Raw genomic sequence first — 141,280 nt, 5'->3', positions numbered from 1 at the left:
TTTAAATTATTATTATCATCATCATTATTACTTACTTTAGCCGGGCAGTGGCAGCTCACGCCTTTAATCTCAACACATGGGAGGCAGAGACAGGCTGATTTCTGAGTTCAAGGCTAGTCTGTTGTACCGAGCAACTTCTAGGACAGCTAAGGCCATCCTCTCTTGAAAACCAACAACAACAAAAATGAGGGTTTTTTGTTTTGTTTTGTTTTTTACTTTTTAATTTTATGTGTATGGTGTGTTGTCTGCATGTATGCCTGTGTATCATCATACGCATGCCTGTTGCCCTCAGAGGACAAAAGGAAGCATCAGAAATCCTGGAACTGGAGTTTTCAGCTGGGTGTGAGGCACCGTGTAGGTGCTAGGAATCAAACTCAGGTCCTCTTTACCACCGAACCAGTTCCTAACCCTTCATATCAGTTCAGGGGAGGCAGACGGTGAATGGGATGGCAGACAATTAGAAAGATCTTGCTTCTAACGTTACAATTTTCATTTTAAAGTATCCAAGACTCCAAGGTGCCATACTTTAGGGTATCTCACGCCAAGAGCAAGTCAAATCAGAGATCTTGATGGTTGAGCTTGTGTTTCTGTGATTTGAGAATTCATTGAAAATAAATAATAAATCTATAAGCTTTGTCAGTCTTCTTGGCTTTGAGTCACCGGGTGCTGCCGATTTGGCTTGGTGTTAGCAGTCACAAGCTCTTTTCATTCATTCTCAATTACCTATATTAAACCCTCAGCTCACACACTAGGCTTCGCATAATTATATGCGTATATGAGACATGAAATGGCACCAAAGGGGTTAAAGAGGTGACAGGTTCAAAGAGCCCTTGTTGAAAGCAAGATCAGAGAACTGAAGTAAGTGAACAGAAAGACACTGCAGGTGATTGGAAGGAGAGGCAGACCCCTGGTGCTTTCAAGCGCTGAACAGGTTCAGAAGGCAAGGTTCAGGGCTGGGTGTGGATAAATGAGGGTTTGAATAGGTCACATCACCAATGCAATCAGTCAGAACCTGAGCCCCAGGACAGAATCCAAGTCAAGAAGCTGTTGCCTGTGGATCATGCATGTCCTGGAGTGTTTGCTGATTGGACAGTGAGTACTACTGTGCCCAAATAGGAGTGTCCCTGTGGTGGTGGTGGGGGGGTGCATCCACTGTTGGTCTGGTATGCTTGATCACTTCACAGCCTGGCTTTTCTTATCCTTTTTTTCCCTAATGGGTCTAAGTGTGTTTTCCTGCATGTGCCACTTTCCATGTCTGGTCCCCTTCGGGGCCAGAAGAAGGAGCCTGACATCCCTGCAATTGGAGTTACAGACAGTTGTAAGCTGTCACGTGAGGGCTGAGAATTATACCCGGGTCCTCTGCAAGAACACTCAGCACTCTCCTAACAGCTGAGCCATCTCTCCAGGCCCTCTCGTGTTTCCATGTGTTTATTTCATTTGACAAGTTTAAAGGAGGCAGCGTTTTATTTCCATAAGTAAGTTACTTGTCAGTGCTGTGCCTTATGGTTTGTGCTGGACAGAGTGTGGATTTTTTTTACTTATGTCACTCTGCCTCAGTGCTTGTGCTCAAAATGGAGCAAATTGCTCCATGGGGTATTTAAGGGATAGACTTAGCCTGGTAGCCAATGTTGTATGCACTATGGAGCAACTTTGAGCAAGAGCCAGTCTGAAAACTACTGTTCTAGCCAGCATGGCAGGGCAGAGCAGGGCCTGATCTGCATTGTCAGAACCTTGACCTTATAGAGTCTTAAGCCACATTGCTGATGTAATGCTGTACAAATACATCTCTGGCTGCCGGAGGGCAGAGGCGGGAGAACCCTGACAGAGGAAATAGCAGGACCCTGCCTGAAAAGAATGAAAGGCTTGGGGTGTAGCTCAGTGGCAGAACACTTTCCCAGCATGCATGGGGACCTGGATTTGATCCTTAGTATTGCAAAATCAGAAATAAAAAAAAATTAAAACAAAAATAAACCATATAGACTAACCATAGGTGAACCCTCGTGCTTAAATTTTAACCATTCTCAAAAAAGTACCTAGGGAATTTTCTTTGAGCAAAAGTTAAATTGAAATTTTGGGACTGGGATACATAAACATGAAAATAACAATAAAGAAAGAGAGATACAATCAAAGCACTTCCTTGTCTAGTCTTTGTCTCCCAGGCTTCCTCCAGGGAGCAGTGTTAATGGTTCTTTAAATATGCATGCCATATACATAGCAAATACTGTAGAAGGAAATATGTATAGCATACATATGTATCGAATATCCTTTTTATTATTATGGATTTCCTTGTACATACAAAATACTATGTTGTGTAAGTGATGAACAAAGATTATGACTAATATGAATACTGCTGCATCCGTCAGGGTCCTGGCAACAGATGGCATGCTAAAACTGTGAAGTTGGGGTAGTTTTAATAAAATGACTGTTTGCAAAGTTGCCAGCAGATTTAGGAAACCAATAAAAGAGAGCGCAGCACTCAGTAGCTTATCCAGGGTTTGTGGTATTTAAAACATACTCGATTCTGAGAATGCTCTTTAAGAAAAAGGATACAAAATTGCCAGTGAAAAAGTAGGTACAAAAATGAATTCAGCATGAAGAAGAAACCACGCATTACAGATCTCAAACTTATAAAACTTATATTTAAAAATATCACAAGATCTAAATGTCATTACCATATAACTACCAGTTACATCTCTACTGACTTCTCTACTGCTCTGTATGAATGTGGACTATATGTGGGTGTGTGTTGGATGTGTATATGTGAGTGAGGGGTAAGCATGTGTGTGAGTGTGGGGTATACACATGGGTGAATGTAGGGTATGCATGTGTGTGAGTGAGGTGTCCATGTGTGTGAGTGTGGAGTATGCTTGTATGTAAGTATGAGGTGTGTGTGTGTGTGTGTGGTGTGTGTATGTGAATATCAAGTATGCGTATGTGTGAGTATGGGGTATGCATGTGTGTTAAGTCTATGGTATGAATGCATGTAAGTACAGGGCACACATGCATATTAGTGAGGGATATGCATGTGTGTGAGTTTGTGCCTATGGAGGTCAGAGGAGAGATATCAGATGGCCTGCTCTATCACTCTGCCATTCTTTTGGGACAGGGTCTCTCACTGTGCCACAGGAATGGCACCAGGAAGTCCCAGAGAAGACTCCTGTCTGTTTCCCACTGGGCTTGGTTATAGGTACATGTAGCCACACTCAGGTTATCACATGGGTGCTAGGATCCACTCAGGCCCTGTGCCTGTTCAGTAAGTGCTCTTACCCACCTAACCAGCTCTCTAGCCCACTCTTTTGTTTTTGTTTGATCACTAAGTCATATGGATTGACATTATTTTGTTTTGTTTTTAGAGACAGGGTTTCTCTGTATTGCTTTGGAAGTTGTCCTAGAACTCCTTCTGTAGACAAGGCTGGACTTGAACTCACAGAGATCCACCTGCCTCTGCCTCCCAAGTGCTGGGATTAAAGGCGTGTGCCACCAACATCAGGCGAGATTGACATTATTTTCAACAGAAAGAACAGAAAGCTAAATTTTTCTTTCCTCTATGTAGAAAAAGCTAACACCATTCCTTTTAGGGGTGCACAACTTTGACATTTCAACATGACATTGTTACCCACAAAGCTCATCATGCTCAAACTTCATGCAGCTGAACTACAGAAAGAAGTTAATAAGTAAAATGTAAAATAAATCACAGTGTTTTAAGTAAAGTTTAATGTTTTCTGTTGGGGCGCATTCATAGTTATCCTCAGCCACATGTGACCATGGGAAACACATCTGGACACTGTTTCTGGGTGTGTTTTCTATCCAGTGGGTCCATGAGTATCTCCCAACAAGGGGAGAAGGGCACTGTAGTAGTGTGACTGGAAAGCAAAACACAGCACCGTGTGTGTGTGTGTGTGTGTGTGTGTGTGTGTGTGTGTGTGTGTGTGTGTGTGTCTCTTTCAAAGCTCAAGGCATTTTACAAAGCTAAGAAAACAATTCATTTTCACATGCAGGACTAGTTTGGTCACCTCCTTATCAGTAAGTACTCAGCCTCCTGCTCACTCAGGACCAAACTCAAACTCCTTTCTCAACAGCAATTGAGCCTCTTCAGCTCCCTTCTGGAAGCACCCCTCATGCCTTCCCACACCGGTTCTTCGTAGGTTACACCTGAGTGATACCCAGCTAGTCACTGTTCTGGGATGTGCTATCCTTAGTCCCCAGTCTTTGCATGGGAATTTCTCTTCCCTTGGAATAAACTCCTCAGCTTGTCTACCTTGGGAACTGACTTCTTGCCTTGAGTGGCAGACAAAATCCTACCCACCTGAAAAGCCTTTCTCAACAGTGTCCAGGCTTTTTTCTTTGTCACAGTCTTCTTTGATGCAATTGCTTGTAGGTGTAGCTCCTCGCTAGCCTGCAGAGTTTCTGAAAACCATGAACTAGGACTTCCAACCCTTACATGCTGCCACTGCTGCACAGGGCCTGGCACACAGTAGCTGCTCTGTAAGTGTGTGATTTTGTTTTGTTTAAGCAAACTCTCACTATATAGCCCAGAGTTGCCTAGAGTAATAATCCTCTTGACCTTGCCTTCCAAGTTCTGGAATTATAGGGGTGTTCCACCATGCCTGGCCAGTAAAATGGGCTTTAAAGATGAGCATAAAGCAACTGCTATATGCCTAAATGTGTGCCCAAATCCTGTGTCATCTTGTGTTGATTGCAATCTGTGTAGCAGTGTTACTATCTTTATTCTTTTTATTCTTGTTTGTTTGTTTTGAGACAGGGCTTCTCTGTGTATCTCTGGCTGTCCTGGAACTCACTATACAGATCAGGCTGGCCTCGAACTCAGGGATCCACCTGCCTCGGTATCCCAAATGCTGGAATTAGAACCATGTGTCACCATGCCCAGCCTATTATACTCTCTCTCTCTCTCTCTCTTCTCTCTTCTTTCTTCCTCTCTCTCTTCCTCTCTCTCTTTTTCTCTCTTACCCCCCCCCCCGTGTGGAGGACAGAGTACAACCTGAGGTGCTGTTCCTCAGAAACAGGGCATCTTGGTTCATCTTGATTTTTGTTTGTTTGAGACAGGGTTTCTCTGTGTAGCCATGGCTTCCTTGCAACTCTGAGACAGGGTCTTTCTGGGCTGGCTGCCCAATGAACCTCAAGGATCTTCCTATCTCCACCTCCCTAGTTTTGGGATTATAAGCATGTCTTTAGCCACAGTCACATCATTTTGTAAAGCTCCCCCAATTCTGGCTGCCCTGGAACTCACTATGCAGATCAGGCTGGCCTCGAACTCAGAGATCAATTCCCAGGGCTGATGTGACTTGTTTCTCTGCATTTATGCCCATGTCCCTCTGCTGGCCCTCCATGACAGCTACAAGAGAGGTCTGTGAGTGCCCTATTTTTCCTCTGTCTATCACCAACCTGAGTTCTCTAGCCACAACTCTTCAGGCCAAAGTGGACACATTCCAGTTCCTTTCTCCTTCTGCTCTATAACTTCCCCATCCTAAGAGGCCCTCATTCTTGGACTGAGGACCCCTCTGCAGATATTTCTTGAATATAGCTAGTGATATCATTCATGTCTTTGTCTGTCCCACTCCCTGACTTTATAGCATGCACCAGCACTGTTTATTGTTATTATTATTAGTAGTAGTATTAATGTGGTTTATAGGGGATCAAGCTCATGTCTTCATGCTTGCAAGGAAAGGCTCTTAGCCAACTCTGTTGTCACCAGACTGTTAATGTCCCGACCCTTGTAGAGGATTAGAATATTCTATCCCAAATTACTTCAACATATGGCTTATTTTAACTTAAAAACAATGGAGAAACAGCACAGGCAAAAAGTTCCTGCACCCTCCTCCCTATTTCCCTAAAAGCAGGACATAAATTTCCATTTGTGATTCTGTCTCCCCTGACAACCCCAAGGTAACTCCAGAATCGCCAAGAGGAATCAATTTAACAAACTTTACTAAAATTACCCTTATTTTCCCCTAGTCTTCCCGCTCCCCGTGTACTTATCTCCCACAGTTTGCCACCCCTTAAAGCCCTTGCTATTTTTCTACAAATTCACTGCCTTTTGTTAACGCTGTAAAAGAGCCTTGATTCTAACCACTGCTCTAGTTACTATCTCTGGGTTTCTCTCCTAAGCCAAGGGTACCTGGGATTTGCAAAGTCTGTCTTTTCTAAGTCAGTTTCCAGCCTCCAATGCAGAATCTAGTGGGGGTGGAGGTGGGGTTGCTTTAAACTCCTCTATAGTTTGCAGAGAAAGAAACTTAATACGCTTAAATAATTGGACCACAACTGTTTTAACCCAGTTCTGTCTGATGTCAAAACTGTGTGCTGGAGCTGGCAGCTGATGGCGCATGCCTTTGATCCCAGCACTTGGGAGGCAGAGACAGGAGGATCTCTGAGTTCAAAGCCAACCTGGTCTACAGATTGAGTGCCAGGACAGCCAGGGCTGTTACAGAGCAAAACACTGTCTCAAACCAATACACAAAACAAACAAACAAACAAACAAAAAACTGTGTCACTTGGCCCAGGCGCCTTTGTTTCTCTAAGCAGTTAAACTACAACTTGAGTAGTTGTTAGCATCTGCCTATGGCAGGGTTGACCCAACTTGTGAAGTAATGGAATAGACAACTCTTGCTTCTCTGAGAGATCACAGTCCCTGTTAAGCTTCTGTCCCATCCACTCCCATTGACATTCTTCTTTTCAAGGTCATGGGTGCTCTATCCTGTCAAACCCAATGGCTACTTTCATCCTTTTTTTTTTTTTTTTTAAACTTTCAATGGAATATTTCATCCCTTCTCCTCCTGTCCCCTCCCCTTCTAGCTCTGCTCTTTCTTCTCTCTTTAAATACTGAAATTCCTCAGAGACAGCCTTGAGCTAGCCTCTCCCCGGTCCACCCTTGGTGGTCTCTCAGCCCTGTGAAGCTTCCTCCAGCCCCATTGTCTGCAAACTCAGATGCCTAAATTACTCCATGTGAGTACTCATTCCAGAAGTGTGTTCTCAAATTTCATGGCAACTCTTTGTTTCTTCCTGAGAGACTTTCTTCTCCCACTGTTCTGGTTACCGTTGCATTGTGATAACCTATTTCAAATGTTAATGGTTCCGAAATTGGGACAGGGCATCACCAGACTGACTTATTTGGGCTCTACATCTCAGGCCTCGGCCCTGGAGAAGCTGTAGTTTGAAAGTGAAATGCCTGCCCCATAGGTGTATGTGGCTGAATTTTGATCTCCAGCTGGTGTTTAGAAGGCTGGGGAACCTTTCTTTAGGCGGTGGAACCTCCCTGGAAGGAGTAGGTCACTAACAGCAGACCTCGCGTTTTTTAAAGTCTGGCTCTACTTCCTGCTCTATGCTTCCTACCACGCATGCTCACAGGGTGACTGGCTGCCTCGTGTTTCTGGCGCCATGCTTTTCCCCTGCCCCCATGGCCTGTAATCCAACACAAACCTTTCCACTTTCAAGTTAGTTGCCTCTTGTCAGGTGTTCGACAGAGTTGCTAACCAAGGGTAACTCATGTAGAAGACTCTGAGATGAGGATGACTGAACAGAGAGAGCTGGAATCATCCGTAAGGCAACTTCACTCATATTGAAGCTGGCTGCCAACTGAACCTTAGTTGGGGCTATTGATGGGAACATTTGTATATGGTCACATGATACAGCCCAGGCTCCTTCCAAGGCAGGCAACCTTAAGTAATGTATTTCTCAGGTCTATCAAGCAAGGACTCGGTGTAGAAAGATAAGACCTATAAGGCCAACAGATGAGCCAACCTGGAGTCTGCCTGAGGGCCGGCCTAGCAACAGGCAATGTCAGAGGTCTTGATCATGCCTAGCAAGTGAGGGGCAACCACGCAAGGTCAATGGATAAGAACGCAGCCTGGGGCTGGGAGATGGATATATAAGGTGCTTGCCGTTGGAGTCTGCTGCTCGCCTTTGATATGACTCCCTGTGTGTGAGGCCATGACTTTTCACCCCCTCCCCTGAGGGAGCTGTTAGAACCCAGCAACAACTCAGCACAAAAAGTAAAGTTTGCATGGCTTTGTGTAGTATAATTTTGAAAGGCCCAGGGTCATTTCCACGTTACTCTATTGGTTGGGATGTTATTGGAAGATCTTAGGTCAAAGGGAGGGGTGATGCAGCACCCGGGGCAAGAGAACAGTGCTTATAGTTAAGGTCTAGAGAGCATTGTATAAAGGCTACAAAGTTAGTGCAGTAAAGAAACTAGTTTCAAAGAAGAAACACTCAAACTTCCTCTACCACCAACTAAATACAGCCACTGGCATAGGCACAGAAGCCCTCCAGGTTGTCTAAGGGTAACCTAGGGTTCATTATAATCCTCTAATGCACACCCCTAGGTGGAAATTTAATACAAATAAAACCAAAATGCATGAAGTTGTATGTAGAACTACATGTAACAGAGCATGTGTGAGAAAGCCCAAGAATGCCCAATTCTTTACACCGCATCACTGTTGAGTTTCTAATCTTCTTTTCCTTCTCTGGCACACACCCTCCCTTGGAAAGTATCTTTTAATAAACTATCCCTGCCTCTGACACTACCCTCCTGTCTCTAATCCTCTATTCCAGGACATAAGAGCCTGAAAGTCCTCCAGACATGCCCACTGAATCCCCAGATCAGCCAATATCGCCCCCCTCACCGGGTGGCATAAATAGTACAAGCCAACTATCACTTCATATCACTTACTGGTCTCATTGCTTCCATATTTATCTCTTTCTAACACATTTTCCATATAGCAGTCAAAAGTGATCTTGCTAAAATGAGGCTCGTCATTCTCTCTCAGGCAGCCATTCGCAGCCAGGATTTACTCTCATCTTTAAAAACCCCCAGTAACGTCTGGGTCCTCTCAGAATTTAAGGTCACTCTCTTGTTCCTCCACCCTCACCCAGCATCATTTTCCCTGGACTCAGTCACACTCCAGCTACGTCAGAGCATGGCTCAGTTTCTGATCCATGGGTTTGCTCTTGTTGACCCTTTACCAGCTGTATTTATTTTTACTGTTACTTGCCCCCCCCCCCAGCTTTCTCCTTTGTCTAGAAGTGGCTCTGTGAGACCTGAGCACCCACTAAGGTGACTTTTACGTAATTTATCCCACCTATTTATTCACTTCCACACTGCCCCACTTATTTTCTGCAGCGTTCATTTTACAACCTAATATATTTATTTATACATTCACTTTTTTATGTTGGATTCTTTTTAGAATGTAAACTCCATGAGGGTCCTATCTGATGGCTTTATCCATAGCACCCATCACAGTGCCTGGCACACAGGTGCTGAAAAAAAAATAATTGTTTAATATAACAAAAGCGGGAAGGTGGATAAGTTAATAATCTATTTTCCCAATGGAAGAAAAGAGGAGCCATTTCCTTCTTCATGCCTCTTTAGACAACGAGAAAGAATTCCCTTAAGAGGTCATTGCCTTGAGAGCCAGGGACCAGTTGCAGCCATTCTGAGGACTGAATATCTGATCCGTGCCATGAATAAACCTGGCATCTTGAATCACAGGCTATCCCTGAAGGAGGCAAGCCTGCCAAGTGATCAAAACAAGTAAGTCACCTGCACTCCGTTAGTGACTGACGTAATTAAACCAGGCTGCTCTCTGAAGCTTGTGGGGGTCTGTGATGGGTTTCCCATGAGCCTCATTTTCTTTCAGGCAGTCATTGGCAACTGGGCCTGACCATTGCTTTCAGATAATCATCTCTGCAATCATCCTGCAATTCCAAACATTCAAAGTCACCCACACGATGGTTTCCAAACTCTCTGGACTCATTACAGCACCACACTTGGGCTTTTTTATCCCCTACCCCCATCTGTGAGCCGTAGGCATCTATCTGATGAATCTAAAGAGAATCATAATGAAAATCATAAATGAAGAGTCATAATAAAGTGACTCTGAAAGCATCCTGAGACTTCTGCCAGCTTCTTTAAGCTTGTAAATAGCCTTAGGCATCAAAAGACCAGCATGCTTAGCCACCTAAGGCCTAATGACAGTCTCATTAGACTCAAGTTCCCAAGTTCGCTTTATAGGTTCATTTGGCCTCATCAAGATGTTACCTCCCTTCCTTTTTATTCAGTCAAATCTTCAGACAAGGAAATGTACTCCCAGCTTCCCTCCAAGGAAGTTTCTGCTTTCACTGTATTCTACTTCTCACAGTGGGCTAGCTTACCATGTTTCCTCTCTGTTTTCTTGAAAAGGTGTTTAGGTCCCTTACAACCTGACACCTTAATTGATATAAAATAGAAGCATATTTATTTCTTTTCTTTTGAAACTCAAGAAGGGTTTGTCATTTATGACATGAAAAAAAATCAATAAATAAAAAGCAAAAGCCGCAACAAACATACTGTCTACTTGGCAAAGATCCCTGTTGACTCTGAGACACTCCCTTCTAGTGTTATTTTCTGCCTGTGTCAGCCTTTTGGCCCATTTCACTGGCTGCATTGTCATCTGCTTGAGGTCACAGTTCATCTCAATGGCATGGTAGCAAGTGTGTAGTATGAGAGCCTCAGAGACCTGAGGAGTGGTGTAGCTGGCTGCCCCCATACACCTATGGTAACATCAGGGCGGGCTGGCTTTCCCACTGCATTCTGGGAGCAGTGTGGCTTCTGAATGTGGGATCTGCTTAGCTCTCTCCATCCCTGCTGGGCATTTAGACTTTTAAATTTAATTTTTCTGATATCTAAAGAATGGTTTCATGGCCAGGAGAAAGAGAATAAATGTTAATGAGCAACGTTTTTATCAGTTCTCGAAGCCTTACCTGAGTTGTTCAGTTCAGATTAGCAATCCTTAGTATCCATGCCTGATACAGCAACCTGGAGAACCATTTAATGTGACTGTTTTTATCATTCCCAGTTCCTTCAAAGAAAGGCAAATATTTACTCCATCTGATACTTTGTCTCCAGTCAACTGAGTTTTTGAAAGACAAGGTCTTTTTGCGTGCTTTGTTTCTCTTAAGTACTTTGTTGCGTTTCCTGTTCTGCAGTGGTCTTCATGCAGCTCCATCTGTTCTGGGTTTCCAGAGTTTTTTTTTTTAAATCTCAGGAAATTCAATGGAAAAAGGTAAAGCTTGACTGCCAGTGGATTCTTGTTTCTCCTCTTTCTGGGAAAGAGCCAGTGTGTGTTTAAAAATAGACCAGAGAAGTATCTACAGCTTGAGATTTATTCAATTCTCTATTTGCTGTAAAATAAAAAGCAGGATTGGAACATCTGAACTAAAATAGCCCTGTAGTTTTCACCTTTTGGAGCAAACAGTTCACCACTGCAGGCTTCAGGAGATCCCAGTTCCACCACAATAACCACGGAGTCTCACTTTTTGTTTAGCCCGACAAAAGGAAAGGAGGAGATTTAGATTATTACAACTGCTCCATGAGAAACACTTGCCAATCAAATATATATATATATATATATATATATATATATATATATATGTACACACACACACATATACACACACACACACACACACACATATGCAGTTATTATGATCTTAACGTCAGATATCCAGGGAAATAAAAATATCCAGACAATTAAAAAAAAAAAGAATGACTTAAGCCGGCCAGTGGTGGCATATGCCTTTAATCCAAGCACTTGGGAGGCAGAGGCAGGCAGATCTCTGTGAGTTCAAGTCCAGCCTGGTCTACAGACCTAGTTCCAGGACAGGCTCCAAACAATACAGAGAAACCCTGTCTTGAAAAACAAACACACAAACAAAAAAACCAAACAGCAAATACCAAACAAAACAAGAATTTTAAAGTTTCCTTGGGGGGGGGCAACATTAATGAGGTATGACTGACATAAAATGTATAAAAGCTAACTATAAGGTCAGAGGATTTGGAGTAGTTGATAAACCAGTGTTTTTAAAGTCGTCTTCAGATACCCCAGAAGGCCTGTGTTAAAAACCCAACAATCCACTGGGATGAGCATGATGCATGAACTTCTAGTGACAAATGTGGTTTGAAACAAAATGGCCCCATAGGGCTATGGGTTTAAGTGAGAGACCCTGTCTCAGCATTCAAGTTGGAGAATAACAGAAGACACCTCTGACTGACATCACACACACACACACACACACACACACACACACACACACACACAGCTGCATACATTCACTCACAATCGTGACTATGTATACAGGAGGCACACTGCAAACAATGCAAATTAATTGATTAATTTCTTTAGTTTTGTTTTTTTGAGACAGGGTCTCTCTATGTAGCTCTGGGTGTCCTGAAACTCACTCTATAGATCAGACTGATCTCAAGCTCAGAGATCTGCCTGCCTCTGCCTCCCAAGTGCTGGAATTAAAGGCATATGCCTGACCAACCATGCCTGACCAGCTGGTTAATATCTATTTAATCAAATTAGAAAGAATGAAAACTATGGTTTGGTATTCATTAATTCATTCAATGCTTGAGATTGTATCCAGACCCTCACATATACATATTAAGAAAGCATTTTAGTACTGAACTTTATTCTAGCTCCTTTTTAAATGTTCTATTGGCATTTATCTCCACCTTATTGGTAGAAAGGTAGCAATCATCTTGCTCTGTATTCCTACGCTTGTCCAATCTACATGGGAGACGGAGTCATAGAACAGTCTGAATAGAATTCTACAGCCCAGCACTACCTTTGGCCAATTTAATGAAGCCGATTACCATTGAGCCTTGCAATCCACTTTGCAGCCCACCCTGACTCCTTCCCAAGCCCCTCAGATCATCCAGCAGGCTGGGTAGCAGGAGCCTTTATCCACTGAGCCATCTTGCCAGCTCTCACCTAAATTACTTCTTTAAAGATCCCATCTTCAAATAGTCTTGCTGGTAATTACCTTCAGCACATACATTTTAGAGAGAGGGAACTCAAGCCAGAATGAGAGAGAGAAAATTGAAGAAATAGCTGAAAAATGTCCACATTTGAAAATGTCTATACCTACAGATCCAAGAAGCTCCCTGAACTCAGAAGGCAGAACCTGGTGGACAGGCCTGCTGCCACCTGGCAGTCTGTGGTGGTGGTTGTGGTGGTGTGTGTGTGGCGGGGGGGGGGGGGGGGGGGGGGATCAAAGGATGAAAACTACTTGTGTCGTGTAAAAAAGACTTCAAAGTTGGGCTGGGCAGAGATCTGCTACCATTTTGAAAGATGGCCTACATTTATTAACAGGAGAATGTGTAGGGCGCATTGTTGGTTAAACAACGAAGCCAAGATAGCATGCACTGTGGGAAGATAAGGACCAAGTGGTGGGGGTGAAGGATTTTGTCGTTTGCTCACGTTTTGTTTTGGGGATGGTAGTAGGTCAAGCTTTGGTTTTGACTCCTTTTCCTCCTACAAGTCTCCCTCCCCCTCCTTTGTTTCTGGAGATGGGGCTTCACCGTGCACCCATTCTGCCTGTGAACTCCTGGTCCTTCTGCCTCGGTCTCCCCACTGCCAGGGTTGCAGGTGTGTGCTCTTCTCCCTTCTTTTATCTTTTCTTGTAGATATGTGTGTGGCGTGTTGAGTGTGAGTGTGTGAGTGTGTGTGTGTGTCGCACACTGCATGTGAACCATCTCCCCAGCCCCTTGCACATTTTTATTTTGTACTTCTTTGTAAGATACATGGCATTTTTATAGAGCTGGGGGAAATCATGTCATTAAAATCAAACGGGATGCTGAAGTTTCACTGGGAAAGGTTTCAATGGGAAACCTTTCCCGTTCTCACCTCTTCCGTGGCCAGGGATGTTCCTGTGTAGGGGAGTGTAGCTGCATTTGCCTGTGAACCTGCAACAGTGGCCACGCCCTTTGGGTGTGGTTACAGTTGAGGCATGACCCATTTAAAAGAGAGGAGTAGGGGACAGAAGCCCCGTGGGTCACTGAGAGCATCAGAGCATCAGGGAGGCCGGGTCTGCATCCTTGGAGCAGGAACACTGTGACAGTTACTTACTGTTACCTGTATAAGTTCATCCCCAATAAATACCTATTTATCATTCATCTTGGTTTGTCAAACTCATTATAACTCCTTTCCTTCAGGGGAGAGATGTAGATTGGCAGCCCTGAAAATGTCCTGGCTGGTTCCTGAGGGAACCCAGCTGAGGAACCCTCCAGGATCCCTACATAAGCTCCTGGGAATGTTGGGGACAACCTAATGGCATAGCATTATGGGATTTTTAGAATAATTATGTACCTCCAAATAATGGAATTTTTCCGACATTTAAATCTCAGGTTTTAAGAATATTTAGTAACATAGGGAAATGCTCAAATTATAGCATTAATTTTTAAAAGTCACATGTGGTGTTATGCTTCTTGGAAAGAGAATTATATATGCAATTTAGTTTCTTAAAGGAAATAGACCCAATTGTTAATAAACATTATCACCAGAAGATAAAAATACAAATACTTTTAACTTCTTTACTCCTTTCTCTGTTTAAAAAAATCCCAACCATGACTTAGTTTTATAATCAGAACACAAAACATTATTTCTATAAGGGTTCTAAAAGAATATGCCTTAAGAGCCTGGCGTTGGTGACGCACATCTTTAATCCTAGCACTCAGGAGGCAGAGGCAGGTGGATCTCTGTGAGTTTGAGACCAGTCTACAGAGTGAGTTCTAGGACAGGCTCCAAAGCTACAGGGAAACCCTGTAAATAAGTTAGAGCACTGGAGATGTAGCTTGGGGGCTTCCAGAGACCTAAGCTCAGCACCCATGTCACGTGGTTCATAACCACCTGTGACTCCAGCTTCAAGGGGACCCGACACCTCTGTTCTCCTTAGGCACCTATACATGTATGGCATATACTTTCTGTCTCTGTCTGTCTCTCTCTCACACACACACAATTAAAAAGAAAATAAATGTGAAAAAAGAGTAAATAAGTTAATTTAAAACAGTCCTTGGAATAGTACTTAGCATATAAAAGCACCCTTAATTAATACTGTTATTATTGTAGGTTCAGCATTCTGTCTTCTTCCTGTTTATAAGCTCAGCTACTTCAGAAAAGGTGTATTTTCTGAATATAACCACAGACCTCCAGAATGCAGGGAAGCCTTCGTGGGACATTTACTCTAAGAAGCTCCCACAGCTGCCGGTTATCAGGTATTTCTGTTGAATTAGGCAATGGAGATAAACACTATAGAGAGCCAACTTGGGTTAATGCTGGGGAGGGTGTGACCAGTGAGTGGCCCCTGTTTACTCAGTGAATAGAAGGGTAAAAATGCCTGGCTTTTTCTTAGTGGACTCCAAACTTAGAGTGGCATCCCACACTTTACAGCTGGGTTCAATCTCACAAGTCAAACTGGAGTGAATAGTCTATACAAAACAAATCGGGGAGACGGGTCGTGTGTGTGTGTGTGTGTGTGTGTGTGTGTGTGTGTGTGTGTGTGTGTGTGTGTGAGACCTGAGATGTGAAACTATGAATATCGGGCTCTGCAGTTTCATCTCTGTGTTATTTTGTGTGACTGTAATGAAAACAATCAGACAAATAACCTGATAGGAGTAACTTAGGGAAGAAGGGTTCCTTTCGGCTCATAGGTTTGGAGGAAGTGTCAGTCTTATGGGAAGAAGACAACGTGGACAGGGGCACTGAAGGAGCAGCTCTTTCTCTCTCTCTCTCTTTCTCTCTCTCTCTCTCTCTGGTGGCAGGGATTCCTCACAAGGCATTAGAGCAGGGGGCTGACCACAGACCGGAAGCAGAAGTAGATATCACCTTCAGAGGCCTGTCCCTTGTGACCTATTTGGTCAGTCTTCCCCTCCTCCAAAGACTCTATAGCCTTTTAAATAGTGCCTGCCACAATCCAGGGACCAAGCATTCAAGGGAAATTCAAGTGTAGGACCACAATTCAGACTCAAAGTTTAATACCATTTAACCAACGTCACCACCTAAGTCCTTCCAAATGAGAAAACCCAGAACTAGGCCATAGAAAGAATCCATGTGTAGCTGTGTGTCCCTCCTGAATCCCATCCATGTAAAACAAGCCAGGTTTCAACATGTGTAAAGACTACACACTAACCCAACGGACTGCAGAGCAGAATGGAAACTCTTCCTACGTAAAAGGAAGTATGGCTGGGCAGTGGTGACTAACCCCTTTAATTCCAGCACTTGGGAGGCAGAGGCAGAGGCAGGTGGATCTCTGTGAGTTTGAGGCCAGTCTGGTCTACAGAGTGAGTTCCAGAACAGCCAGGACTGTTACACAGAGAAACCCTGTCTCCGGGAAAACCAAACCAAACCAAACCAAACCAAACCAAACCAAACCAAAACAAAACAAAACAAAACAAAACAAAACAAAAGGAAGTATGATCATGTCTGAGCACACTGTGACTAAGCATTCTGAGTCCTGTGTGCCCTTAACATAGTGAAATTAGGCTTCTCAGTTAGGGGTTTGCAGCCCCTGCAGCCGTTGATCTGTAGCATCAATTCCCGCCATCCATATTCTTACCTGTCTGATGGCAACCTCTTTTACATCTTTCTTCTTAAATACTAGGATGCCACCACCTCTGTGAAGCCTGCTGCCACTCTCTGGGGACAGCTATCCACCCCCCAATCTCACTACCTTCATCCCCCATTATAGGATTGCCACTCCTGGGATTGATCCTTCAGGACCTCGATTCTCTAGGTGTATCATTGCTCTTGGAGCTGTCACACCTGAGTTATCAAAGACTTCCCCTTTATTTTTAGTAACAGAAAAAAAAATAACCTGAGATGACATGAGTACAGTGATCAACACTGATTGGTATACAATAGGTGCTCAACAGACATTTTCCACTGTCATGATTCTCTCAAACAGTAAACCCAAGCCTCGGTGAAACTGTTCAAAGGCCCTGGTTCCTAAGAAGAATTTCCTTGAGTAAGCAAATGAGCAGGCCCCTCCTCTGCCTTGCACACCCACCTCTGACTTGGAGGAAGGTATTGTGTCCTATAGTGATTTGTGTCTCGGGAATACTTTCTTGTTTATACCCTCTAAAATTGCAGTGACAACTGGTCACATGACTGGATAAAGTAAATAACCTGGATGATTTTCTCTACTTGCAAATGAGATTGATAGATTGAAATTTTACCTCCGGGGCAGCCACAGGAAACAGGTGTCCCGCCATCTGTTTCCTCTTGAGTACATTGAGGCTGCCAAGGGCTTGCACACTGAGCTAAACAGAGGTCTCCAGGAGGACTTCACTTGGCCCACGTGCCAAGTGCAGGCCTCTTTTCTTGCTTGCTGGGTTTTTTTTTTTTGAGTGTCAGCAATCAACACCCCCAAAGGTGAGGATCCCAAAAAAGTCCAACCTCTTGCTTTTCTGATTCTCAGCAAAGCCTGGAAGATCTCATTTATTCCCCACCCATCCAGGGCCAGGCTAGCAGCGAATGAAGAATAGATGCTCAGAAAGTATTTCTTTGGTAAATGAAGTTGCTTTTAAGGAAACAAAGAGAAAGAAATGTCTAAATGATAAACCCTGTAACTTTGTGATGTCCACGTCATTAAAGCCACACAGCAGAGGACAGTGAAAAAGAATTCACATATCTAGGTAAAATTATACAGCTGACAGAGTGCTTTGTTCCACAGTGGTACCTACATCTTAATTAATTAATTAGCATTAATTGAGCCCTTACTGGAAAATAGGCTGTTTAAGGCTATTGTCTAATCTTTTTTTCCTTAAGATAGGGTCTCATGTAGCCCAAGCTACCCTTCAACTCCTAATTCCTCTGTCTCAAATCCTGAGTGCTGAGATTACAGGTGCCATGCCTGCCATGTGTAATCTTTAATTTAAAAATTAGTGTCTATTCATTGTACAAAATAATGGGCTTCATTATGACATTTTCATGCATACATATCATGTGTTTATTACGTTCATTCATTCCTCCCTTACCCTTGGCTCCCCTTCCTGGTCCTTTTCTTATTCTCAGATAGTCCCCCTTCTTCTCCCCTCATGTCTTGATTTTTTTTTAAATCCAGATGTAAGAGAAAACATGTAAAATCTGTCATCCTGCATAAGACTTGTTTCATTTAACATGCTGATTTCCAATTCCATCCATTTCCCTGAAGATTAAATAGTGATGTATTTCTTTATAGATAAAAATACTCCATTGTATATGTATATGTATATGTATATGTATATGTATATGTATATGTATATATCTCAAATTTTCAATCTACCAATGGATACCTAGGCTGATTTCATAACTTGGCTATTATGAACAGAGACATACTAAAAACAGTGGGCAGAGAGTTCTGTTGTATGATGTATTGTGTTCAGTCTTAACATCAAATCTTGAGATGCTAGTATGATAATGTTTATATCCATCTTACAGATAGATTAGAGGGGCTAAGTGATTTTCTTAAAGCCACAGACTAATTATACTGGAACACAAACACACATGTGAGCTTCAAAGACAGTTTCTCTGGCACCAAGAATAGTGTTTGGCATATAGCAATGCTAAATAAATATTTGTTGAGGAATGATCCAGAACTGCCTGCTTGCAAACCGTTTCCATGACATCACCCACTACTCTGTAAAATGGACTTTTAAGAGTATCCGAGAAAGCAGGCCACCTGAGGGGCATTTGGTAGGGAAGTAGCATTTGTCTACAGCTAATGACAGTGGCTGCACCAAGACTAAGGCTCCAGGGCCCTTTGGCTACTTTCTGTAGACTGTGAGGCTGTGGCCTACTTCCTTTCACCAGGAAAGTCGGGATACTGGAGAGAAATAGCTATGAAAGAGTTAAGTTCAAGACCTCTCACCTAAAACTCAAAGCTGTCAACTGGACACTGGAGGACTTACGTTCTTTGGAAGGCTAGACAGTTCAAGGTGACTTTCTGACTCATAGAACCAGAGTTTGATGCTGAGGCAGGGATCTGAAGGGAGGTGAGCTAGGCAGCTACAACCTGATTGGAACTATTTCATTATGTATTGTATTTTTTTAGATCCTATCATCTAAGATTATTATGGGCCTTAAATTGTGTGTGCCTGTGTGTACCTCTCCCTCTTAATCTCTCTCCCTCCATTGCTCCCTCCGTGTCTGTGTGTGTGTGTGTGTGTAAAGTCCAGGATCTTGCATATATTGAACACACATTCTATACCACTTGAGTTGTATTCCCAGGTTGATTTTGAACTTGTGAATGAAACCATCTATGTGTTATCTAGATAGCGCGCGCGCACACACACACACACACACACACACACACACAGGATGTCTTTAAACTCACTATATGGCCCATAATGACCTTAACTTAGTGATCCTCTGTCCTTGCCCCTCAAAGTGATAGCATGTACTATCACTCCTAGCTTCAGTTTATTTTTAATCTCAAAGACAACACCTTCGCATATCTTACTGCTAATAAAAATGAGCAGCTAAGCAACTCATATATATTTGTTAAGTATCTAACCAGGTGTTCTATGCCAGGAATACTGTAAAATAAGTGTGTGTGTGTGTGTGTGCATGTGCATGTGTGCGTATATTTATACAGTGTTTAAAAGACCATGTATAAGTAAACTAGCACATCTCAAAACCACAGACAACCAAACAGGCTTGCTGTCTAAAATAATAAATGATGGCATTCTTATGGTTCCACAGGCTAAGGATAGAATGTGTGATGCCATTCCTTCCTTGCTTCCAAGCTCCCCATCCTTCTTTTTCCATTAAAAGGAGGAAGGAGAAGGAGACAAAGGAGAAAGAGAAGAAGAAGAAAATCGGGGCATAGGGATGCGAACCTTTAATCTCAGCAATCAGGAAACAGCTGAATCTCTGAGATTCAGGATAGCCTGGTCTATAGAGCCAGTCCTAGAACAGTCAGGGCTGCACTGTCTGGAAAAAACAAATAAACAACAACAACAAAAACACACAAAAGCAAAAATAAATAAATAAATAGAATTGAGTGTTCTGTCCACTAATCTTTTCAAAGCATTCTTTTCGGAGCAATAGTAAACCAGATCCTGTCAGGAGAATTTCGGTGTGGGAACCACCAATCCTAAACTTCCAGGAACAAGCAGAAAAATCATATAAACCACACCTGGTCCGGAAATAAGTCACTGACCAGATCGGAGCCTCATGTGCGGATGAAGCCCCCTGGAGCCACATACACTGGCTTTTCCCTGGCTGACACAGCGGCCTGTCGTTGTCTGGATTCCTGTACTGTGTCCACGTTTTCCTTGCCCTGGTGAATCCCCTCAAATCCACAATGACTCCACTTTTCCAAGGAAGAAGAGCAAGCGAGCCTGGATGCCTGGGATGGCTCCTGTCCTGAACAGGGTCTGTGGTTGTTTATTTCCTGCCCCCTCTCTCTCCTCAGCGCACTCCGGCTTTTCTCTCAATCTTCCATCTTGTACATCTTGTATTGTTTTCTAAATATAGATGTCCTCGACCTCAGTGAAAAGATCATCTATTAAGAGCAGAGTGATAGCAAATAATGTGCCCAGCAGGCATAGCACAAAGCAAACAGAGGGTGTACTCAGCCCTTCTTATTCTGCTGCATAAAAGAAGCCAGATAAGGCTCCTGGAAATATGGGTTAAGTACCAAGTCCTTACAGCAGCATGGCTTTGAAGATGACTAGCTCAGCTCGGTAGCCACACCCCGCTTAGAAGAGGGGAAGAGGGACAGGGAGAGGGGCTCCAGCATCGACCTGGTGGTGGCCCTCCTTCTGCACCTGCCACGAAAACAGAGTACCCCGTCCCCGCTGGCCACCTGTGTTGAATTCTGAGACCCCCAAGACATTCATCGTCCTTGGAATTAAAGAATTACAAATGGAACTTTTGCACCTGCAAAATGGCAAGAAAGAAAAAAAATAATGCAAGAATTGGAAGGGATCCCTTGAAACGTTTCCATTACCCTCGTCAGGCTGTGTTGTCTGTCCCTGGTGAAAGCCGGCCATGCATATGAGGGAGGGCTCTTGAGGACCGTTTAGCCTTTGTACTGAAATTAATTTTGGCTCGACAGATTAACCATGAAGATGCTTACCGGTTGTAGGTGCACCAAAGACACTGTTAGGAGAAAATCTAGAAAAATTTTACAGGGACGGTTAATGGCTCCTGCAAAATTAATTTAAATTGAAACAGGATAAGAACATATGGAAAGAATCAATCATTCCTCCATTTTGAGTGAATATTATTTTAGCATGCATAGATTTTTGATATAATTTTCTTCCTTTCCCTTAAGGGTTGGGATGCTCTAGCACACCAAGTCTTTTTTGCAAAAAGGAGGGTTCCCTCCTGCCAGGAAAGAGGAGAAATGTGTTTTGTAAATCCTTTTCCTTCTAATGCCTGAGATGTACATCTGGGGCTCCACACACTGATAAAAAGCCCTCCTAGAAAATGCAGCTCTGCTCGTGGGATAATTATGCTTTCCTAGGGTCTGGTCACTGGCTCTGGCTTCCATTTAGAAGCAGATCTGGGGCCGCTTATTATGCAAGTCCACATGAACTGGACGGTTTATAGAATTTAAATGTACAATGAGAAGAAATGCAACAGCAACAGGATGGAATTATAAATGTATTTTCCCAAGCATTTGGAAAGAAATGGACTACAGTAACAAAACCCCCACAGCCACAGAGTCATACTCTTGTACTCCTGTTCTGTGTGCAAAATCTTCCCCACCCATTAGCTCCAGCTTCCCACCTCTAGCACCGAGAATGGACCAGGCATGTGTACTCCTCTTAAGAGATGGGTGTAGTAGGCAGGAATGGCATAATATGGTTTCCTCTCGAAGAAATTTTACTGGTAATATTTATAGTTTATTCACCTAAGCTCATTCATACCTTGTCTCAGAAAAAAAAAAATTAAAGATGTTTTTACTTTACTTTATGTGTTGTGTTTTCCTTCATGTATACGTGTTCACTGTGTGCATGTAGTGTCCACAGAGGTCAGAGGAGAGTGTCAGATGCCCTGGAACTAGAGTTACAGATGGCTGAACACAGGTCTTCGGAGAGAGCAGCTGGTGCTCTTAACTACTGAGCCGTCTCTCCAGCCCTCTCAGAAAATATTTCAGATAACAATATTGGGGGACTGGAGAGATGGATCATCAGTTAAGAGCACCGGCTGCTCTTCCAGAGGTCCTAAGTTCAATTTCCAGCAACTACATGGTGGCTCACAACCATCTGTACCCATCACATTAGTCCCTCTTCTGTTATACATGAAGACAGGCCACTCATATACATAAAATAAATTAATAAATATTAAAAATATATTGCTAGAAATCCCCTTCCAGAGCCGGTGAGATGGTTCAGCATGCAATGTACTTGCTAGGCAAGCCTGAGTCCCATCCCTGGAACCCACATAAAGGAGAAGCTGGCCTTTGACCTCCACATGTATGTGACGGTTCGCACATGCTCCCAACCCCATCATACACTCAACAGCAGCAACATTGGAAAGTCCTCCACACCAGTCAGAGACTGACCCAGCAGCTTATAACTATTCATTGTAATTTGACAAATGTAGATGAAGATTTTGTTCTGTGGTGCTGTTTAGGCATGGACCAAGAGATGATAGACTAAGAGAAATGGGTACCTGAACCCCTACATGTAATATAGCCATGTTATTCCTGCAAAACAGTTTAGTGGTCTTTCCTTCTTTTAAAATTTTTTTATCATTTTCTTTTTTACATATTAATATTTTCTTTTGAGCTCAGATTGACTTCAGATTCTCTACGAAGTCTTGAGCCTTTGATCCTTCTGTCTCCCAAGCACTGGAATTATAGGTATGCACTACCACGCCATGCTGGTACTAACTGAACTTCATCTCCCATCCATGCCCATCTCTTTTCACCTTGGATTTGTTGTCATGTGTACTCACACCTATTCTGTGCCGGGAATTAGTCTAAAAATTGTTAATACAAATTTGGATACAAAAATCCAAAGAATTTCAAAACAACATTCTACAACTCCAGGAACAACAGGAATGAAGCCAGAAAGGCATCTATTTGTAGTACTGGGGCCAGTGGAGATGTAGCAAAGTAGTGAGAAAATTGAGAACTGGAGCACAGCAGGGTAAAAGAATCAGGCAGTGCCCGGCCAGAAGGGCAACGTTTTAGTCTTGCTGGCTAGAATCTCAATTGTGTCCTCAGACAATGTCTGTAACTGTTGGTCTACCTACTCCATTGCCAAGCTAATTCCTACCAGGCTGTGGCTGTCTTCAAACCTTCAAATTCGCCCAGAATTGGACTTCAGTAAGTATAACTTACACAGTGAGCTGGTGTGAGGAGGGAGTAGAAGTAAGACTAACAGTATGTGCTCCAAGCACGTGGGGCCTTACCTATACCCTCGGAGTTTCCGTTTTCACTCACCAAAACACTTCCAGATTTCTCCTTTGACCCATTGTTCAACTGGGAGTGTGCTGCATAATTTCCCTAATATTTGTGTTTCCCAGATTTTCCACAGAGAAAGGACAATGTTAAAATGTCTTGATTTGGGAGGCCCCAGATGAACCTGGGTTGGAGAGGACGGCCGGACACAGGGTGGGGGCAAGCGTTTTCCCAGAGAGCGCTCAGAATGAAGTCATATCTGGGAGTCCTTCGGCACAACCCTCAGAGGACACGGATGTTTCTTCTGTTTGTGGGAAATCTACACACAGTCTCAGGACTGGGAAAGTGTGACCTATAGCAGAAGCAGGATTCTCATAGATGAAAAAGCTAGATCTAGACAATCATTCCGTTATTTATTTAGTTAGTTAGTTGTTAGTTTTAGTCTGGGAGCTCTTTGGACAGTCTCAGTCTTCACCTACAAAATGAGGATGATAGTCCTACCTGCTTCATAAGGTTATGTAAGAACTGTGGTAATTCCTAGCAGACACAGCACCACCGAAAGAATCTTTTATTTTGAGACACCATGTGTATTCAAGACTGTCTTCTAGCTGGGTAGTGTTGTGAGCCTTTAATCCCAGCACTCAGGAGGCTGAGGCAGGTGGAACTGTGTGAGCTTGAGGCCAGCCTGGTCTACAGAGCTACATAAAGAAACCCTATTTCAAAAAAAAAAAAAAAAAAAAAAAAAAAAAAAAAAGACTTGAGGGTTCAGTCCACAGGGTTGGAGGGCATGGCAGCAACAGCTGCTCTGGCTGTAGCAGCTGGGGCATGAGGCAGCTGGTCCCTTTGCATCAACAAAAGCAGAGAGATGTGAATGCGCACCCTCAATGCACATTCCCTTTATTCAGTCTGGGACCCGAGCCTACAGGATGGTGCCGCCCACAGTCAGGGTGAATCTTCTTCTCTTCTCAGTTACACCTCTCTGGAAACACCTTACAGACAGGCCAGAAATGTGTCTCCTAGGTGATTCTAAATCTTGTTTACTATCAAAATGAGCAATTACTGAGTCTCATGAGGTGGCCCAGGCTGGCCTTGAACTTGTGGTTGTCCCACTTCAACCCCTGAGTGCTGGTTTAGCATGGGAAGATTTTAGTAAATGTCAGCCAGGATTCTTACTAACACTCTGGAGCCTAGGATATGGAGCTCTTAGTACCAACTCTGCTACAAATCCCCACCACTTCTTGGGTTTGAACACTGGCTCTCCCCTGAAACAACCTGGTGGCTCTGACTGGTCCCTCAGTCTCTCCAAATCTGGGCACCTGCATCTTAGTGGGCTTGTCTCTCCAAGAGGACTGAGGGTTGATATGAGTGGATGAACTCACACAAAGCTCTTCCAATAGACACATGGTCCTGCTATGCTCACAAAAGTTAAATTCTTGTTAGCTTTGGAGAGAGACAAAAACCAATAAGAGACAATTTAGCAAAAAACAGTTGTAAGCTGTGATCAATGCTAGGAAGGCAATAAAATAAAGCTAAGGAGAGCATGGGCAAAGGTGTTTCATTCAGGGGTGATTGGGTTAAACCTTTCTCAAGAAAGAGAAATCAGAGCTGCGAGATAAAGGGCTATAAAGAACTGAGATACACTTTGTTTTCAACTTGGCCAAAGGCAGATGGAAAAGCCTTCCTGGCAGAGGGAACATCAGATACAAATGTCCAGAAGCAATTCCAGATGAAATTCCTAATATTACCAGCAAGAGCAGAGCTGCTGACCATGAAGGGATCATGTTTGCATGGGCATGATAAAGCTGATACCAGATGGGGACACATAGTACATGTGCTAAATGCATATACCTGAACTTGCACATGCTAGGCAAATGCTTTACCACTGAGCTATATGGTAGTCTAGACAGGAACAATCTAACAGAGAACAGGTTTACTTTGGCATATGATTCCAGAGGTCTTGGTAGAGGTCTCTTGGCCCTATTGTTTCAGGTCCTCCAGTGGCACAGAGCGTCTTGGTGGAGGGGCATAGTGGGCATGCTGCTTATCACATGATAGACAGGAAACAGAGAGTGCTGGACTTCTAGGGGACATGACACATGTTTTCCAGGGAGTGCCCCCCAGTGACCTATTTCCTTCAACTAGGCCCCACTTCCTGCTTTCCATCACCTCCCACAATGCCATCATATTGTTAATCTACCCATTAGCTGGTCAATTGGTGTCATATGTATGTGTGTGTATATATATATGTGTGTGTGTAATATATTATATATATATATAAAATCATGTACACTCATATATGTAACATATCAAAATGTTTAATTCATGGAAGCAACTGTACATACATTTGTGCAGCAGGTAAATCTGACTTTAGGCGAGTCTCAAAATAAGAGTGAGTGCCTGTTGCCTTTCCTGGACTTTTATTTTAATTTCTTAAGCATGCCATTTATTAGGAAGCCTTAGATCCGATCAATATTTTAAAACTATCCAAGTCTGTAAGTGTCCACTTATATGAACTGTAGATATTTTGGGTATTAATAAACAACTATAGCATACAACCAGGAACCCTCAGGACACAACTACTTATTGAGGATTGGGTCTATCAACTGGGGCCCAAGCCTTTTTGGGGAACATTTCATTTCCAAACTATATCATTTGCATGTAATTGGCCTGGGATTTTTTTTTTCCCTGAAGACTCTCAGATTTAAAAAAAAACAAAACAAAAACAGTCTTGAGTCTCAGAAGAGACCTTGGACTTTGAGCTTTTGAACAATATTAGAACTCTTAGTGGAATCGAAATGTGTGATGTGAAAAACACAATAAATAAATAAATAAATAACAGTTTTAAAAGAACTCTTAAGATTTGGGGAACTTTAAAAGCAGTTTGCATTATGAGATGGATATGGACATCTGAGGACCAGGGGTAGACTGTTATGGTTAAAAGGAATGCGTCTGAGTGTCAAGCTGACAAGGAGTGGACTTGTGATGTTTACTCTTCTTTGTTGATTTGATTTGGAATCACTTGGGAGACTCACCTCCAGGTGTTTTTCACACTGGGAGAGTGTTTTCAGGGAGGTTTAGTGGAGAGGGAAAACACACCCTGAACGTGTGTGGCACCATTCCAGGGGCCAAGTATCGGGTGGACTGAACATGAAAAAAACCAGATGACCATCAGTGTAGGACTCTTCCTGGTGGCAGACACAGTGTGACAAGATGACTTGCATGCTTGTTGACACTGTCCTCTCAAAATGTGAGCTGAAACAAGCCCTTCTTTTCCTCAATTGCTTTTTGTCAGGGATTTTGTTATAGCAATAAGAAAAGTAACCAACACATCTAAAATATCATTTTCACAGATGATCAATATAGTCATTTTGTCTTAATTGTCAACTCGATATAGCCCAGAGTCATCTGAAAGAAGAAGCCTCAATTGAGGAATTGCCTAGATCAGGTTGGTCTGTGAGATGTCTAGGAGAGAGGGTCTTGGTTATTAATTGATGCAGGAGAGTCCACTCCACTGTGGGCAGCACCATCCCTCAGGCACTGGTCCTGGGCTGTATAAAAAGGCTCACTGAACATGAGCCAAAGATTGAGCCAGCAAGCAGCAGTCTTCCATGGTTTCTGCTTCAAGCTCCTGCTTTGAGTTCCTGCCCTGATTCCATCAACGCTGGATTGTGAGTTGGAAGTGTAAGCCAAACCCTTTCCTCCCCAAGTTGCTTAGTCAAAGTCTTTTATCACAGCAACAGAAATCAAACTACAACAACCATAAAAACCCATTGAGCTGGTTGGTGGCTCCCATAGTGGTCTGTGAAGTTCTAGATGCTGTTTAAAGGCTAAAGATACGGTGATGAAAGGTACTATTCAAACCACCATGGAGTTGGTGATCCAGCAAGAGAGACAAGCAATCCACCATAAAACAACACAGAAAACGGGCAATCAGGGTTTGTTGTAGTTGGAATGTGAGCTGTCCTCCACAGCCATGTGTTTGAACACTTGGTACCCAGCTGATGGTGCTGCCTGGGAGATCTGTAGAACCTTTAGGAGGGCGAGCCTTGCTGGAGGAAGTGGCTCACTAGGGGTGGGCCTTGAGAATTAATAGCCTGGCATTACTTCCTGTTCACCCCCTGCTTCCTAACAGATGATACCATATGACCAGCTTTTCTCCCTCCCCCATCTGTTGCCAGGCCTTTCCCATCATGATGACCGCATGTCCTCCAACTGAACCAAAAGAAACTTTGCTCCCTTCAGTTGTATCTTGTAAACTTGCAAAAAGAAAAGTAACCAACACTGCCGTTGTGTACAAGATGTTCCAGAGAGCATCTTCTGTTGGTGGAATTAACTTGTTTTCCTGATAGAACATAACAGTGACCACTGGTTGGCTTAGCTGGCAAAGGTTCCTAGGCACAAAGGTCCACCCTTGTTTTCCTCGTTGCACCTGTTTTCTTTGCTGTTGGATAAGCACTGTTACTGGCTAGATGCTAAAGCCTATTGTTTCCTTCCCTTGGCACTCTAGTTGCCCTTTGTCCTTTTCTCTCAGACCAGCCCCATTCTTTCTTGTGGTCTTGAGGATGTAAGAACCCATCAATGCCCCTATAGTTTGTCTCCATCCTATGAAAACCCTAGTATTCTTAGTCAATTATGTCCTTTTTGCATTTCAAAACTCAGTACTTTGGAAGTAGAGACTGAGGATCAATGGCCCCAATGAGTTTGAGACCAGTTTGGGTTTCATAAGATCCTGTCTCTGAAGATCAAACCAACTGACCATAAAACAAAACAAAACAAACCAACCTTAAAACATTGTGAAGCCCTACACAATAACGTAAGACATTCTTTTTTATGTGGGGGTGGGGGGCAAGGTTGCTGGCTCTGTGCTTGACGGGAAACTGTAACTTAGGTGACCCCAAACAAAGAATGGGCACATCTTTCCTGCCTCACTTAGCTTCTCTATATATCTTCTCTCATATTTTTTGGAAGAGTCCCCTATGTCCTCTAAATCCCCCAAACTTTACTTTCTAACAGAAAATGGTAACATGAGGCTTTGCAGCATTCAGCTTGAAGGTCCCCTTAATCCCCTTAGGAAGAAGTAACGATCCCTGCAGATCTCTTTGGGTGAGTCCCTGGCACTTATTGGCTGATGGTTTGGGGGTTTTTGGTTTGTTTTTTGAGACAGGGTTTCTCTGTGTAGCCCTATCTGTCCTGGAACTCACTCTGTAGAACAGGTTGGCCTTGAATTTGGAGACCCACCTGCCTCTGCCTCCCCAGGACTGGGATTAAAGGTGTGTGCCACCACCACGGCTACCAGTGGTTTTTAAGACTACACAGCAGTGAGAAGAGAGGAAAGCAGGTAACTATTCCCAGGAGCCAAAGAAGAATGGACTTAATTTAGATGAGCATCCTGGCGCCCTGCTGTAAGGGGAGAACTCCAGATTTCCAGAGGCTGGAGCTCTGTGACTGGCTCTTTCCATCCTTGGTCTACAGCCATCAGATGCTACATCCTGTGGACATATTTTCCTTGTCTCCTTCCTAAATCAGCCATAAATCATTGTCAATGCTGAGATTCCCACACAAATTCCCTGTGGTTTCTCTTGTCTGGCACTCCAACCCTCACGTTGCGATTCCCATTGGCAATAATGTCGGCATCTGCTCTCTTTACCCGCAATGTTTGCAAATGCTTTGAGACCAAGTCCTTGATCACTATTCCAAAGTTCAGCTTCTGTTCTCTCGGAGCCAAAGCACACACTGCATTATCCAGTTTAAATAGTTTCCGATCCTCGTCTGGGTGGCAGGCTTCATCAGCTCCCCCTTATCGGCATCCCCTTCTTCACTGCTCCTAATCCTTTCCATTCGTGCACTCAATGGAGGGGAGATTCACTTTGGTCTTGAACCATGCTAACAGCCATTCCGTGCTTCATTCCCTTGCATCTACGATACTGGGGACTTAGTCTGCACACTCTCAGAGGCAAGTTACTAGAGCCCATCTGTTTGGTTTTCCACCCCTTGGCCTAAGATGTGTACAAAAACCTACTGTGAAAGAGTATTTTCTGTAGTTTCTTCTCTCTGGCTTGAAGCACGCATGGTTTTCATGTTTGTAATGTGTATGTGGTTTAGTGTTGGTTGGTTTGGAATTTCTAAGTGTAAGTATGCATGCCTCTGGGTTCGCTTACTTTTGTTTATATACTCTCTCTCCTGAACCATTTAGCTGGACATTTCTTCAGAAGAGCTGGGTATGCCATTCTGAGCACCGCCAGGAAGTGACATTTTTACAAGTGGTCCTTTGGGCATAGATACTGTTTCTGGTCTTGTGAGAAATACATGCTTCTATGCTTCTATGTTGGTATACACATGCAAAACTAGTTCAGAAATTAATAGGGAAACATGCTTGGTCAAACCCAACAGGCCACAGGAATCACATCAACACCATCACAAAAGCTGTCCTCAAGTTTTCAAAGATGCATTCACATTTGTATGAATATCAGAGGATGTCATAAATTCAAATGAGACTCATTAACATTCTCATGCTACAGCTAGTAACGTTTGGAAGGCACTCCTGTGTCTTTTGCTGCCCTGTTTAGAGGCAGGACTATCATCCTGTTTACAGAAAAGAGAACCAGTGACTCATCCAGGCTTTCACAGTCAGCGTAGGGAAAGGGTGCAGCCAAACAGTTCACAGAAGAGAAACTTCAGTCACAAAGGTTTCTAGTAATCAAAGAAATGTAAATTCAGTCCTTAGGTATCATTCAGTCTTACATCTGGTTGGGGCAGTAGTGGGACAGAGTGAGGGAAGGCTAGTTAACCAGTCACTCTGAGAGACTTCAGCAGCAATGTCAGTTTACGTTTCTAGGAAAGCCTTTGTTAAATCTTAGGATTTATCTGGGATTTATCCCAGAAATCACACTAGAAATTTTTTTCTTAGAAATTAAAAAAAAAAAAAAAAAAAAAAAAAAAAAAAAAGGGAGGCCGAGGCAGGCAGATCTCTGTGTGAGTTCAAGGCCAGCCTGGTCTACAAGAGCCAGTTCCAGGACAGCCTCCAAAGCCACAGAGAAACCCTGTCTCGAAAAAACCAAAAAGAAAGAAAAAAGTATTTCTTAGTCATTTCAAAGAAAAGTCCAGATGTAACAGGGCTGGTAGAAACGGGAAATGAAAGCATTCTAAAGAGATACTTTTGTCTGTCAGTTGTTCAGATTGTTGAAATAATACCCGACCCATGTTCACCCACAGACCCAAATGGGAATTTCCTGAAATCTCATGCTCTGAGAAGGAAAAGGAACCACACAGGGGTATCTTGTCTCCTGGAAAGAGGTTTTTACACAGTTCTAACAACTTGTGGGACCACCTTATGGAATGAGACTGACGCCCACACAAGCACAAGTCCACAGTGGATGGGACCACATGTGACCTCCACCTCTCCGAGTGTACATCCTTGGCTTCCTACTTAAACTTTGATCTTATTCGTGACCCTAAATATGGACTTTAGGTGATCACTGGATCTCACTGTTCTTCCCATTGTGGCCCCATGGAATAAATCTCTTCTTCCTGCTGTTTATGCTTAATTTGTGACTCTTATAATTGGCTCATTGAGGATGGGTATCTGAATCTGACTTGGGGCACAAGTTGTGACCCCCAAGTTTGATAACAAAAAGGACTAAAAACTTTGCTGCTGCATTCCTGATGTTATCAAACAAAGAACAATCTACAATTCCAAATGCAGTCAATATGTTAATACACTATGACATCAATGAGTTAGAATACTACATGAGACCCACCTGAGTGCTGAGACCACAATTATGAGTGATTATGGAAGAAAAAAACTATGCCATTGCAAGTGAACCATAGTAGACATAAAATTGTGCCTGCCTTATGATCATAATTATGCATTACTATACATCCACATGGTCAAGGATCAGCATGGGTCATAAAATGACAACTCCTGAGTGTCAGATGGCACTGTGCTGACTCCGTTTCCCATTTGGGATTTGTTCTTTTCCACATGTTGTAAAATCAAGCGTGGGGACAAAATAGGAAATGCTATTCTTATCTTTTGGTCATACATAATTTCTCTGATAAATCATAGAATCTTTGGGTTTTTTGTTTGTTTGTCTTTAACTTTATGTATATGGGTATTTTGCCTGTATGCAGTATCCTTGAAAGCCAACAGAAGATGTTGGATTCCCAGGGACTGGAATTACAGAAGGTTGTGAGCCACCAAGTAGGTGCTGGGAACTGAACCCAAGTCTTCTGCCAAGAACAGCCAGTGTAACCACAGCTAACTCTTCAGGTCCTTTGCCCCCACAAAAAATCTTTGACTTTGGGAGCTGGAAGAGATTTTCCTAGGCCTTGGTACAGCTTCCTGGCTGTACAAATAACATTCTAAGGTGTTGACAGATTTTTCTGTCCAGCCTGGTCCCACCGCCCCTCAGCTCAAATAAACACACAGAAGCTTATATTAATCATAAACTGTTTGGCCGATGGCTCGGGTTTCTTATTGGCTACCTCTCTCTTAATTATTAACCCATATCTATTAATCTATGTATTCCACTTGGGCTTGCCGGTGATGCCTGGTCCCCTTTCTTCCACGGCAGTCTCTCTTGACTTACTCTCTGCCTTTCTTTTCCCAGAATTCTCCTCGTCTAGTAGTCCCACCTATACTGGCTACTGGCCAATCAGTGTTTTGTTAAACCAATAAGAGAAACACAGTCACAGCATACAGAAGGCCACTCTCATCACTGAAGCAGGAAGGGATCGAGCTGCTCAATGGCACACATTTAATTATCAGTCAGAACTTTCAACTCCAAAGGATTCCCAATATGAGGGTGTGGTGCTTTCCCTGCAGGGAAGTGGGGTGGCTTGGTCCCTGTCTCAGCCCAATTCTACATCCTTATCTGTAGTATCAGTCACCTCCCCCCCCCCTTACCCACCTGGAGGAAACTTGAAGCTAAAACAAGAGTCCTGTCTTACTCGTATCTAGCAGCACACATTGTGTGTATTTTTGGCACTTCAAAAAATGTCAAAATATTTATAAGGAAGATGAATATTTCAATAACAATGGGAAAGCCGCTAGTCATTTTCTAGTGATGACAAGAGCAGGAATGCAATTAAGATTTGATAAATCAATTGAATTTCACCTTCCAACACTTAAGTTTTCTCACAGTGACTAGTGAAACCCTCTAAACTTTATAAAAAAAAAAAAAACCAAACCAAAACAACCCCTCCCCCAGTTTCTGGAATAGAAATGAGGAGCATGAGCAGATATATAAATACTTGCACAGCCTTGCAGAAGGGCTCTCTTCTTATTTGTGACCACAGAAAAAGAAAACTTTCATGTGCAATCCCAGGCCTGAAGACGTCAGGGCAGGTGTGAGTTCAAGGCTAGCCTGGACTGATGGCAAAGCTCAACCTCAAAGTAATAAACAAAACCATAAAACAGGATGTCCCCCAGAAGAGAGATCTATGTGGCTTCTGAGGTGCCCCATGGTGTGTGTGCGTGTGTATGCTGGTGCTCAGGGGTCTTCCTAACCATTTTCTACCTTATCTTTGGAGACAAGGCCTTCCATTGCACCCAGAACTTGGAGGCTGGAGTGGCTAGCCAGTGTGCCCCAGAATCCTCTTGTCTGTCTCCTCGGCACTGGGTCTACTGGTGCGCTCCCCAAGTGTTCTTGCTTTCGTGCCAAACGCTTTATAGATTGTAGAGGAGAAATTAGTAGAATCGTATCTTGAATGAAATAGTCGTTTTTACTGTATCTAGTGTAAACAAGAATGACTAGTTATTTTCTTGAAGAAATCATTGTGGACAACAGTGATAATTTTCTGTGGTTTATAGAGCTGATTTTCTGAAGGAACATTACAGTCTTTGCATGTCTTTGGTCACAAGATTGTCCTGGCATACCTGGATTGTCTTGAATTATGGGGTATTGCAATGGGCGTGGTCAGTGCTACAGAAGGACTACCTCACTACATAGAGGACTAAAGTTGCAGGGGTGTGCTGTTCTCCTTCAGAAAACATATAGATTAGATCAGGGGCTTTGGTATGTGGAACTCCTTTTACCCACCCACCCCCAAAAAAAAAACTTTGTGTAATGATCAATAAACATGCCTTTGCATGGCTGTTCAAGGTTTAGTTCATAGAAACGGTTCCTCCTTGCTGCATCTTGTAGCGACCCTCTTTCTCTCTCCCAGGAGACACACAATAGGGTTAGCTATCTCCCCCAGCCCCTTTGTCCTTAATGTTTCTTTAGACTTAAACAGCTTCCCAGTGGGCTCTAGGACAGATGGAGGGATGCTAGTGAAAAACTGGAGGGGGCAAATTGGTGGGGACACTGGTGGGGACCAAAGTTGCTCAGTTGAGAAGCAGGACATGAAGTCAACAAACGTGATTAGCAGGGACACACTGAGCTCACAGCACTCCTAAGTGGGTGGCTTTAGCTCCTGAGTACAAGCTTCCACAGAACAGCAGTGGCAAAGGGCGATTTCTTGGACAACCATGCCTTGGGGCTCTCTGCACTTCACCTTTAGCAGAGTAGGAAGACACACACACACACACACACACACACACACACACACACACACACACACACGCTCGCGCGCACACGGGCTATGAGCGCTGGAGCAGAGAGTCTGGTGGGAAGCCCAAGAACACCAGGGAGTAGAGGTTGAAGAAGCTGCTGAGGAAACTGAAAATAAGAAGAATAAGCAGTAAGAGAGGACACTTTTATTTAATGAGATCTCACTTCTACACACAATCCCATAGAGCCACGTTGTTCTATGTTCAGGATAATAACACTTAAATTCCATCATCTCCTTCTGCCTTTCCCATCTCTAAGCCAGGTTATATATAATCCGTGGAATTCTGTGATGTTTTCTTTTAAGTTACAGTTCAGTGCCTTTCAATCTAACTATACATCAGAATCTCCCACATAATAACAAACCATTGCCTAAGCTCTTCTACACCGGCGCCTAGCATCTGAACCCAACAGTAGATCCAAGGCAAGAATGTGTTTGCAACTTCCTAGATAGCTCTATGAACAATTGAGCAAGCAAGGAGATCCAGTGTCCCACTAGCAGTGAGAAGCCTTCTACGATTCTCATTTTAATGTGTATACAGTCACCTGGGGATCTTGTTATAGTGAAAACACTGGTTTGGTTGGCCCACCAGGGACTGAGGTGCTGAATGGCTAACAACCTCTCCTGGTGATGCAGATGTTACTATGTACAAACTGCTCCTGAGTCTAGAAAGACCGCAGAAAAAAAGAAGGTAGATAAGAAATTCAAGTATAGTGGGCAGAAATAAGAACAAAATCATGAAACTTTCTTCTGTCATCACAGAGGCTTCATCCAGAAACTGATGGAAACAGATGCAGAGACACACAGCCAAATATTAGCTGGATCTTGGAGAATCCTGTAGAAGAGGAATGGGAAGGGTTGTAGGACTCGGTGGTGTCAAGGACACAAGAAACCCACAGAACCAACTCACCTGGGCTCACAGGGGTTCACAGAGCCCAAACCAACAACCAGGGAACCTGCATGGACTGAGTAGGCTCTGCATGTATGTTACAGTTGTGTAGCATGGTCCTCGTGTGAGAGTCCTAACACAGGGAGCAGGAGCTGTCTCTGACTCTGTTGCCTGCTTTTGGCACCCATTCCTCCCACCGGGCTGCTTCGTCCAGCCTTAAAAGAAGAGGAGGTACCTAGTCTCCCTGCAACTGGATATACCATGCTGATATCCATGGAAAGCCTGCCAGTATCTGAAGAGAAACAGTGGAGGAGGAGTGGACTGGGGGTAGGGGGTGACTGGGAAGAGGGGAACTATGACGGTGATATAAAAACAAAAATGAATAAACAAAAGTTTAAAACAAACACAAAAGAAATAGAATAAAATTAAGAAATTTTCAATGAAAAGCACAAAACAGAAAATGTACATGTCTTAAAAAACAAAAACCTATGATGTTAGCTAAAATATTGAAAGGCAATGGAGCAATGGACTTTTTTTTTTTTTAATATGAGGAAAAAAATCAGTATGGGATTGCTGTGTTTTGAATGGTTATGTACTATACCTCACCCACTGAAATACATACATACATACATACTTTACATATATGCTGTGGTCTTTCTATTTTGTGCCCAGCATCATGTGTGTGGAGTAAGGGGGATCAAATACAATACCTGCTCACCACTCTGACCACGAAGGCTATTGGAAAGGCTGAACTGTACCAGGCTTTTTTTTAGTGAAGGGCTGTGTTGATCCCAGAGTACAGAGCCCACCTGGGTGGAGGGCTAGCTGTACTGTGGTGGTGACAGCCTAAGCTTTTTGGTGACTCTTAATTTTCTATTGTTAATAAAACACACCACGACCAAAAGCAGCTTGGGGTGGAAAGGGTTTATTGTAGCTTACAATTTTCAGGTCACACCCCATTATTGAGGGAAGTCAGGGTAAGAAACTAAGGCAGGAGCTGATGCAGAGGCAGTGGAGGGGTGCTGCTTACTGGCTTGCTCAGCCTGCTTTCTTATAGAACCAGGACCACCAGCCTAGGGATAGTACTGCCCACAGTGGGTTGAGCTCTCCCACAGAAATCATTAATCAAGAAAACATCCCACAAACTTGCTTATAGGCCAATGTGATGGACACATTGTCTCAATTAAGATTCCCTCTTCCCAGATATGTCTAGATTTGTGTCAAGTTGACAAAATCAACCCGTACAGTGACAAGACCTGACACCAAGTGTCGGGGACAGTCCATGCGAGTTATGCGTAGTGAGGAATGGTGGGAAGGAGAGCACCGGGCATGCAATGTGGGTAGAAAGGGTGGGAAGGAGAGCACCGGGCATGCAATGTGGGTAGAAAGGGCAGGAAGTTAGACAGGAAGCAACAAGAACGTGACTGTGGAAGGTTGGGCAGAACATGGGGGGAGGCAGTTTGGTTTTTAATGTAAAGTACACATTAGCATAGTATTTCCCACCTTAGCCATTTTGCAGTGTGCAGCTCAGTGGCATTCTGCACATTACATTACTGTGTCATGGTTACTGTCCATCCGTAGAATTGCTTCATCTTGCAAAATAAAAACCCTTCACTAACCCACTTTCCACCCACTTTCCATCTCATTCATTCGTATGTATGTATGTATGTATGTATGTATGTATGTATGTATGTTTTTTATATCTTTAAGGTCCAAATATCTACCCTGAGTTGAGTTGGAATTTTTCTCTCTTCTTTCTCTCTTTCTCAAAACAAGGTCCAATATAACCTAGGCAGGCTTCAAACTTGCTATATCGCCTTGAACTCTTGATTCTCTGCCTCTGCCTTTCAGTGCTGGATTTGCAGGTGTGTAGTCCTTCAAGGCTGAACAGTATTCCATTGCAGCAGATGCCATATGTTGTTTACTTACCTGTCTGCTGACAGTTACTTGAGTTATTTCCACTTTGGGGCTGTAACGAATAATGATACTACAGGCATGGGTGTACAAGGAGCTCCTTAGGACTTTAAAAAAATTCCTTTTGAAAGTATAACCAGAAATAGGATTGCTGGATCATATAGAAAGTCTATTTTTAATCTTTGCAGGAACCACCGCACCACTTTCCACTCTCACCAACAGTGCAAGACTTCCTAACTTCTCCATGTCCCCACAGCACTTATTTCTTCCCTCCTCCCCATGCCTTCCTCTTCTTTCTACAGAGAACTGAACCCAGGGCCACATCCTAGGCAACCACTCTACCATTGGGTCATTTGTTTTCCCTTTTAAATTATGTGTCTATGTGTGGGTGCATGCCTGTTGAGTATAGGTGCCCCTTCGAGGCTAGAAGGCATTGGCTCCCCTGGAGCTGGAGTTAGAGATGGTGGCGAGCCACCTTGCTGTAGGTGCTAGGGAACTAAACTCCGGTCTTTTTTTTTTTTTTTTTTTTTTTTTTTTTTTTTTTTTTTTGAGACAGGGTTTCTCTGTATTGTTTTGGAGCCTGTCCTGGAACTCACTCTGTAGACCAGGCTAGCCTTGAACTCACGGAGATCCCCCTGCCTCTTCCTACTGAGTGCTGGGATTAAAGGCATGTGCCACCAATGCCCGGCTAACTCAGGTCTTCTGTAAGGGTAGTACTTGTTCTAAACCACTGAGTCATCTCTCTGGCCCCATTTTTCCCTCCTTTTTGTGTTAGTAGTTATTCTAAAGGACATGAGGTATTGTCTCATAGTGGCTTTGAATTTTATTTTGTAATAATGAGAACTCTTAAATAATTTTCATGTCATTGGTCACTATTATATATTCTTTTGAAGACATGTTCATTCAAGTCCTTTGACCAATTTAAATTCCTTTTCCGTTTCTCTTTGGAGACAAATATTCACTGTGTTGCCCAGGCTGACTTCAAATTCTCAGTCCTCTTCAATCAGACCCCTGAGAGCTTAGATTACCGGATGTAGTATCCTGTCTGGTGTCTTCTGCTTATTTCCTAATATTTCTATTGTTGAAATATAAGGGGTTTTTTGTTTCTTCACATTGGGAAATTCTGGCTTTTAAATCCTTTTCATACACATGATTTGTAAGTATTCCATGGTGTAAGCCACTTGAAGCACACAAGTGAATAGACCCCTCCCCTAAGGACCTCCAACTGCCAGGTTTTACCACTGAACACTCTTAACTGCTCTAAGGGCTAGGCCCTGTCACTACCCTACAAGCCCAAGCTCTGGACTTGAAATCCCACCAATCTCCACCCTGGAAAGCTTCCCCCTGAAAAGTTCCACTCCTTTCCCCAAGAAACTCTATAGAAGCCCTGTCTTCTGCCCAGTTCTCTGTTGTTGCTTGCCTGAGCAGAAGCAGCCACCCTCCTGGGTTTTTCCCTCATTAAATCTCTTGTGTGAGGTTTGTTGTGAGGTATGACTTTGGTATTCCTGGCTTTCTTATAAAAGATTAAACTTCCATGTTTTGCATGCAGATATCCAGTCTTCCCAACATGATGTTGAAAAGACTATCATTTCTTATTGATGGTTTTTGACCCACAGAAATTGTGACTCCGTGTGCACCATCTATCTTATTTCTGGACTTCATAAAGGCTGGTATTTGAGATTATTGAGACTCAGGTGATAACTGAGAGGGAGGTCAAGTGCATGCTGGGAGTCACCTCAGGGGAATTCACCTCAGGTGAATGGCCTGTGGAGTGATGCTTTGTTGCTACTCTTCACCGACTGAGAGTGAGCTTGTTGAACTCTTCCAAGCAGCCCAGATCCCACCTGTGACTGGATGGATGGTGAAGATGAAGAGGGCTGAGGTTTCTACTACACACAGAGCCCTTGTGTGTAGCAGGAGCTGCTTCGTGTGAAACTGGGGGAGGCGCTACTGAAAGGGCCTTGGGTGATACATAGTAGGTGATGTAGAAACTATGCTGTTAAGACTTGGGATGGGTAGTACATGATGATATTTCTTCTTAAGGGGTTCCCCAAAGGATCTTAAAATAAATACAATAGGGACGGCTAAATGATAATGCTCAAATGCTAGTGACTACTGGAGCCAAAACTTTGGGTAAGAATTGCTAAAGCCATCTGAACCAATGGGCATCCATTCTGAGTTGTTATCATCTAAGAACAAAAGCCTACCCATGCTCATTGCAGTATCCTCTGTGTCCAGCACAGTTTCTCACAATAGATGCTTAATAAATATTTGCTGAGTTGGCCATAAGGCAAGAAAACAGAAATGACTGTATTAACCACGAAAGCCCATTTTCACTGCTGGAGAGGATTTCTTGGGCTAATAAAATTATTATTATTATTATTATTATTATTATTATTATTACTGTTATTCTAGTGCTTAGAATTAAACCCAGGGCCTCAAGTGTGGTATACAAGTGCTGTATCACTGAGCTACACCCTCAACCTTAATTTAAACTATAAGATTTCATTTCTCTTCTCAAAACAGACAATGATCTTAACATCTGTATTAAGTTGTGACTCACCAGAGACAGAACCAATAATACACATACCAAATAGTAACACACACACATTAAATAGTAGCACACACCATGAGGGAATTCAGGATTCATCAGAGGAGTTTGCTCATGTGATTATGAAAGCAGACTATCCAACAGCAAGCAATGCCAGGTGGGGCTCCAGGGGAATGGATGATGGAACTTTTAGCCCAAGTTTGATGGCCTGAGAACCTGAAGAGCTACTGGTACAGGTCCTGGAGTCCCAGTACAGACATTCTAGACTTCTAATGGAAGAGTTCTCTCTAGAAGAAGGAGGTGGCCTTTCCTCTTCCTGATTACTTCTGTCTGGATGCCCTACTGATGGATCCTTCCCACACTGAGGGTTGATCTCCCCTCTTCAGTCCACTTGGTCATGCACCAATCTCTGTCAGAAACACCATCACCCTACACTGAGAGACAAAGATTTGCCATCTATCTAAATATTCCTTAGTCTAGTCAAGTTAAAACCTAGAATTGGCCATCACACCATTCTCCATAAAAACAAAAACTCTATTGCAATGATATAAGTCACTATATGACCAGTTATTAAGGACTGGTCACCTCCTGGATCCTGTGTCTTCAATTACAATTAAGGACATTGGGGTCTGGAGCTACTAAGTGTCTTGCTTAAGGTCACAGTGGCAGTGAAGCCAGGACTTCTACCTACCAGGGCCCCGTGTTTCTCCTGAGATCTCTTTTTACTTCTTTCTACCTCAGAGTCGTCATTCTTTCCCCAGCATGCTTTCCTATTAGGGTAAATATGCACATTTTCTCCAATCTCTAATCATGACTCTTATAAACAAACCACTAATAATAACCTTTTATCTCTCTCTAGCTTTCCTCCCAGTTCTACAAGTTTGGCACTAACCCAGCATTTAAAGTATCATCTTGTCAAACATATACACGCCCCTACACACTCATATGCACACACGCATAAATACACACGCATACACAAACACACATGAAAACACATACATGAAAATTAAAAAAAGAAAATACACACACAAACACACTGTTGTTTTGAGACTGGCAGGTCTTGAATTCATGATCCTCTTGCCCCAGACTGGTCTCTTAGCTCAGATAATTTGGAAAACCCTGGTTTAGAGCCAGCTATTTGTATACAGCTGATAGGCAAGGCAAAACTATCAACCCGTCAGCCTTTTATTTTATTATTTGTCATCTTAGCAAAGATTTTCATGCACTACAGTTCCCAGCATGAGCCACTAGTTTACAGTTTGGGAGTTTAATTTATTTGTAGTTCTTGTATTCTATTTTTGGTTGTGAGCCTAGCCTTTAATGGCTGAGCCATCTCTCTCCAGCCCTGTAGTTCTTGTATTCTAATGGGCTGCACATTCCTCCCATCTCCAAGACAAATGGTGACAGCTGAGTGGCCTTGGGCTTAGAGGTAGATGCTGAAGAATGTAATGGTGCATCTCCCTGAGCAGACTCCTCAGCAAAGGAAAGGAGGGAGAGAGGGAGAGAGATGGGGGAGGGGGAGAAGGAAAAGAGGAGGGGTGAGAAAGGGGGTGGGGGAGGGGAGAAGGGGAAGGAGAGGAGGGAAGGGGGAGGGAAAGGTCAAGTGAGAGCATGTTCAACTCCACGCTATGTGTGAGTATGCTGTTACTTGGCCTGGGGAGGGACAGCATCTGACACAGGTGGCTGTGGTCCTGCCCTCTTCACTACAAGGAGAAGAGGGACACTTTGCCCCTAATGTGAGAATGTGGGACTTGAGTCTTACCCACTCTTTCTCATGGAACAGTGTGCTCCATAATTGGCTTCACATGAGTACAGTCCTGTGCCTGGCTGGCCAGGGGTCCTGATTCTGGGGTTGAGTATTAGGAAGTATTAGCGATTGTTTCCACGCATCCTAATTATTAGAGACAGAACTGCTGTCCTAGCTTGCTTTCTGTTGTTGTGATAAAACACTAACCAAACCAACTTGGAGGAGTAAGGGGTGTTGGCTTATACTTCTGCATCACACTCCATTGCTGAGGGAACTCAGGGCAGGGTTCAAGTGGAAGCCTGGAGGCAGGAACTGAAACAGAGGCTCCCGAGGGACACTGCTGACAAGCTTGCTTAGCTAGCTTCCTACACACCCCGGGACCACCTGCCCAGGGGTGGTACCACCCACAGTGGTCTGGATCCTTCCACCTCAATCATTAATCAAGAGAATGCCCTACAGACATGCCCTAGGTCAATCTGAGGGAGGCACTCCTCAGTCAGGTTCTTTCCTTCTCTTGTGTCAAGTTGACAGACACTAATCAGCCCAACTAGAATGTGAACCTTGGTCTCTTCCCATCTTTGTAGGTCTCTGTGATTCGAAACATAGCAGAAAACATAGATGCTACTTTCTGGGCCTCTCTGAAAACTCACTAGATGATGGGGACTCCACCAAACTAGTCTTGACTATGGGTTATCCTAGCTATTCACTTGCCCTCTGCTGACTTCCTTACAGAGGGATAGAAATTTTTGAGACACTTGGCTGTTTCATTCTCTCTGATTCCTAACAGAAAACAGCAATCTGTCTTTTCTCCTTCACTGGACCTGAGGATTTTCTGGCTTGGCCAATGACTCCTTCCCATACCTCTGGATACATCTTATCTATATCTTCCTAGATTCAGGAATCAGCGAATTTGACATGTCATGGCGGAAAACAAACCAACCACAAGTCTAACAACTCTGGAATGGTGATAAGCAGATAATGGGAAGCATCTATTCTAAAAATTACCAAAATCAAAATGCCCTACCCACCATTTCTGCAGAATCATAAAATCCAGGTAAATGGAAAAATCGTATGCCCCTGCAGGCTCCTTAACTCTGTGGCTTGGTTTTGGTCCTTTTCAAGCTCAGGCAGGGGACATTTAAGGACAAAGTTCAGTTCCATGAAACTCAGTTGGGAGTCGCTCTTGCTACAATCTCAGCTGACCTTGCATTTCCCTTTGGAACATTAGCTGATCTCTGGCCATGCCTTCCCCCCACCCCTGCGCCCCTCCACCCCCACTCCTATGTGCTCCTTGCTTCTGCTGGTAGCTGGTGGCCTCCTTATCACTCTACTAATGTGACAGGCTTCTTCACCTGCACTTTGCCTATGCTGAGCTTTGACTTTGGCTGAACCTCCCCCAATATGGCACTTACCTGTAATATACTGTGTATTGTATTCAAATCCTTAAGAAAGATAATGCCCACCACTGACAGAGTTGAGCCCTCTGATTTGTTGCTCAGTTTTCTACTTCCATCCCATTCATCATTCATTTTTGCCGTCTCAAACATCTAATGTAAAAGAAGCATCAGTGTTAATATGTGACTATAGACTTCAGCAAGTCTCTCTGGAAAGTTACCGACACAATAACTATCAGTACAACTCCACAAGTATGCTGAACCCAGAACTCCTTCCTTCCTTCCTTCCTTCCTTCCTTCCTTCCTTCCTTCCTTCCTTTCTCTCTTTCTTTTCCTTCCTTTCTTTTTAATTATTTATATTTCTTTTAGATTTATTTATTTTGCTTTATTTGAGTGTTTTGCTTCTGTGTTTTTCTGTGTACCACACGTGTGCCTGGTGCCCAAAGGGGTCAGAAGAGGGTCTTGGGTAGCCTGGAACTGGAGTTATGGATGCTTGTGAGGCACCATGTGGGTGCTCGGAATCAAACCTGGGTCCTCTGCAAGGATAACTGTTCTTAACCACTGAGGTCCACCCCGACCCCAGCCCTCACCCCCCATACTTTCTATCCACATGTAAACCCAATTACAGAACAATTGTATGACTAGAACAAAACTCAATATAAATGGGCCACAGTGAAGAAAGCACAGATGGTTTTAAAAGCTTATATGGAATAAGAAAATGTTCAGCCACACGATCAACTAGGTTTCATGAACTCAGGGACTTTGGACCATGGTCACCCCACTTGTATATCTTTGGTGTTCCAATTTCCACACCAGGCCAGGGAACTGGCAAGAGCTGGGGCAGGGGTGACCAGTGCATGTGTTGGGCAGGGTGTCACACTATAGGAAGACTGCAGAGAGGCCCTGCTTTGTCTTTGAGACCCACTTGTGCATAGGATCAGCTTCTCACACCCTGGATGACAAACAGCTCTATCAAATGTATTCCAGGTGGCAAAGCTAGGGCAGGAGGAGTAGTGTAGAAGCAGTCACACGCCAAGTGCGCTGAAATTCAAAGCCAAGGTAAATGCCAATAATATGTCCAATTAAATGTGTCAATTAGAAATATAAATGTATACTTTTCTTTTCAGTCAAAACTAAATGACTATACACCTATACTTGGAAGAACATGAAAAACAAAACAAAACAAAACAAAACAGCAGCAGCAGCAGCAACAACAACAACAAAATCCATAAGGGAAGATTAGCTTGCTTACCCAGAGAATGTACAGCACCTAATTCTCACTTCAGCACAAGGCTGCTGGGCACCTGGATCCTGGCACTGTAGGTGGCAAACAAACCCCCCGTGTCCCTGCTGAACCAAATTCTAAAGGCCAATGAGGAAATGAGCAGCACCTGGAATGGGGACATCCGTATCCATGGTTGTCGTCCCCTACCACCCCCACCCCCCATCACCCCCACCCCCCGCAATAAAAGATGTGCAGAGAATTTCCTTGCACCATTTGGCAAGGGAAAGCAGCACCTGGAGGGCGAGTTAGGATGGGAAAGCATACAAGAAGTGGAGTAAAATGAGCGGGCTATAATGAAGCTTTGTCTCCGTAATCTCCAGAGCCCCAACATTCTATTAGGAAAGATAGCTGCCGTAGAGGCGAGTGGGTGATTAAGAACACACACGCGGGGATGAGGAGGCACACAACTTCCTGGATTCCCAAATCTTACCTTTCATTTAGAAATTCAAAGTGGATTGTATGTATTAAAATAAATGAGGACCGTGAAGGGAGAAATATGAGAAACGAGAAAAGCAATTATTCTTGGAGGCAGAAATTTTTCTCTTGCCTCAGTGCCGCGTGCTATGCAGGCATCGCAGCCATTTTCTCTCCAGTAATTTTTAGTACCGAGTGCCCAGGAGCCACACACAACTAAAGAAGGCGGAGAGGGACCATTCTGTTAGGCAGAAAGGGCCTCAGGAGGGAGACTTATTACTCCAAGGAGGCAGAAATCAAGAGAAATGAGGCAGCGATTGCATGGTGTTGCTTGTGCTAAGTACAGAACACTAAAAATAAATAAATAAATAAATAAATTAAAACTCACTAATACAATCAACTCAATAGGAAGTCACAGGTTAGTGCTGTTTTCCCCAGCGAAAAGGCCTTGAAAGCCTGGATGGTGAGTGCTCCCTCCCACTGTGGTTTGAAACAACCATACTCTATATACAAAGATTAACTGAGGAAAAATTCACTTTTTTCCCCTTTTGCAATGGACTGGGAAGTGTTTCCAAAAGAAACAATAGGTTGAGAACACCCTGGAGAGATTTTTGTTTGTTTGTTTGTTTACTCGAGTTTCTCTGTGTAGCCTTGACTGTCCTAGAACTCACTCTGTAGATCAGGCTAGCCTCCAATTTAGAGATCTGCCTGTCTCTATCTCCTGAGTGCTGGGATTAAAGGCAAGTGCCACTACTTCCCGGTACCAAGGAATTAAGTACAACACAAGTCACATATTTCCTGATGCATTCCCATCAGCCCATATACAAGAGTTGAGACTGGGGCTTGTTATGGGCAATCAACAGCTGGCTTTCTTTGTAACAGCTGATATCCTGATAGGGAAGGAATGCCTCCCGCCCCCTGCCCGCCTGCCCCCCAAATCAAAGCTAAGACACAGAACCCTAAGATGACAAGTACACAGCTATTTCAAGTGACTGCTTCAAGTCCAGTGCAGACTATCCACCTCTTTATATAATAATGCCCAGGTGCCTCTAGCTCAGTGGTTCTCAGCCTTCCTAAAGCTGCTGCCCTTTGACACAGGTCCTCATGCTGTGGTGGCCCCATTATTTTTGTTGCTACTTCATAGCTGTCATTTTGCTATGGGTATAAATTGTCATTTAAATGACAGTGTTTTCCGGTGGTCTTAGGTGATCCCTGTGAAAAAGATCATGCTCTTCCCCCTCCTCCTCCCCCTCCCCCACCCCTGCCCTTGCCAGGGGTCACCACCCATATGTTGAGAACCACTGCTCTAGCTGTTCCTTAGGAAAGGTTAAGTAGTTGTGAAACTGTGGGCAACAAGGAATCAAAGGTTGTTGTTTTAAGCTCTTGGCCAAGTAGTGGCGCCTGTAGCCTGCCTCTGCCAGCCCCAGCAGCAGCCCAGAGTGGGCTGTCTCCGACCATCTGAAGGTTTTAATGGGTCCCATCCATCTCATGCCAGTCTGCTTTTCCAGAGTCAGGGGCACTGTGCTTGAGACCTCTGATGTGCCCCGTGGCCTCCGGTCGTGTGTCGCGCCTCCCCCCCCCCCAGTGCAGGTGCACTTGTGCCTTTCCTGTCTGATGCTATTTTTCTTGCCCTCGGCAGGCTCTCACCTGCAGAGCTATTATTACTTGCTTGTTGCTGCACGTTGCTGATTCATACTCATAGGAAAAAGTAATTTTGTCTTCAACACCTCTTCCCTGTCATTTAAGGCATATGCTAATGAAAGGAAGATTTTGGCATCTACTCTCCTCTGTAGCTCTGAGGCCACAATATAGATTCATTAAAAAGGAAGACGCAAGTGTTATTTTACTTCTATTTATATCTATAACCATACCAAAGGCAGCTTGCAGGATACCTTTGTGCCTTTCAAATCCCAGACCACATTCCAAGAGAGGATACACATTTCATGTTTGAATTGGCATTAATATGGCATGCATGTAATACAATGTTTTAAATAGAGATGTTTCAGGAATGCTTTATCACTCCCACTTCCTGATTTCAGACTTTAGCTTACAGAACAGCCGAATCCCAGCGAAGATGTTTTAAGGACCTTTCCCCTTCCTTGAAGCACGGATTTTTTTTTTAATTTTTATTTTATTCCGTTTAACTTAAACTGAGGAGTATGCAAGGGATGTGTGCTCTGCTAGGAGGGCTGCCAAGTTCAAGGCCGAGCCTGCCGGGGTGGGGTAGGAGGAGCGAAGCTGCTCAGACTCAAGAGCTGAAGAGAACCAAGCGAGGCCTTCTTGCATTGTCATTCCTCACGGGTCATTTCCCTTCCTTCCTTTCCATTTTACAACTGCGGATGGACAAGTGCGACCTACTTATTTCACAGAATGACTGGATCTCCAGTGAACAGAAACCTTGAGCCAAACAGCGGATTCAGAAGTTTTCTCTTTTCCAGCATCTCCCCTGGCGGCCCATGAGCCCACAAACAGGAAGGGGTTTGCAGTCAGGCAATTCCACGTCTACAATCTGCCTGTGCCATTCAGTACCTCTAATACCCTGGGCAAGTCACCTACCATTTCAGAGCCCCAGACTCATCTGCTAAATGGCCCTGATAACAGCTAATTCACAGGCTCTTGGGGGAAGCAAATAAGTACCTACTGTATACACAATCAACACTCAGAGCCGAATGGAGTAGGTTCTGTGGGACCTGGAACCTCGGCTTTCTTGGGAGACTCGAGCTAACGCCTTTCCATAGCACTGTTCTGTCTTTCTCTCACAGCGTCTCTCACGCCACTGAAAGGGGTCTGCGGAGTGCTGCGCATGCTGCCTTGTAGACAGTAAACGTTATTAATAACAATACCTCACACATTCAGTACTCTGGAATTTACAGTGCGCTCTCACGGGGGAGGGGGGAGTACCCCGCCAACGTGTAGTCTCCTGATGACTAACAGGCAGGGGGGAGGAGGAAGAGAGGCTTTGTAAGGGTCCATTAGCGATGCAAATGTGACGTCAGCTGCCCTTGTGAGAAGCATAATAAACATCAGAGCCAATTAAGTAACAAAGCTGATGTATTCGGGCTTCAGATCTTCATGAGCTGGAAAACCATAGAAGGAGAGTGAAGTTCCGGAAGAGAATGCAACCCTTGGGATGGGCTCAGATGACTGTGGGTTTTGTCCCCAGGAAGGCAGTTATTTGCATATGGGTGAATTTTCACACACCAGCTAGAGTGGAGCAATGATTTACAAGTACTTCTTGGAGGAATCAGGATGTATTCACAGTTTAGAGCCCAAACAAGCAGTTAGCGGAGAAAGTCAATGGCAACTGAGAGTTTCAATCGGGAAAGGGAAACTTATAACAAGGGAAACCCCTACCTTGACTTCCTCATCACCTTCCCAAACAGATCTCATAGGACAATGCTCCCAGGTGAACAGTGCCCCAAAGTGACTTTCAGAATTGTGGAAAGAGAACGTGCACTGTTAAGTCTCTTCAACTGTTTCCCTTGTGTGTAAGAACACACCTCTTTCTGCTAGAGGGAAATGGACTCTTGGAAACTCAGCTCCCTCAGAAATGGATTTTTAAATAGCAGCCTCTGCTAACCATGGTCCTAGCTCGATGGATGTGATTTCACGCAGTTATCAGCTATTTTAAGCTAATACCCAAACAGATACATGGTGACACCTTGGGATTCCTCAGTACCTATAGGCAAAACCCCGAACAGGTCCTTCCCCTGGCTTTCTCTGCTTAAATCTACATTTCCATCTGGCAGCAAACCTGGGAAAGAAGGCTGGTGCAGGTAGGGTAAGTAGAAAAAGGACTGAGAGACAAACAGAAGTCAGTGGGGGTGGGGTTACATCCCTACTGTGAGGATGTTGGAAGATGAGGATCTGTGCTGGAGAGCGCCCAAGACAGCCCAGTTTGTGTCTCAGAGTCCAAATTTGGTTGATGTATTTTTGAAGCTTTTAAAGGTTAACTCACATGCTGTAATACATTATAGAAAGATATGAAGCTGAATTTTACTGAGCCAGTCAAGAGGCTGGCTTCAATCTGCTATTTAGAACTGAGAGAGACAGTACAATTTACATGTGTGAGAGTGTGCGAATAATTTTACCTTCTGTTGTTTTTTAAAAACCACCTTGGGCCATGGTTTTTAAATGGAGACTCAAGAGGATCTGTTGGGGTTCCCATAGCAACATTAACTTATCTAAACTGCCCTGTTGTATATAATACTTTCATGACTGTTTTGGCTTTTAAATGTAGACTTTAATTATAAAATACAAGTGAGTTAAGACTCTTGGGGCAAATTCTGATTCTTCCATTTACTGATGTGTGCATACTTAAATAGAAACCTTGATAGCTGTACTTCTGAGAACTTGCCACCAAAGGCAAATTTATTCCAGAATCAGCCTGTGGTTTTCTTCACCACTGATCACCGACCTCACACTACTTTATATGCCATAGACAAATCTCCAACAAACCTCCCTCAATATGCTTGTAAAACACCATGGCTGGGACGAAACAGACTTGGATGGCTCCAGTCTGGAGACTAGAAGTCAGATTCTCTAGTATGTTTAAACGCTGGTTCCCCCAGCTCTCAGCACCATTCCAGGCCCACCTCCTCCCAGTAGCTTAGCTCCTCCCCACTCTCCCCCACAGCTCCTCTCTCCTTAGAAGGGTGATAGCTGCTACTTATACTGTGTGGTATGATGATGATGGCTGAGCCGCTTTGCCTGCCTCGGTGTGTTCTGGGGATACCATCAATTAAGCTGCTCTGCCAAAGTGTGCTACGAGGTCAACCTGTTGTCAGAGTTACAGGGTTACAATTTGTGCCCCAAGTCAGGTCTGGCCATCTGCCCTCAACAGTCACTTAAAAGAGCCAAATTTGGTGCACATGATGGCACACACCTTTAATCCCACTCTAGGGAGGCAGAGGCACATGGATCTCTGTGAGTTTGAGGCCAGCCTGGTCCACAAAACAAGCTCCAGGTCAGCCAGGGCTATAGAGTATGACCCTGTCTCAAAACAAAAACAAACGGGGGGGGGGGGATGGCAGAAACCAGAAAAAGATTTATTTGATGTGGCCATATTGGAAGAGGGACAGAAACACTAAGAACCCCCAAGTTCATCTAAATCTTCCAGAACAAGATTGAAGTTTAAACACAGGGCCATCTAAGCAGTCTCAGCAAAGTGTGGACCCACCCACTGCTGACGCTTCCCTGTGTGTTTTGACCTGTAGGGCAGTGTGGTGAGTTGTTAGAACAGTGGAATCTGTTTCTGACAGACAAGCCCCTCCACTCTGGCTGATGCCTTTTCTTCTCCCAGCATGAGACTGCTGGGGAAGTCCTACTTCTTCCAACAGTCTGATAGTCAGACCGACAGACACAAGTGAATCTTTGGAAGAGGATCTTGGCGGGAGCCCCACCCACAGCATGTGAGGGACAAACAGCCAAGTGGACAGAGCTTAGGCAGGAAGTTTTATTGGGGGGAGGGAAAGTAATGGGGAAAGAAAAGGGAGAGAGGTGAGAGAGAAAGAGGAAGAGACAGAGACAGACATCTATCTGCCTGCCTCTTCAGAGGAGCAGGGAGAAAGAGAAAGTGGGACTGGGCGGAGCTTATCTCTTAAAGGGGCCTTTTGTGCCTGTGTAGTGATGCAGCAGCCATAGGATCCTGGGCTGACCTGGGTACTGCCTGAGTGCATCCTGCGAGGTGACAGAGGGCAGGCCGGCATAGTGCCTAAATCCTAACACTATTAGGTTACAAACCCACAATCCCAAATGGACTCATCACAGTCTTCTAGGAAACGAACTTCTAAATGATTTGAAAAGTCTCACACCTGGAAATCTGAGCACCCTAGAGGCCAGTGCAGCAGCAGCATGCCCTGTGTTGAGGCTAGCCTGGGCTGTGAGTCAGATTGTTTCAAATAAGCAAACAGGCAAGTAAAGAAAAGCTTTTAGACCTGGATTTTTCCAGACCACTGCTTCCAGAACTGTGCATTCGCTCCAGGTAAGTTCATCATTTGCTGATCACTTGGATCAGCTCATAGAGACCAGCCCTTGAATTTTTGATAGTATATCCTCAACCCTCTATTTAAACTTTGATCTCATTTCAGAAACCCAAAGATTGAACGTGGGGAGGTCCCCTGAATCTATCTGTCCTTCTTCCCAATGTGTCCACATTGAGTTAGTCTTCTTTTTCTGCGGCTCTTTTTGTTTGTTTTTCCAGACAGGGTCTCTCTGTGTAGACCCGGCTGTCCCATAACTCACTCTGTTGATGAGGCTTACCTCAAACTCAAAAGAGATCTACCTGCCTCTGCCTCCCAAGTGGTGGGATTAAAGGCATGCGCCATCACCACCTGGCTACTTTGGCCTTTTAATTGGCTTACTGAAGATGGATAAACAGATCCAAGTTGGGGCACAAATTGTGACCCCCAACGTTTGATAATACACAATAGAAACATTTAGTATACAATGCATAATGAGGAACTTGTTTTAGGAACTCCTGTGTTTTTACAAAGGGCAAATAGCAAGCCAACATATTTTCTTTTGGAAGCAAGGGAACAAATGCATTTCTAGTTGTTAGGAGAATTTTCATGAATATATGCCTCAGTTTCCATGGTAATATAACCTGACAGCAGGCCTAGAGAGATGGCTCAGGGTTTAAGATCACTGCCTGCTCTTCCAGAAGATTCCCAATGTCCACATGGCAGCTGTGTTGTGTAGTAGTTTCCTTCCAGGTTGAAACATTCTATACCTCAGAGTTAAGACAAAGAGTAGACAACTCAAAATAACTTCAGGAAGTCCCTAAAACTGACTAGATTCACCCCCAAGAGTAAATAGTAAAGACAAGCCAAGGTGCAAAGAAGCAGAGACCAGTGGAACTGCCTAGAAGAGGTTCAGACCAACGTAGGCACCTGGAAAGGACACTCTGCAATCTGCTGAGCAGCCCGCAGGCTCTGCACTGTGCTCCAGGTTCCTAGCTTTGTAAGCTGACACTCATGTTGAGTGGGCTTTGGTGAACAGCTAGCTGTTCTTGAGTAATTTCTACTGCTGTAAGAAACCTCTTGCCCATATTACTGTAAGTAATATGGCAACCAGTAATACTCATTAGTTCACTAAGTTGAACTTTGGTGGTATCTATACTTTTTCTGTCATGGGCTCCCTATCTGGGGTGAGTAGACAAGTGTGTGTTGCCTCCTCCCAGGAAAAGTCTGTCATGCAACAGGTTCATAACCACTTGTAACTATAGGTGCAGAAGAGCTGATGGCTGTAGTGAGTCTTTCTGTCCTGCTACCCAGCTCCCAAATCATGACTTATTAATTATGAAAGCTTGGCCTTAGCATTGTTCCCAATTGGTCTTATACCTTAAATTAACCCTTACTTTTTAATCTACATTCTTTTATGTGGCTTGGTTACCTTTAATCTGTACTCCCCATCCTGTTTCCTCTCTGTCTGGCTTTCAGTTCCCCCTTTTCTTCCCAGTATACTGTATGACTGAAAATCTTGACTAGTTATTGACCTTCAACTTTTTATTAAACTGGAATGAAGCATCTTCACAGTGTACAAAAAGATCATTCCACAACATTTTCCCCCTTTTGTCTAAATAATAAAGACATGTGTAATAAGAACAAATATCAGGAAAGAATTACATTCACAATGTTTAGTTCATTTGTATTTGGCAATTTTGGAGAAAATACTTTATTATTTATCTTATCTTGATGAGTCCAAAGTTCTGATCCTAGTTTATCTTCTATCTTAACTAAGGAAAACTATGACTATCTAATCTTCAACTCCATCAAAGATTCCAGGAGGATACACTATTATCTTAGTAAACAGGAAGTGCAGAACAACACAATTTCCAAAACTAAAAGAAACAACAGATACATCTGACTGCCTGGAAAGTCACCCAAGGTTCTTCTGCAATAGCGATCTTTAGCCTAAGGGTCTAGAATATCTGACAGACTTTTCTGTGAAGTAGGAAATTTTGAAGGACTGTCTTACCTTGTCTTGGTAAAGTTTGGCAGTCACTTTTCTTTGTGTACTGCTGGTCCAGTTTGGACAGCATACTGTCAGTAGTTGAGGCAAGGACAGTTTCTTGCCCAAATGGCTAGCTTTTTCCATAAAGAAAGCAAACTCCATATGGAGGTTCTTTGATGACTACCATCCTTGTTTTGAAGTAAATTGGTGCTGTCATTAAAAGCCTTATGTTATTAAAACATTTTAAGTGCCATATTCTTCAAGTGTTTGAAGGGTTTGGAGATCACCTATCTACCTAAAATATATCTCTGTATGACCTTGAAAACATACTTGACTGGAAGTTTGATGGTTATAGATGACTATTAACATGTATTTATTATCCTAAATAGCTTTCAAAAACTAAAATTTCACATAACGTTTTTTTTAAGCTGCATAGTTGCAATACCTTAAACAACAGTAGAAACATATACAGTATAACAAAAAATAACCTTAAATTTGTATTAATATACAAATATACCAATGTAAAATATACCAATGTAAAAGATTTGAGACTAGTGATTGTTTACAAGTACACTCAGCAGGTACAAGTGCACCCTTTTATCCCATCATTTCTATACTGTATCCCCCCTTTTTCCTTCAGAAAGAGATCCTTGAATCTAAGTTCTTTGTTTAGCTTTTTTCCTGACTGTGAGCAATATCAACTTGTAAAACCCCCCCCCAATGATGACAAACATTTATAATCCACTGAAATGACCAAAAGCCATCCACCCCACCTCTTGGAAATGTGGGTATTATATTCTCTAGATTTCTTCCTATTGTCTGGGGGTGCTAAAATCTTTAGAAGACTCTGGGAAAATTGGAATAATGGTAAAGTCCTGGGATTATTTAATTGTATTATTTGTAGTCCAGTCTCTTGGTAATGGGTAAAGTGCAAGGTTTATCTGAAGTCCTGGCTGGAATAGTCTGTGAGGCTGGACCATCTCAGCCAGCAGCCTTGAAGCTGTTCTGGATGCAGAACTCTGAGAAAACTGCAACAGGGGCACTCTGAGAGGCCAGATCTCCTAGGCTATCTGTTTTTACTGATGTCTGGTTTCCTTGTTCTGCAAACATATAAAATTTCAGAGGTAACATACGTATATGCATTAATACAAGTATGGAATATGTGGTGTGCACAAGTCAGTTAAAGATGATTTTTTTGTTTTGTTTTATGTTTGAGCAGGTAAAGGGAATCTACAACTTTTTAAGTCCATTTGGACTATGTAACCAAATTGTAATATAAATCTCTACCCACCCATATGAAAGGATGACATGTAATAATAAGTCAAGAGGGCTCTGTAGCTAACAAGATTTATCACATCTCATCTTGTCTTAGGGCTGTTCTCATGTCAAGGATCAGTTTACAGGTCACCTGTCCTGTAGTCTTTTTTGGCTTCCTTCCTGATATCTGTAGCCAGATACTCAGGAGGTCTTCCCCAGTAAAATCTTATCTCTATTAATCTGGAAGGAAACCACAGCCTTTTGTTCTTCTCCCTTAATGCAACATTGTCCAACTTCCACTTTGAAGTTAAGACATTTTTAACTTATATAGGTTGGTTTAATTTAGCAGTTTCTATAATCCAATGTCTCTTAGCAGCTATCATTTGTTCACCAGCAATCAAAAAATTCAGACAACACAATAACATAAAGAACACAGAGTCCCTGTATATTTCCCATCTCTATGTGGCTTATATTTTTTATTACTTCACTTTTCCTTTAAACATTTTATTACTTATAAATTATTTACTTATTTTTATGACTATCTATATCCTTTTTCTTTCTTTCTTTTTTCTCTTAAGCCTAAGCACATTGTTAAACACACTGTAACCTATTTAGAGTTGTTTTCCATCTGAACCTGCTTCACTGCCTATCTGTAATCTTTTCTTTCTGTATGAGCAAAATCTTAAACTGCCCTGCAGCTTAGTTCATGGTGCACTGGTGGCTAAAGCTGGTAGCTGCTGGGAGATGTGTCTCTGAACCTCGGCTTTCATGTGAGACTCCGTTTTTGTGTGTTTAGAACCTTTTTCTAAAGATCTCTCAGGTCTTATGATACGTGGCCCCACATTGGACACTATTTGTAGTGAGTCTTTATGTCCTGCCAGCCAGCTCCCAAATCATGACATGGAGACTTACTATTAATTATGAAAGTTCAGCCTTAGCTTAGCATTGTTCCTAACTAGTTCTTATAACTTAAATTAACCTTTATCTTTTAATCTACTTTCTTTGATGTGGTTTGGTTACCTTTGAGCTGTATCCCCCATCCTGCTTCCTTCCTTCCGGCTGGCAGCTCCCCCTTCTTCCCAGAGTTCTGTGTGCTTGAAAATCCTGCCTAGCTATTGGCTATTCAGCTTTTTAATAAACCAATCAGGATGACACACTTCACAGTGTACAAAAAGATTATTCCACAACAGATGCTCTCAAGCAGAAATTCTGATGGTCTCTGCAGGCACTAGGCACACACAGTATGGTGCCTGAATATATGGTGTACAGACATACATTCAGGCAAAACCCACTTATATATAATTCCAACAAAAGTAACGTAGGGGAGAACGGGTTATTTTAGCTCACAAGTCCAGATTGCAGTCCACCGGGTAACAGCAGGGAAGTCAGGAACACAAAGCAGCTGGTCACACACACAGTAAAGAGCAGAGAGAGGATGAGCACAGGCATGCCAGAGCTCAGCTCGGTTTTTCACCTCTTCCTCAGTTCAGGATCTAAAGCCCAGAGAATGGTACTGCCCACAGTAGGCAGGTCTTCCCACATCAATCAACGTAATGAAGACAAACTCAAAGACAGCTGACAATCTGGAGACTCCCCAGGAGAGGCTAGCCCATGTCAAGTTGGCATGAAGACCAACCACCACAGCCTGACAGTGTCTCAGTGATGATCTGCACATCTAAGAGTAGCCAGGAAGGGAGTTAACAAAGGCCACAGTTCCCCATTTTTGGAAAGGAATAGAAACCAAAATTGTATTTCAGACATTAGTAAGGGGAGGGGGTTAAAAAAAAGGGGGGTTGGAGAAAATAGATTAGAATGAAACGAAAACAATAAACCTTCCAGCTGGGTGGTGGTGGCACACACCTTTGATCCTAGCACTTGAGAGGCACAGGTAGGAAGATCTGGGTGAGTTTAAGACCAGCCTGGTCTACCGAGCAGGACAGCCAGGGCTGCACAGAGAAACCCTGTCTTGAAAAGCAAAACAAAAGAAACAACCCCCCCCACCCCCGCCACCCCAAAAAAAAAAGATTAAAAATGAATAAATAAATAAACCTTTATCCTGGGCTTGTAAGTTCCCCTAAAACAAGGCACGTGTTGAGAGGGAGCAGTTCCACTGTTTGGGGATGCCTTCCTATACCCAACAATAAAGTAGATAGTTTTTCCCTTTTCTAAAGAATGGACAGGTTACATTTCTCAAAACTATCAGTAATTTAATTCTAATTGTAAAATTCAAGGGAACATGGTTAGACGAGACTAAATAAAACCAAACAAACCTATATTTCAAGTTCTGACAACACAGAGGGTGGCTGGGACAATCGTGCAGGTCACTTCTGTAAACCCGAAGAGCGCAGACATCTGAGCAGCCTGGCCACAGATGGATGCTCTTCTCCTTGCTGCCTTTGAGCAACACCACACCCTGGTTTCACACCTTAACATGGCACCTCCGTCAGTCATGAGAAAGGAGAGTGCTAATTTCAGCTCCTCAGAGTCCAGGGCAATGGTTTCTGGAATTTTCCTTGAACCCACACTCGGTGCATTGCCACTTGTTTTTTCCTGTTAACTTGCAAGCGGTGATCAACCAGATTTTGCTTTTCTTGTAATCCGGCCTCACAGAACATGTGGTGGATTTCCCCTTTAAGACAAAAGTGGCAGGGGGGAGGGGAGGTAAGGACCAATGCCACCAGGGGAGGATTGTTCATCCAAGTTTCATTTATACCAAGAAGCACTACACAGCTAGGTGAAGAAAGCCCACAAAACCAAGTGGAGCTCTTTTATCTTCCCCACACATTGCGAGTTTAAACACACTGACAGGGCCAGCACCGGCAGGGTAGATTATCTGAGCCGAGCTAGGGCTAAGGCTTTCCAGACTTTGAAATCCGCCTCCTTCATGAGCCTTTGTTTTACAACCCAAGATTACATATTATAAAAGGCTCTATCAAGTTTGGGGGAACCCTTGGATGCTGGATTCACTCAGTGCTGTCAGAAATACTGGTATAAAACAAGGAATTCACCAGTGAGAACTAATTTTCTTTAGACTTACAAAAATAAAATTCTTTCCTATGGCTGTGGCATATTAGGATTTTTTTTTCCATATCCAGGCTAACAACATCTCCAAAATTACAGCCTGCACTTTTCCTCTAGTAAGAGTGAAACAAGTGGCTCTTTAAAAGTGATTTTAACTGGAAGAAGATTAAACGGCAAAGGCTATTTACACGCTTTTATGTGGTACTGCTACAAGCACCAGGGCATGAAGACATCGGCTGTCTAATCACTGCCGAGGCTTTGCTTTGCGCTCGGTGGAGCGTCTCCCTGCGAACGATCACTTGAGGAGGGTTTTCTCAGCTCATCATTTACCTTAGGTAATAGATCAGCATACCTTTTGTAAAGAAATAAGCTCTGGTACCATCTCCTCGGACATAAAAATTTTCAGATAAACAACGCCCTAAAGAAAATAATAGTAAAAAGGAAGAACGTGATAGTTTCTTGAAAAACAAGATAAATCAAAATAATTTGACATGACATATTTTTTATATTCTCAAAAACACATTAAAACAACTTAAAATTCAATATACTATTAGCTTTAAAATTTTTTATCTTTATTTTTAATTATGTATATATGTGTCTGTGCGTAGGTATATGCACATGCGGGTGGGTGCCTGATGATGTCAGAAGAGGGTGTCAGAGCCCCTGGAGTTGGAGCTACATGTGGTTGTGAGCTGCTTGGTGTGAGTGCTGGTAACCAAACTCTCATCTTCTTCAAGAGAACTTAACCATTGAACCCCTCCCCCAGCCCCTACTACCTTTTTTAAATCGAAGCTGAGCATTATCATATCTTCCATGATCCCGAAACAATAGCATTCCTCCAGGCTTCAGCAACCTGGACAGTCGGCAGACCACAGCTTGCATCCTAGGAAAACAAAGTAAGATAACCTGTGTGGAAAGGTTTTATATGCTAGAGTCAACCTTCCTGGAGACAAAATAAGATCTAAATAAGCCAAAGAAATCATACATGTAACAAAGACAAACAAGCAAACAACCCAAAACAAACAACTCACAAAAGCATTTTGTATCTGAAGGAACCAAATTCAGAAGTCTAAGTGTTTCAAGAACTGAATTCAGCCAGGAGCTTCAGAGCTTGATATCCCATGTCATAGCTGAATTGCAAACCACAAACCTGTAATCCCAGACTTTGAGGCTACAGTAGGAGGATCATGGGTTCCACACCAATCAAAGCCTTGGTTACATAGTAAGACCCTGTCTCAAACAAACCAAACAGACAACTCACCCACCTGTCTCCACTTATATTTCTGCCACTAAATACAGCAGGAGACAAAGGTAAAGACACTCCATTTTCTGAAAAATAACACAATATGCCAGAGCCACCCCAAATTAACCAGTTAAACAGGTCATCTTTCCTCCACGTTAGTTCATTTCTTTCCTTACTTCTTTCCTTCCTTCCTTCCTTCTTCCCTCCCTCCCTCCCTCTTTTTTTTGTGTGTGTACATGTATGGTACATATGATTATGCATATACAAGTTCACATATATGTGTAAGCACACAGCTGACATCATGCAGGATCTCTCATGGAACCTAGTTTCTGCTAGTCTAACGAGCCATCTTGCTCCCAGGTCTGCCTCCTGAATGCCAGGATTGCAGGCAGCATCCATGCGTGTTTGGGTTTTTCACCTGAATTCTTGGAATTGAACTGGGATCCTCAGTTATGCACAGCAGGCACTTCACCTTCGGAGCCATCTCAACTCCTGACTTCTTCAATTAGTTGAAAGATACCCTCGTCCATCTCGACAGAGAGATTATTTTTCTTTTCTTTCACTATCCTATCCATTGCTCATCAAGTTTTTTCCCTCCTCCTCCTTCTCCCCTCTGCTGTTTCCTGTTTCCCATTGGCAGTTCCTTGGGAAAGACAATTACCCCCCAAGTTCAGAAACAAAATCATTTCCTATTATACTACATACCTTCTTGTTAGTTCTCCATGGATGTTACCAATGAGTTGTCTGACTTCAAACAATGGTCCTGGCAAATCACCTCATTGCAAAAAGAGTTTCATGATTTTAATCTAGAGGGCAAAGTTTTATTTCATAGAGGCTTCTCAGGATGAATCCTTCCTGTGGTGTTTCTCCCAAATAAACACGACAGCACAGTGGCCTCTGTGGCCTGTGCAGGCCTTTATGTACATGGTTTCCTCTCAAAGAAAAAGAACTCTTTTTTCTTTATTCTTGTTTTTTGTTTGTTTGTTTTGTTTTGTTTTTGACTGTAGTCACTTCCCAATTCCCAGCTCAATACCAGAAGGCTCTGGCTTTATTCTTTATTCCCCATCCTGTTTCTGTAGTGTGCAATCAAATACGACTCCTAAAATAAACCCTGATGTAGTATCTTGGGTTCTGTGTTCACGGCCTATGTTCTGTGGCCAGAAAGACTCAGGTCTTCTATCTATGCTGAGTAATGGGCATTAGCTGTCCGCAGAGCTCCAGGGAAGAGGACTCATGAAGCCCACAGGGAGTGGCAATGAGGGTACAGAACTATTTGCCACTGCTTGCTATGGGAAGAAAGGGAAATGGCAGCTTACAACACAAGTCTTTGTTGTCTCTTTTTTGTTTATTTGACTTTGGCTTTTAAGATAGGGACTTACACCACAGCCCAAGGTGGCCAGGAACTCATGAAGACCAGGCTGGCCTTGAACTTGCATAAGTCCTCCTGACTCTGCCTTCTGAGTGCTGGTGTTAAGAAGTGAGCCACCACACCAGCTCTGCCTCTACTTTATTTAAGACAATTAAAGGTGTTGAGACTTTCTTATTCTGCAAAGATGAGGTTAGCTCATACAATTTATAAATTCCTTTAATTTAGAACAACATTCATGGCTGCCAAGATGATTCAGCAGGTAAAAGTACCTGCCACAAAAGCCTGGCAACTTGAGTTGGATCCCTGGGACCCATAAAAGCATGAAAAGAGAGACGTGACACTCTAAAGTAGTCCTCTGGCCTCTACATACATGCTGTGGAACACACAGGACCATATACACTTGCACACACTCACGCATAATTTTAAAATCTTAAGAAACCACATTTAGTGGAATAGTGGGGTAGAACCCAGCTTTGGCCACATATAAAGAAAGCAGCCAGGCAGTGGTGGTGCACGCCTTCAATCCCAGCACTTGGAACCAGAGGCAGGTGGATCTTTAAGTTTGAGGCCAGCCTGGTCAGAATGAGTTCCAAGACAGCCAGGGCTATACATAGAAACCCTGCCTTGAAAAACAAGAAACAAAACAAAAATTAAAAAACAGAAAGAAATGAAAGTGTGTAGGGAGAAAATAAAAGTTTCTATAAAAATAAGTCTGAATAGGGGAGAAATATATGACAGAAAGAGATGCATGTTTCATGAAAGGCTCTTTTTAAAAACTGGAATATAAGCTGGGTACTCATGGTAACAACTTCCAAGCTACCAAGCTCCAGAAGGATGCTGGCCTGTAGCATGTGTGAGACCCCGAGTTCCATTCTCAGCACAAGGAAAAAAAAAAAAAAAAAAAAAAAAAGAAGGAAGCATAAATACATGAAGGGAAAAATTATATTTTTGTTCATTTTAGGTCATTTTCATGCTGTGCTTACATCCTTGGTCTCTGACAATGAATAAGAAAGCTAAACCTTAAAAACATACAATTTCAAGATAAATGTATTATGTACAGAGAAAAACATCTGGAATTATTAGTAAAATAAGAGTGAAATAAAAAATAAAACACTTCCCTATGCAGCCACTGTGTAAATGAATGGTCGTCAAACACCTGAGTGTGTACAGAGTACAGGAGCAGGTGGCTTCTCCTGTCATTCCATCTCCTCTCGGGCTCCTGGGAACCACGTAGGACCAAGCTGGGAATGAAGTAGAGAAGACAGGAACAAGGCCTCTGTCTTAGCTGCTTTCCCCTTTAACATGAATTCTAATCGGTATTAATAATAAAAACCCAGAGTCAGATACTGGGGAGGGGGGGGGGTGCTGAAAGATCAGAAAAGCAAAACAGGCAGCCACTAGAGAGTTCTTACCTCTACTGAATCCTTAGACCAAAGAGGTGATCCTGTCTCTATGAATCCTCAGACTGCTCTGAGCTCCTGTCTCCTCCCACCTTATATTCCTCTTTCTATCCAGCCATATCCCTTCCTGTCTCCACCTCCTTAGTGCTGGGCTTAAAGACATGCCAATCCAAGTGCTGGGATTCACCTTTGTGTGAGCTCTGTTTCTCTTAGGCTGGATCAATTTCATGTAGCTTAGGGTGGCCTTGAACTTACAGAGATCCATCTGCCTCTGTCTCCTGAGTGCTGGAATTAAAGGTGTGAGCCACCACTGCCTGGCTTCTATGGCTGACTAGTGTGGCTAGCTTTGCACTCTGACCTTCAGGCAAGCTTTATGTGTTAGATCATAAACAAAATATCACCACATTCCTTGCTGCTGTGATAACATACTTTGACAGGAGCAACTTCAGAGAGAAAGGGTCTGCTTTGGTTCACAGTTAAGGTTTCAGACTACCATGGTGGGGGCTTTGAGGAGTCAGGAGCTTGAAGCAGATGGTCACACCCCATCCAGTCACAAAGCAGGGAACCATGAGTGCAGGACAGTTTTAGCTTGCTTTCTCCATCTTGTATATCCAGAATCTCTCGCCCAGGGCATGGCCCCACCCACATTAAGAAAGGCTGTCCCATGCCAATTAATGTACTCAAGATTTAATTTCCACAGGCCTATCTCCCAGTCAATTTTAGATTCTGTCAAGTTTACAATTGGTATTAATCATCAAGGCCCTTCTCCCTTCCTTCCTTCCTTCCTTCCTTCCTTTCTTTCTTCCTTCCTCTTCCCTTCCTTCCTTCCTTCCTTTGTTCCTTCCCTCCTCCTCCTCTTTTTTTTTTTTTTTTTTTTTTTTTTTTTTTTTTTTTTTAAAGACAAGGTCTCACTATCCTTGAGTGGTCTAGACTAGAATTCACACAGCTCTACCAGCCTCATCCAAGTGCTATGCTAAGCCCTTTGTATATTTTGTGCACTTCAGCTGATTACTGTCCTTACCTGGCCCTAGACAGAGTAAGAGGAAAGGAAAAAGATAAAAACAGACAAACAATAGAAACTCTCATTTGCTGACTCCTCATGCTTTTATTTACACTATGTATCTTACATTTTCTTTTACTTCAATGACCAGAAAGACAGTCAGCTTCCTCCTGTGGCCTGTTTCAAGGTGGGGTTTCACTGTGTTGTCCAGGTTGGTCTCAAACACCTGGGGCTCCAGGGCCTTGTGTTTTAACTGCCCAAATAGCTAGGACCACAGGTGTCCACCACTACACCCAGCTCATCCACCTTATTTTAGGTCATTTCCACATAGAAAAAAAAAGTTGTATTGACACAATACTCCTGAATTTATTTTATAATAAACAGAGTGAGTATTCTATTATAAAGGTAATCATCCTATGATATGTTTCCCCTTCTTACTAATATTCAAGTCAAATCATGATAAAATACATTATCTGAACCAATTTCAAATAGTCTTTCTGCAGTCTTCTTTGGAATCTATGCATTTCCTGTTTTAAGTACCAAATAGGAACTCTTGCTCTTTATCCCTTACATTATCCTTTTAACTATTCATGTACAGAAGCAAAACACAGAGTCGACATTTTACTATTCTGCAGCAGTGTCGACAGATGAACACATTATCAGAAAAGAAATGCATTGTGGAAATGAAGGGGAGGAAGGGGCTTGATGGAACCTAATCTATGCATCAGATTTAAATATAACTTCTTTTGATTAATTTGGGAATCACATTTTCCCTCACTAAGTAGTAAAGTGCTCAGCTTTGGATGGAAACTAAAAAGCCAGCAAAGACCCTAGCAACTTAGCATGAGAGGACTCAGGTTTCTGTGGGAAAGGATTACTCTATCAAACAAAAGGAAATCTCATGCAGACCTGTACCTTCTTTTACAGGGGGTGGGGGATGAGAAATCTCACAAAAGCACAAGTCCTGTGGGTGTGCATGGTGGAACATGCCTGTAATCTCAACAGTGGGGAAGTTGAGGCAGGAGGGCCACTGGGGGTTTGAGGTCAGTCTGGGCTGGAAAGAGAGTTCAAGGTCAGCACCGGCTATACAGTGAGACTCAAAAAATAAATAAAAAATGAAAACCAACATCATGTAAATGTAAGAACCTAAGTCATACTTAAGGAAGAGCACATGCCCGACATGCATAAGATCCTAAAGTTAATACACACACACACACACACACACACACACACACACACACACACACACACACCACACTCATCCAAATCAACCATAGCTCTCGATCCACCTTAGACCCTACTTTGTCAAATCACTACAGCCACAATTCCTCAGCAAGTTTCTTTAAAATACAAGTTCGAAACCACACAGACTACAGCCCACCTCTCCTCAAACGCTCAAGAAGACACTAAATCAAAGATGTTTGTTTCTGATCACCTAGTACACTCTCCCTCCTGGGAGTCGATTAAGCTGTTCTGCATCTGTAATTTCCTTGAAGTGCTGTCACTTTTAATAGGTATGTGTCTTGCCAGAATATGCTCTCTTCATTCTGACAGTGACAGAAAGCTCGCTAAGGAAGCATTTGACCAGTTTCTCTCTTAAAAGTGTGAAGAAAGGAGAAACTGCATGTTAAACATAGTGGAGTTCACTAAATAATAAATTCTGGGATTGTCATTTTTGCTTTGACAGTTCTAAAAACCACGACTGATAAAGAAGCTTTACACATTAGTGTTGCCCTCTCGTCTTCATTTACCTGTCAGGGTGGATAGAAGAGAGCACAAAGACAAGGAGAATGGCATCCAGGATCCCATCCGGAAAAGGGTAGGCTGAGCCGTCATCGCACACATCATGAATAAAGGCACAACAGTAGGCCTCACTGTAGGACGCATGTGACTGTCATGATGAAGGAATAAAAAGCAGGAGGTAGCAGACTATTAGAGGTTTCTTTTCCTTTCCTTATAATTTTTTTTTTAAAGGTTTTTAAGAAACCCTTTCTTGGATCGTTGAGAGGGCCTGGTTGATAAAGGTGCTTGCTCTCAGGACCCACATGGTGGAAGGGGAGAGCTGCACCCCCAAACTGTTCTCTCATTTCCACACAAGCCCCCTGGCATGTATATTCCCTTCCCACAAAATAAACAAGTGTAATAAAAATTAGCATTTTCTTTCTCTCACGCATCTTTCCTGTGAACAAACTTCATTTCTAGTTCAGTACTCTGTTAACTGATTTCAAGCTATCCTAAAATAAAAAACAAAAACAAAGCCATAGAGTTGGTGGCACACACCTTTAATCTTAGTACTTGGGAGGCAGAGGCAGGCAGATCTTGGTGAGTTTGAGACTCACCTAATCTACAAACTGTGTTCCAGGACAGCTAGAGCTACACTGAGGAATCAAAGACAAACAGACCCTTACATTAAAAAAATAAAATAAAATTATGTGTATGAGTGTTTTGCCTGCATGTATGCCTGTGGCTGTTACCTGCAGAGGCCAGAAAAGGATATCGGATCTTCTGAGAATGGAGTTACAGTGTGGGTGCTGGGGACTGAACTTGGGCCCTTTGGAAGAGCAACAAGTGCTCTTAACCGCTGAGCCATCTCTCCAGCCCAAAATTAGACCTTTTAAATTTATTTATATATTTATTCTACATGTATGGGGATTTCACTCTGTATATGTCTGTGCATCATGTGCCTGCCTGATGCTCACACAGTTGAGAAGCAGGTGTCAGACCTCTTGGAACTGGGGTAAAAGACAATTGTGAGCCCCATATGGGTGCTGTGGATGAAATCCAGGTCCTTTGGAAGAACAATCAGTATTCTTAACTGCTAAGCTAATCTCTTCAGGCATCTTAATTTAGAACTTTCAAAGCCTCTATTTATTCATTTACTTATTCTGGGGGGGGGGGGTGTTTTGTTTTGCTTTTTAAGGCTCTGGCTTTGAACTTAGCAGAGATCTACCTGCCTCTGCCTCCCAAGTGCTGGGATTAAAGATGTGTGCCACCACTACCCCGCTCTCTCTTTACTTTTAATTTATGTGTGCATTCATTTGTGCATTCATATGTGTGTTTAAGTGTTTGTGGACATGTGTGTGCTTGTGTCCCTGTGTGTGTGTGTAGGTCAGCGATACTTTTCAGTTGCCCCCTACCTTGTGTTTTGAGGCAGTGATTTGTCTAGGTTGGCTGGCCAGAAGCCCCAGGGTCTTCCTGTCTCTGGCTCCTCAATGCTGGAATGACAGGCACACACCCCCATGCCAGTTTTTTAACCCAGGTTTTCCTGCTTTGTATGATGAGCACTCTCCTGGTGGTCATCTCCTCAGTCCATGCCTCTTTAAAGACTTATAAAGCATACCTTTACAAGCTCCACGGCTTCGGGGGCGAAATCACAGCAATAAAGAAAGGATCCTGGAATGTTCCTATGCAAATGGAAAAGGCATTTAAATCCAGAGGCAGACATGTTCAAACTAGAGAAGGTGTGACAAGCACTTATCACTACAGGGTAACATTGAAACTCCTGTCCTGTGCTGAAGGAGCACCTGCCTATGTCTTACTCCGTGTTCATATGGAAATTTCTAAGCCCACCCTCCCATCTTATCATCCCCCCCCCCAATGCCTACCGTGCATAGCTCTGCCTTTTCCCTAAAACACTGTGCCCCTCATTCCTCCTTTACTTGCAACTTGTTAGGCCTGAACCTTTCCAGACAGGTGCTCTGACGTTCTAACAGGACAGAAGGCACATATAACTTTATAATGGCAATAAATGCAATTTCTAAAACAGAATCAAACTCTAACACACTAATTCTTGGGTATCTTTTCAAGTTATCGTCAAGCATTTATTGAACCTAATATATACACCAAACATTAGAATATGAAGTAGGAAATGAAGTTATCTAATTCAACTACTTAGACTGTGGGTTTAGGAGCCAAGCAGACCTGTATAGGAATCCTGGATTTGCTACTTCTTTATGAATTTAACTTTTCTGAAAATCAGTTTCAGGAAATTATTATTATTATTTTACACAGGAATGCTCACCCATGTGAAAATCTTGACTAATTTTAATTGGCCTCCAAACTTAAACATATTCTATTTGGCCTTTATTTGAAATCCAGAAATGATGGCTGGACTCTGCATTGTTCATGGACAGGCAGATACTACAAATTCTGTATGGTGGTATGAAACAATCTTTATATCATGCTGCTTAGAAAAGATCTAGATTGCTGAAAACAGGTATGTCTGTAGGTGTAAGCATGGGTCTGGCTTTTGTGGACTGTGTATTTGGGGATATGGCTGGTTTCATACAACTTTCGAAGGGACCAGCATCCCAAAGTGTCTAAGTCTTGAAAGTTTTATAGGGACAGGTTGGGATTGCTAACTGAGAATCAGCATGGCACAGGGACTTACGGGTAGGAATCGTATGCCAGGAATAAGAAGTACATTGGTCTAAAGAGTCCAATATAACAGAATATACCAGAGGTCTGAAGCACAGATTAAGCCTCTTAATTCAAGAGACATTTCAGGCAAGGTGGACTTCTAAGTAAATAAGGAATATAAGCAAAACTATGAATTTAGCAGCCTGGACTTAGATTATACTGTTAAAGGCTGCTTGCTGATAAATACTATAATTCACATATAATTAACTAGTCTATTATGTAGCACTAGGATTTGCATTTGACTTAAGATCTGTCCAAACAAGTAGAAGTATAGTGAGTGGGACTTGACTGTGAAACGTTAACCAGTACTAAATCAAAGTAAACGATCACAGCACTTGGTTTTGTTTTGTTTTTCATTTGTCTCCTATAAAAACGATGCTCTGCTAGGCAATGGGGCACCTGGCTCTACTTCCAGCAGGAGGGAGGCCAAGGTAAGAAGAGTCAAACAGTGTTCAAGGCCATCTGGGCCACAGAGTGAATGAGCCTCTGTCTCAAAAAAAGAAAAGAAGAAATACATAAATACATCTTAGTACTTTATACTAGCATATACTTTGTAATCTCTCAAGAAACCTGGATCACTGTGACCTGTGAGCTACTGAGTGCTGTATGCCTATGAAACGTGCTCAGTTAGCACTCAGATGCATGTGAGTGTGTGTGTGTGTGTGTGTGTGTGTGTGTGTGTGAGAGAGAGAGAGAGAGAGAGAGAGAGAGAGAGAGAGAGAACGAGATCTGTGGCTAATGATGAAAGGCCTCTGGAACCAGGCTGCCCCATGCCTAACATTTGGATCCACTGTTACTAAGTGATGTATCTGGGGATGGTTTCTTAATCTGCCTGTAACTCTGTTTCTCCATCTTTAAGTAGAGATAAGTGTGATGTTAAGGTGGTTGTGAGGGCTGAATGGATCCACATGGTAAGGTTTCTAAAAGACTCATGGCTCAGAAAACAAGCACTCAATAGATGCCAGCCATTATTATAGTGGCTGCTGCTATTATTATTATCATTTTAAGGAAGGTTGCTTCTGCCTCCCAGGAACTTAAAACTCAGATGGCCCTCTAAAAATATCTATATAATTCAGAATGCCCTTCTGGACTCTTGCCCAGCTGACACATATGAAAGGCCTGCCATCTACCTTTGAGTAGTGACAGAACACCTATTGGACCCAGAAGAGTCTAGCAGCTAAAGGAAAACATGTGCCATGTGTCCTATCAAGGTGACAGCCTGACCTCTGAGATGGATTTCTGACTGCATCAGCATCCCAAGCTGCAGCCTTGTGACCACCCCATGACCTTCCAAGCCTTTCGTAAAGTCAGCTGACTGCCTTGGCTCTTCTCCCAGTAACTGGTGTGCACGTCACTGCCACCACCACCACACCAGCAGACAGTCTTTGAGAAAGAAATGATCCTTGGAGAATGATCTGACCCTTCAATTCCAATGGTCTAATTATGGTGAAACATTCTCAAAGTGTAACACATTAATCCTGGGGGTGGGGCGCTTAATTCTCCCTTTGGAAGGCTGGTCGCTGTTGGCTTTTAAAGATCAGTCATTTCCCCAGGTTATTAAGCACACCTGTAATCCCAGTAATGGAGGATGAAGACAGAAAAATCTCGTTTGAGGCTAGCCTGATGTTTAAAGTAAAACTTTCTTGGATGAGGAGGATGAGGAGGGGGGAAAAAAAGGAAAATGGGGGGGGGGAAGAAAAGAACGGGAAGGGGTGCAGAAGAGGGAGGGACTTAGAACTTTCCATTCCAGGCATGGTGGTACATGCCTTTAATCCTAGCACTCAGGAGGCAGAGGCAAGCCTTGTCTACAGAGCAAAACAGCTAGGGCTATGCAGAGAGAGCCTGTCTCAAAAGACAAAGAAACAAAAACAAAAACAAACAGAGAGGGGGGGGGAGAGAGAGAGGAAGAAAAGAGTAGTGAAAGTCTAACTAACTAATACAAAACTAATAATCAATACCTGTTAAGCTCTTGCTATATAATACTGTTAGACTACTTGCGATATACAAAATAGAGACTCAAGAAATTTAAGAACGGCATGCTTAGTAATAGCTTGAGAACAGGCATAGGGTAGCAAGACCACCAGCCAGTGTGGGGTCATTAGGGTGAAAGGACCTGGTCATGTGATATAGGAGGATAGAAAACTTCATCATGGAAGCCGGAAAAGGGGAGACAAGACAATAAAGTATGGTCATCACCCTTCACTAGCACCTACCATGCCCTGCACCAGAAGCTGCCAGTAGATAATGTTAGGAAAGCACTGTCTGTTACACTGGGTGTACGAAAGCATCAATGAATAGCCTGATGTTTTGGAGATGCATCCTGAATCCAGAAGTGGCATGATATCTGGCATTATGCAAATAATTATTGAATCATGGTGGTGGGTTTATGGAAATTCATTGTACTGCTCTTTGCCTTCCCAAATGCTTTTACGTAGTTGTAATTGAAAGCTAAAGAGATCATATTGTTGAGTTAAAAAACATACATGCAGAATGGACATTGCACAGCAGCTATGTTAGAGTGATGGGGATGCCTCACCTCCTCCTGATAAAAGTTCTCTGAAATGTGCTTATGTTGATATTAGCGGGAAAATGACGTGAACGGCATTGTGCGAACTTAAAGAATTGGAGAGATCAGGTAACTGGAGGTAAAAGGTATAGAGGATTTTGTAAGGGGTGGCTTCATCACAGAAACACTAAAACACCAAGGTGAGACCGGAGGACGTCAGTGTTATCCTTATCTAGTTTTACCTTCCATCTATTTCTACTTTCTGCTTGTGCTCAGGGCTACCACTCAGGATAACTTTGAGTGGAGGCACAATGATCTGCCGTGCAAAGGGTGCGTGTGTGTTACCATATGATGAGGAGTGAGGTGTGTGCTGCAATCCTAACTCTCTGTGTAAGGTGCCATCTGGTACCCAGGAAGAGCACACTATGTCTGATGCTGAGCAAAGCACAGCTTGGTGGAAGGATGGAATCTCTTGCTCTTTTCCCATTCTGTCTTCTACGTAAACACAAGTTTAAAAACTACTTCACACCCATGGCTGCAGAATGTTTTTTCAGAATGCTCTCCAGTTCAAGAGATGTTAGTCACTAAGAACATATCTTTTGAAACTTGCCTTAGTCATGGTTTATATGGGAATTCAGAACTCTTGGCATAGGCATGACAAGGTATTTCCAGAATTTTTCAACATTCCATAAATATATAAGATTTTGTACAGGAAAACACTTAAAACTCACTGCAAGGTGTTCAGGATTGGAAAAACACTATTTCCAGCACCACAGCCAACCTGAAATTGAGAATAAACAAATGTGAATGCATTACATTTCACTCCCAATATTGGATTTTCTATTTAAAAAATAAGTGATTGCTAGATTTCTGGGTATGGCAGAACTTGTGAAACTCAAAGGCCAGAAGAAACAAATCACAATAGTAACAATCAAAGTTTGGCTGTGGAAATCTTTCCAACCCACCAAAGCCCCTCTCCCAACTGAATTAATAAGTGTACAATGCACTGTAGATACCACAGAGCCAGAAAGCACTTGCAGGAGCTATGATAAAGGGCAGTACTCATAAACAGACAAGCAAAGGGAAGGAATGGACAGAGCACAAATAACATGTGACTTCTCAATGTCTGAAGAACCAGGAGGCGAAAAAAGTATAAACTGAAGCAGGGTAAGAGGGGTCTGGAGCTTCAGACCTGAGGCAAGAAGACTGGGCTACATAGAGTGAGTCAGTCTGAAGTCAGCCTGAGCAACTCAGGGAGAAAATGCCTCAAAATGGACTGGGTTGTAGAACTCTTGTCTATCACGTTCAAATCCTCATATGAGTGAGTGAGAGAGAAAAGGCTGATCTTGAACATGTATAATATTCTTGTTTCTGTTTCTTGAGGGTTGGGCTGCGGGCACACGTCCGCCTGTCTGGCTGTATTAGTATAGCTTCTCAGAAGCAATTTGGAAGTCTGTTTTAAGAGCTCTGAAAGTTTCCAAATATTATAAACTAGAAAATCTAACCCAAGATGGGAAAGGAAATGGAGGTAAAGTCTACACCCAAAGACACTTGCTGAGAAAACAATTAACGAACACCAGTGGTAAGACAGCAGGGAAGTAAAATTATGGTAACCTCACTTGCAGAAGACTGTGCAGCCATAAAAATGTTCAAAGAGAGTGGTTAAAGGCAGACAACTGTCTATGATGTGATGTTAACTAGAACAACACAAAGTCTTAAAGCTCACACACAACCTAAACCAAACCCTCCCTCCCAAAAAGTGGCTAAATAACTTGTCCATGGGGTTGTAATTAATTGTATTTCTCTTATGTGCTCTTGCAAATTCTCTGTAATCAACAACTATTACCTGCAGAATCAGAAAAGTGGAAAACCACTAGCTACACTAGATTACAGCAAACTAAACATCTGGCTTACTTTTTATTTCACCCCAAAATGGGTAGAAAAGAGCAAATATTAAAGCCAAAAGTTTATCAGTATTTAAAAACTGCCTCCAAGTTAGAAATTACAGCAAATTAAAAGGGGGAAAAAAGTAACACAAATGAAATGAAAGCCACAAACTTAAAACTTGATTGATTAAAGATGTGAGTCTGCTCTGAGAACTGCTTCTGCATGCAAGCACACTCAGAGTTTGGTTAGGTCTGGTCTTTCCACCTATGCAATCTGGACTATCATAAAATAATATGGGGTGTACACTTTCATACTCCATCACCTCCTGTCTTGTTCCTTGGACACAGTACCTCCAGTATTCGGAAAGTGGCATTGCTACCGGGAAAGTGCTCTGTCTTTCCAGGCCCTTTCCTGTGTTCTTCCAAGTCCACGCTGGAATAGTTAGACCTTCCTTTGCTCGGAGGGTCTGATGAGACACAGCCCTTTGGACAGTGAGTTCCTGTGTTCTGCATTCTTGCGAAGTTGCTTCTGACTTGATCCCAGGATGATTCTTTCACTTTCTCTTTAGTATTTTGATCAGCTGGAAGAATTTCAGGAAACTCCCTCAACAGCCAGTTACGATTCTTGAAAAACTTATTCTTATGAGTCTGGTAAAATGTGTCCCAGTATTTGTTAGCATCGATTTCAAACTTAACTAAAACAGAGAGGAAAAAAAAATCCATTTTACTATCAATTGTATTTACTATTGGCTGCTATTTTGGTAACTAAGTGCCTTTAATAATTAAATATTTAAGCTGAATGTGGTGGTACACGCCTTTAATCCCAGCACTTGGGGTGCTGAGGCAGTCAGGTCTTTGAGTTCAAGGTCAGCCTGGTCTACATTGTGAGTTCCAGGATAGCCAGGGCTATACAGAGAAACCTGTCTAGAACAACCTAAAACAAAATTTTAAATATTCAATATAACACTGGAAATATATTACACATTCTGGTAGTTTAAATGAAAATGGCCCCACAGGCTCATAGGGAGTGACACTATTTGAAAGGATTAAGGTATGTGGCCTTGTTGGAGTAGGTGTGGCCTTATTAAAGTGTATCATTGGGGGTGGGCTTTGAGGTTTCAGAAGCTTAAGCCAAGCCTCTCTCTTTCTGTTACCTCTCCAGCACCATGTCTGTCTGCATGCTGCCATGTTTCCTGCCATGATGATAACAGACTAAACCTCTGAACTGTAAGCCAGCTCCAATGAAAAGGTTTTCTTCATAAGGGTTGCCATGGTCATGGTGTCTCGTCACAGCAATAGAACACTGACTAAGACACATATGTTTATCAACAATTCCATTTTAAATTTAATAATTATAATATTATTATAATAATTTAACTTACTTGATGTAAGGCTAAAAATACAAAAGTTCACTTAATTTTCTTCAAAAGATCAATATGTAAGATATTTAATCCTACTCTTAAAAATCTACTTTTCTGCCAATAGTTGGCCATTCCATTTTGTGAGGAATAGAATCTTTAAGAATTTTTTTCTGCAGCTGAGTTTTGAAATTATATATATATCCTGTCAATATTGTATATAATATATACACATATATAATGTTGGGAACCAGCAGTCTACTGACCCCGTCCCCGACGATGAGCGGGATGCTCTTGGCTGCTCAAGGTTTACCTGGCTGTGCAGGGGACTCAGTTACGCATGCGCAAGCCCCCCTTTTAAAGCAAACGCGCACGCCCCTCTCTCTGGCCTTCTCTCTCTTTGCTTTTCTGTCTTTCTCTTTCTTCTCTCTCTCTCTCTCTCTCTCTCTCTCTCTCTCTCTCTCTCTCTCTCTCTCTCCCTGCTTTCGGTTGGCCACCAGCTACCCCTCTTTCTCTCCCCTCTCTCAATAAACTCCACGTGGGCGCTGAGTCTCGTGTTTGTGTTTCATAGGCAATAGCTGCAGCAAAAGAACAACATATAATATATACATATAACATATAAATACATACATATATATAATATTGACAGGATTTCACTATTCAACTTTGACTGGCTTGGAACTTGTTATATAGAACAGGCTGGCCTCAAACACACAAAGATCCACCTTTTTCTGCCTCTCAAATACTGAGGCTAAAGGCATGTACTAACACACGTGGCCTAACAAACATATTTTTAATCAAGTATCTATGTGTGTGTTTTTTATTTTCTAGGAGAAAGTATCCCATCCCAGTCTGTATCTACAAATGCACTTTAAAAATGACAGATGTGCATACCGGCAATCAGAAAAAAATGTGGGAATTATAAATGAACTAACTTTAGAACAAAAGGGTTACAGTTCACTCTTATTGAGTTCCTGGTTCTACATTTGAAAAAAGGAACTGAAACTGCTTGTCGGGGCCACCACACCCCAAATCCAGAGACATCTCTTTCTTCTGCTGTCTCCTGATGGAATTCTCCAAGAGAATTACCGATGCTTTCTTGAATGGACAAGCTCTTAGGGATGTCATCCCTGGGTTAAAGGACCACAGTTATGTCAGTGGTCTCAGAACTTCAGGCATTTCTTAGCCTTCCATTTCTTCCCATCTCTGCCTTGCATTAATAAAATGATTCAAGCCAAGCATAGTAACACAGGCCTGAAATTCCAATACTTGGGAGGCTGAAGTAGGAGGATCACAAGTTAGAGCTAGCCTGAAATACACAGAGAATTTAAAGCCGGCCTGAATTATATGGAAAAACTCTTGTCGAAAATAAATCATGGTAGCACATATTTTTAAGTTTAGCACTTATGACGAGGAAGGAGGTTCACAAGTTCAAATAAAAACAAAATAAATGAAAGAATAAGCTAAGTAAGTAAAATAACTTGCTCACTGTATCTTTTATTGAACAGCCATGTATTGACTCCAATTATGTAACATCCTTAGGCTTAATCCATGGATTAAGAATTACCTTTACCCTAGCAGACAGACTCATGTCATTTTAAAAAGTGCTTTCAAAGTCTGCAAAAGCTTCCGGATGGGTATGTAATGATTTCAAAGGGTTAGTGTTGGAGAAGAGTAAGATACAGGGCAGTATGTATATTATGCCATTCACTAGAAGGAAGAAGAAGGAAGAAAACCACATGTGTACATAAGCATGCAGGCATATGCCCTCACATACTTACTAGCATGGATAGGTACACAACAGCACCAGGCACGGTGGCTCATGCCTGTAATCCCAGTACTGGGGAGGCTAAGCAGAGGACCGTCATGAGTTTAAGGCCAGCCTGGCTACAAATTGGGACACTGCTTCAAACAAACAACAAAACCAAACAAATTTTAGAAAGCTGTGGTTTAATGGAGAATTTTTGTTTAGTTTTGATCCATGTGAATTTACTATGGATTCTCAAATAATGCTAAACCATAAATAAAAAATAATGGAATCCTTTCCTTCATAACATCATAGTCTCAACCTATGAATCATGTAGCTGCCTGTAGTCAGTGCCCTTCATTTCATGACTGTCCTGAAGCCCTCATAGTTTTCCTTCATTTTTATTCTTATGACCTTGTCCCATAGGCTTTCACTCACCCAGGCACACACTTCCTGAGTCCACTCTGGCAGCAGAAGTAAAGACAGGCATTTCATTTGCATTTAGGGTCTGAGGAATGGCAGTGGGCCCTATCACTATGAGGAATGTGTGCTATTAAGTCTAAGCCATCATCACATCTGCATTAACCAAAAGAAGCCTATTGATGGTTAGTCCAAAAAATGCATATTTATCTTGAAAATAGTTCTGTTTATGTTCACTTTTAACAATCAAAGTGCACCTGTGTACTGTGGAAGGAAACAAAACAACATTCTGGAAATTAGACTCAGGAGGCAATAGAAAACTTCCAGATTTCCCAAGGGTTTTCTTACAACTTCTTGTCTTCCTTTGTCTTAAGACCTCTCTGTGTAACTCACTCTGTGCAAATAGATTTTTGTAAGAAAAAGCAGCCCAAAGACCTACATTTATAGCTAATGAGACCCACATTTAGTCACATCTCTAGGATTTGGTTTTTCTAGTATGAAGCTACTTATGAAGTGAATTTGAGATGAATCACCATTAACTAGATTTAACACTACACCATGGCTGATCTCAAGGTGTATTCCCCTAAGAATTAACCAGGGTGGAGTAGGGAATTCAGGAGAGTAATATGACAAAAGTATGTGCAAACAGCTTTATTTATTGTAGGAAAGAAGTGATAACTAACTCAAATGTGCAGTCTGGAAATGAGCAAGTAAACCATTCAGGCTAAAACTGGGCATACCTATGCAGCACCTGACACATACAGGATACTAATAAGAAACACACACATATAACAGTTAAGGGATTGGTGGTAACTTTGACATTTATTTTATACTCAGAGTAGATGAAAGTTTGGAACAGGGTGATATAATGATTATTAAATAGCTCTATCTTTTGCAAAGATGTTAGCTAAGATAAAGAATAGTAACAGGGGACTGGGGAGATAGCTCAGTAGGTAACTACACTTGCTCTGTAAACATGAGGACCTGAGTTCAAATCCCCAGCACTCACAGGAAAACCTCACATGGTTGTGCATTTCTGTAACCTCAGCATTGGGGGTGGAGACAGGGAGAGCCTAAGAACTCACCAGCTAGCAAACCAGCCTACCCAAAAACCCACAATCAACCAACCAAGCAGGAACTTGGCTTACTGATACTAAGGCTAAATGTACTAGAGAAAGACATGTAACCTGCTATAGTTTCTACATGTCCACATACAGGTATACTTACATGCATATAACACATACATACAAACACAAAAACAGAACCTCATGTAAATTACCATTCATCTGGCATATCTGTATAGCCTGTTTAAGCTGTACAACCTGTTTAAGCCTCTCTCTCTCTCTCTCTCTCTCTCTATATATATATATATATATATATGTGTGTGTGTGTGTGTACATATATGTGTGTATGTGTGTGTAAATATACATATATAAGGATTTATGGAAAACAAGCATTACCAGTTATTAATCTAGAATGATGCAACTGTAATAAGTTAACATTCAAATAAAAACACATTGGGCACCTAAATTCAACCCTAGCTAGGTGTAGTGGTACATCCTTTAATCCAGGCCTCAGAAGACAGAAGCAGGGACAGAGTCAGTCACACCTCTGAATTCCAGGCCAGCCAGGGCTACATATAGAGACCCTGTTTCAAAAACAAAACAAAACATCAAGCAAGCAAGCAAGCAAACAAACAAACAAAACAACAGGGACACACAGTATCAGACTCTATATCAAATGCTTTTCTTAGATGTTTTTCCCATTTACTCCTCCTAACAGTCTTGTTCCCTAGTGTACTGCTTATTGGCCTAGCTGAATTTCTACCTTGTCCTAATCTTGTTTTTTTTTTTTTTTTTTTGGGGGGGGGGGCAGAATGTTTTAAGGCCAGATGTTCTCTTTAGGTGGGTTAGCTAAAACCAACTGGCACTAAGATAGCTGATCATGATTTCTGGAGGCCTGTTCATAGTGACCTAATTTACATATGAAGTGACACCCTATAAGGCTGCCTTGGTAAGAATCACCATACTCTTAAAAGAGGTAACAAGTGCCTGAGAACAGCCATTCTCAGAAAAAAAAAAAAAAAAAAAAAAAACAGATATTCCTCCCTACACTGACCTATTCTTCCCATTAACTAACTGCACAAATAATGGGTTTCATTGGGACATTTTCATAATGCATATAAAGCACTTTAATCATGGTCATCCCATTAATCTTCTTATCCTCCTCCTCTCCCCTTGCTCCTCTCCTTCTCCCCATCATTTCACTTATCCCAAATCCTTGGCTTACCTACCCACCACGGGATGAGATCTGTGAGCCCAAAACTCCTACCTGTCTGTGTGTCGGACATGGAACAAGTTTGAGTTCTTCACATGAAGCTTCATTTATACCCTCTGGCTTTGCCACACCAAATGAAGGAAGGAAGGAAGGAAGGAAGGAGGGAGGGAGAGAGGGAGGGAGGGAGGAAGGAGGGAAAATGGAGGGAGGGAAGGAGAGAGAACGAGCAGCTGACAATGGGGGAAGCCAACAATTTGGAGTAACAATATCTTTCAGATAGACAATATTATTCCAGTTTGTAGATAAGAAATTCAGTGTCAAAGGGCATGAGATATTTTCCCCCCAAGGTCACCTAGCCAGAAAGGGAAGTGTCAGGACCTAGATTAAGTCAGTTAAATTCCAAAGCTCTTGGTTCTTGGCCATCCCAAAGCACCATTTGGATAATACAAAGCTGGTGGTATGTGCTCCCTCCAAAATATCCCTAAAGATAATCTGTCTTTCTGATTCTTATTTTCCTCCCAATTACGAAGTACCACCAAGTTGGAATTAAAGCCTCAATGCAAGTGATAATAGATCTGTGAATTGTGAAACCAATGCTGACTGGACTTAGCCTTCACAAAGAGAGGTGAGTACAGAACCAAGTAAGCCCCATTCTTCCAGTGAGATAAGGTACAAGTGGGATGAGATTCCTGGATGAACTCATGCACAGCAACAGAACCATACAGCATTGTAGAGCCAGCACCCATGGCGGGGATGCTGGCAAGTCCACAGTTCCCCAGAGTGTGCATGGTTTCCAGAACTTCTCAGAAGCGCAGTCAACTTCCTCATAACCTGAGACAATGAACACCTCCTCCAGTGTATGCCTGACAGTGTGCCTGCCTGTAATGACAGGGGACAGCAGGTGCCGCTCAGCTGTTAACTGCTACAGGTTCAGGCCAGGAACCACAAAGAGTTAATCCAGTGTGGGGAAAGCGGAGCTGCCTTGACACTAACAGGTGTGTGTGATGACACATTTTCCTTGGGGGAACTCCTTTTCCTTTTGTTGTCCTAGGTTGCTAGCTGTCCAGGATAAATCACCCTATGCCAATGACAATAAAAGGGTTATGGTGATCTGATTCAGCACAGCCTGATGAGGGAAGTTCTCAATTATTCATGTATTAAGTTCCATACAGCTGAGCAGAACAAGGAATATAGCCCACTAACCATGCTTACAGGTTGATAAGTCATCTGAATCGCACTGAACATAAAAACTGAAAAAACAAATTACACCATTTATGTATCTGGCATATATGATGTGATTAATGTGAATTATGAAAATTTATTCTAAGTTGCTATGTAACAAAAAGTAATTTAAAGTTATTTTTGCACATCAATTACGCAAATACCTGAACTCTCAAAGTTGGAAATTTCCACATGCACTGAAGGAAGTTCACTGTCTAATAAAAGAAGACTCTTAAAATTATAAAATTAAAAGTGTAACTCTAAGGGCACTGCATGGAAGTTTCGGAGCCAAAGTTGTCTTAGAGGCAGGCACACTGTTTATTAACACAGGGTGTTAACTCCTATCGTTTTTTTTTTTTTTTTTTAATTTCATAGAACATTCTCTTTGGTGGTAAGGTATTCACAGCACCAAGTGTAGATTCCTTTATTATTTATTACCTTCCAGATATAGACAACTTATCCTAGGTGTGACTTCATAGCAGCTGCTGTGGTTATTAAGCTGTATTTATACTTGCTATACGACCAGCTGACATATAGCACACTGGAGATATTTTAAGGAAATTATAAGATATAATCGCGTTAACTCAAAAAATACTGATTATATCTTTTTTTTATTTCTCTAGGTTAACCCAGTTTTAAAAGAAATATGAGCTATAATAAAATTGAAAAGTAATTAGGAAAAGAAAACATGGAATTAAAAATCATTAATCTGGGCAATCTAATTGAAAGAAATATTGCCAACCAGAGCCTGGATGCTATACATTTTCATTATACAAATGAGCCCATAGCCATTTGGCAGCGAAAGGCGATTATCGGTCATGCAGAAGACCTTATTTTCAGGTTGTGAGGGTGTTTTCTAGCTGCTGTTTTCACCAACAGCTCTGACAATAGGTGAGAAATGGGAGAAGGGAGAGTGACATACAGGGACCAAAAGAAATGTGACAGGGTTGGCTAGCTTGGAAGAACAACCAGTATTTCCTCCCAGTGGATTAATAAAGGCGATAAGATCAATAAACAGCGCGCCTACTCCACAATGCTCTGCAGATGGAACCCTTTGTGATGGCAGAGAATTGGCTCTTTCAGACACTCCGGGACTTTCACAGACAAGAAAAGATGGTGGCTAGGTCAAGGCTTCTTTAGGGTTCTCACAAAGTCTGGGGGCAGAGCAGAGATTTGTTCCACTGACCCAAATTCATCAGAGGTAAATAAGCCTCACCAGAGACTTCTACGGGGTCTACGATCTCACAGAGATTCCCCTGGGTGGGCTGTCACTGAAATATCCTGCTACTCACTGTGGTTCCTCAGAACACAGTTTTCCTTCTTAGCTACCCTCCTGGCAATCCTAGCTTCATCTTGCTTTAAATATAGAAGCCCCCATAGTATCTTTTCCTGCAGTGTGGCCCCGACACTGTGGAGCCCAGAGCACCAAGCAGAGGGACCCAGAGGAGACCCGGAAAAAAAATCTCTACTTGTTTGATTTATTTTGAAATGGACTCTTTAGTTCTATATCTTCACAGTAGTCAGAAAAATACTCAGAAAAGACTGTCATAGTAAGAGCAAATCAAATGCCTCAAAGCGGTACTGCAGGCCTTCGTGCCCGCCTTCCCTCTTCTACAGAAGCCAGCCATCACCTTTCTATTTTGGTCACACTATGGTTCTGTAGGAACTGCCTTCTTCCTTTACTGTGGATTCCGAGTCGCTAAAATAACCTCATTAGCTTCACTCAAGTTCATTGTTAACACAAATAGGACAAAGTAGGCGGCCACGCACAGCGAACTTTAACATCATCAGTCCTGCTCTATTTAAGTTCTGAACAGAATATTCAAAAGGAAGTTAAGAAAAGAAAATCCCTGGTTTCTCATATTATAGGACAATGTGCAAATAATACTGTGGATAAGTTTTAATTTCCTGGAAATGAATTAAAACAACTGATAATGTTGAACTTAGTTCGGGCTGGCATCTCTGCCACATCCAGGTTGGCTACCAACAGAAGCTTGAGTAAGGTAGAAAATATGTCTGCGCAGCTTCTGGCAAAGAAGTGCAGCTCTGCTTCCTCAGCAACAGTGACAGAGTTCCTGTGAAGGAATGTGACACTGACTGACTTAAGGCAACACCAGCCCTGGTATAAGTCCAACCCCAACACTCCTTGGTAGTATATCACTCTGAGACTGCTCAGTTAGTGCTCATAAAAATAGAATAATTCCACTGGGGCCAGAGGTTCATCTTTCCTGGCCACCCTGGGATACCCTGAAGCTCAGGGTGAAGGTCTGCGACTAAGGAATAACGAACTGTGCCAAAGGATACAATAGGTCACCAATGACTCCAGAGAGCAAGGCAGGCTGGCACTGGCTCTTTTACTAGCTAAAGGCTGAGGCTGTCTCATTATCTTAGTTTCCCCAGATACCTTTGCTTCAGATTCCAGCAATCGCAGACTGACAGCATTTCAAGTGTTTCTCTTGGTTTTTACTGTGTGCATTACAAGGAAGAGTGCAAACATTTTTTTCCCTGGGGAGTTTCTGGATAGCTAGTCAACCTAAGACTGGAATTCCAGCTTTGGAGGAGACTTTCTATAAAGCACCAGATAGGTATTTAGTCTTTATGTGGCATTTACAGTCTCTTTCGAACCAAACATCTCAAAAGCAACCACAGACAGTATGTCAACAAATGAGAATGCCTGTGTTCTAATAAAACTTTATTATAAAAAAAGCATGCTGTAGGCTAGGGAGATGGTTCAGTGGATAAAGTGCCTATGCAAGTGTTCAACTCCTCAGACCAGAGTTCAGATCCTTAGAAATCACATGAAAGGTGTGGCAGCTGGTTGTAATCCCCACACCAGAAAGGCAGAGAGTGGAGCTCCCTGGGGCACGTTTAACTAGCTAGACTAGCCAGAATCTGCAAGTTCCAAGTTCAGCAAGAGATCTTGCTTCTATAAATAAAATGGAGAGCTACTGAAGACACACATGTCAACTACAGCCCTACATATACCTGTGAAAACGCGCATGTGCACACACACACCACAGCCTGCTGATGCCAAAACATGCTCTACAATATGGATATTGCCACAGGGGTGATCACGAAAGTGAAATAAGTAGCACCCAAACAAAGTCATGGGCTAGAAGCTTGTGGGAAGGGGGGCTGGAGGGGGGAGATGTTGGGAAGCTGCTATTTGAGAGGTGTGGGGGGGATGGAGGAGTGATAACACTGGTTAGGAGTACAAGGAAGCTGCTATGCGCTGGCGGCCTGTCTCTCTATGTCAGTGCTGTTTACATTGACGGGAAAATCTGCCAAACATGAGAACTCTTTCGTGAATATGTAAGTTTCTATATAGTTGGTACTTCAATACATTATTTATTTTTGACTTTTGAGATGGGATCTTACCAGGTAGCTCAAGCTAGCTCTAAATTCACTATGTAGCCCAGGCTTGCCTCTTATTCATAGTAACTAACCCTCTCACCTTAGTCTGTTAAGTGCTGGGATTACAAATGTGCACCATCATGCTTGGCTCTAAAGAACTATTACTTGAGTAAGAGAGAGAGAGAGAGAGAGAGAGAGAGAGAGAGAGAGAGAGAGAGAGAGAGAGAGAGAGAAAGGGAGGGAGGGAGGGAGGGAGGGAAAAGGAAAGGAATCCATGCACTTGGAAGGGAGGCAGAGGCAGGAGGGTCACCACAAACTGGAGGATGCTTTGGTTTTCATTTTGAGTTTAGGCCAGCCAGTGCTGCACACTGAGTTAGTTCAGTTGGTAAAGTGCTTGCCCTGTAAGGAGTTTCATCCCCATCACTCATTTAAATGAGCCGATTGAGCACAGTTGCATATGCTTGTAACAGTACCAGGTAGGCAGAGGCAGATCTGGGGAGCTGGCTCAGCAGTGAGGTATTGCTTCTCAAGCATGAGGACCTGAGCCGACCTGCAGAACCTACCTATTCACCTAACAGTGAATAACAACAACAACAACAAAACAACAAAACCTGGCATGATAGCACACATATTATAATTCCGACACTGAGGAAGCCGGGGTAGATGGGTCACTGGGGCTCCCTGGCTGCCAGCCCAGCCTCCTTGATGAGGCTTAGGCTAAAGAGAACCCTGCCTGACCCCTCCCTGCAAAGGTGAGTAGCATCTGAGGAACAGCACTCCTGGTGGATCTCAGGTCTCCACATACATATGCTCATACATATGCACCTATGCACACATGAATATACCTACACACGAACAACAAAAGGAGGGAAGGAAGAAGATGCTTCAAAGAGGAAGTCATTTAAGAAAAATAAAGTAGAAGATGGCATACAGAGGGTACAGCAGTCAGGCAGAGAGACTAGGGACACTGGCCACTTTCTTCTAAATGTTTTATTCAGTGTACTAACTTTGGGGAGGGGGATTTCAAAACAGGGTTCCTCTGTGTAATGGCTCTAGCTGTCCTGGAACTTACTTTGTAGAACCAGGCTGGCCTCGAACTCACGAGGTTCACCTGTCTCTGCCTCAATGCTGGGATTAAAGGTGTGTCCCACCACTGCCTGGCCTCAGTGTGACATTTTTTTTTTTTTTTAATTGTGGTTAAAAACACATAAAATGGAGCATCTTAGCCATTCTTTAGTTCACAGTCCCACGGTGTCAGGTGTGTTCACATAGTGAAACAAACCTGGAATCTTTCCCAAATGCCAACTCTAACTAACCCCATTACACAGCTCCTCCTTCCCACCAACCAGCCCTTGGCATCACCATCATGTGGGATGTTTATTACCCATTTATCTACAATAGCCATGGGCCCCAGCCACCTCTGGGAAAGGGCTGCTGAATCCATGTCACCAGAATTATCTGGACATTGTTACATTACTACCTAGGTACTAGCAAGGCACAGTTCTTTCCTCTAAGGCTAAATTTACTTGTCTTTTCATTATCTTATGAACAGGACATTCTTTAATAGTATTGCTTATTTTAAACACTTGTGTTTTGATTGTGTTTATCTTTTGCCTATCGTGGAGACTGCTGCCATGAACATGTGATACATATATCTCCTTGATAGTATGCTGTGAATCTTGGGATATATCCTAAAAGAGACCTGACAAATTATAGGGGAGTACTATTTTTAAAAAGTTTTATTTTATTTGTATGAGTGTTTTCTTGAGTAGATGTAAGTGCTCCATACGCATGCCTGGTACCCATGGAGGTCAAGAGAGGGTGTTAGTCTCCTGGTATTGGAGTTAGAGGCATGTGGGTGCTGGAAATGGAACCAGGGTCCTCTGCAAAAGCAGCAGTACAGCAATCGCTCTTAACTGCTGAGCCATCTCTCCAGCCCCTCCATTTTTAATTTTTAAGAAGCCTCACAGTGGTTTCCATAGTGGCTGTACCATTCACATCGAATGTTCACAAGAGCTCTTGTTTATCTGCATCCTTTTCAATACTTGTCATTTTCTAGTAGTTTAATAGTAACTCAAGCCAAACTTCACAAGCTATGAATTTAATCTGAATCAAACTCAGAATACAAAGTCTCCCAAAATAACTGCTTATGATCCATGCTAAAAGCCTGCTCCTGGGCTGGGGAGGTGGGTCAGTGGGGGAAAGAGTTTGCTGTACAGGCAGGAGAACCTGAGTTAGGATCCCAGGTGTGGCTGCAAGCTTCCATAATCTCAGAGCTGGGAGTGGGGTGGGTGTGGGGTAGAGACAGAGCTCACCGTTGGCCAGTCTTCCTGAAATAGTGCGCTTCAGGGCCAGTGACAGATCTTGTCTCAAAAAAATAGGGTGGAAAGTGAAAGAGGAAGGCATGTGAAATCGACCTCTGACCTCATACGCGCGCGCACACACACGCGCGCGCGCACACACACTCACTCACTCACACACACACACACACACACACCCTTATCCCAAAAGGCCAGCAATATTTTGATATGATGTTTTTCTTTTTACTTAGTTTATGAATTTGTTAGAAGTTTCTAGCAAGTGAAATGCACACTAACACACTGAAAGTGGCATAGCTAGAAGGAAAATTTAAAGTTGTATTTCCATATCTTGCTTAAAATGCCACCCATATGCGTATCTCCCAGAAAAAGCAACATGACTACCAAAAGACCAATTATAGGGTGAATACATAATTTATTTCATTAATTTTGGTCCCACTATGAGGGAAGGACTGGGAATCCCACCAAAGGGAGCGAATGGGTTGACTGGCTAGGGTGTAAGCTAAGAGCTCTCAAACGCAGAGACATGATGGGGAGCCCGGTTTTACCTTGCTCTTCTGGAGCAACTTGTGTGGCTGAGTTTTCTTCTACTTTTTTTCTAGCCAATTCTTCTTCTTCTTTAGACCACTGCATGTGATCCCTGTTAAGAAAAAAAAAAAAAATAGCAAAACATGGTTGACAAGTAGGGAAAGCAGAACCCTGTAGCTGGGCACTCCATCTCACATCCTAGATCAAGACATACAAAGTGACTCCATGTCAACACAGACTCAGTTTGTGTTGGATGTTCCTCCTAGAGCTAAGTGTCACCTTGCACCTCCTACAGGTTTCTGTTTAGGTCTGGCTGTAGGACAAGCCAGCCACCTTTGGGAAATGGTTCTGTTAGTCACGTCCTCAGAACATTCCAGTGCATGCCTGTCTCCAGACTGATATGGTGCCTGTCTTCAAAGGATAAACCCATTGCCTTTTGTTTAACTTCAGAACAGGGATATCTTTAATAGGATTTAATATTCCTATTATAATACACATTCTGATACTCTACTGCCAGAAATGTGTGTGTGCAGGCAAACGTGTGTGTGTATGTGTGTGTGTGTGTGTGTATGCGTGCACATGGGAGCACACGTGTGTGTGTGTGTTTTATATGGACATGTCAATATCAGTTGTCTTCCTCCATCACTCTATTCTTTTTAAAGATTTATTTGCTTATTTTATGTATCTGCATGTATGCCTTTATGCCAGAAGAGGGCATTAGATCCTACTAAAGATGGTTGTGAGCCACTATGTGGTTGCTGGGACTTGAACTCAGGACCTCTGGAGGAGCAGCCAGTGCTCTTAACCACGGAGCCATCTCTCCAGCCCACCCCCTACATCACTCTATATCTTATTTTTTGAGACAGGGAATCTCACTAAACCCGGCATTCACCAATTTGGCTAGAATTACTGTCTAGTCAGTCTGTCTCCACATACTCCTAGCTCTGAACTACACATATGTACCACCACACCCTTTAAATGTGGAAACTCAGGTCTTCATGCTTCATGGTAAACACTTTACCCGCTGAGCCATTTCCTCAGCCTCAAGATGCAAGTTTTATAACAATTAGTTCCTCTCTAAATTTTTAAAGTTTCATTTCTCTTACCAGCTATCCCAATTTCTGAGATAGATTAACTTATATTTAAATGAAAAATACTTTTGTTGTTGCTGTTTCATTTGAGACAGATCTCATTGTATAGGCCAGGCCAACCTCACACTCATGATGATTCTGATTAAGCCTCCCAACTGCTAGGATTCTAAGTGCGTGCCACCGTGGAACTTAATGACAGAGAACTTGATATGGGATGTGAAAGACCCATTTATCTTAAATCTCTCACCTGATGTCTCTTTAGTTTCAGAATTTACTCTCTTTGTATGAGAACATAGTATTCTGTGCTATAAGGATGTTTCTTGTTGCATACTGTGTATGAAGCCGTGGATTCAAAACGGCAACAAAGAAGGGGGAGGAGGGAATGAGAAAGAGGAGGAGGGGTGGAGGAGGAGGGAATGAGGGAGAGGAGGGTGGAGGAAGAGGGAACAAGGAAGAGGGGTGGAGGAGGAGGGAATGAGGAAGAGGAGGAGGGGTGGAGGAAGGAATGAGGAAGAGAGGGAGGATTGGAGGAGGGAATGAGGAAGGGGAGGAGGGGTGGAGGAAGGAATGAGGAAGAGAGGGAGGATTGGAGGAGGGAATGAGGAAGGGGAGGAGGGGTGGAGGAAGGAATGAGGAAGAGAAGGAACTATCTTCTTGGAATGAAAGTAACCTCTATTATTTCCTGAATTGGTTCAGTTTTCTAAACAGTGAAATAATCAAACATCCTGCATTCAAGTTCTCTATAGCTTATTGATACTGTCTTAGTTAGTGCTTCCATTGCTGTGATGGAACACCACGGACAAGGCAACTTGGGGAGGAAAGGGTTTATTTAAGCTTACTCTTCGAGGTGACAGTCCATCACAGGAGGAAGTCAGGACAGGAACTCAAACAGGGCAGGAACCTGGGGGCAGGGGCTGATGCAGAGGCCATGGTGGGGTTCTGCTTACTGGCTTGCTCCTTGCGGCTTACAGAGCTTGCTTTATATGGAACCAGGACCCCCTGCCTGGGGATGGTCCACCCACAATGGTCCAGGCACTTCATTAATCACTAATTAACTAAATGCCTTAAAGGCTTGCAGATAGCCTGGATCTTATGGAGGCACTTTTTAAAAACATAATTTCTTTATTGATTCTTTGGGAATTTCACATCATGCACCCTAATTCTGCTCATGTCTCGGTCCCCTCATAACCTCCCCTCATCCTTGCAGTGTCCCTCAAAAGAAAATTTTAAAAAATCAAGATGAAGCAAGACAAAGAAAACAAGCAAACAAACAAGAACAAAAACAAACTCTCTTCGTTTCTCCTCCTTTCCCTCAACACCTCTTCATTAATCCTTGTGGCATTGGGAACATTTTCTTAATCGAGGTTCCCTCCTGTGAGATGACTTTAGCTTGTGTCAAACTGACATGATACTAGCCAGCACAGATACCTACAAGAAACAATGGGGCAGGGGTGCAGGCTGAGACAGGTAGACCCCTGAGTTCACTGGCCAGCCAGTGTGACCAAGTCTGCAAACTTCTGTCTTGAAAAAATAAGGTGGACAGCAACTAAAGACAACATCCAGTGTTGATCTCACCCTCCATATACAAACACATGCACCTAAAACACACATGAATGTACAGACTCTGATCCTGTTATCATACCATATTTCCAATCATTCGAACAATGAAAAGGGATAAATAAAATTCTTGGCAGCTTGTGGTACCTGACAAACATTGAGCAGTTGCATGATCATAATCCCTATAGGAATCTGTCATTTATTATTTATTACAGGTCAGGCATCACACAAAACACATTTCACATATTTGTTTTATTTGATCTTTTCAGAATTTCTGTTGAAGGGGCAATCATGACAGGCTGCAGAAAAGACCCAGTAAGACATAGGCCCCTGACTCAGTAACATGTGCTGAGCTCCTGGCCTTGCTTGACCTTCTACACACTAGAAAGCTAGATACCCTCCATGTGGCAAGGAACCAATCAGGAGTTAGCTGGTGGGCTCTGGAATGCAGAGTCTAGCAATCCCCCTGGGAGGGCCTCTGAGCATAGCAGCCTACCTGCAGCTACAGCTGACCAATCAACTCAGGACAGGTCACCCAAGCTGGAAGTGCACCAATCCTGAGACTGGTTCAGACCCCCCAGTCACTCCCCTGCTCTACCCCAATATATTCCCTGCCCCACTGCTGCCCAAGGTCCCTTCTGGTTCCTGCCTGTTTTACCCACTGTGTTGGATGGACGGGGAAACTGAGTTAACTCGTAAAATTAAAGACTCTTTGCTTTTGCATCTGATCAGGTCTCTTGGTGAAGTGGGGGTTCAGAGTTTGGGTACAACACTGTAAAAGGGTTATAATCCTGCTTGTTTTATATGAGGAAATAGAAATACAGCCAGGTAGAAACTGAATTCAAACACAGGCTTGGGTCATGTGTAGTTGGAGTTTTCTTAAGGCTGCCAACCAGCTCCGGAATAGACATGGTGATTTATTATTAATCAAGGATGCTCAGCCTTTGCTTAGGCTTGTCATACTAGCTCTTTTAACTTAATTTAACTTGTTTCTATTCGTCTATATTTTGCCTTAAGGCTTTTTACCTTTCTTTCATTCTGTATGTCCTCCTTTCCTGTTTCTTCTGTCTGGCTGTCTGGCCCCTGACATCTCACTGGTGCCTCTTTTTCTTTCTTATCCTAAGCCTAAATTCGTCCCCCTACTCTCCCTGCCTATACCTCCTCCCTCACTATTGGCCATTCAGCTTTTTATTAGACCAATCAGGTGCCTTAGGTTAGCAAGGTAAAACAGCAAAACAGCTTTACATAATTAAACAAATGCAATACATCTTTGCATAGTTAAACGAATATTCTCAAACAGTCATGGCAAAGTCTATCATTACTCCTTAGGCCACTAGTGTTTACCAAGGTAGCTGGGAGTACTGGGGGTTTTAAGACTTACTCCTTGTCCACCAAGGGCATGAGTTTCTTACTGCACATAGAGGAAGGGGAATGATGACGCAGTGGCATCGCAGGGTTAGCACAGATGGGTGGAAATGGTAGCTCAGTCAGTCAGCGCTATCTGGGAAGACAGGAAGAACAGAAAGGGTCTGGGCTTGGGTTGGAGCAAAGGCAAAGGGGCAACTGTTCTTCCCAGCAAGAGGCTGGCAATACAGACAGGAACAGGGAAAACATCCACTTTGACTGCTGCTCTTCAGGGTTAGGGTTAGGGTTAGGGTGAAGCTGGGAGCTGGGGAATTGGGATTTCAGAGAGTGGTGAGTACCATGCAAGACCATGAGTGGGAGGAGCTTCAGGGAGATGAGTTTGACTGCTGTGGTCCAGGGGTAATGAACCCCAGCACGGAGGTGGTGACAATGGGAAACCAGAGGAGGAGCACAGGAAGACACTGGAAAATCTGTTGTGATCTGACATAAACTACACTCTACACTGGGGAAGAGTCAGACGTGACTGTAAAGAACCATGAATGTCTAGGAAAGCAGGGCTAAAATGACCTTGCATAAACTACACCCTACACCGGGGAAGAGTCAGATGTGACTGCAAAGAACCATGAATGTCTAGGAAAGCAGGGCTAAAATGACCTTGGGTGACACGGTGAGAAGCCTGGTTCTATTCTAAGCGGTGTCTATGCAATCGGATATGTGAGCACATTCCGGTGACCTAGTTACCTAGCTATAAACACCTCTACTGAAAGGTGAGAAACTGGTTCATTCTTCCCCCCCCCACTACCAAAAAACAAAAAACGACAACAACAACAACAAAAAAACAGACAGTATCTTGCTATGAAGCCTAGGCAGGCTCCAACTTGTAGTAATCCTCCAGCCTCAAGTCTCCTGAATGTTGGGATTATAGACTCAGACAGTCGCACCCAGTTCTGTTCTTTTAAGAAGGATGTTGGGGGGTCTCCATGGAAAGCAATTAAAATATAAAAGATTTCACACGAGAAATTTAACCACAAGTGTTTTTTAAAAACCCAATCACAACCCAAACTATTACTAAGCATCTTTGTTGTTTTTTCTAAAGGATGGAATTAGAATAGGCTTTTGTTTTAGTTACTATAAAGAGGTGATCACATAGAAACTAAGGCTCCCAACTATACTTTATATACTATTTATATGTACATATAAATAGACTTTTGATGTGGCACTTATAACACTAAAATCAAGTCAGTCATTTAAAAATTGTTATTACTAAGGTTGTGAATGAGTTAATTATCTATAAACTTCTACAATATATACAAAAGAAAATAGAACAATTGTGATAGGAATGGTGCCCAAAGCCCCAAACACTCAGAAGAATTACTTGAGTCCAGGATTCAGTCTCAACAGCATGGTGAGACCCCATTTCCTAAAGAGTAACATCACAGCAATAAAAAGACAGGAAGGTCAGAACTCAAGACCAGCTTCTGCTATGTAGTCAGTCTGCCACCAGCTTGGGCTATGTCAAGAGAACCTGTTTCGAAAAACAAACCTTCACTTAGTGTTCAGATTCAAGTCCTGAGACAATGAGAGCGAGTGTGCTCTTTAAAACACTTGTCTTAGACTTGAGTTGCACATCCTATTCCTTGAGTAGTTAATAGATGTGGTTATTTATTCTATTGCTCTTAACTTCTTTACATTGTTCTTTATGTTGCTTCATTTTCCTACCTGTAAAGTTAGGAGAGTGTCATACAAGTGTGCTCTGAGGAAGAGAATTCCCTACAGCAGCTATGGATGTCCCTGCTGCACTTACAAGGACTCTCTGCAGCTCTTAGCAGCAGAAATCAGATTCCTCTGCAGGAGAGCCCAGCAGTCAGCACTGATGATCTCTCAAGTTTTAGGCCTGTGACAATCAGTAAATCAGAGAGCTGGCATTTAACAACCAATGGGAAAGTATTTTCCACTGCTTGCCCATAAACTGCACACCTTGAAATTTATTAATAAAGTATCTCAAAAGAACAGTGGAGTTCTGTGCAGGAAAATATCTGTAAAAAAAGATGATTACGGGAACACTAACTATAGAAGCAAGAGCATAGAGGGTACCTCAGCGGTGTTAGAAGTGAGTTCAAGGACTCAAAGAAGGACACTGCCATTCCAATTAATGTGTCTCCAGGAATTGCATCTGATCAGAAGGGTGTGCTGCTTGCAAAAGAAAGATGAAGGGCCCAGGGCGGGCGTTCACTTGGTTTTTATTCTAAGACAGCACTGACCTCACAGCCTTCCTCAAATGGCTAGTTCTGAGAATGCAGCAGGAGTTCATGGTAGCAACACTTTTACTAGGTGGGAGGAATTAAATATTGTGTAAAAGTTTTGCAAGGTGACGTGTTATAAAAAATTCAAATACAAAGTTTTAGGGTGTTTAACAGAATCAACATTTATAGTGGCTCAAAAGGATATTACATAGACACTTAAAATAAATATCTAACAAGTAGGCATTTATTTATATATTTAGGGCAAGTTCTTACAATGTAGGCCTGGTTGGTCTTAAACTCACAGAATTTTGCCTCTCACATGCTGGGATTAAAGACATGGGTGCCACTGTCCTGGGTCAAGCATGTTTGTATATAAAGTTTAAAAAAACAATTATCTTAAGTTGGAAGCAGTTTTACAATATTAATGAAAATTTAAAAGTTTCCTATTCTAACATGATTGTTATTCCATAGTCCAGAATCTTTATTCAATATGTGTACAATAATTTGCACTAACATACTTGTTCCATAATTTAGAGTCTTTATTTAATGTGTATAATAATTTTAAAAATATGTAATTATAAGTATGTAATTTTAGAATCTGCCCTTTTGCTGGGTATGGTAGCACTCATATTTAATTCTAGTATTAGAGAAGCAGAGGTAGGCAGATCTCTGTGAGTTCAACGACAACCTAGTTTACATAGCTTAGGCCAGCCAGGACTGCATAGTGAGACTCTGTCTAAAAACAAATAAATAAAACCTCATGTCATTTAATAAACTTTTTCATATTGTTCCAGAATATTGGGACTATAAGTTCTTGCCACCATGTCCACATATAATTTAACAAATATATAAGGGATTAGAAATTTTTAAAAAATCTTATGGTTAAAGAGTTTACTAGTTTCAGCCTAAAACTATTTCAATAATTCTTAATTCCATCACAAGGTTATTTTTCTGTATGGCTATAAGACCTTCATTATAAATTAAATTAGCTGTATAGGACTTGATTTTGTCTATAATATACCTGGTATAATTATTATAAAATTACAATCCTGGACAAATATCCTGAAGTAAATATTTTTAGGCACTTTTAAACTGTGTAGGAGTAAGGCCCTTAGAGAAGAGAAATACAAGCGGTAAGTACTCTTGGTTACCCAGGCATCCTATGTGAATAAATGTTTCTCTGTGGTGGGGTAGATGTGGAGCCCAACAGAGTAGCTAGCTGTCTCCCTGAAGAGCAAGAGATCAGAGCTGCTGAGCAGACAAGGGCTTGTGTGGTGGAATACTCAAGAAGCTGCTGGTTAGAGGCCAGGACACCTGTGGACTGCAGAGAGCTCCTCTAGGTTTCTGTGCTAGTTTCCTGTGCTCAGCCACAGGGGGAAGCTCCAGAGAGGCTCACAGGAAGAGAGGATTCTGGTGGTGAGGGTGAAGGAGAGAGGACTGACCAGAAAAATGCAGCTGCATGGGTGTGTGGAGACTACTGGGGCTGCAGAGTGGAGCAGGCTCAACAGCTGAGGTGGCCAGTTAAGGCCATGCATTGGAGAAAGAATCAAGAGCTGCACTAGACAGCTAACATTTAAAAGAGAGGCATAGGGAATGGTCATTCACACCTGTGGTTTTAGCACTTCAAACATTGAGACAGGAGAATTCCAAGTTTGAGGCAGCCTAAGTTGCTTAGCGAGAAAACAAAGGCAACATGAAACAGAACAACTCGAATCTGACCCAAGCAGCATCTGGTGGGGACTTGGCAAGCAATAGCTCTTCTTGGAAGGAGACAACAGGACCCAGACTCCACACAGGGTATCATCCACGACAGCCATCACACAATAAAACATGGTTAGATGTGTCACTAAAGTGACAAAGCAACAATTAACAAAGATGGGGAAAATCTGTTATCAGAGTCTGGATATGCACAGTGACTTTAAGAGGGCTTTAAAATGCAAAGATTTAAAGGATATTCTAGCACTGTCTCTCCAGAAGCCCTAACCCACTCCACAGTACTTTCTCCCTCTCTTAAAGTCTGTGCTTATTTCCGATTAAAATTAGGAAAAAAAAAAAAAAAAAACCACTCCAACTTTGCTATATTGAAAACAAAACAAAACAAAAACCAAGCAAGGATCTGGAGATTTAGCTCAGTTGGTAAACTGGGCAGCGACTGTGCAGGAAACTCTGGGTTTGACCCCCAAGCGCTGCATAAACGAGGCATGGTGGTGTATGCCTACAATCTCAGTGCTCAGAAGGTGGAGGTGGGAGGGTTAGCAGCTCAAGGGTATCTGTGGCTGAACAGTGAGTGCTAGACCCACCTGGGGTACTGAGGCCCACCGGGACAAACAGATTTAAAGGGAAAGACTGTCAGAATGTCCACAAAGAAATATATGGAAGCAATTCTTTTGAAATGGAGAGTCATTTGAAATGGAGTCTTCACATGATAACTGAAATTTAAAATTCACAAGTGTACTCAACAGATGATGGATATTGTAGAAGCTGTTCCAGCTGAGGGACAGGTAAAAGATCCAAATGGGAATGCTTGGGATAACACTGCTAAGGTACGAGCATAGGTGCCTCCCAAGTATTCCTGTGAGGGAGGCATACCCTCCATCTGGAGATGCTGGGTGGCGGTTTTTCACAAGGTGAGTTCCACGGGGAGGTCACAGGCCCCCAGGAGGGAATAGGAGGGACCGAGGAGCTCAGTGCTTGTCTGACATGCACAAAACCCAGGTTTGATACTTAGAAGCACAAATGCAAATTTTATTTTACCTTTAGTGTCCATTTACATATTTGCTTAGTTGAGACAGAGTCCTACAGCTTACTACATAGATCAGGCTGTCTTGAACTCACAGAGATCAAGACAGTGCAGAGGGGAGTGCTGGTGTGCTCACACTACAGAGAGAGGGGACACTGCAGAGGGGAAGAACTGTTGTACAGATACAGCTGCTTTGCTGTCTCAGTACTGAGGCAGACCTAACTTTTTTATAGGATGCTAATTTTACTTGAAAGAACAACTACAAATAAAACTATAGTTATCTGGGTATTTGGCACATGTTTTCTCAAAGGAGACTGAAATGAGCCTGTCACTTCAAAAAAAGCAAATGCCAGTATTTGTTGCCAGTGATAAATCTGGAGTTTTGAGTAAAAATTAGAATTTTGGAAAATTCGTGTCTAACACTATGACTCTGATAGCTTCCTAATACTTACAGAGTTTTCTGATGAGACTGATGGTGATATTAATGAATGTGATGTGATTTTTAAATATCATACAATGAAGTGTGTTAACATTTGGGAATTTTACATAGAGCAGAAAACCAATCTCATCCAATTCATCCACACTCAATGTTATGAAATGACAAACAGGTAAAGACTCCATCCAAAGTCCACAGTGGACTAACAGGTTCTAAGACCCCTGAACATGAGCAGTTATTCTCATAACCCACACTCTAGCTAAGGAGCTGTCATGGATACCTGGTAGAATACCAAGAAGAATTTGAGCAGGCCGGGTGGTGCAGGCCTGTAGACCTCGGTAGCTGGGAAGCTGGCTGAGGAGGTCAAGTTTAAGGCTTCCTCTTCTACAGACCAATTCGAGGTCAGTCTGGCAGCTCAAAACACAAAGTATAAAAAGGGTTGCAGGGGTAGCTCAATAGCACAGTATTTATTGCCTGGCAAGTTCAAGACCCAACTCCTATTACCAAAGTAAATAAATGAATATACATTGTTCTGAAAAGACTATCAAGAATATCCTACCTTTTAAATACATATCTGTGTGAAGACAAACTTCTTTCAACCTAAACAACATTCTACAGAATTTGCATGCAGAAGCAGATGTGAGACTCTAGCTTCCTCAGCTAAACCAGATGCTAAGAGACATGCAAAAATCTTAGCATAGCAACAATCTTTAGCACTATATTTCTGAGATTACAGATATGTTTTTTAACACATGTAATTTGAGTTAATATGTAATAGCTTCATTATTGTTTTGAAATGAATATATACATACATACATACATACACCTGCACACATATATATTTGGGGGAGCTGACTTTAAGTTTTTGAGACAGAGTCTCCTATGTATCCTTGGCTAGCATGGAACTCACTATGTAGACCAGGCTAGCCTTGAACTCACAGAGATCCACTTGCCTCTGCCTCCTAAGTTCTGTAATTAAAACTGTACATCCTTAGCTTGAACAACTATTTTAATGTCCATTTTAGTTTCTACTATGAAAAATATCAACAGATATAATTCACATAAATAATAGGTCTTTATGGTCCTCTGTGGCTTAAGAGTATAAAGAGGTCTTGTGATCAAAGTGTTTGAAATCTTTGTTTAGAAAAAAAAAACCCTAAAATAATGCAGAAACATACAGCTAAAGAGTCAGTAGAAGGAATAGAACACAAAGTATGAAATGTATTCAGATCACCGGGCAGTAGTGGCACATGCCTTTAATCCCAGCACTCGGGAAGCAGAGGCTGGCGGATCTCTGTTGAGTTCGAACCAGCTTGGTCTACAAGAGCTAGTTCCAAGACAGCCTCCAAAGCCACAGAGAAACCCTGTCTAGAAAAACAAAAATAAAAACAAACAAAAAAACTAAGGATGTGCAAAGAAGTCACATGGAGCCTACTACCCATAAGCATGTCTGAGAGAGAGGTTTAATGGAAGTGTTCTGCATAGCTGAATAATGACAATCTCAGAAGCCATGGGTGATCAAATAAAAACCCCATGCCAGGTGTGGTATATTCCCTCCGAGTTAGTTGGTCAGGAGGCCTCAGCAACCCCCCGAATATTACAGTGGTCTTGGCACCCACCTTTGTAGCAAGACAAAGAGAAATTGAGCTGAGATTGAACTGGAAGGTTCCTCCTTGCCTGGCAGATTGCCAGGGACCAGAAGAGGCTGTCATGTGGGCAGGTGAGGGAGAAAGGTCATAGCCATCTTACCAACTCTATATGATGTATGCTGCAATACCAACCTACCCGGCAAGACATGCTCCTGGCGCAATATGAGTATTATGAGGAAACCATCTGCTTTTGATTGGATTTGAGGCTCCTTCATAGGAGGGAATTCATGCCTGGTACTGTGTAAACCCAGTCAAAAGCATATGGCTGAGAAGGTCACAGAGACCCTTTCCCTCTCTTGGAAACCCTGGATCCTGGGAGAAGTCATTGTCTTCAGTGCTGTAGTTACTGTGAATAACCCATGCTTCAGTGGACAGCTCAAGATGAAGGCCCTGCTTAAATTCAGTGGGTCACAAAACAAAAAGAACAACTGAAAGGCATGAGGAGAGGGCTTCGTGAGGGTTGGGGTGGGGATATGAGAGGAGAGGATGGGGTGAGTGTGATCAGAATGCATTGCATACATGTGTGAAACCGTCAAAGAAGAAATTTTCTAACAAGGAAGTGTAATTCACAACACTACCAGGACTGCTATGATTCTTTTCATTTTATCTTTATTTCCCTTCCCTTTCCCTTCCTTCCCTTACTTTTGTGTAAATTAAATGTATTTTAAAAGGTTTCTCATTGTTTCTGGTTTAATTACTTTGTTTTCATTTTTGAGACAAGGTGTTAGTATATAACCTGGAATTTACTAGCAGACCAGGATGTCATCAAACTTAAGAGTGTTGCCTTTGGATGTGACACTGTGTCTATCTGAAAAGCATCTTATTGCTTCAATTGATATTTCTTTTGTTATTGGGCATTTCCCCTAGTGCTCACAGGTATTTCCTTCTGGTTCAACTTTCTATATCCACTGCCCATTTATCCATGTATCAAAAGGTTTCATTGCTTTTCTAACTGAGTAGCAAATACTCTGAATATAAATCCTGATGTATGTCTCTCTGCTTTATATTAATCAAATAAGACTAATACTTCTCAAAACAGAATTCAAATTAAGTGCTTGAAATTATAATTATTCTATCTCATCAAACTAAGATGCTATTATTTTCTGTACCTGTAAGAAAAAAGAAAACCCTCCTCCAATTACAACTGTAAGATGTCATCAGTTGTAAGGAGTGTCATGATTTCAGAGACATTAATTAGTGCAAAAGTGTTGACTACCAGAATGGATGAGCTGCAATTGTTATAGGTGTATCAGCCAAGAAGTGAACTATTTTCAATTAAATCTTTTCCACTATTTATGCTAATTTATATTACTGACTCCTGGATGCCCACTTCTCTTTCTAGCCATATAAATATCTCAGTTGATTACTGTTATTAGTAAGTCAGTTTCTTACTCAGAACTAAATGAGTTACAGACATAACATGAAAAAATTGAAGCCTCCACATCTAAATTCAATGGGATGGGAGCCAGCTTGAGGTAGCCAACAGTCTTGACCTCTCTAATTAAATATTTATTGGGAATCCTGTTATATATTAGATGCTGAGCTGTGAGTCACTGATGAAGATGATGGGATAAACCCCAAAACTGTTGAGGGGTTCCAATCTGTACTAAAGCATAGACAGTGAACCAGGAGATAAGGAAGTGCCAATAGGTAAGGGGCATTCTTTCCTTAAAATTAAAATTTAACCAGTCCTATACATATAAATGTTGCTTGTGCATGCCACCATCTCCAGAACTGGGGGGGGGGGAACGAAGTACAAGTGAGTGTTTAAGGGCAGCCTGGGCTACATAATGAGATTATACCTCAAATAAACACAAGAAAACCTGAAAAAACAAAGCAAAACTCCTCCATCTCACCCCCTCCCCTTCTTTCCAGGTCACTCCATCCTCAACAGCACTCACTGATCTGCTGCTATATCTCTAAAAAGTAATTTGGGTTTTCTAGAATAGTACAGAAAGCCCCCTACACTGCAGGGCTCAAAATTCAAACACACAGGTTTAAACTGCAAACTGGATGAGAGGAGACTACTATATTCTCCATCCATAAAGCCTTTTCCTCATAGGAATTTAAAGTTCATACATGTTGTGTATATATTTTTTAATTTTTTATTCATGTCTGTGTATGTTTGCCTCATGAGTGGAATTACCTATGGAGTCAGAAGAGGGTGTTATATTCTCTGCAGCTGGAGTTACAGACAGTTGTGAGCTGTTCAACGTGGTTCTGGGAACTGAACTCAGGTTCTCTAGAAGTGCAGCAAATGCTCTTAACTGTTGAGCCATTTCTCCAGCCCCATATTGTGTGTATCAACAGTAGGTACACATTTAACTTTTCAAAACATTGCCACACTATATATATAGTCCTTCATATTACGACCAGCAGTGCGGAAAGTTCTAGTCCCTCCACATTCTCACCAACAATTGGTATGGCTGGTGTTTTGAATTTTTGCTATTCTAATGGGTGTGAAGTTGTACTTCATTGGGACTGTAATGTGCATTTCTCTAATGACTAGTTATACTGAGCATCTTCCCACGAGCTTATTTCCTGTCTGTGTATCTTCTTTGGTAAAGTGATAACATCTTTGCTCATTTTTATTGGCTTGATTTTTATTATCAAACTTCAAGAACTTTAAAAATATTCTGATATTCTGATTATGAGACCATTGATACATTGAACAACATGGATAAACTTCCAAATAATCATGCTGAGGAAGGCCAGGCATGTCTAACTGACTCCCTAAAGAAAATATTAGGAGGTGTAAACTACCTCACATTTTGCATTCTTTTCTCTCTTCTCTTTGCTTTATTCTGTAGGGAGGATTTCCTAGACACTATGTTGCTTTCCGAGACCTTTCCATCTCAGCTGGTAAGCTCCATTCCAAGGACTGGACACTGGCTTTCTCTATTTTCCTGTGACCTGAGGAGTAGTGAGGAGTGGGGTAAGGGCAGGGCTACCGCCAGACTTTATGGGGGTTGCAGTCTGCTTTTTCCCTTGTTTAATCAAGTGATCTTTTATTGACGTAATTTTCCTTGTCGTTCTTAAGCAGCTGAGCATTCCGCTGTATCACTCTTGATGTCATCCATGAAGTCATGAGGCAGCAACATTGAACCCTGCAGCCCAAGAACAGGCAATCCCTAGAATCTCTCCCTAGAATCTCTAAGAGTTCCAGGCAGTTGCCTAGATAAAGTCTGTCAGGCAAGGTGGACAAGCTCATTAAAAGGACTTTCCCCACTCTGTTTAACATTTGTTTCTGTTTTCACTGCCTCTGAGCAGTATTTTTAGTTTTGAGGGCTTTGGTGATCATGGCGGAGGCAGAAGGTGCCATCTCAATCCTGGACTGCCTGTCCTAAATGGTCACCTCACTGTAATGCTTAGATTTCTCTGGCTGCTAGCCATCTTGGTGATGCTGTCATCAACTCTGGCAGAGGAGGCACTGCCTTCTGCTGGTGTACCTTCACCATCCACTTTGTCATCTTTGGGTTGACTTGGCTGACACAGCAGAGGCAGCTGGCATAAGACAGGTATCGCTGCCAGTGTAACACATGATGAGAGCTGCACCTTGGCCTTCTCCACACTGGAATCTGAACAGCCATTGTGTTGTTAGCTTTTAAAGATTCCTGCAGGCCCTGTGCTATGCTTCCTTGCCTAGTTAGGGTATGATATACTCCAATTCTAAAGGAGTGTCTTCTGAGCTTTGGGCCACTCAGTTCATTCAGCACAGAGCCCAGAAAATGGTGGGCTTTGCTGAGGCCACAAGTTCCCCTGCAATAAATTAATAGCAGTCCTCTTTTCGAGGACTCATCAAACTCTGCCATTTCCTGCTGAGTATCAGGAAGAAGTCTTGTAGTCTGCCAGCTGACTGTCCTACCTAGGACAGCTTCTCGGGATGTAGGTGAGTCAGATGTCACTGAGGCACATAAGAATTGAATATTTATCATTTCCTCAGCCACTAGTTTTCTGTATGTATGTCTTTTGGGGATTGTTATTGGTACAGTTCTGCTTGAATTTTACTAATTCTCACCCGCTTGGCTGAGGAAGGAATTCTTTACTAGGCAGGATTCAACCAGAGTCGCTCAATAATTCTTTAATTACATCATCCTGCTCAGTATATGAAACCTCTGATCTAACTAAGCAAGTATACTTGAGTGCTTCAGAACTGGTCTAGAGGGTCTCATGAGATGGCTCAGCACTTAAGAGCACTGGTTGCTCTTCCAGAGGACCCTAGTTTGGTTCCCAGTATCCACATGAGGCTGACAAACATCTGTTAACTCCAGTTCCTGGAGATTCAATATCCTCTTCTAGCCTCCACGAACATCAGGCATGTGGTATACAGACGCACATGAAGGCAAACACTCATACACATAAAATACAACCAATCCTTAAAAAGAAAAAAAGAAAAAAAAAAAGGAAGAAAGAAATGTCTATCTGGACACTGCTTGCCCTTCAAAGCTCAGGTCAAAGTCTGACTGCTCATTTAAATTGAGGTTCTGCACTGTGTTAATCACCATGACCGCACACATTCCTTTGTGTTGTTTATTCATAATCATGCATCTCCATTCTCCACCTGACAGTGATGATAAGGAAGCCTTTAGAGAGCTCTAGTCAAAGCTGCTAAGAGCTATCCTTCAACTGTTTCCTCTAGACAGAGGAGTCCCATGAATGAACCTGCTTGTGCAGTTGGACAGCTGGTATGAATTCAGATCTCCTAGACTGGGAAGCCCTTTGAGCAAAGAGGCACATGGGATAGAAATTTAGATCTCATGGACTCTGAAGCCTACCTTTAGCTGCTATATTAATTTTTAGCTTCTGGTTGCCAGGAACTGGCTCTTCCAATTTTACACCAATTCACTACTAAGATGTGGCTATTAGGCACCACTGTATAGGGACTACAACTATAAAACAGAGCTGACTAAGTTCACTGTAAAATCATACAGACTAATAATGAACACAAAAACAGTTGTATAAATAAAGTGTACAGCCGGGTGGTGATGGCTCATGCCTTTAATCCCAGCACTCGGGAAGTAGAGGCAGGCAGATCTCTGTGAGTTCAAGACCAGCCTGGTCTACAAGAGCTAGTTCCAGGACAGCCTCCAAAAACACAAAGAAACTCCATCTTGAAAAACCAAAACCAAAAAAAAAAAAAAAAAAAAAAAAAAAAAGTGTACAGGGCTGGAGACATAGCTCAGCTATTAAAGGCTAAGCTTATAACCAAAAATATACATGAAATGTACATAGATCATAATACTAATAAGATAGATAACTCTTGGGTGGTATATTGCTTATTTACTACATATAAACATTTTTGCATTATACATAATCATTTAGTTCTTACAATAACTCATAGGTGGCTATTATGATTACTATCCCACCTCTCAGATGAAGAAATTGAGCTTTGGATGGATCAAGTGGCTTCTCAAAGTTAGGAAACTATTGAGTCTGTGCTCCCCATGTCTAGACAGTGTCTTTTGTGGGAAGTCATGCTAGAGAAAGCTAAAGGAAATCTTTATTGATAAACTGTATTTAAAGATCTAAGGCTAAGCAGAGTATGGACTCAGACAGTAAATACAATGATTACATAAGGAAGATTATGTAATGAAGAAGAACTCCTGCCATCTGTACCTCTTCTGATCCTGGAAATGGTCCATTATTTCCATGGTTTATGTAACAGGTCATGTTGCAACATCCAGGTCTTACCTTGAGTCTCCAAAGAATGGCTTAGCTTGTTGTTTTCTTAACTAAAGGTCATAACCCTCTGGGGAGTCATGAAATCAATTCTGTTGGTCTCAACAACATTTAGAAATAGAAACAGGAAAAAGAAAAACAAAACAAAAAAAAAAAAAAAAAAAAAAACCCACACCCAGAAAACATGGGTGCACAGCTCCCATGATGAAGCTAACCACTGACTCCTGGTCTTGTTTTATATGTGCACATACTGTCTACACATGCTGATCCATGCAGTAAACTGCACTTTTGTAGAAACATCTTTTTAAAAATAAAACATGGCAAAACAAGAAACACACTCTTAAAGAAGATGAGGAGGAAAATGAGAGATTCTGGATAGGACTGTGGACTTGGAGGAAAAAGAGAGCCAAACTTACAAATCTTCTGAAAAGCCAAAACCAAGCTGAGTGTGGCAGCGCTAATCGGTCTGTACCACAGCAGTCAGGGCACTGCAGCAGAAGGGCAGCAAGACCTCATCTTGAAAGGGCCATAATAGCAGTGACAGCAATACATGTTCAAAGTCACATTTATTGATTGTGTATGTATGTGCACTTGGGTGCATGCTGTGTACCTGTGTGTGAGTGTGTGTGTGAATGTGAGTGTGTGTATGAATGTGAGTGTGTGTGTGTGTGTATGAATATGAGAGAGTGTGTGTGTGTGTGAAGGTGTGTGTGTGTGTGAGAGTCTGTGAGAGTGTGAGTGTGTATGAGAGAGAGAGAGAGAGAGAGAGAGATGGGGTGGTGTAAAGCAATAGGAGGACAGCCTTCAGAAGTTATTTCTCTCCTTCCACCATGTGGAGCTCAGCAATCAAACTCAGGTTCCTAGGCTTGGTGGGGAGTGTCTAAACCTACTGAGCTATCTCATGGTCCAATAATAAATTTTACAAATAAAAAAGGAAGGGGGAGCTGGAGAGATAGCTCAGTGGTTAAGAGCACTGGCAGCTCTTGCAGAAGTCACGAGTACAATTCCTAGCAATTGCATGGTGGTTCAAAAACCTTCTGTAATGGGATCTGATACCCTCTTCTGGTGTGCAGGCATACATGTCCTAGGTCTCTGCTCCGTTCAAAGTGGGACTGCTTTTACTCACTCACCTTGGTCCTCAAGCTTCCCATGTGCTGGGATTATGGGTGTGTACCATCATGCCGGTGTTTTTGCCTTTTAAATATTTAAATCTCATGCTAAAATGCCACTTGAATAAGATTTTCATACTGAAGGAAAGATCTATAGCTAGATCCAGGGCTGCTGACTCTAGCTCCTGGTGTATCGAAAATCCTGGACCATGTCTCCATGTCTCTACCCGAGTGACTCTTCAGGACCTCAAAGCCACAAGCCCTTCAGCACCAAAGGCTGCTAGATTCCCAAGAATCCATGATGAGACAGAACATAAGTCAGCGAGCAAGGATCCCAGGCTACTGGATGGTGGTGGTAGATGGAAAAGAGAGCAGACAGCTTAGAGAGTGGTTGGGGACTTATGAGAACCATGTGCTCCCTGGCCAGGAGTTCCTCTAGAGTTCTCATTGCCTGGGAGAACACCCATGTTCTCTCACAGCCTACAATATCAGATACTTGGAATGACAGTCAACGTGGCTTAATTTGCCTTTTGTAATTTATAAAGAAATATAATATGAACCACACATATAATTTCAAGTTTTCTACTTAACTTTCTTCTGTTTAAGCCATGTATCTTGTTACTCAGAAGACTGAAGCAAGAAGAATGCTTGAGTGAGGTCAGCCTGGACTACTAGTAAGTTCTAGGACAGCCTGAGCTATGATTTGAGGTCCTGGTAATGTGAAAACCTATTGCAATCTCCTCAATAAAATTACAACAACATCAAAACCCCAAACCAAAAACAAAGCACAAAAAAACAATTATAAGTGAAAAGAAGTTTCTATTCACCCTGGGGAGGCTGAGGTAGGATTAGGAGTTTGAGGCCAACTGGAGCCACAAAATGAGAAAAACAGAACAAAACAGGCAATTTTTTTCATAAACTTTTCCATTTAATTAAAAATATCCAACATGTCAATCATTTTAACATGAAATTCAATATAAAACTTGAGATAATTTACCTTTTATTTTTATTATGTGCTCTTTTCAAACCCTTACAGCATGTTTGTGTGTGTGTGAGTGTGAATGTGTGTGTTTGTATGTGAGCACATGTGTGAGTGTGAATGCGTGTGAGTATGTGCATGTGAGTGTAAGTGTGAGTGTGTGTGTGAGTGAGTATGTGTGTGTGTGTGTGTGTGTGTATACATGCACATGTGGAAGCCAAAGAACAAACTGAGCTGTCATTCATCTTGCTTTGTGAGACAGGGTCCCTCTCAATGGCTAGAGAGCTATGCTGATTGGTCAGGGTGTCAGGAACCTGCCTGTCACTGACTCTTCAACACTGTCATTACAAGCATGTGGCACCATGTCCAGTTTTGTCTGTTTTTTCCCCAGGTGCATCCTGGGGATGGAACTCGGGTCCTCAGGCCTGTGTGACTAGACTTTATAAACTAAGTCCATCTCCCCAACCCTTCCAGCAATCAAAACTTAGACTAACCACATGTCAAGTAGCTATCATTATTGTGCAACACAGAACTAATTAATAAACACTTGTATTCCTAAGAAGCTCCTAAATTGCTTTTCCATCTCTGCAGACCCTGCTCCTTAGGGTAGGCCTGAGGCAAATAGAAAAACAGGGAGAAGGGACTTTTCCTCTGATGGAGGCGCAGGGGCCTCTCACCTTGGGATCTGGTTTAAGTCTCTTAATTAGAATTTCCAGACTACCCGCAATGAACTACATCTTTTTTCTAAAAAATATCTTCTAAGTAAGATTATGAACCATATGTACAGTAAAAACATATGCCTTTACCTGTGGACTATGGATAGGAAGAATACTTTTTACCTTTAAAAATGTTACTATGTTTGAAAATCTGTTTTCAAGTTGTGCTTTGCATGCTCATGTATGCCTCGGTGCATTAGGAGGTTTGAACTCAGGTCACCAGGCTTGGCATAGCACCTTTGCTAAACCATCTCTCCAGCCTCCTGTGTTTCACAATGTACCCCATAAAGCGCCTTAAAAACCTCAGTTACTAAGATAAGTTCTTTAGATACAAATAAGTGTAACAAAAAATAATTTAAAAGAAGCAAAAGGAAAAAAGCAAGTGTAACAAAACAAGATAATTTAATTTTTTAAATCCCCTGAACAAAGTAACTCTAAAAGCCACCAAAACCATATGTATGTGTGCATGTATATGTGTGTATGTATGAATGTATGAATGTATGAATGTATGTATGTATGTATGTATGTATGTATGTATATCTTGTCAAAACACAAGACAGAAGGAAGCACTCACTTTGGGTGTGTACAACCACTCCTGAAAGCTGCGGCATTCTAAGCTCCTCCTACTCTTTCCCTCTAAAACCACTTAAATCTCAACAAGTATTTTATTTATTTATTTTGAGGTCAAGCCTCACTATGAAGCTCAGGCTGTCCCAATACTCACTGTGTAAATCAAGCTGGCCTCAAACTCAGAGAGACCTGCCTGTTTAGTTCTAGGATGAAAGGCGTGTGCCACTCACCACACCCACCCTAGCATGTGTTATTTTTGTTCTTCATAAATTCCACACTTCACTTAATAAACATTGACTTGGCTTTATACTAATGGGTCCTGAAATTATTTTCTGTATGGAGAGTCAAGACCATGGGCTCCCCTCAGTGGGCTCTCTGAAGAGAGCTCAGCTGTGCAGCAGGCAATGCTCGTGAGCTGAGTCTCCCTTGGCAGCCCCCTCGGGTACATCTTCAGCCCTGTCACACACATCATCTTCTCCCCAGCAGCGGGATCCGTATCCCAGGCATTTTAGTCACTCCTCAGCTCTTGGCTATGATCCAGCATGGTATTTGGACATTTGAAACTGAATGCCTTCTCAAAGCTCATCTAAACTACCTACATAATCTTCTTCCCAAAATAAACTATGGGAATTAACCTGTTTTTACCAGCAACCTAAGTTCAAAACTTCAAAATCAAATTCTTACATTTCCTTTATTCTGCCAATTCCTCGTTATTCTTCCTTCAAGTTCTTCTTCACTGGCCATTTCCTGCTGCTGATCTGTCCATGACACTATCAGCCAGTACAGGATCTAGTGCCCTCCCTCCTCAGTGACTCGGTGGTACCTGAATTGCTCCTACCCCACCTCTGTCCTATACCATTCCAACCTTACTGGGGATAAGAATCTGGAGATCAAATTCACCTATCTCCTGGAAGAGCCTTTAAAAAAAGGAGGGGGAGAGGAGGAGCAGACAATCTTATTTAGCATCTCCTGAAAATGTCTCATCCGTGTTTTATATTTCTTCCCAGCAAGGATACCCTTACTCCAGCTATGATATATATTTATTTATATCACACACACACACACACACACACACACACACACACACACACACACACACACACACACACACTTTTGTGGGGGGTGGAAATGATCTCATTTAATAGCCAGACCTCGGTACTTGCTATATAGACATTTGCCTCAGGGATCCATGTGTCTCTGATGGGAGATGTCATTCTGTATATGTTTCTCATACTGGTTAATAAATAAAGCACTGTTGGCCAATAGGAAAGGAAGATAGGAGGGACTAGGAGACAAGGAGGAAATAGGAAGTAGTAAGGAGGAGTCAAGATGGAGAGTCTGGAGAAAGCAGTATGCCGCCGGCTCCCCGGTAAGAGAAATACATAGATCAGCAGAAATGGGTTAATAATTAAGGCAGAGCTAGCCGATAAGAAACAAGTAACCGGGTCAACAGTATTGTATCAAATACAGAGTCTCTGTGTATTATTTGGGGCTGGCGGCGTGGCGGCGGGACAAGACCAGCGACGACAGGCGAAAAAACCGTACACCTTACATGTCTCTACTTTCCAAGTGCTGGGATTAAAGACCTATACTACCATACTCAGCTCTCAACATCTCAAAAAGCACTTCTATGTTAGGCACTGCCCCAAGGACTGGAGACAAAATGAATACTCCTAATTTCAGGTTTCCCCAATTTGAGAAATCTTCGCAGCTGGATATGATGGCTCTCCCTGTAATCCCAACTCTTGGAAGGTGGGAACAAGAAGGTCAAGGGGTCAAGGTCACATCCTCCTCTGCTACAGAGTGAGCCCAAAGACTGCCTGAGATATATGAAACTGTCTCAAAACAATAAAAAAAGTTTCTTTCATATGTCCATATAATAGCAATTTCTCATTACTTTTTAAAAAGTTTAATTAATTTATTTTTACAGCTGGACCGCAGTTTACCCCCACTCTTCTCCTTCAATTCCCTTCCCCCAAGTTGTTTCTTATACAGCAGCCTATAACATTCAACCCTTAGAACTCGAAGCATCGTGTTGCAATTATTAACCTTTTCATAAACACCCATCTTCCCAAATAACATGGTTTTCTTCCAAGCATGAAGTGGGGTCATGCTGAGAAGCAAAGGGTACTAAATGTGCACCTGACAAATACCTGTGAAGAGAGAAGGGCCTGTGGGGCATCAGGAGCTCTAGCCCAGTGGCTGAGGCCTAGAATACAAGCTACTCAAGAGGCTGAGGCAGAAGGACCACAATCAATAGGACCACAGAGAAGAGGGTCCTACTTAGAAAAGGGTCTGTTCCCCTGCTCCCATCAGTAGACAGGCCAGTTAGGGTCAGAGGTCTGCAAGGATGCCAAGGATGCTGGATGAACTAGGAAACTTTCATTTTTCCATTTGCAAAGAAGTTTAGAATTTGCAACATGTTATGCTGACTTCAGGACTTCTGCAACCTAAATTAGATCATCAACTTAAAAAAAAAAGTCCTTCCTTGCCAAGTGTGGTGGCACATGCCTTCAGTTTCAGCTTTCAGGTGGATCTGTGAGTTCAAAGTCAGCCTGATCTACATAAAGAGAGACTCTGCCCCCCAAAAAACAAAAACCAAACAAGAAAATCCTTTCTTGATCATATTGGAAAAATATATCTAACAAACATACAATATCAAATTTAAAAGTAAGGACTGGGCCAGCGAGACAGTTCAATGGGTAGAGGTGCTTGCTGCTAGGCCTGATCAGAGTTGGCTCCTCAGAGCCAACACGGTGGATGAGGAGAAGAATCCCAAAAGTTGTCCCCTGCCTCCACATGTGCCCTGCGGCATGTGCAGTATGTGCGGAAAGACTTACCACATGTTGTGCTCGAAAACTTTGGCTGGATCAGTTAAAATCCTTGACCCCAGAGGGGCCACCGGGTGGACACCACTCTGGCATCTGTGTGGCACCTTCCCTTGCCTCAGACGACAAATACAATTTCTCCAAATCACATTCATCCTAAAAAAGACCTGCAAAGTCACAAACAGTTAACTAGTTAGTCAACAAGGACAAGAGCAGTTTGCCTTAACCAAGCAGACACAATAAAAAAAGAAAGCCACAGATGAATTTCTTTGATGAATATAGATGTAAAAATTCTCAACAAAATAGATGCAAACCTAATTAAGGGAAACAATAAGAAGATTATACGTTACGACCAAATGGGCTTCATCCAAAAGATGCAAGGTCAGTTCAACATATGTAAATCAATAAATGTAATAGAGCATATAAATAAACTTAAGGACAGAAACTACATAATTCTTCCAATAGATGCTGAAAAGGCATTTGACAAATTCCAACTTGTGTTCATGAGAAAAATTCTGGAGATTTCAGGAATAGAAACAACATGCCCCAAAGTAATAAATGCTATATACAACAAACCATAGCCAACATTATTGTAAATGGAAGCAGTCCCTCCAAATTCAGGGCTGGGACAAGGACGTCCACTGTCCCCTCTCCAAGTCTTGGCTGTAGCAATTCGACAAGATAAAGGCATAAAACAGATATTAGCAGACAACATGGTTCTTTACTTAAAAGATCCTATTGAGTCCCCTAGAAAACTCCTAGACCTAATAAATAGCTACAGTAAAGTTACAGGATAGAAAAATCAGTTTTTTTTTTTTTTTAATAGATTCCACAAAAAAGTACTCTCAAAGGGAGAGCAGTAGGAAAATATCCCATTCAAAATTCCCTCCCAGGTTAAGTATTTAGAAATATGTCTAACTAAGAAAAAAAAAGTCTGCTACAGACCTACTTCTGATAAAGGAAATCACAGAGATACTAGATGATGGAATAACCTTCCATGTTCCTGGATTGGTAGTTCTTACATGTATACGTTTAAGAATGGTCAATTATACTGTTGCAAATATATTTCCCCATACAACACACGTGTTTCAACTCTGGCTCAAGAGAAGACTCGTTAGTTGAAGCTGATGTTGGTAGTTTAGTTGACAATTTAAACTTTAAAGGCTATGCTGTGCTAAATATATTCTGGTAAACAAGTCATTCTCATGTCTTCATGGAAAAGTGTCCAAAAGACTCTCGGTGAACACTGCTGCCGCTTGGCAGGTCGCTGTTCCTCACGACACTGAGCCTATTGCTGTAACCAGTCTGTAGAAATGGTGCTGGGTGAGAGTGATTACGTGACAGGCACCAAGGCGATCAGAGGTGCCATTAGGCACCAAACCACAATGTAGTGAATACCCTTTCTACCCCGCTGAAAATGACCTTCGGAATGTCAAAAACATCTCACTATACTTTAACAACAATTTTCAAGGTTTTTCCTGTTAGGATTTAGTCAGGCAGTAAAAGGCTGGCCAGCTCCATCAGTGAGCGGTGCCTGTCTCAGCTCTGACTCCATCAGTGAGCATCAGTGAAAGGTGCCTGCCCCAGCTCCAGCTCCATCAGTGAGCATCAGTGAAAGGTGCCTGCCCCAGCTCCAGCTCCATCAGTGAGCATCAGTGAAAGGTGCCTGCCCCAGCTCCAGCTCCATCAGTGAGCATCAGTGAAAGGTGCCTGCCCCAGCTCCAGCTCCATCAGTGAGCATCAGTGAAAGGTGCCTGCCCCAGCTCCAGCTCCATCAGTGAGCATCAGTGAGCAGTGTCTGCCCCAGCTCCAGCTCCATCAACAGGCAGCTCTTGCTTTGTTTTCCTTCTCCAAGCTGTTCCACCTTTAGCCTCATGTGTCTTTGTTCTTTCTACAGCCAGTACGCCACACGACACCAATAAAGCTCAACTATCTTTAGACCTTTCCGCATTAAATATATTCATAAAATGTTCTGTGTGCCGAAGAGCAGAAACTGATTACACCCACAAAGACAGGTAATTCACGCTCAAAAATGTAAAATGATACAAACAATGATTCCCACCCAGGAAAGCTGAATCTAAATGTGATTCCCACCCTTCCAATGATCATGTGATACTAACCGCTGTTCAAAAAGGAAAGGAAGGCAAAATTTCTCTCACTGTAAATGACCACACACAAAAGACACAAACAGACAGGCTGTGAGCAAAATGTCAGGAGTGTGTGCCTTGCAGGCTGCTGGCTGGCACAGATTTCGCATGGCCATGGCCTGAGCGTGTGGCAGCTTCCTTGTTTAGGCAGCTGCTTGTTTAATTAACCACACAGACATCTATTTCTTTCATTTCTTTAACATATTTAATAGCCACATCTGGTGATACAACACTGCTATTTATTTTCTTAATTAAATAAAGATCTAATAAATCCAACAAAACATAAAAACATTTTAAATATATAATTTTAATGTATTTAAGCTTCTCAAACTAAATTGCCAGCTTTTAGAAGTAGAGCATGGCTATTTGTGGACTGTTTGACAGACTGCATGAAATGGTACTTACTTGACATAAAGGAAGGAAAAGACCCCATAGATACTGGAAAACTAAATGGATATTACAGACAAGTCTTTATTCATTTATTTATGGGGTAAATATCTTTGAAAACAACTTACCAATAATAACTTTCTAAAACATCATAAGTAAAAGAAAAAAACCTAAGCAAGCCTAAACTTATTAAATAAGTCTATAATTTAAATAAAAACAAGCTCATGATGATTACTAGACACTTTGTGTGTGTGTGTGTGTGTGCGCGCGCACACACACACGCACATATATGTAAAGAATAAATCAGAAAATGCGAGTGTTGGCAAGGATATGAGGAAACTGGAAACCTTACACATTGCTGATAGGATGTAAAATGATGCAGCTGCTATGGAAACAGTATTGTGAACTTCCCAAAAATTAGACCCAGAGCCAGCGATTCCATTTTTGGGTATACATCCAGAAGGAATGAAAGCGGAGAGGGCCCTGGAAAGATGTTTGTGCGCTCAGATTCGCAGTGACACTTTACACTGTAGACAGTGAAGCAACCTGCAGTGTCTTCAGAAGGGGGAATAAGAAGGACTCAATGCTGGATTTGGACACAGGCTATATACTATAGGGTTGGGTCATAAAGACAGTCAAGCTAAGGAAACAGGACAGTCACAAAAGCTCATGTGCCAAACTGTTCCTCTTAGAGACAGCTCCTAGTGCAGTCAGATCCATAGTGACAGAGCAGAGTGGTGCTTGCAGAGGGGAGGATGGGGAGTTTAAACATCTAATAGGCACAGGTCAGGAAATGGGAAATGGAATGATGTCAGGGAAAGCACATCCAGCTGGATACAGGAGGCGCAAACCTAGAAAGCTAATGCACAACACGGATTTTCAAAGGCATGTGTTCTTCCCATGTATGAAGATTACATGATGAAATCCAATATTTTATACGCTAACCTAAAATTTAATTTTAAAAGGTACGTGTTCACACATACATTTATACACTCATTCAAAGGGCAGCCAAGCGAGATTTCACTACATACATGCAGTGATCTGAACATGTCTTACTGCACTCCTTACAGAGACACGATTTTAAAAGGAAGCTAGTTAGATATGGTGGCACAAGCCTATAATCCTAGCACTTGAGTAGCAAAGGTATAAGGCCAGTCTAAGTGAGACTATTTCTCCAAAAACAAAGCAAAACAAAACCCACGTCCCCAACAGACAAATACAGACATGAATCAATCAAAACAGAACAAGCTAGACAAAGAAACCTGGTGCAGTTTCCCTTGGGGAAGTCGGAAAGTCCTAGAGATGGGTGCTGGTAATACTTGTACATGAATGTTTAATGCCTGTAAACCACACACTTAAGAAGGGTTAAAATGGTAACTCTTCTTTTAGGTATATTTTCCCACAATAGGAAACAAACAGCTTCCTTACAAAGAGAGCAGCAGGCCCATATGTCCTCACCAGTGAACATCAAACATTTAAGAAAAACAAAAACAAAAACTAGTACCAAAAGTACAAAACTCTATAGCAGATGAGAACACTTCTCAGCTCCTCTTCTGAAGCTGGCATCGCCGGGAGAATTAAAATGAATTTGTATGGAAAAAAAAAAAAAGTTTGAATATGGCCACATCATTACGGTACAATTTTCCTACTGATGGTGCTTCCTGTAAGATTTTCAGGTTATAAAGAATTTTCTAGGAATAAAATTTGAGGATATCTAAGAGGGAACGCCTAGGTGAGAGGTTTCAGAGCATTTCTTATTATACTTTAATTGCTGAGGCTGATATAGTCATGAGCTGCATAGCAATATGCTGGTTACAGACAAATTGCATATAGTAGTTTCCCTCAGATTACAGTAGAAAAAAAAAAAAGATTATAATGGGGAAAAAATTCCCACCACCTAGTATTTTATCACACCTTTCCTGTGTATAGATAGACAAAGACTGTTACATTACAGTAGTCATGGTAGCAGTGCAGGAGTGTTGTTCATAGGTCTTTTGTTTTATTATTATTAATTTTATCTAGGAGGGCTGGCTACATCATACAGCTTAGGTATAAAGGGAGGCTATATCATCCACACTGGTGTAGTGCATCTTATGGTGTGCACATAGTAACAAATCGTCTACTGACATGTTTCTCAGAAGGTATCCCCATCATTAATAAACTGTACTTAGTTTACGCCACTCCAGTTCCAAGCACAGAAGTAGAGCAACAAGATCTATCCATCTGTCTGTCTGTCAATTCATTTGCTTACTACTTCTGAATACAGCATATACCCAAGGTAACCCAGTACTGATTCTTGGGTTTCACACAGTTGCTAATTTTTCAAAACTGACTAAAGGAGGACTGTAGTCTCTGTAGCTTCTCTTAGGCCTTCATCAAACAGCCAACAAGAAATGCAGCTGGGAGTCTCTAGCCCCAGAAGAGAAGAGTACTGTTTTGTTTTTGTTTTTGTTTTTTTTAATCTCAGTGCTCAAACCTCAAGAGACTTGTATCATGGAGAGAAAGTTCCATTTTACCACAGGTCCTTCCACTAAGCAAGCAGCACAGCTGAGGAGTGGAGGAAGGAAGGGATTTTAACTTCCCTGCTTCTTAGTGATGCAATCTAAGAGGAGACTGCAGTGCTGAGAGGAACGCCAAGGAAACAGAGCAAGAAACCCTGTTTGTGGGAAACGCTTAAGAATTACCCCTGGAGCACTGTGCTGGCTCCAGGCAAAACCTATTTGTGAGACTCCCCAAGAATGATTCCCAGTTGTGTCAGCTCCCTGAAACCCCAGGGATGAGAATCGTGCTAATCATATGCTAAATGTCTGCCCACCACTTAAAAGTTAACTCCCCTTCAGAGTTTGCTGGGTTCTGGGCCTCTTTTAAATAAACAGATTACCTCCTTAAACTGTTCGGCTTTTCTTCTCAGCTGGGAAGCTGGTAGAGAGGTTTCATTCTGGGACTCAAAGTCGTCCAGACAGAGCTGCACTAAACAGCACCTGAGAGGCTAGCATTAATGAGAGGGAATTAAAGTGCTATTGTTGCACTATTTTGGAGAGTAAAAGCCGTCAGGTAAAAAACACTTAAGTATCGACTACACTAAAGGGAAAACTGAAGCTTCAATTAACCCCAGCAATTTCAGAGAACTCCGAGGGTGACCATCTGCAAGGCAAACAGCTCCATAACTCACACATCTTGTTTTAATCTTTCCTTGCATGATTATAATTTCAGGGTATAAATAAGGTTATTAGCAAGAACAGAACAACAACAATAATTACACTAAGTGCTTGCAGAGCACTTTGATCATGCTATGACGTCAGTCACCCTGCAGCTTCAAAATGGGAGTCTCATGGTTAGTGTTTGCTCTCCAGTGCTGTCCTGAGAGGTGGCTACATCTTTTCCACACAAAGAAAGGCTGCTAGGACTCAGGAATAAGAAAAAAAAATAGGGATTTCAGGAAAGCCCACTGATCCAAAATATCTGAAGGGGTTACTTACTATTTTAATCACTCTTGGGAGTGCCATCGTATACATTATGCTAGCTCAGAATAAGACTGGCTTAAACTCATCCAACTGCCATTTTACATGTCTATGTCACAGTAACATTTGGAAGTATGAGCCAGTTTGGTGGTCTGATAAATGGCCCGCAGGCACACGCGTGCTCAACTATTAGCAGTCATTACAAGTGTGATAAATGCTCACACAGAAAAGATTCTAGAGTTCTGCCCTGTTTTCCCATCCCCTGTAGAGGTTTCTATCTTTAGACATACTAACTAGGTAGCAGAAGACACTTGTACCCATATGCCAGATTTACTTGGTCATGTTTGGACTACCCTTATCAATAAGACTGTCCTAGATGAGAATAGAATATTATAAAATTTCCAGTTATAAATACATAGTAGATCTAAAAACAACTTGAACTATATCCTCAATGAATAAGTGTACAAATTAATTTATTTCTACAAATTTAAAGTAAGATGAAGTTTACACAGACAGAGGCTATAGCATTGTGTAAGTTCTATTTTAAAGAACTACAAATGCTGTATATGGGGGCTCATATCCATAATACCAGCACTTAGAAGTCTGAGACAGGAGGATTTCAAGCTTGAGACCAGCCTGAGCAACACAACAACAACAAGTTCCAGGACTGCCTCACATATACAAGGGAAACCCTATCAAAACAGAATAGAATGCTACAGAATTATAGACAGTATTTAGTATAAGTAAAGCACAAGAGAATGAGTGAGCTGGGTTACTGCCTGCATCTCAAAAGACTGCATGATACTTTCAGTATTTGTGTTGAGCAAAGTAGGGGGCTGAGAAGATGGCTCAGTGGTTAAAACACCTGCTGTGCAAGTATGGGGCCAGTTCAGATGCCCCAGACCCAGAGTAAAAGTGGCAGCTTCCTTATATTCCAGCCTTGGAAGGTGGAGCTGTATTAGCCTATTTGTTTTCCTTACTTATAATTCCTTAAACTTGAATTTATACTATGTCCTAATGTTAAGGACAAGCACATTCATATAGAACATGAGTGGTCTCTTAGCATTCTAGTTCGCAGTAGAGTCCTGACCCCTCTGAAATCTCATGAGCAGCCTTTACTGTCCACATTTCTGTTGGCATTTTGGTCTTCCAAACTCCCAAAATGATATTGAGACTAGCCATATTGGTGAGCTCTGGTTTGACTGAGAGATCCTTCCTCACTGAGTAAGGCAGAAACCTAATTGGCAATGGTTCCCAACATCAACCTCATGCTCTGCATGCATGTGCATACCCACACACGTGCACTCACTTATATGAAAGCATGCATACACACTGGTATACCATATATACACACACATATGTAAAAATGGAAAATAAAAGGGATAGTCAGGTAGATGAAGGTAAAAGCCAGGGCATTTCAGGTAAGGATTAGCATGTGAAAAGCAGAAAGACAGGAAGAAAAGAAGAAGGAAGGAAAGAGAGAGAAAAAAGAAAAGATGGCTAGTGAAACAGATCAGTAGGTAAAGGCACACCAAGCTTGAAGACCTGTGTTCAATTCCTGAGCTCTACATGGTGGAAAGAATTAACTCCTGTAAGTTGTCTTCTGACCTCCACACATAGGGACCTGGCATATGTATGCCCCCTAATAAATAAATAAAAGTGTAATTAAACAATGTTGAGACAGTATACCAGAAAGTAGTCCCATTTTAAAAACTGACAAGCTGTGGGTTATATTGCTTTGTTTTGTTTTGAGACAGGGTTTCTCTGTGTAACAGCTCTGGCTGTCCTAGAACTCTGTAGACCAGGCTGGCCTCAAATTCTCAGAGATCCACCTGCCTCTGCCTCCCAAGTGCAGGGAATTAAAGGCATGTGCCACCACCGCCTGACAACAAACTGTATTTTAAAAAGAAAGAAAGAGGAGGTGTGACTGCATATGGAATATTAGGATTAAATTATTAGGAAGGGCAGAAGGTGCCCTGCTTCCAACAGTCCCAGATTAGAACTGAGGTCATCAACATGAAGTCATGTTTAGTTTAATATAAACAGATGTAGAGACAAATAAAGCATCTGTAGATGTGTGCATGATGGGAGAAGTCATTCTGTAAATATGTTTCTCTTATTGGTTAATAAATAAAGCCCTGTTGGCCAATAGGAAAACAAGATAGGCGGGGCTAGGAGACAAAGAGGTTTCAGGAAGAGGTAGGAGGAGAGTCGACATGTAAGACCAAGAGAGCAGAGGTGCAGGTCCTCTCTCCGGTAAGATAAGACCATGTGGAAATACTTAAGAGTAATAGAAATGGGTTAATAATTAAGACAGAGCTAGCCAATAAGAAACTAGCAACTGGCCAACAGCATTATATCTAATAGAGCATCTCTGTGTGTTATTTGGGGCTGGCATGGCTCTGGGACCAGGCCGGCAGGAAAACCTGCTCATAACATGTGCATATGTATACACACACAGGAGTAATATGCACACATTGTAACAGTCTTCTTTGTCAACTGAACTGTATTTGGCACTGCCTATGAGACACACCTCTGGGCATGAGGTATATGAGAGTGTCTCCAAAGAAGCTAAATTGAGGAGGGGAAGAGCCATCCTGGATGTGAGTGGAGCCATTCTAAGGACAGGGTGACCAGACCAAGTAAAGGAGAAAAGCCTGATAGACAGTGGCATCGACATCCCTCTGCTTCTAGACTACAGATGCAATGTCATCCACTAACTCAAGTTCCCATCACCATGCTTTCCCCGCCAAGATAGACTGTAACCTCAAACCACATGTCTGAAGAAAATGTTCCTTAAGTTGCCCGAGTCAGGTATTTGCAAAGCAACAAGAAAAGGTAAGGAATACAGAAGATTGGTATCTAGTGGGGTAGTCACCAGGATGAACCTGGCCATGTGGTTCACAGGCCTTTGGGACTGGTTTGAAGGAAGATCATGAAAGACTTCCAGCTAGAGAAGTCTTAAGATCTTGTCAACAGAATGTGGCAGGCCATTCTGGTGGGGAGTTGAAAGACCAAGAGTAAAGCATGTGCTCATGAGCTTTCAGAGGGGTTAGGACTCTTTGGGGAACTAGAAGGGCAAGTTCTATACTAATGGACATGGCCTTAGCACAGCATGCTATACATTCATGCAGAAGGCAACGGAGTAAGCAAAACAGATGGGTACAGTGATAAGGAGCTATGCCCCATGGTTATATAGCTGGATTTTCACTTGAACCAATCCCACCTCTATCTCCCCATACCCCACCCACCTCTGTCTCCCCATACCCCACCCACCTCTGTTGGCTAGTCTTATGTCAATTTGATATAATCTTTGAGTTACCTGAAAGGAGGGAACTTCAACTGAGAAAATGCCTCCGTAAGATCTAGCTGTAAGACACCCCCAGCCCTGTCCTGGTTTTTCCAGACAGTGTTTCTCTGGCTAGCCCTGGCTGTCCTGGAACTCACTCCATAGACCAGACTGGCCTTGACTCCTGGATGCCTCTGACTCCTGGATGCTGGGATTACAGGTGTGTGCCACCACCACCCAGTGAAAGGCATTTTCTTAATTAGCAATCAATGGGGGAGGGCCCAGCCCATTATGGGTAGTACCATCCCTCCACTGCTTGTCCCGGGTTCTATAAGAAAACAAGCTGAGCAAACCATAGGAAGCAAGCCAGTAAGTATCACCCCTCCATGGCCTCTTCATCAGCTCCTGCCTCCACATTCTTGCCCTGTCTGAGTTCCTGTCCTGATTTGTTTAGATGCTGAACAGCAATATGGAAGTATAAAGCAAATAAACCCTTTCCTCCCCAACTTGCAACTTGTTTTATGGTTGTGATGTTTCAAAGCTGCAATAGAAACCCTAATCATCTCCCTATTGAGTCAACAAATTCCCATATTAATTGAAATCAATTTGAGCTTTCTGTTGTCTGTTACTAAATGGAGCCATTTGAAACAAAGTCTCAGGCTGGTCTGGAGTCTTGATCCTCTGTCTCAACCTCTGAAGGCTGGGGATGTAGTTCAGCAGGGAGGCATTTACCCAGCATGTACAAGGTCAAGGTCATTTCCCAGTAAATAAGTAAATAAGCAATAAACAAATGAAGGCATTTTATGAAGAATTAGGTGGGTTGATGATGATGTTTAATAGAAACAAGGGGGCGGGGAACAGACAGGAGAAAGGGTTTAGTAATTAAGCCTTCTAAACTGGTTACCCTGGGTCTCCTAGTAACAAAACCAGTAACACTGTAACAACGAGAACATGCTGTTTTGAGTGAGAGATTCTTACAACATGACTAAGACCACAAAGCCACAAACATCTTTGAAAAGGAAACACTTGGGCATGGAGAAAAGCCCAAACCTGAACTCCCCCCCCTCCCTTCGCCACCTTATTGCAGTCTTCTGAAAGGAAGTCGGCAAAGTTTCCTCATGGGCACATCTTCTCAAGTGCTTTGTCAAACAAAGGTTCCACGATAATTTCACTGGGTTTTTATTATGATAATAATCTAAAAGCGAAATCAACCAGGAGCACACGTGTAGCCGCTGCTCTGTTCAACGCCTGTGTTTGCATTTATGATCTTGCTGGCAATAAGCAGCACAGATGTAATATGTAAATGATGCATCTGAGTATACAGCACACTGTAAAAAGATTCCGCAGTATTCTGAATAGAGAAAGGCGGTGAGGGAATTGAGCAGACACACAGCACACAACAGCACAGATGGGCTGAAGTCAAAAGAACCTGTGTGGCTATGGCCACTGCCTTGTTTATAATGAAAGCTGCAATTTAGCTTCTGTAGGAAAACAGCAGTCACACTATAATGCTGTTAGTTTGAGTTTTATTGGGTTTGTCATAGTGTTTGTACTTACTTCGATTTTACGGCTGAATGAACTGGCGATCTATGCACAAAGAGCACATACCTAGATTTGTGTTCACAGACAATATAGTAAACACATTTTACGTCAACCCATGAGCCTTTGGATGTTTTCCCTTGAAACAGTCCCTTATTTCTCAACTTTGGGATACAGTGTTAGGAAATTCTACTCCAGAAGATTGTACTCTGCCTTCTCCTTAGTAGTAGAAATACTCCAAGATGGGCAGGAGCATATGGGACTGAAGTGGTTTCAGGTGTGGTGAAGGGTTTGGCCTGAACTGCATCCAGGGTTTGTCACTGATGTCTTAGCTTGACATCTTCCAGCATCATTACTTTGATTATCTTAGTTTCATCAATAAAATGTGGCCAATATGATGATTTCAAAAGGCAGGAGGCTTCTGGAAGGTACAGGCATAGTGCATAGGGCAAGGGCATACAGCTGGGTGGTTAGCTTTTGATGCCAGCCAGTGTTACCAATGTTGGCATTAGTTTGGCCCTCTCTAAAGTGTTCACAGGGTTCTGCGGATACAGGACCAAGCTTTCCACCAGGAGGTTCCTTAATGTAAAGAGCTCTTGCTAGTCCCCACTTGCCAAGGAGGTCAAAGACCAAAGACCAAGCTTCTTGAAGTGAGATGGGAAAGAGGGATAAGCTGATAACAGGATCAAGTGCAATCCCCTGTTTGGTCACCTATTACCCCTAATTTTTGTAAGAGCTACTTACTTTGCTTAAATCTATAGGTACAGGTGTAAAATGCAGTGTGTGTGTGTGTGTGTGTGTGTGTGTGTGTGTGTGTACCATGTACTAATGGAGGATAGAAGGAAACTTGAGGAGGTTTGTTCTTTCCTAATGTGGGATCTGGTTACAGGAACTGAATCAGGATCATTAGGCTTGATCCAAAGTACCTTTTCCTTGGAGCCACCTCACATTTTTAAAGGATACCATTTGAAGCTTGAAGAAGGGAAAGAAACACAATAAAATTAATGAATAATCAATCCCTACCAACCACTTCGAGTAATTAGGTGTTAAAGGGCTCAGTTGGGACAAGTCAAACTGACAGTAATACCAAGTCTCTTGCTGCAGCAATGCGGGCAGAAACATAAAGAGGAGGCAGCTGTCATGTGTCCCATTTCCCCTAAGGAATAGCACAGGGTGAAGATCAGGTGGGTCTAGCATAGATGAGAAACTAGTTAAGGAGCCTGGAAAAAATAAAGGCCTATTATAGACCTCTGACTGACGCTGGGGGCAGGGCAGAATCTAGTAACACAGAAGAGGAAGCATCTTGGAAGACAACCTCTGGAGAGTCCTCTGAATGGAGCCCTGAGCTGGGAATGCAGCTGTAAATATGGACATGGCTGTGATCTCCCTGAACACCTGTAATACACTGGCTGGGCCAGCATCTAAGTGAGGAGGCAGCATCTTCCCGGACACTGTTCAGGCAAAGCTTCACAATTGCTTATATTTCACCCTGAAAGGTCACATTTGGGATGTGGGCAGAGAGTCCTCGAGCCAAGGAAAAGAATACAGGCATTTACTGCTCGATACATAAGAAACCTTAGCCTCAGAAAACATATAAGCTAAAATGACAACCCAGTAGTTAGAGAGCAGCTTAGGGCTGCCCCCCTCCCAATAACTCAGTTGGTGGATGCCCAACACAGTGGGGCCCTTGGCTTAATCTCTAGTACTTTAAACAATAAAGTTCAGAGAAGTCCATGAAATATAATGCCATGACAGATAATGAGACCATTAATTACATTTTCATCTCATAGACAGAAGTCTTAGCAACTCCAGCCTATGAATGGTTTTATTCCTCAGATCATTTGTAAGATGGTGGTAAGGGCTCACAGCACATTTTCTCTTTTTCCTCTTAGAGACAGGGTGTCCCAGCTGAGGCTGTCCTGAAACCCCATGTAGCCAGGGATGACCCTGGACTTAATCATCCTGCTTCTACCTCTGAGTGCTGGGTGACAGACTGAGCCACCACTTTCAAGTGGTGCTGGGGACCAAACCCAGAGCCTCGTGTGTGCCAGGCAAGCATGATAGCAACACAGCTACAGCCCACTCTCAGCATACTCTCTACAGGAATATTTTACGTGGTAATTAAGATACCAGGCTAGTTCACACATGCTTTTCAAATCCATAATGTAGATGAAAAGAAATGTGTTTGTTTATTTCAAATGGCCTTAGAAAGCTGGCAAATTCCATTTTCCCAGATAGCTGAAACACTGCCAACCCACACTGCCTGGGGCAACTTGAATCTTATTTAACACAAAAACAATCTGATTAAATGATGATTCTTTTAAAACAACAATAACAACAACAAAACATAAAACCTGTCAGCCATCTCCTTACTGCCTGACAACACAATGGGTGTGCAGGAGGTAATGCTGTTTAACTAAACTGTGATCAAAATAAGGTCCTTTGAATAAGTCATAGTAAGAGATGGCTGTTTCCCAAATAATAGGGGAATAACTTTGAAATTCCATTTCCGGAGCTGCTCCCAGCAGCCCATTTCTCTCTTCCACAGTCTCAACCAGACGAGTTCTTGGCACTAGGACAATATCCTTGTTTTCCGAGAGTGTTGCTGTTCTTTTGCTACAAATGTATAAATTCCCAAAGTAACCAGCTCCAGAGATCAGATTCATTAAGGTAACAGTTTCTGGTATGTTCTACATCCTTAAACTGTCTTCAACAGTAATAGCTCATAAATCTGGTTCACAGCACATACTATAACACCACAAATGAGAATCCTCTGTGCAGGCTCTGCTTGAACAAGCCAAAGCTATCTGGATATATGAGCTGAGTGATTTAAAAAATGTTCTTTAAAAAAAAAAAGGAAAACATTAGCAAGCAGTTTGCATGCATACACACACACACACACACACACACACACACGCACGCACGCACGCACGCACGCACGCACGCACGCACGCACGCACGCACGCACGCACGCGTGCGGGGCAGGCTGGGCAAGATCTCTATACAAATGACACCAAGAAATAGCATATAGGACTTGTAGGAAGAAAACTAAGCTTAAGTTATGTTACTCTGTAGAATGGCATGAATGGCAACTTTAATGAAAAGATAATATGTGTGCTTCTGGAAGTAAAGATTTATGACTGTAAAATAAAAGAAAAAGTAAAATTTCTTCAAAACCATCTATAAAATTAAAGCAATTCCAATTGCTTTATATAAAATTAAAGCAATTCTAAAAAGCAATTCTAAAAGTGTTTTTTGGTGGGAACTTGACCAAGTAATTTAAGCGTTCATTTGGAAAAATAAGCATACAGGAAGTGCCAGGAAAACACCAGAGACAAAAGGTGATGTGACTAGATTGGGCTGGACTTCAGGGCAGCATAATGGCAGTGAGCTTATTGGGCAAACCTTGTAGCACCCTATAAAAAAAAAGTAAGTCCCAGCAGTGTATCTAATGCCAGGATAGAGCCACAGCATCTGGTTAGGAAGTCCAGAAACTCATTAAAATACATATTAGAGTCTGTCTGTAAGAGCCAGTGTTTTGACTCAGTGGATTACAGAGCAATTGATTATTCAAAGAAGTATATTAAGAAAGTGACTACCTGCCATGTGGGGGAAATATTATTTCTCTGCTCCACATTGAACATGACAACTGCCGATAAATTACACTTTGAACATAAAGCAATCACATCTTAAGCCAATGAGGTGGCTGGGCAAGTCAACAATCTGAGTTCCATCCCTGGGGAACCTGTATGGTAGTAGGTCTTGCAAGTTGACCTCTAATCTTCAAACACGTGCCAGGACATATGGGCACACCACTCCACCAAGAAATAAATATAATTGCAAAAAAATTTAAAGTTATATCATTTAGGCTTAAAAATTGTAATTATTTCTAAAAATCATAGAGGTAAATATGATACCTAACTATAAAAAAAAATGGAAAGAAACAATTGATGGGGCTGGAGATAAGAATTCTTGCTCTGCAAGCAGGAAGACCTGAGTTCAAATCCCATATAAAAAGCCAGACACAGCTGTGGGAGCCTGTAGCCGCAGGGAGGAGACAGTCAGCTTAGAGGAAATAGGAAGTTTCTAGTTCAGTGAGAGACCCTGTCTCAAGGCAATAAGGGGAAGAATGGGGGAGGAAGTCCTCTTACTGACACATGAACACACAGGTACTTGCACCTGCACACTCACATGTATGCTCCCCCCCCCCCCCAAAATACATGAGAAAAGATTTTGGAAATGTTATAAAAGATGGTAGGAATATTTGTAAACTATTAGGATGTTTTATTATCATACATAAGGAATGCTTAGGAAACAAGGAGAAATAACTTCAGTAGAAAATATGTTAATGTCATAAACAGCAATTGACAAAATAAATGCAAACTGCCACTAAAGAAATGTTTATCACCAGGCCTAAGAATTTGGATATTCTTTGACCTTTATCCTAAGGCTGAGTCCCATTGCTGGTTACAAAATGTCTGCCACAGGTCCAGCTACCTCACTGACATGACCACCTCCAGAGAGAGGAAAGGGTCACATCTTTCTTCAGTCTCTTTTTAGGAAGAAAGAAACTTTCTCACAAGCTCCCTGAAAGACCTACCATCAAATTTCACAGGAAATGAGTCACAAATTAGCCCCAAGCTATTATCAGGTGAAAGAATGGGCTGCTATGAGCCACTGAGAATTCAGCTTGTCAGAATGTGGTCCATGGAGGCCCCCATGTTCCTATCAAGAATCTTCAGAGGTCAGAACTGTTTTCATGATGATGTTAATACGTTATTTACCTTTGGTTAATGGCCATGTGTAGACAATATGAATACAGTAACAGCAGGCAACAAGCCATGCTGAGAATTACCGTCTTCTTCACTACCTGTGTACTCTCAGGGGAGCTACTCATACTCACACATCTCTTTAATGAAGCCATAAAAAGTGTCTTCACACAGAGCACAATTTTTACTTTGTCATTTCCTCAAAAATAAACAAGGTATGCCCTGTCAGGGGAGCAACAGATACTACATACTGCCTTTGATAAAATTCAGACTTTGAGGCAAAAATTAAAATTCTAATAAACGTGTGTCCACCACTGTGAGGCAGCTTTCCAATACTTGTGCACTGCTGTGCTAAGGGTGAGACACTACTGATTTATTTAGGACACAATGAAATGTGTCAACATCTGGAGGACCCACTATTGTGGATGAACTATTATTTTCCATAATACCAAGACAAGTCACGGGGTGACAGCTTCGCTCCTCCTACAGAGCAAAACAATTAATAGCTGTCATCTTGATTCTCTATGTAGCCCAGGCTAGCCTGGAACTCTGTGTCCACCAGGCTGGCCTTGAGTTTACAGAGATCTGCTTAGGCCTCTGCCTCTGTCTCCCTAGTGATGGGATTAAAAGAATGCATCACCATAAGAAAACACGATGGAAAATTCCATTTTTAGAAAGATGTTCTGTAAAATAATCAGAATATATTAAGAATTTGTCACAGCACTGTCTGTACATATGCTAGAAAAGTATAGTTATTTTTATAATACTGACTAGATTACTAAATGCATATCCATAGAGAGGAAAAACAAGTGTCTGTGCCAAATGTTGTCAAAACTTTAAACTTATTAATGCAGAAAACAGTTCTCGGATTGAGCAGATAGGGGAGAAAAGCAAGGTTCAAAGGCTTCTGAATACCCTCCCCCCTTCAGGACCTGGCATGCCTGTGCCAACGCACATGTGCACGTGGTCTAGGAAGACAGTGTCTGGCTCAGGTTCACAGGAGCTCTCATTGCATCTTAAAATGTTCCTTCCTGGTATGGTCAGGTGGTTGATTGGTTTTTGTTTATTTGTTTTGAGACAGGGTATTAGGTAACCCAGGCTGACCTCAAAACTGCAAGGTAATAAAGGCTGGTTTTGAACTCCTTGTCCTCTGTCTCCACCTCTCAAAGGGAAAAAATTATCCTCAAAGTACCTTTGTACTTAGAAAGCAAATTATTTTTAAAACGAGTAAGTAAACAAGTAGAGGGAAGGAGGGGAAGAAGCCAGCCTGGGTACTAGGTGGTACTCACACTAGAAAGGTTTCAGAAGCCCCCACCAGGATGTCAAAGTCCAGTCATCTAGAAGCTTCCTGTTCCAACTATAGCAGGCACTTGCACCTGGACTTTTTGTTTTTACTTCAAAATTATGCACATATATGTAATGATTAAATAAGGAAAGTTAACATTTTATATCATTAAATATTTATCGTGTCATTGTGTGGGGGAACCTTTAGATGGCTCTCTTCTAGTTCTCTGTAACATTTGCTAAGTAGTCATAACTACAGCCACCATACTCTGAGTAGAATGTCAGTTTACTCCATTTTTTGAACCAGGCACAGGATACCTCCTGACATCCCTCCTCCTCCCTCCCCTCCCTTCCTCTAGTGACCACAGTTCTACACTGCCATTTGGCATTATGCCTGCTTTCTCTCCTCATTTAGCAAGTGTGCTTCTGATGCACCACGATCTTTTTCATTTATAGTACTTGTTAATCATCAGACAGCAAACACAGATGGCCCCAGTCAAGTCTGCCTAGACCTGGGAAAGTGTGTGCGCCCTCTGCTGGCCATCTCCAGAGAGACAACTTCCCATTCAGGCATTTTATTTGCCTTTGGGGTTTTTGTTTGTTTGTTTTCAGTGAGGAACTAGTTCCTGGAAGTGCTTGCTGAAAGGGACAACTCCTGACTAAAACCTTGTTTTCTTTCTCCACATCAAAGAGAAACACCAAATTGTTCGAAAATATATCCCATCGGAAGTATTGCAGGACTTTGTATACTAATTTAAACCAGTAATAAGAAGAAAGCACACTTACAATCCCAGGATTCCAGCAGATGAGGAAGAAGGATCCTGAGTTCCAGGCCAGCCAGGGCTACGTAACTGAGCCACTTTCTCAAAAACCTAAAAAAGAAGAAATGGCCGACAAGATGGCTCAATGGGTAAAGTGTGCTTACCTCACATGCCTGGCAACCTGTTCCAGCACACACTTGCACTTGGGTGCCAGAGGCAGAAAGCAAGTTCAAGGCCAGTCTGGACACAAAGGCGTGTTTGAGACCAAGCAGTACTACATACCTGAGAACTTGTGTTAAAAACCAAACTAAGGCTGGGCAGTGGTGGCACACGACTTTAATCCCAGCACTTGGGAGGCAGAGGCAGGAGGATCTCTGTGAGTTTGAGGCCAGCCTGGTCTACAAGAGCTAGTTCCAGGCCAGCCTCAAAAGCCACAAAGAAACCCTGTCTTAAAAAACCAAAACCAAAACCAAACCAAACAAAAACAAAAACCAGGGCAGCAGAAATCTGCTGAAGAACCAGGAAAGTTAACTTCAGAATCTCAATGACGGCATCTGTCCTCACTGACAGAAGCCCCTGCCAGGGCTTTGGCATCACTCAGTCACTGCCTCATGCAAAGCAGGAAACCAAGGTTAAGAATTCTCTGACTGGAAAGAAAGATGTCTTAGTGGTAAGGGACACTTGTTCTTGCATAGGACACAAGTTTGATTCCCAGACCCACATGGTGGTTCACAACCATTCGTAACTCCAGTTCAAAGGATCTAACACCCTCTTGCCATCAACCTGGGCACTAGGCAGTCACACAGTGCACAGACATATATGCAGGCAAAACACTCATATACATTTTAAAAGGGGGGGGGGGATTCACAAGTCCTGGTCTTGCAAATGCAGCATTGGGAAATTGGGAATACAGCGCTGTTGGCATGCCAACCCCCAAATCAATATGTAGAAGAGAAGCAATGCAGTGAAATTCAGCTGTAGCCACAAAAATGCTCCAGATTAAACAGAACTAATATATATTACCACACAGTCCTAAATCTTTTCCATGTATCATCTCAGCTAGATTGCTGAAGAACTCATTTAATAGGAGGTAGAGGAGGATGGAGAAACGGTTCGGTGCTTCTGAAAAGGGGTCATCACCCACCACAGGGGGTCTATAACCACCTGGAACTCCAGCCAAGGCATCTAACACCCTTTTCTGGCCTCTGCAGGGACCTGCACACACATGCACATATTCACTCACAGGCACATAGACACACATATATAAATAAGAATAAGATAAATCTTATGGGGAAAAGAAGAAACAGCAACGGAGACAGGGAGATGTGATATAATTTTGGTTATCAGAATGAGAAGGGAAGCTCAGCAGCCTAGTATGTGGGCTCTTCTTTTCCTTTGTTTTATTTTGTTTTGAGACAGCACCTCTCTATGTAGTCCTGGCTGCCCTGGAGCTTGCTATGTAGACCAGGCTGGCTCTGAAAGCACAGAAATCCTCCTGCCTCCACCTCTGCCTCCTGAATGCTGGAATTAAAGATATATGCCACAAGCACAGCTTGTGATCATCTTAACCACTAAGCCCTGTAGCGTTCTCTACACAGGCATTCGCCGCATTCAAGAAACATTTAAATTTCTGCACAGTTCTACATTTACTGCAAAGTTAAGGATAAACAGAGTTCCCAAATATCTAACACAACCTCCCCTGGGCAGCTCTTGTACAAATTTGGTGCATTTGTTACCATTGATAATAGTGGGAAAACATCATTACAAACTTAAGTCCATACTTCATACTTCATCTGTGTGCCTTTGTTTCCCCCTAATGGCCCTTTTCCCTCCTGGAATCCCAGCCAGAACACCACATTGCAATTGGCCGCATATCTTCTAACCCTGTTCTGAAAGTTAGACCTTTCTTATATTTAAAGGACCCTGTGTTTTGAGGAACGGGCATTTTGTAGAATGTCTTTGGCTGATATTTACCACACTTTTCTAGAACCACAGTAAGGATAAGGTTTGTTTGGGTTTAGTCTTGGGGCCAGGGAGGAAACCCAGACCTTACCACATGCTAGGCAAGCACTCCACCACTGAGCTACATCTCTGGCTACACCTCCATCCAAGGCGACGGATTTCATGGAGGTACATCCCCAGGACACACACACATCTCTTCGCGGGTCTCTACGTGGCTCATCACAGCTAATGCTGATCTCGATCACTTGGCTGAGGCAGCACTTGAAGAGTTTATTTACTGCGATGGTCTCCCCCAACCCTCGCCACCTTTGCACTGTGGTCTCTGGAAAGAAACGGCTACGCAGAGACTTAAGAAGGGAAGGGGTTTGCAATCAGGTGGATGCTGGTGTCAACCTTGGGTAGAGGACACTGCAGACCCTTAACTGGTCAGAATACTGAGAAAGAATGACTGCCGAATGTCCAGTCATGAGTGGGACATCTAGGGCAGTGAGGCGGCTCAGCAAGAAAAGTCACTTGCTGGGAAAGCCTGGTGACCTGGTCCCTGGAACCCACACAAAGGTAAAGAAAGAGACCCAACTCCAATTGTTTTTCTGACCTCCATGCCACCTCCACTCTAAAAATCAAGATCACCCAGGCTCCAAGGCTCAGGGAACAGAGGAGAAGCGGTAGAAAGAATGTAAGAGTCTGGGAGCGGTGCGGGATGCTGAGCTTAGGCACGACATGGCTACAGCATGCTTGAACTCACAGCAGCTGTGATTACCTGCACAAGATGCACAGAAAATCAGGCTGACCAATGCTGCGCCATGGGAGAGGGAGCGGCCATGTATTTATATACAGATGATGGTTGTTGGGAGAGAGAGACTTTTTTTTCAGTGGTGTGTACTACTGGTGAGGTGCCAGCCTGTACCAACACTAATAAAACTCACTGGGTAGAAACAAAAACTTGGAAGTAGAAAATGAAATGTGTGTGTGTGTGTGTGTGTGTGTGTGAGCGTGTGTGTGCAAGTGCATGTTTGTTGGGAAGAAGAAAGGGATGAGCAGAACAAAAGGAGTAATGGGGTGAATGTGATTGAAACACATCACGTACCTGTATGAAAGTGACTCAATGCAACTCATTAATATGCATGATAATATATGCTCTTTTAAAACATTTTTAAAGAGAGAGAGCAGAAAAGGAACAGGGAGAAGGCCATACTGAGATATTAGGATATATCTTCAAACAAAACATACAAATTCAAAAACAAAAAAAGGGGTGTGGAGCTGGGGGCTGAGGGGTGCCCCTGTGGGTGGGGTGACTGGCCCTGGAAGCATGAGGGTCTGGGCCTGAGTCCCCTACCTACCTGAGATGCAGGTACATCCTCAAATGTCTGTGACCCCAGAGCTTGGTGGGCAGAGAGGGGCAGAGCTTAGGGACTTGCTGGCCAACAGCCTAGCCAAAACTGGAAGTGTCAAATTCAGAGAGAATCTGTCTCAAAACATAGAGAATGACAGAGGATATGGTAGCTAGTTTTGTGTCAATGACAACGACAAAAGCTAGAGTCATTTTGAAAGAGGGAACCTCAATTGAGAAAATGCCCTCACTAGTCTGGCCTGTGGTGCATTTCTCTCTCTCTCTCTCTCTCTCTCTCTCTCTCTCTCTCTCTCTCTCTCTCTCAGATGATTAATGTGTGAGGACCCAGTTCACTGTGGGTGGTGCTACCCTGGGCGGGTGGTCCTGGGTGCTGTAAGAAAGCAGACTGAGCAAGCCATGAGGAACAAGCCAGCAAACAGCACTCTTCCATAGCTCCTGCCATCAGTTCCTGCCCTGGCTTCTCTCAGCAATAGATTGTGAGCAGAGAGTATTAAGCGGAAATAAACCCTTTCCTCTCCGAGCTCCTCGTGCTCGCTCCTGGTGCTTTATCACAGCAACAGAAACCTAACTAAGACAACAACAGCAAAGCCCCCAAAGTCAATATATGGCCTTCACAAGCACACGTAGATTCTGTAGATACGCCTCTGTCATTATGCTTTGGTTTTCACCACTTTTACTTTCTGATACTGCGGGATGCTACAAGCTCACCTTGTTTATTCTTGATCCAACACTACAACTAGCCATCTCTCCAAAGAACCTTTGTTTCTTTTATTGGAGTCCAGGCACTGAGTAGGCTATTTGCTATTAGGTTATCTTTTATCTTTGCTTCTGTACTTCTTGGTTGACAAGTCAAGCAAATACATGTACATATACATATGCATATACATACAACAAACCAGCCATCATTATAGTTTTATTTAAAATAGCTTCTCACCCTAAAAAGAACAGTTCTCAGTATACCTTACTAAACCCTCTCCACTCCTGCTGTACTCCTCCTCCTAACAGAGAATGCACCTGGTATCATATTTGCAACTCAGGCCTTGCCCTTACGTGAGGCTTATATCTGTGAACCTATTATTCTCACTTCAGTCCTAAACACATCCACTCAGCAGATGACTGAATGAACCCACAGAGAGCAAGTGGCTTGCTCAGGATCTTGGTGGGTGCTGCTGCTGTCTTCCAACATGACTTTGACTCTTGCTATGATGCTTTCCACTACACAATCCTTCTCTGCAACCCTAAGTGGGATTACTTGCGTGGTGCTGAAGGGATGCTAGGGTCATTTAGATTCTATTCTATGTTGATAAAGCTTTAATGGTAGAAATATGAGGAAATGAATCTAGTTCTGGAAATTTGGTGAACTTAATACCTCAAAAGCTTCTCTGCTAAGCAACACCCCCAAATGCTGGGTAAACAAAACAAAAATACATATTATGTTAACAACATACATCACTGAGCCAGCAAGATAGAAAGATATTTCCAGAAACCAAAATTCCAGAGACCTGACTGAGCACTGGAGCCCGCAGCAACCTAAAGCCCACAATGCACAAAACAAAATATGTCACCACATTTATCTAAATAGATTCATTTAGTCTAACATTATGAAGTACATTTATGTACTTTACCACATAATCAAAATAGAGAGAAAAAAATCATAGACCACAGCAGCAGATATGCAGAAAGCACTGACCAAATTCAATGTCTACTTGACCAAATAAACAAAACTTTTAGCCAATATGGAACAGGAGAGAATTTTAGGAACCTGGTAAAGAGGAGCCATTAGCAACCTGCAATGCTAAGGGACTAGGAGTTAGATTCCTGATGGGGGATGATGTCCTCTGTATGCTGTAACTATGTGTTTCTCTTATTGGTTGATTAATAAAGCTGTTTCAGCCAATGGACAGGCAGAATTTAGCAAGGCCGGAATTCTGAACAAAGAGGCAGGAAAAAGGAAGACAAAGAGCAGACACCATGTAGCCTCTGGGGAGTCAAAAGACCCAGGCATCACTGGTAAGCCAAGGTGATACATAGATTAATAGCAATGGGTTAATAATTAAGAGAGAGCTAGCCAGTAAGAAGCCTGAGCCAATGGTCAAGCAATTGTAAATATATATTAAGTCTCTTGAGTGGTTATTTCATAAGTGGCTGCTGGGACCCGGTGGGTGGAGAGAAACTGGTCCAGTGGGACCGAGATAGATGGAGAAAATCTCCCCTTACAGATTCCCTAGTAGGCAGACAGATGGGGAGATCTAGACATGTTTACACAATGGTTGTGAGTCATCAGCCATCCTGTCTTTCTCCAAATGACCAACCCTAAGTCAGAGGAGGAAGACCCTTCAGAACCCCAGTCCTTGAGAAGAGACTGGGTCTCTCCACTTCCTGAGTTATCCTTCTGCATGTGTGGTGGTGGGATGGGCGGACACTTTCCTCTGTGTGTCTGCTGCATGAGTGTTTCCTCACCTGCAGTACAAGCCTTTCTTCAGTGATTTTCCTTGCTGATTCTGACTGATCCTGTTTGTGTGTTCGACATTTCCTCACTGCTACCTGTTGCCCTCTTACTGCTTCTTAACTTTGACTGGCAGAGAAAACGAACCCTACCCAGACCCCTAGCTGCTAGCAATGTTATCCTCAGTGGCAGCTACTCTCTATACATACCGGAGTGAATTATCAGTATTGTTACCTGAGTAGAAACTCAACGGCAAATTTAGGTCAACACAGTAAAAAAGGAAACTGAAGTAAAAGATAAAGGGCAGAGAAGTAACAAAACTGCCACAATTTCCTGAAGGATTATCAATATTGGGAAAATGCCTGAAGCTCATAAGTGATGATTATTTCAATTTAAGAGGAAGCCTGGCAAAGTTGCTCGACCTACAGAAGACATGTACATGTTTATCTACTCACAAGAGTAAGCCACCAGCAAGGTAGCTCAGCAGGTAAAGATATCTGCCACCAAATCTGATGGTCAGAGTGTAACCCTTGGGACCCACATGAAGGCAGGGTTGTAATAAGTTCACTTAGACCCAAGATAAATGGGTGTTTTGTTGGGGAACGGTTCTCATCACACAGATAATAATAAAGAACCTGCAACCTTTATCTGCCCTTCTGATCCGATTAGCAACCCGAGAGAGAGAGAGAGAGAGAGAGAGAGAGAGAGAGAGAGAGAGAGAGAGAGACCAACAGAGAGAGAGAGAGAGAAAGAGAGAGAGAGAGAGAGATGGAGAGATGGCCCCATGGCTTCCCTCTTTCTGGTTCTAGCCATAACTGAAGCTATGCCCAAAGGGGCATGGCCACTAACACAAATTCACTGGCAAGGCCAGATGCCATTGCACCCACATAGTGGAAGGAGGGAACACTCACTGGGAGCTGTCCTTTGCTTCCACAAGCACAGCGGCAAGCACATGCTCCCCTCTCTATACATTATGTAATAAAACAAAATGTTGATCAAGTTTAAAACTATCATTTTTAGCCAGGCATGGTAGTGCATGCCTGTAATCCCAACATAGGGACTCTTTGGCTGAAAGATTAAGCTTGAGGCCCAGGCATTTCACAATGAGTCCCTGTTTCAAGAAAGCAAAACAAACATATATACATACACATATCATGTATAACACTTGTTAAAAATATGATATTCTTAAGAAGATGAAAAACATTTAAGTCCTTGAAGGAAAATCATCAAACTAAAGGAAATCTAAGGAAATCAGGAAAGACTATTTTCATAGAATTTGAAATGGGTAGGTTGTTCATGCTTTCCAATTTGATATAATGTCACCCATCCTAATCAAAATCCCAAAGGAAGCCGGAGATGTTTCAGCAGTTAAGAGTACTTGCTGCTCTTGCAGAAAATCCATTTTCAGTTTCTAGAACCCACATGGCAGCTCACAACTGTCTATAATCCCAGTCCTAGGAGACCCAATGCCCTCATCTTATGTCAGTGGGCACCAGGCATGCATGTGGTGTACATACATATATACAGGCAAAATATACACACAAAATTAAAAAACAAAAAAAAAAAAAAAACCTGGTGAGGTTTTCTGTGGAACTTCAGGGGTTTTAAAACAAAAAGGATAAATAGGGAGGAAAAAAAGACATTTCTGAAGAGTTGGAGTAAGGTACAAACCTTGCCCCTACAGCTGTCAAGTTTTGTTACAAAACTGACTATAATATTTAGTCAGCTGTTAGCTCAGAAAGAGAAAGGACAGAACAGAGACTAGAAATAGACCCAACAATATGGCATGCTTTACATATCATTCAGATGTGTCCCCAAAGGCTCCCGTACAGGAAACTTGGTCCCCAGTGTGGAAAGGTGGTAGACCTTTCAGAACAGGGTCTACTGGAAGGCTAGTGGACTGCTGGAGGCGCTGTTCCTGAGAAGGACTAACAGTTTCCATCAGACCTCAGCCAGTTCCTGGTTCTTAGAAAAAGAGCAAGAATGGCCCCCGGACCTCTCTGGCTTTCTGTCACCATATGATCTCTTGTTCTGATCCATGTACTTACCGTGATGCCATCAACCATGCTGTGATGCAGCCAAGGGAGCCTTCACAAGAAGATCCACACATACAGCCAATGGATCTTAACGTTCAGCCTCCAGAAGTAAGAGTTAAATAAACTTCTTTATTAAGTAACCAGCCGGCAACAGAAGACAGATAAAGCCACCACATACGAAATTTGATGTATAATAGAGCCAACACTACAGCTATACATAGAAATGAGAACCACTCAATAAATGGTTCTGGGACAAGTATACTCACATATAAAAAAGTAATAAAATGGATCACTAATTTACATATTCCCACATTTAATTAAAGACTTCAATGGAAAAGACACATTTTTTAAAGCTTTTAGAGAAAAAAGGGAGTACTTTTGTGATATCAAGTTAAGGACTTATTAAAAACCACTAAATTTTAATTCTATAGAAAAATTCTAGATAATTTTTACCTGATTTAAGTTGAAAGCTGCTTTTATGTGTGTATACATACATACATACATATGTACATATATATGTATATATATATCTACACAAACATATACATGCACACATATCCAACAATCACACAAATGCAGGGTGTGGATGTGCATGTCTGTATCCTGGCAAAGTGGAAGCAGAGATGGACAAGTTGCCATAGGTAATCAGTGAGTACAGGGTTCAGTGAGAGACCCTGCCTCAAAGGTAAGGCAGACAGAAAGCAAGGAAGATACCAGCATCAACTCTGGCCACTACATGCATATAAACACACACATAAACACAGACACATGCACATAAACACACACACACACACACACACAGAGCATGGTATGCACATGCATCCACACACCAGATACATATCAATAAAGAAATCTTGGCTGAGTGTTTGACATCATAAGATGTAGGACATCTTCAAAGTTTTCTCTGAGTTGATATATAATTATAAAAGCTGAGATACTACTTTGCATGAATACCTAGTGCAAACTGGCAGGAGGCATGTTTAGGTCCATTTCAGAGATTGTTGGAAATTCTGTCTAATCACAAGCCAAAAGTAATTTCACAACTTATTTATGAAATTCAAGTCTGCAACCAAACAGCAAATTTCAAACATGTATTCTAACATGGTAATAGTCTAATGATATACTAATTGGATTCTCACATGCTGGGGAATGATCATAGGGAAGTGCGAAAAGTCTTTGTTTTCCACACCTAAACCCTTATGATTCTGTAAGAACAGAAGAGCTTGTACAGACAGTAAAAATACTGCAATTCATAACATACAATATCCTTGAGTCTGAGCTAATGCCTTTCAGGAAGTGTGCTATCTGGTGTGACCTGATTTTTTAATGAATTCCTGGTTGTGCATTCAGAAACATTTTTACTTTTGGCAAATTTCCCATAGCCCCCACATTCAGACATGGCATTCCCATAATGGTGGGAATCCAGTTTAAGGAGCTGGGTCTACCAGTACAGTCTCTACAAAATAGCCAAGCTTGAAGTTATTAAAACACACTAGATCATGCTGCTCCCCTCCTCAAAGCCTCTTGTGGCTTTCTGTCATGACAGAATAAATTCAAACCCCTTCCTTCCTTCAGCCTGAAATGCTGGTCATGACTCGATCCCTGACTACTGCTCTAAGGTTATCTTTCTCCTGGACACAAAAGAGCCACACCAGGCTTCTGGACAGCTTAGAACAAACCAACTTTGTTAGCACAGGCCTCTAGGACCCTGTAGCTGAGCATCCCTTTGCCTGGATGCTGCATAGCCCAGGCTAGCCTCAAATTCACATGGACTGGTCTACCTCAGTCTCTTGCATTCTGAGATTACCAGCATGAGCCACCACACCATCTCTTTCCTGAGACCTTTGCAGAGCAGTATTCCTCGTCATTCAAGGCCCAGCTGTAGAGAAGCCTTCTCCAACCACTCTGGTTAAAGTGGGGCTCCTTTTTTCCTTACACTGATTCCCATTATCTGACTATCAATGTTTTCAATCAATAATGATTAGATGCAACCCCAAGTACTGCCTAGCTGGTCCTCCTATCACAGTCACGGCTATGCCCTATGCCCAAACAGGTCCCAGCCCAGGCAGAGGACAATAACTGTTGAACAATGACCTACAATGGCCTTGCTTCTAAGTTTGTTTCTGAACAAAATATTCAAAAGCCTGAGAACTTAAATATTCAGCTAAAATATCTTTCTTTAAGCAAGTAATATAAGCAGATATTTTGTCAACATAAAACAAAGGAGTTAAAAAAAAGCAGTATTTATTTAACACACACCCCCCCAAACTAGAGAATATGTAATCATAAGCTGGGTCTGTTAATGCTATTTTACTTTCTACATATGAAAAACACCTATTTTCTTTCTTTCTCTCTTTACTTTCTTTAAGACAAGGTCTTATTTTGTAGCCTTAGCTATCTGGGAACTCCCTACATAGACCAGGCTGGCCTCAACCTCTTCCCAAGGGCTAGAACTAAAAATGTGCAGCACCATGACTGGCTTTAAAAGTAGACTTCATAGGTATTTGTATTTCTCATTTCTACCATAGCTTCCTATTGATTTAAAGAGTAAGAGAAGACAAAATCTGCATTGATGCTAAAAGCACTTCATTGCTCATAAGTTTGACACATTGGTTTTGTAGGTCATTCATTCATTCAATATACACACAGATTTCATCCAATATATACACAGATTAACCACATTTTAAGTAGTCTGGTAAAGAGGCAGAACAACATTGCAGCTCATTTTCCTGCCCAGGTTAGCTCAGATGCCATAAGCATATGCACAGTAAGATGGGGGTCACACTCAAGGCTGCTTAGCTGGAGGGGTCAGGGAAAGGGCTCAGGTAGAACTGTGCCATCTGGGAAGAGTCTTGAGCCTAACCGCTAAAAGAAAAGAAGGAAGGGAGCTCTAAAGAAAATCAGGTAGAAAGGCTTGAGCAAGTAGACAAACATTAGAACAGGCACAGACATGAAACAGTCAAGGGAAGAGGCTGAGATGTAGCCTGTCCTATACAGGTCACTAGGGGGTTCTGATGGATCCTCTATGGACCCTTTATTTTTAACTTAATTAAAAAAAAATCTTCAGGGGCTGAAAAGATGCCTCTGTGGTTTAGAGCACTGACTGTCCTTCCAGAGGACCTGGGTTCAATTCCCAGCAACCACAACTGTCTGTAATGAGATCTGATGCCCCTTCTGGCCTGCAGGAATACATGCAGGCAGAACACTGTATACATAATAAATAAATAAATCTTTAAAAAAAAAAATCATAACAAAAGGATAGTCAGGATCCTCTAGATGGCCAGCCTTCATCTGAGTGTTGTCCAGAGGGTTTCGGGTCCCACATTTGCCTCAAGTGCAGAGTAATGAAAAAGTCCTGCTGGTTTTATGTCAACTTGATACAAACTAGAATCACCTGAGAGGAGGGGAAAAAAAAATGGCTCTGTAACAGTAGTTCTCAACCTGGGGATTGTGACTCTTTGGAGTTGATGACCCTTTCACAGGGTCACCTAAGACCATCTGAAAAAACAGATATTTACATTGTGATTCAGAACAGTAGCAAAATTACAGTTATGCAATAGCAACAGCAACGGAAATAATGTTATGGTTGGGGTCAGCACAGCATGAGGAACTGTATTAAGGGGTGGCAGCATCAGGAAGGTTAAGAACCGCTGCTCCCTAAGAACAGGCTGTAGGCAGGCAGACCTGTAGGGCACTTTCTTAATTAGTCATTGATAGCAGAGGGTCTGGCCACACTTGGACAGGTGGTCCTGGGTTCTATAAGAACGCAGATTAAGCACTGCCATGAGGAGCAAGGTAGGGAGCAGCACTCCACAGTGGCATCTACATCTGTTGCTGCTGGGGTTTGAGTGCCTGCCTTGGCTTCCCTCGATGAAATGATTCAGGATCTATAAGCTAAATAAACCCTCTCCTGCCCAGCTTGCTTTTGGTTGTGGTGCTTCATTACAGCAGTAGAAAGTGAGTAAGATACTGATGTCTACAAGTGATGCTGTCCAGTGAGGGTCAAATGAAGTCCAGGCACTAACCAAGAAAAGTTTTTCCGGGATTTAAATAAAGACTGGGGCACTAAGTAATCTGTAACACTAGAAAAACATGTATAGGTCCCAATGTAAGGACAGTATGCATGAAGGACAGGACAGACTGACTGGCTTTCTGAAGTTTTAAGGTCTAGCAAAACAGTATCAATGATCACAGTGAGTAAGCATCCACCTGAATGTACTGGTTGTATAGTTTTGTTCATTTAATTTACAAATGCCTGGTTATTGTAGTTGCATAAAAGGTACATAGGGCTTTTTCATTTTATATTTGCATATATTTAACATACTAAAAATACTTTAACAATAGAAGATCCTGGGTTGCATTCTGGTTTGAAACATTCTGCAGTGAGTGACTAGGAGCCAAGATGAATGATGTGACAGCTTTGTGCATTAGCAAAAATCATTCTACAAAAACTGTGGCAGGTTGGGATAGAAAATCCAAGTATAGACAGAAAGAACAATCAGAAGGCTAATTAACAATATGATAAAAGTGGGAAGACACTAAACCACTCAGATGAAAAGACCGGACAGACAGAAATAGAACCAGGACTTGGTTACGGAGAGCCAAAGATGCTATAATGGCTTTCCTTGGGGAGCATGATAGTAAGATAGATACCACAGGGAGGGAACATTCCAGAATGCATGGTAAGAAAAAGTGGAGGTGCTCAAGCTGTGCATGCTTGTGCAGTCCCTTCTTGTTCCTCCGCAGCTCCAGCCTCCTCACTGGCTGTGGAAAATGGCGAGAGAAACCACTTACTATGATGATTTACAGGTCAAGCTTGATGCCACTCAGGGAGACCTGAAAAACACTTAGAGGTAACGGGCCTTGAAGTACCACCCTGGTGAGAGTGCAAGCGATGGAGAAACACGTAAACAGACGTTTCAAGCTTACAGAGTTCTCAGGGGACACGCAAATGGATCTGTTAGAAAGGGGGTGGGAGATTCTGATTCAAAGCAGGAAAGGCAGTGCCACTAGAACGGAGCGGCAGATGAAGGTGACGTCCATCCCGTCTGGGGGTGGTCCCTGTCTGGCCACTGAATAACTTACTGCTGGCACTTTACATGCAGAAGCGAATGAGTGGAGGGCAGAATCACAACATGTCCACTACTTGCTAATGTTTTTGTTGTAATGTTCACCTACAGTGGTGTTTTAACTTCCACTAGGAGGAACTTTTACCAGAAGCTCTGCTCTATTTGTGCCTGAATGAGCAGTCAACAGAGCCACAGCCCCCAACTATACCAATTGGAGAAAGAATGAACCCCTGAAGCACAAGCTCCACCTATACTGATTAGAGGAAGAGATGCATAGACAACAAGGTAAGAACACACTCAACAATATAAGGAGCAATACACCACCACTAGGAACTAGTAGGGCTACAACAGCAAACTGAACATCTCAATACAGATGAAGCAGAAGAAAATGACCTAAAAATAACTTTATGAGGATGATTGAGTCCCTTAAAGTGGAAATGAAAAATTCCCTTTAAGAAATGAAGGAAGAAAAACAAAGCAAAACAAAAAACTGGAAGATATCAACAAATCATTTAAAGAAAACCAAGAAAAAACAATCAAACAAGTGAAGGAAATGATTCAAGACATGAAATCTGAAATAGAGGCAATAAACAAAACACAAACTGAGGGAATTCTGGATATGGTAAATCTGGGTAACTGACAGAATAAAAGAGAGGGAAGAGAGAATTTCAGGCAATGAAGATAATTCAGAGGAAATAGATTCATTAGTCAAAAAATTTTTTTACTCCAACAGATCCTTAACACAAAACATCCAGGAAATCTGGGACATCATGAAAAGACCAAACCTAAGAATAATAGGGATAGAAGAATGAGTCCAACTCAAAGGCACAGAAAACGTATTCAACAATATCAGAGAAGAAAACTTCCCCAACCTAAAGAAGCACATGCCTATGAAAATACAAGAGGCTTACAGAACACCAAATAGACTAGAACAAAAATAAATAAATAAATAAATAAATAAATAAATAAATTCCCTCACCACATAATAATCAAAACAAAAATAATATTAAGAGAAAGAAGAATGCAAAGAAGAAAAGCTAGGTAACATATAAAGGCAAACCTACCAGAATTACACCTGACTTCTCAATGAAAACAATGAAAGTCAGAAGGTCCTGGTCAGATGTTATGCAGACACTAAGGGACCACAGATACCAGACCAGACTATTTTACCCAGCAAAGCTTTCAATAACCATAGGTGGAGAAAACAAGATATCCCATGATAAAACCAAATTTAAACAATAACTATCCACAAATTCAGCCCTAAAGAAAGTACTAGAAGCAAAACACCAACCCAAGGCAATCACCTAAGTCCAAAAGAACACAGGATATAGATGACCTTATACAGCAATCCCCCCAAAGAAGAGAATTGAACACACAATGCCATCACCAACAACAAAAACAAAAATAACAGGAACTAGTAAATACTGGTCATTAATATTCATTAATATAAACAGTCTCAATTCATCTATAAAAAGACACAGGCTAACAGATTGGATACAAAAACAGAATCCACCCTCCTGCTGCATACAAGAAACACACCTCAAACTCACTGACAGACATTACCTCAGAGTAAAGGGTTGGGAAAATTTTTTCCAATCAAATGGGCCTAAGAAGCAAGCTGGTGTAGTTATCCTAATATCTAACAAAATAGACTTCAAACAAAAATCAATCAAAAAAGATAAAGAAGGTTATTTTATAGTCATCAAGGAAAAATCCATCAAGAGAAAATCTTAATTCTGAACATCTATGCCCCAAACACAAGAGCTCTTCCATTTGTAAAAGAAACATTACTAAAGCATAAATCACAAAATCAAGCCCCACACACAAATAGTGGGAGACTTAAGCACCCCACTCTCACCACTGGACAGGTCTGCCAGACAGAAGCTTAACAGAGAAATAAGGGAACTAATAGAGGTTATGACTCAAATGGACTTAACAGACATCTATAGAATATTCCACCCAAACACAAAAGAATATACTTTCTTTTCAGCACCTCATGGAACCTTCTCAAAAATCGACCACATACTCTGTAACAAAGCAAACCTCAACAGATTAAAACAAAACAAAACAAAATAAACTTCTGTACCCTATCAGATCACTACAGCTTAAAGTTAGAAATCAACAGCAATATTAATTTTAGAAAGCCCACAAACACATGGAAAGTGAACAATGATCAACTGGGTTAATGAAGAAAGAAAAAAAGGAAGGAAGGGAGAGAGAGAGAGAGAGATAGAGAGAGATAGAGAGAGAGAGAGAGAGAGAGAGAGAGAGAAAGGAAGGAAGAAGAGACTTCCTAAAATTTAATGAAAATGGACACACTACATACCCAAACTTAAGGGACACAATGAAAGCAGTGCTAAGAGGAAAGTTCATAGCACTAAATGCCTACATAAAGAAGCTGGAAAAATCCCACACTAGTGAATTAATGGAACAACTGAAAGATCTAGAACAAAAAGAAACAAACTCACCCAGAAAGAGTAGATGGCAAGAAATTAGTCAAATTGAGGGCTAATATAATAAAGTAGAAACAAACAAACAAACAAAAAAAAAAAACAATGCAAAGAATCAATGAGACAAAGAGTTGGTTCTTTGAGAAATTAAACAAAATAGACCTTTATTCAAACTAACCAAAAGACAGAGACAGAATATTCAAATCAACAATGTCAGAAAGGAAACTAAAAGAGGGACAGAACAACAGACACCGAGGAAATCCAGAGAATCATCAGGTCACACTTCAAAAACCTGTACTCCACAAAACTGGAAAACTGTAAGGAGATAGACAATTTTCTAGATAAGTGCCACATATCAAAATTAAATCAAGAACAGGTAAACAATTTAAATATACCTATAACCCCTAAGAAAATAGAAACAGTTATCAATAGCCTCCCAACCAAAAAAAAAAAAAAAAAAATCCCAGGCCCAGCTGAATTGAGTGCAGAATTCTACCAGATGTTCAAAGAAGATCTAATACTAATACTCCTCAAATTATTCCACACAACAGAAACAGAAGGAACATTGCCAAACCTTTTTATGAAGCTACAGTTACCCTGATAACCAAATCACACAAAGACACAACTAAGAAAGAGAATTACAGACCAATTTCCCTCATGAACACCGATGCAAAAATACTTAATAAAATACATCAAGAACATGTCAGAAAAATCATCTACCGTGACCAAGTAGATGCAGGGATGGTTCAACATATGAAAATCTGTCACTGTAATTCACCATATAATGAATAAAAAAAACAAAACAAAACAAAAAAACCACATGGTCATCTCACTAGATGCTGAAAAAGCCTTTGACAAAATTCAACACCCCTTCATGATAAAGGTCTTGAAGAGAATAGGGATACAAGGAACATGTCCAAACATAATAAAGGCAATATACAGTAAGCCAATAGCTTTGAGAAAATAGTTTGAGAAAAACTCAAAACAACCCCACTGAAATCAGGAACAAGATAAGGTTATCCACTCTCTCCATATCTATTCAACATAGTACTCAAAGTTCTAGCTATAGCAATAAAACAACAAAAGGAGATCAAAGGGATACAAATTGGAAAAGAAGTAGTCAAACTATCACTATTTTCTGGTGATATGAGAGTGTATATAAGTGGCCCCAAAAATTCTACCAGAGAATTCCAACAACTGATAAACACCTTCAGTAATGTAGCTGGATACAAGATTAACTAAAAAAAAAAAAAAAAAAAAAGAATCAGTAGCCCTCCTATATACAGATGACAAACAGGCTGAGAAGGAAATCAGAGAAACATCACCCTTCACAATAACCATCAATAACATAAAATGTCTTGGGGTAACTCTAACCAAACAAGTGAAAGACCTGTATGACAAGAACTTCAAGTGAAAGAATTTAAAGAAGATATCTGAAAACTACTCTTACACGGAAAGATCTTCCATGCTCTTGGATCGGTAGGATCAACATGTAAAAATAGCAATCCTACCAAAAGTAATCTACAGATTCAATGCAAATCCCATCAAAATCACAGCACAATTTTTTACAGACCTTGAAAGAACAATATTCAACTTCATATGGAAAAACAAAAAACAAACAAACAAACAAAAAAAAAAAAACAAGATAGCCAAAACAATCCAATAGAATAAAGGATCATCTGGGGGCATCACCATCCCTGATGACAAGCTCTACTATAGAACTATAGTAATAAAAACAGCTTGGAATTGGCATTTAAAAAAAAAAAAAAGATGAACCAATGGAATCTAAATTATCAAAGACCCTGATATCAACCCATGTATGAATACCTAATTTTTGACAAAGAAGTTAAAAATGGAAAAAAGAAAACATTCAAAAAATGGTGCTGGTATAACTGGCTGTCAACATGCACAAGAATGCAAACAGATCCATATCTATTGTCATGCACAAACTTAAGTCCAAATGGATCAAAGACCTCAATATAAATCCACCCACACTGAACCTCATAGAAGAGAAATATATTTGAACACATAGGCACAGGAGACCACTTCCTAAATAGAACACCAGTAGCAGACACTGAGAGCAACAGTTAATAAATGGGACCCCTGAAACTGAGAAGCTTCTGTAAAGCAAAGGACACAGTCAACAACAACAAAAATAAATAAACAAAAGGCT

The 141,280-nt window shown here is 42.2% G+C and overlaps 1 protein-coding gene across 1 annotated transcript; it reads right to left on the bottom strand.

Annotated features, from left to right (window-relative positions):
- Window positions 1-55,414: 55,414 nt before the first annotated feature.
- On the bottom strand, window positions 55,415-106,314 carry Mettl8 (methyltransferase 8, methylcytidine). Its single transcript, XM_051184506.1, has 9 exons — window positions 106,169-106,314; window positions 83,215-83,306; window positions 70,323-70,666; window positions 68,817-68,866; window positions 64,501-64,564; window positions 62,912-63,051; window positions 56,925-57,031; window positions 56,501-56,566; window positions 55,415-55,756 (listed from the first exon to the last, which is right to left on the bottom strand). Exons 1-9 carry the CDS (start codon window positions 106,309-106,311, stop codon window positions 55,599-55,601), a joined length of 1,164 nt encoding a protein of 387 aa, XP_051040463.1. The 5' UTR covers window positions 106,312-106,314; the 3' UTR covers window positions 55,415-55,598.
- Between the last annotated feature and the right edge of the window lie 34,966 nt (window positions 106,315-141,280).

Source organism: Phodopus roborovskii, unplaced genomic scaffold, assembly GCF_943737965.1.
Source record: "Phodopus roborovskii unplaced genomic scaffold, PHOROB, whole genome shotgun sequence".
Taxonomy (NCBI): domain Eukaryota; kingdom Metazoa; phylum Chordata; class Mammalia; order Rodentia; family Cricetidae; genus Phodopus; species Phodopus roborovskii.
The sequence above is the reverse complement of the archived record's forward strand: the minus strand, read 5'-3'. Positions and strand labels throughout refer to the sequence as shown.

Bases quoted from the DNA above. Each gene is read 5' to 3' on its own strand.
- Mettl8 (XM_051184506.1), bottom strand. From the start codon at position 106,311: ATGAATGTGATTTGGAGAAATTGTATTTGTCGTCTGAGGCAAGGGAAG. The intron at 56,567-56,924 runs GTAGTAGGGGCT...TATTTTCTTTAG, and splicing joins TCAGCTTCGATTTAAAAAAG to GGCGTTGTTTATCTGAAAAT. The intron at 55,757-56,500 runs GTATGCTGATCT...TTTGTCTTAAAG, and splicing joins AGCTTATTTCTTTACAAAAG to GGGAAATCCACCACATGTTC.